This window comes from Neovison vison, chromosome 12 (assembly GCF_020171115.1).
Source record: "Neovison vison isolate M4711 chromosome 12, ASM_NN_V1, whole genome shotgun sequence".
NCBI classification, from domain to species: domain Eukaryota; kingdom Metazoa; phylum Chordata; class Mammalia; order Carnivora; family Mustelidae; genus Neogale; species Neogale vison.
In genome coordinates this window covers 52,362,009-52,506,187 of record NC_058102.1, presented here as the reverse complement: position 1 = coordinate 52,506,187, position 144,179 = coordinate 52,362,009, and the positions used below count along the sequence as shown (strand labels likewise).

At 40.7% G+C, this 144,179-nt stretch overlaps 3 protein-coding genes across 3 annotated transcripts; 1 reads left to right on the top strand and 2 right to left on the bottom strand.

Moving 5' to 3' along the window:
- Positions 1 to 355: 355 nt before the first annotated feature.
- On the bottom strand, positions 356 to 1,203 carry LOC122890894 (mediator of RNA polymerase II transcription subunit 19-like). Its single transcript, XM_044226340.1, is given in 2 exon segments — positions 356 to 1,137; positions 1,140 to 1,203. Coding segments are annotated over 2 exon segments (819 nt in total). The 5' UTR covers positions 1,177 to 1,203.
- Positions 1,204 to 60,663: 59,460 nt separating this feature from the next.
- Positions 60,664 to 61,183, top strand: LOC122891239 (40S ribosomal protein S24). Its single transcript, XM_044226761.1, has one exon. It carries the CDS (start codon positions 60,682 to 60,684, stop codon positions 61,075 to 61,077), a length of 396 nt encoding a protein of 131 aa, XP_044082696.1. The 5' UTR covers positions 60,664 to 60,681; the 3' UTR covers positions 61,078 to 61,183.
- A 10,827-nt stretch (positions 61,184 to 72,010) lies between these two features.
- Positions 72,011 to 136,709, bottom strand: LOC122890893. The gene is given in 5 exon segments (XM_044226339.1): positions 72,011 to 72,282; positions 72,285 to 72,978; positions 73,188 to 73,250; positions 135,850 to 136,071; positions 136,671 to 136,709. Coding segments are annotated over 5 exon segments (1,290 nt in total).
- Between the last annotated feature and the right edge of the window lie 7,470 nt (positions 136,710 to 144,179).

The following is a 144,179-nucleotide window of genomic DNA, read 5'->3' as shown; positions in this document are numbered from 1 at the left end:
GGGTGCCTGGGTGGCTCAGTTGGTTAAGCAAAGGCCTTCTGCTCAGGTCATGATCCGGAAGTCCCAGGATCGAGTCCCACATTGGGCTCCCTGCCCTTCAGGGAGTCTACTTCTCCCACTGACCTCTCTCTCTCTCAAATAAATAAAATCTTTTTTTTTTTTTATAAATGCAAAAAAATTTTTTTAAAGAAAAACCCTAACAGATCAATGTCCTAAATCAGACCAATTGCACAAAAGAGATGGAAGGAAAGCTTCCTGGGAGTGGAAGAGATGTCCGTGAGAAAGCCAACTGGGCTGAGCCTTACAAAAGCATGGCCCTTCTCTCAATAATGCATTAATCTTACGCCCAGCACAGTCAGAGCTGGCATCTGTCCCGGTTGCAGGGGATGCTTCCGTGGCAGTGTCCGAGCTGGAAGGCAGCTTTTGTCAGCAGGTTCAGTCCAGCAGGAACAGCCATCCCAGTAGAGTCCTGTTGGCGGAGGCTGCTGCTGCTGCTGGCCCGAGAGCTGCCCACGCCTGGTGGGTCTGGACTGTGTCGGTTCTTCTTTTTCTTCTTCTCTTTCTTCTTCTTCTTCCGTTCAGGATCCTCCTCTTTTTTCTTTTTCTTCTTCTTATGATCAGAATCAGATGGTGTTTCTGGTGGGACAGGATCCTGGGTACGGCTCTGTTTGTGCTTGTGCTTATTCTTCTTCTTGGGAGGCTGAATATGCATCGGACGACACTGGTCGGGTAATGGGCCAGTGTGTAGGCGGAAGCCAGCCAGCATGGTCCCTGTGATAGGATTAAAAGAACCACCAAGAATAGGGGGTTTCTCGAGGAGGGAGTGGAGGCTGCTGTTATCATGGGAACCAGGCAGATCAATCATCCCTGGCAGGTCAGGCAGGAAGTTACTTAGCTTCTCCTTCACCTTTTTCCCACAGAATTTATTATAGGAATGTTCCAGGTTGTAGTGTGTGATCAAATTGGTGCTGCCTGTCAGCTCGGTACTACCTGGAAGTTCCCGCATAAGGTAGAAGGGACCGCAACCAGCCGCCGACTTGTCAGCGCCGGGAGGGGCCGTGCCGGGGGCCCCCCCACCCGGAGGAGGAGGGGGAGGTTTTCCTGGTCCCAAGCCGAGTGCGGTTGGGGGTGGTGGTTGTCAGCCTGAGCGACGAAGAGTGCGGAGAAATTCTCCATGGTCTTCTCCACCCCGGCGCCGTCCCGGTGTCTCTAAATAAAATCTTTTTAAAAAATTGAACAGATAGTCAAGACCAACAAAGATTCAAAGAAAGCCTGAAACCTGGCAGAGGGAAAGCAGGAGAACAAGATGGATAAGCAAAGTCTTTCTTGAATGAATGTATCTTCAGAAAAAGCATGTGATGGAGTGTGAATGCTGTTCACCAGAAGTGAGAGACGGAAGCGTATTGGAAGGGGGTAAGAAATGCAAGTATCTTTGCTGAATAGCAATTAGTAAAAAGGGCAATGGATAATATTCCAAAAAAAGAGAAATGGATGACACAGAGTACACAAGAGGAAGGTGACACAGAGACTGTCCGCTGAGGCTGTCTGACATCAATCTGACAGGGCTTCTCACAAGGGCAAAGTGAAAAAACGTGTCTTCATACCGAAGAAGCATCCCAAACCCATGAAAATAGAAATCCTGATACAGTGATGGAGGGTTGTGGAATTGCAGAAAAACTAAAGAAATTTAGAAGTTGTTTTTTTTTTTTCCCCCTTTTTAAATTTTATCTGGAGGAAGGAGAGTGAGGAGGCCGAAGAGGCTGAGGAAATAGTTACCTGTGAAGTTAGGGATAATTTAATCAGCATTGGTAATCTCATCAGCAACACTGGATAACAGGTGACAAAGTAGTCACTTTGTTTTTTGTTCTGTTTTGTTTTTAATTTTGAGAAATGATTTTAAACCAGCTGTTCACTACTCAGTATTTTCAATTAACTTTGAGTTAGAATAAAAAACAATTTCAGACATCAGAAAACTTCTTTCCACATATCTGGTCCTAGAACATGACTTAGATGTTTTAGCATTAGAAGGAAATAAACCATAAATAAAAGGTGAAAAAGGAAATGACATCAGAGTTCCAGTCTCCTGCAGTAGCAGATCTAGACATGGCAGTCAGTCCAGACTACAGAGGCAAGGCTGAGTTCCCAGGAGAAAGGGAGGTGTTTGGTGAATAAAAAGGAATATGCAAGAGATTCATCTTTTTTCTTTTTTTTTGAGTTTTTAGAACAAATTAAGATAGGCAATGTTAGTTGGGAGTCTGGGGAGAATCACAAGGAAAAAGAGCTCTAAAAGAAATAGAAGTTTCAGAGCACTTTATGAATTGGGGACAAAGAACAAAACATAATTTTATCAGAGTAAAATATCGTGTCCTATTTAAAAAGGGTAACAATTAAATTTGGAAAATGAGAGAGTTAAGGACATTTGAAAAATAACCTTTTACCATAGTAGAGTAAATCAGTGAACCAAAATTAGTAATATAAGAACTCAGTTTTTAGATAAAGAGATAAAGGGGAATGGATTGGGGAATTTTTTATTATTAAAAGTCCTGGGGCACCTGAGTGGCTCAGGTCATGATCCCAGGGTCCTGGGATCGAGCCCCGCATTGGGCTCTCTGCTCAGTGGGAACCTGCTCCCCCACCCACCTCTGCATATTTGTGTTCCCTGTCTGTCAAATAAATACATAAAATCTTTGAAAAAAAAAAAAAGTCCTGCTGCCTTTTTTTTTAAAGCATTTGTAATACTATTTTGATAATTCTTCGTCAGTTTTTTTTTTTTTGCTACACCAATCACTAATATAATTTGCATCTTGTCATTTCAAAAATTTGTTGACACTCCTACTTAGTGTCAAAGGCAGTGACAAATATCATACATAATTGAAATATCAATAAATATAACACAGAGTGGTTCCCTAAATCATATTCCTATGTTCTTTTCAAAACCCATACAGTTTTGTTTTGCCATACTTATAGTCTCTTTTTCTTGCCTGGTTCTCTAGGATATACATGCGAGCTGTTGTGATGTTTTTATTTATTTTTTTTAAAGAAAACTCATTATAAAACATTTGATACCCTTCTATCTTTAGGCTAGAAGGCAGTCCTCAAGGTACAAAGCCATAGCATTTCCTTCTGGAACATTGAAAATTTTCTTAGACAATGAAGGCAGTTGCTTACTGAAACAATTTTCAGAACATAACCCAACAAAAACAGTATTTCATTTGCATGAGCCTCACACTCTTTCTAGCATCATCCTAGAGTGTATTAATCCAACTCAAGCATCTGCTGATACTCCACCAGCAAATTTAAAAATAAAACTCTAAAATGAGAGACTGACATCAGTCTGAATTAGCTTTGAAGTCCACTGATAATCTATGTATCTTCCCAATGCTCTTATTTTGTCCATTTCTGGTTTCACTGGCAGGAACCATGTTCCACATTTTTATCTCTTGAATCTATGGAGCAGTTATATGTAAATGGCCTGGCGCTATTCCTGGCACAGATTAAGTCTGTGCTTCACAGCAGGGCAGTAGGGTGGTTGCTGCTGTCCATGGTTCTGAGAAAATTTGTCATCATAATTCCAAAACCCAATCTTCCCCACAGAGCTTTTGATATTTCCTGAGTGTTAGCTGACAGATGGGGTATCACTAATTCTCCCTTCAAGCTAAAAATATGCGTGGCTGCAGAAAAGTCACCGGTAGATAAACAGTTACACTGAAAGAGATGACATTATGAGAAATTCAAGGTTTGGTCACAGGGTCATGTAATTGCTTTCCTTATGGCACTGGTGAAATGCCTTTATAGCTAATTCCACATGAGCTGCTGCTCTGGGATCTGTCATCCATTGAGAGTCAGTGTCAGGTCACTGATAACTTAGGAAGTCAACTCACATTTGATTATTTAAGTTCTGTTGTATCTCAGAAAGTATTTGTTTTATACTCCTGTTTTCCTGAGGACACACTACAGAGATCTAGATTGAAGAGAAAATAGATAGTCATCACAGGTTTAAAAATTTACTCATAATACTTCTTAAACATGTAAAGGAAAACTAGCATTTTTGTTTTCTATAAAAGATCTAAATTTCCTAGAAGTTTTCCATTTTGCTGTGTTTTTAAAGAAGGGGAAAAAAAAAAAAACCACCAGGTGACTTTTGAACAACAGATTTGGACTGCATAGGTCTACTTATGTGTGAGATTTTTCAGTAGAGTACAGTACTGTAAATGTATTTTTTCTCTTCCTTGTAATTTTCTAAAGATTTTCCTTACCTTCTTAATGATGAGAATGCAGTATAGAATATCTATAACGTACAAAATATGTGTTAATAGACTGTTTAAGTTATCCATAAGGCTTCTTGTCACAGGGTTTTAGTAAGTGTTTCCACTTAATTGATTACTTAATTTAGTAAGTGTTTCCACTTAATTGATTACTTAATTGTTTCCATTAATTGATTACTTACTTAATTGATTACTTAATTGGTTAAGGTTACAGGAGTTAGTGACCTTAACCCTCACGTTGTTCAAGGGTCAGTTGTGTAGTTTAACCTGCCAACATCGGACCTCACAGTCTTCACAAGTATAAAAACCCATTTTCAATGATTTAGTCACTTTCAGATAAATACTCTGCCTTTCAGGCCAGTGGGTACATGTAAAGGTGCTCAAGTTCAAACTGGAATGATCTATCACCTCAACCTGTTGGAATGGCCATTATCAGAAAGATGAGATAAGAAATGTCAGCATGGATGTGAAGAAAAGAGAACCCTACTATTGGTAAAATTGTTAACTGGTGCAGCCACTATGGAAAACAGTATGGAGGACCCAAAAAACTAAAAGTAGAACTACCCTAGGATCCAACAATTCCACTCCTGGGAATATATCCAAAGGAAATGAAAACACTAACTTGAAAAGATAGCAGCACCCCCTTGTTCACAGCTGCTTTGTTTACAGTGGCCAAGACTTGGAAACAACCTAAGTGTCCGTTGATGGATGTTGTGGTCTATACATAGACCACGGAATGTGCTTCAGTGTCACACACACACAACCAGGAAATCTTACCATTTTCAGTAACATAGATGGACCTTCAAGGCATTGTACTAAGGAGAAATGAGCCAGACAGAGAAAGAGAAATACTGTACGATTGAAAGACAAATACGGTATGATCTCTTATGTGGTATCTAAATATATATGTATCTAAATATACAAGTAATCCAAACATACATAAAGAAACCAGACTTGAGAATTTCAGAGGCAGAGGTTTGTGGGGAGGAGAAATGGGAGGAAGATGGTCAAAATGCACAAATTACCAATTAGAGGATAAATAAATATTAGGGACAGAGTTTACAACATGACTACAGCTAACATTGCTGTAGGATATATAGGAAAGCTAAACCAGTTTAAAAAGATTAAACCATGAGGGGTGCCTGGGTGGCTCAGTGGGTTAAAACCTCTGCCTTCAGCTCAGATCATGATCCCAGGGTCCTGGGCTTGAGCCCCATATCCTGCTCTCTGCTCAGCGGGGAGCCTGCTTCTACCTCTCTCTCTGCCTGCCTCTGTGCCTACTTGTGATCTCTGTCTGTCAAATAAATAAATAAAATCTTAAAAAAAAAAAGATTAAAACCACGAGACCTCTCATTACTTTTTTTTTTTTTCTCTTCTTTCTTTGCTTTTTCCTGGATCTATATGAGATGATGGATGTTAACCGAACCTCTTGTGGTCATCATTTCACTATACATGTCAATCCCACCATCGTGATATATTCCTTAAACTTACACAATGATGGATGTCGGTTATTTCTTACTAAAACAGGGCTGGGGGGAGAATTCTGCCTTTCTGATCCTTTCATCTTGTTCTCATTTTCTTCAAGATGAGGTCATGATATAACAAGTCTTTCAGTGTTCTTAAAGTCACAGAGGATAAGAAGGCCTTGAATCTCCTTTTGATTCTGAGCACCCCTCTCATCTTTGCCATGTTGTCCTTGGTGTAGTCCAGAATCTGTGCTTGTGATCAGTGAGATGTGACTTTCTGGCTGGTCTTTGCTGGGGACATTATTGAGGCATCTACTTTTACATGCCTTGGTGCAAACTATTTGTCCTCAGTCAAGAAATCCTTCTTTGAATCTTTTTCAGCCTGTCTTTAAACCTTGTAACCTCTCCACGACCATGCTAAAACTTCCGAGTATCTTATTTTATCATCACACATATATTTTCTGGGCTTCTTGACAGAGCCTGTCATTTTACCTATTGAGCAACCGAGGTGGGCAGTTGGATTTTTGTTGTACAACATGCTGGGAGTCCAACTATTGGGGCAGTACTTTCTAGCACTTACTGAATTAAATTTTCTAGGGAGAGTTACTATGTTTATCAACCTTTGTTGTTTTTGTCTTAAATATATGAAGCCTTGTTATAGGAATAATCAGAAGCATCTATGTTGTGATTAGTGCTGCCCCATTTGTTAATTTGTTTTGCAAATGAAGGGCTAATGAATTAAATGGAGGCAGCTATCAATTTTTCTTAAATGATGCATTTTATTTTTTCAGACAGAATTTTTTTTCCAATTTATTTATTTTCAGAAAAACAGTATTCATTATTTTTTCACCACACCCAGTGCTCCATGCAAGCCGTGCCCTCTATAATACCCACCACCTGGTACCCCAACCTCCCACCCCCCCGCCACTTCAAACCCCTCAGACTGTTTTTCAGAGTCCATAGTCTCTCATGGTTCACCTCCCCTTCCAATTTTTTTTTTAAAGATTTTATTTATTTGACACGAGAGAGAAATCACAAGTAGGCAGAGAGGCAGGCAGAGAGAGAGAGGAGGAAGCAGGCTCCCCATGGAGCAGAGAGCCTGATGTGGGGCACCATCCCAGGGCCCTGGGATCATGACCTGAGCCGAAGGCAGAGGCTTTAACCCACTGAGCCACCCAGGCGCCCCTCAGACAGATTTTTTTTTTTTTAAAGATTTTATTTATTTATTTGACAGAGAGAAATCACAAGTAGACGGAGAGGCAGGCAGAGAGATTGGGAAGCAGGCTCCCTGCTGAGCAGAGAGCCTGATGCGGGACTCGATCCCAAGACCCTGAGATCATGACCTGAGCCGAAGGCAGCGGCTTAACCCACTGAGCCACCCAGGTGCCCAGCAGAGTCATTTTTAATCATGTTTTTGATGTGCTATTTTCTGCCATGCGCTCAATTATCATGTATATGAGCCCTCGCTGCTTTATTCCCTTGAATATGTTTGGAAATAGAGTCTCCTGGCCTAGGCTTTCTGTTTTCTCTTTTTAAATTTTTATGTGTTTATTTATTTTACCTTGTGCCAAGTACTTCACCATCAGGACAGCTCAGAAAAGGACATCTGTCGAACTGAGGTCTCAAATTCAATATTTTTGTTCTGAAACATGCGGTGTCTTTTAGGAAGAAGTAAGAGGTGAGACACGGGAATTACCATATATTTTCTTAGTTCCTGACCGTGTGGATTCTGAATCAGCATCTTTCCCCTGATACTGAACAGTTCTCCATTTACTGATTTTTGTAATTTTGTAAGCAATGTGCAGTTAACTATTTTATGGCATCGAGGTGGGTAGAAGATTTACCACATACTATAAGACTGGCTATCTATGCCCTGGCTAGCTTCCCTTCATGATGGTTACTGTGTACTCCTCGGCATTGCGTGGAAGTGAAAACATTCATTGTTCACTTCTGTGGAACTTCCATTTTTGTCAAATTCATCTATATAATTAAAATTTTTACCCACTCACTTAACCTCTCTGATTCCCCCAAGAAATCAGGAATATGTTTCTCTGGTCTTTTAATTAAGCCAAAATATAATAGTGGTATTTTTAGAAGTTAAAGGAATCTGAGAATCTGGAAATGTCAACTCTCTAGACAGACACTGAAATCAACTTCCACATATGCTTTTTTGATTGAAAATAATTAAGCCAAGTATATTTTTGTACTCCCCCTTTCTAGTGCCCTTGTTCTTAATATATGCATGTGTGCGTACACGCCCTTTGCTCCTTTTGTTCCTTGGTGCCCACGGACAATATGCTCCTGCTGTTTCAAACCCTTCTCCGTGCACAGCAGATGAAAACTACACCGAGACTTCTGACACTATACATCCCCCACACTGTTTAGAGAAATGTATGTAGGTTTAGGTCTTGGAAGGAATAGAAATTCAACAACGCCACTCAGTAATACGAGATTGTCTTTACAAGTCCAACCTACAAAGCCAAACTATCCTGACGTCAAATTTCTACTTAATATGTAAAATTAATCAGGGTTTATCAGTTGGTTTTCACGGCTTTGTATGGCAGACATAGGCCTACCCAGCATGGGATCTATGGGATTGTGTTCACTCAGCATTTAGGAAGACATACTTCATTCTTCAGTGTGTCCCATTTCATATGGCCCATTGTCCTCTGCTGTGCTGAGGCAGAGCTGTTGTTCTGCATTATCAGCTGTATTTCCTATACTGTCACCATCTGGAGGAGGAGAAAGAAAAAGGAAGCACTAATGTAATTTTTTCTTATCCAATATGTGCCCTGTCTCCAGAGAACCCTAAGACTTTAAGGTATAAGGGATATCTAAAGATCAGAAAACCTATATCCTTACTTCTGTTTGATGCTGGAATCTGCTCTGACTCATTCGCTGATTTATTCACCAATGATTTCAGCCAAACAGGATTCATGAGATTTCATTCATTTATCCATTTTTTCTTTGAATATTTCATACTGTGCTCTGAAGATACAATTGAGAAATAAACAAAGATCCCAGGCTTCATGAATTTTACATTTGAATAGAAAAGAAAGACCAAAAAACAAAAATGATTAGGAAAAAGGTATGATGTCAGGTATCATTAAGAGCCATAGATGAAATATGGAAAAGAATTGCTAAAGAGAATGGGGGAGCTCAATTTCAAATCAGATGATTAGGAAACACCGCACTGAAAGAAGTGTCTGGGGACAGAACCCTTGGGAAGTGAGCATGAGCGTTACCCATAGAAGAACTTTCTAGGCAAAGTCAAAACCCTAACCCAAACACTTACGGATATAAAAGCTTTTAGGTGTCTGTTGCCTGGTGTGTTTGAAGAGCAAAGGTTCAGTGTGGCTCACACACAAGAAATAAGGGAGATAAGAACAGGACGTGGTCAGAGAGGTGATGTGATTAGAGGAGAGTGATATGCAGATCTCCTGGAACATTGTAGGCTACTGGAATGATTTTTGCTTTCTCTCTGACTAGTAGGGCAAGTCATTGACAGGTTTTGAAGGATGGAGTGTCATTATATGATTGACATTCTAAAAGACAAATGTCTATATATTTATATAGTGGTGTCAGTATAAATACAGATATGGATAATTTCCTCCCAGCTAAAGTGTGGACAGTAGGTAACTGGGTTGAAATCAGAATCAGGGAACAAATGAGGAGGCTGTCACAATTATCTAGACTAGAGGCTTGGATCGTGTCACTGTGGTGGATGTAGTAAGCTACAGAATTTTACTTATTATTTATTTATTTTTTAAGCTACAGAATTTTAAACATATTTGAAAAGTAGAGCTGATAAGATTGGCGGCCAAAGTGAATGCTGGCTATAAAAGAAGAAGAATTAAGGACGACACCAAGATTTTTAGCTTAGGCAGCTGAAAAATAATGTAGCAATAATCCTGACAGAGAAGATGTCAGGGGAAGTAGGTTTTGGGAGATAGGACAAGTCTGCTTTGGAAATGTTGAGTTCAAGGTGTCTTTGACTATTTAGGTAAAGACAGTAGGTGGTTTTGCACAGGTCTGGAATTCAGGGATTTAGGAGAGAAATCCAGGCTGGAGAACACTTTTAGAGTTCATTCATATTTAGATAATATTTAAAGCTATGATTTTCAAGGAGTGAATTTAAATAAGGAAAAAATATCCAAATATTTTGTTTAAAGGTTCTGTGATGTTAGGATAATGGGAAGCTAAAGGAATAACCACTGATACAGAAGGGAAAACACTAGGAGGGGGAAGGACCCTGAAGAAGTATTTTTAGAAAATGGCTATGCCTGGGGCGCCTGGGTGGCACAGTGGGTTAAAGCCTCTGCCTTCAGCTCAGGTCATGATCTCAGGGTCCTGGGATTGAGCCCCACATGAGGTTCTCTGCTCAGCAGGTAGCCTGCCTCTCTGCCTGCCTCTCTGCCTACTATAATGGTACATGTCAGTTCTCTCAAGTAAGAAGAGTGAGAGTGAATAATATGTAAAATTCTGCTGATAAAAACTGGCAAAAGCTGAGGACTCCTGCATTTAGCAACGTGTTTCTAGGTGGTTTTGATAGAAGTAGTTGTGGCATCATAGTCTCATTGGAACATTCTTGAGGAGAACAGGCTGCAGAGAATAAGTCGAACATATTACTTTTAGAAGACTGTTAAATAGAGCAGAGAAAGAGTGATGCTTAGGGAGAAAGGGAGCCTGTTTTGTGTGTGTGTGTTTCAGGACCGCACATACCAGAAGCAGATTTTATTCTCTGGGAATGGTACCCTATGAAAGTCAACTCATCCCATCTTTGACCTCTCTGACTTTTACACTTTATTTGAATCATCCCCCAACCTCTCTCACCACCATCTCTGTTAAAATCTTCTTGAATTAGTGACCTTGCTGAGTTATTTTTAACTCATACCGCCAAACCATCAACGAAGGCTTGGGTCACAAACTCCAGTTTCACTGGAGTACAGGAGCACCTTAACATCTATGCGAACGTCTTTCTAAACAGGAAATGCAGAGATCTCAACTCCCTTTTTCTACATCTCAAAAAATAAGCACTACAGGTAGTACAAGACAGGGATGTTCTGTTTCAGTCAGTAGTTTAGCTTCCTTTTTACCAGTAACTCATACTTTTGGGGACACAGTGGGAGGTTGCAGTTGAGGTTCCTATGACTAAAAATGTGAATCCAGGGGTGCCTGGGTGACCCAGTGCTTTAAAGCCTCTGCCTTCAGCTCAGGTCATGGTCTCAGGGTCCTGGGATCGAGCCCCACATGGGGCTCTCTGCTCAGCAGGGAGCCTGCTTCCTCCTCTCTCCCTGCCTGCCTCTCTGACTACTTGTAATGTCTATGAAATAAATAAACAAGATCTTAAAAAAATTTTTTTAAAAATGTGAATCCATAATTATTTTAAACAAGCAATTTGTAATTCTCTTTGTATTATGCCACAAAAGAAATGTTTGTGAGATAATGCCTTCTTACTCTGAAGATCAGAATACACCAAGAGGTTTTCTAAACTATGGAAGGGACTTGGCAGTATCTACAGTTTTTGTCAATTTTTGTCACAAACAATGCTACATAACAAACCACTTACTAACCTATGTACCCAGCATCCATGAGGTGGGGAAATGCTGTAGGCTCTTAGTAGGCAGGAGTGCAAAGTCACTTGGCAGACAAAAACGGGAAGGTGTGAAAAATAACTCAATTCATTTTTAACCGCACTGTTGCAATTGGCTGTGTTTTTCTAACTGGCTTGGGATATATCCTAAGTAGTGAATATTAAAAAGAAAAATGATGGTATGAGAAGTAAACTAATATAATTCTAATTATTAAATACAGAATAATGTGGTTGTGAAAGTTCTTTATCAGAGAGTTCATTATCTCAACCTCTACACTGAGTTAACTGTGTCTCCGTAGACAAATGTATCCTTTTTTTATTGAATTTATAATCAAGTTTATATATTTATATACACTTTTTTGGTCTGCTCCTCCTAGTGAACTGAAAACTCCTCAAAGACCTAAACTGTATTCATTTTGATCCCCAGATTATCACTAGCTCTTAACACAAAAGAGTACTCAGTAAGCACACACCAAAGGAAAGAGGCAAGAAGGGAAATGTTCAGTAGGCAGGAGCCAAATGAAAGGAAGAGAGAGGAAAATGATAAGCAGAGGGGAAAACAGAGTGGTAGGCTCTGAGGTGAGAAGGAATGTGGTATGCAGACCTGGAAGCAGGCTGTCCAGTCCAGTGTAATTCGCTGACAGGAAAAACAGAAAAAATTTAGAAATGACCCATACTCTGAGGGCACAAGGATGCAAAGGTCATTTTCAAAAGTCTTAATGGTAGTGAGATTCTACTGCTATGTTCTATAAGAGAAGTTGTGTGGTGAGATTTCTCTTAAAAAACAAACAAACAAAAATAGTACTCTGGTGTCTCCCACAGAAGTTCTGGGAAGACATGGCACTGAGCACATACCCAGGTGTACACACATTTCTCTGTCACTTCTCCTGAGCCAACCACCTCAGGGCGTGGGGCAGGCGTGGAGCTTGGAGCACATTCCACGGAAGAGCTGGTGCTGGTCTTCCCTCCAGCAGGGCCTGGAGAGTGCTGTTCAAGGGAGCTTGACTGGACTGTGTGTAGGAGTTTGAGGGGCCCTCTGGGAGTTAAGGAATTACCAGCTGCTTGGGCTGGCTGGCTTGTGGGGCTGCTTCTGAGTTTGGGTAACCTCTGAGCTTTCCCCTGATGCTCCCACTGCCCAGCCAGGTCTCAGGGGAAAGGTCTTTGTCTTCCCCGTGGAAAACAAAGCACTTCACATCCTACCAGGCGCATTATGGCAACTGAAAAATGTCTACCAGAATATCACATTCAAGTCCATAAATGGTGGGACAAAACCATTTGTCTCATAAAATCGAGTGGAAATAATATTTTAAAGTTTTAAGAATGATATAAAACACATGAAGGAAAAGATGAGATTTGTAGAAAAAAATCTGAAAACAAAATAGGATGATACTCAGATTTTCATGAAGAGAATTGGGCAGGCTATCAGAGTTAGCTAAAAAACAGTAATTTCCCTGACCCCAAGAGAAAACCAAATAGGCACACTCAAAGAGAAAGAATATTAGTCCCAAGAGAAGTCTGCCGGCCTTGTTCTCCACCTAATCCCCAGAGCAAGAAAAGTGCCTGGCACACAGTTTATTCTCAAAGGAAAACTCCATTTAGGACCTACTTAATGGAGTTTTCCTTTGAGAATAAACTTGAAATTTGCTTCTGGCTAAATTTGATGAAATGCTTTGAAGGCATGATGTTAAATGACATATAATCTACTTAGGGTAAAAGGGATCAAAATGAAGGAAAAAGTGCCACTGTAGTTAAAAATGAAACAAAATGGAACATTGGGGGTTCCTTCAGTATGCCTCAACATTTGACTGTTAACCAAAAGGTAGGAAATTATTACTGATCACTCAAGCAGGCCATAAATATCAGTCATGGTGATGCCATAATCAACTACCAGAGTCAAAAGTGATTGGAAGGTATATTTAGACTAAATTTAAAAAGGCTTAAACAAAAACCTTGTTAACACTCATATACTTGGCACGTGATTGCAGGAATAAATGTGTGTTATTTTTAGCAAAGAAGTTCATATTTAATAGAATAGTTTGCTTTTATAATCTCCAAATACTTGTTAAATGTCATAATGGGCTTTGTGTCAGCATATAGACATTAATGCTATGGGAGTGGAGAGGTTGTCAAGGAAAAAAAATGCATTCATGTTGTTTTACCCTGAGTAGAATGTCTCCTGTCCCTTGAGAGAGACAGCATGCTAACAGGAGTAGAAGACTGAATTTCATGATCTCTGTGTGACTTTCTGTACATACAATGGTATGTTTTTTGTTGATGACTGCGGTATGTAAGGATGATCGCTACTTAGATTTTTGGAAATTTTACAGAGCAGTTTCTTCACATTCTTTGGGATTTTAGTAACATTTATACTAGTCAAAAAACCATAGATCACTATCTGAATTTTTTTTTTTTTAATTTATTTGACAGATAGAAATCACAAGCAGGCAGAGGCAGGCAGAGAGAGGAGGAAGCAGGCTCCCTGCCAAGCAGAGAGCCCGATGAGGGGCTCGATCCCACGACACTGAGATCATGACCCGAGCCAAAGGCAGAGGCTTAACCCACTGAGCCACCCAAGTGCCTCACTATCTGAATATTTTTTAAGTGAACTATTTGTAGAAAATCTCCAAACACATACTGCAAACTGTATAAAAGAAGTATCACATTCTCCTCCTCTGAATATGTTTGCCAGTAATTCCAGCAACTTTTGTATGACTCCCATTTTCCTTTGATATATAATGAAGTATAAAGGGGCGCTTGGGTGGCTCAGTGGTTTAAGCCTCTGCCTACAGCTTAGGTCATGATCTCAGGGTCTGGGATAGAGCCCCACATCGGGCTCTCAGCTCAGCAGGGAGTCGTCTTCTCCCCACCTCCTCTATCTGCCTCTCTGCCTGCTTGGGATCTGTCAAAATCTTTTTAAAAAGTAACTTTTCATAGATCTCTCAGGACAATGAACATCTTTAAGGCTCTAATGGGACAGAATCACTCCTACCCTATTTTTTAACATGGTTCTAATAGTCAAGTTTGACTCATTTTACTCCCGCCAATTTTGTATCACCCATCACATTGTGTAATGCTAATTAATTCCAAATGATGTATTGTCCCACTGTGTGAGTGTGCAAAGGGGCCAACTCAGGGAGGCCAAAAGAACACTTTATTGGTACTATGTACTCATCTGGGGAAGGGTTGCTACATTGTTCTATAAAAAAATCTCTAAGACACTTAATTTATCACATTGCTTGGAGCACAGACTGGACGTTTTGAGGTTTGCTCTGTGAAAACATGCCCTGCAGCGTCATTAGGCAAATGAGAGACTATATGGAAAACAAAATGAAAACTTTGACCCTTTAAAATCCTATTCCACTATTGAGGGAACAGAAGGCAAGCATGTACAAATCACAACCTGACACCTGCACCCTTCCCCCTAGCCCCCCACTCCTGGGGGTGGGGGGACATCGGGGACACTCTTCCAGGAATCTCCAACTATCTTGATGTTAATACCTTGCTTGAGGGAAAAACCTTGAAAATGGCAAGGCCTCTGGTATGCCATTTCTTATAGGTCCTCTTTAGCATATTAAAGTTCTTCAGAAATCTTCCTTTTCCCTTGCCTCCCCCAAAACCCATAGTTGATAACCAGCTGCCGTCATAACCCCAGTGTGGCAGCTCTTTCGGCCTATGGGTCCTGTCCTCGTGCTTTAACAAACCACCATTTTGCACCAAAGCCATCCTAAGAATTCTTTCTTGGTCGTCAGCTCTGGACTCCACCCCACCGACCCTAACATATTCTGAAACTTCATCATCTGGTGCCTGAATGTGGGGCATTGAATCTTGACAACTGGACGCTGAGCTTTGGTGCAAAATTGGTGAGTACTTTCTCTCCTCTTCCTTTACTCTCATTTCAGGGGCTTTTCAAGGAGTGTGGTCTTATTGGAGCACGTGCGTGATTGCTCAGGCTGTAATCCTCTAGCCCATGGCTGCTCTATGGGAAGAGAAAGCCTGCCTTTTGGCGGGAGGTTAGTACCCTAACTGGAATGGTAGTGAGACCCAGAAACGTGATGACCTCTGTTTAGTCCTGTTCATCCATCTGCGGCTTCCAGTCAGCGAACGGGGGAAATGAGGCACAAACAAGTCAGCTGCAAGAGATTGGGAGCAGGGGACAACAGACGAAAAGACTGCTGCCCTGAGCAACTCCACAGTCTCTTTTATTAGATAGAAAAACCGAGGAACCGATGAAGGTCAAACATTAGTCACGTGTCTTGTGGACAAATGAGGAGGATTAAGTTTATAGTTAACCAAGCACATTCAAAGGACTCATTTAATGATGGGCGCTTCTGGGAAGAGAAAGGAGCGAGAGTGGAAAAGGGAAGCAGGCGGTATTTCGTTCCAACCTGGGCTGACCAGGCGGTCCTGGCTGCTCCTCCGGGAAACAGGCGGCGTTTGGCCTTGAGCGGGCCGGGCGTCCCCAGCTGCTCCGCTTCTGTGGGGCGGCCTTCCTCCCCTAGCGAGCCGGGCATCCCCAGCTGCCCTGCTTCACGGTCCTATATCGTCCTTCTCCCCAAAGACCTGTTGCCAGTGTTACGTTTTTCTTAAGGCTGTATCTAAATGTGCTTGGTAACTAGTAAAATCCTCCAGGGGTTATAGTTTAAGTAACACATTGTTCTGAGGGGCAGTAGCATCTCCCTCTTTTTGTTTGTGAAGCAGTAGAAAAGTGATTTTGCAGCTTCTTGATTCTTCAGTCAGGATTTTCACGTGCTTCTGAGGACTAAGCATAAAAAGATTATAGCAATAATCATTCCACCTATAACACCGAGACCAGTTTGTTTGATCCAAGTAGAAGGGTTTAAATCAGACAGAGTATCATTAATTCTTTGAGTAAAACTCACTCCTGGAACTGATTGTAATGGTGAGTGAGTAATACTTAGAATAATATCTTGAAGTTGATTAATTACTAAAGTTAGATTATCACCATAATGGTTAGTTAACATGCAGGAGAATTTTGCTCCAAAATATTTTTTTTTAAAGATTTTATTATTTAGGGGTAGTTGAAATACAATTTTTTAAAAGATTTTATTTACTTCACAGACAAGAGATCACAAGTAGGCAGAGAAGCAGGCAGAGAGAGAAGGGGACGCAGGTTCCCCCCTGAGCAAAGAGCCCAATGCAGGGCTCGATCCCGGGACCCTGGGACCATGACCTGAGCAGAAGGCAGAGGCTTCAACCCACTGAGCCACCCAGGTGCCCTGCTCCATGGTATTTCTGATTCATTATAGGCATGGGGAGTAACAAACCTTCCAGTCACATAAAATATGAAGTCTAAGCTTTATATTCTGAAGATCATCTTTTTTATCTATCATGGCTCTTTCTAAATCAGAGATTCATTCATTCATCTAATTTTTGATCTACGATCATTTGTTGATTCCAGGCTTTGCTAGCGTTCTCATGCCATTTCTGTACAAACTGTGTAGTTTGTACAGTCTGATGCAAGGCTATTCCTGCAGTGGTAGCTGTAGCAGTAACGGCTATAATTCCTAAAATAGCTATTATAACCAACCCAAGAAATCTTTTTGTTCTATGGACCCAGTCCTTCAATACTGTTAAAAGTATATGTACATCTGGAGAGCTTTCCCAAACACAGTAGTATTTCACCTGTAACCAAATGCCTATTCTTCTAGCTATGAGAAGGATAGAGCTGTCCATCTACACAGGTGAACATTTTACAGCTGAGACCAACTATTTCTCTATTGCTATGATCAAAAGTCATTTTTCCAGTAACAAAAACATAGGGATCTCTAACACAAGCTTTTACCCATTCTTCATCCATAAGGGGAAAAAAAAGAAAATGCATAGTTATTAGATTGATGAATGTAAGAGCCATTCCAAACTCTTGTGCGATTTAAAGCAGTGGGGACCTTCCATCAATTCTTTTGTCTTTTATGATAATTAACAAAAGGAGATGGCATAGAAAGTCCTTGCCCAAGCCAAACCAGAGGTGCATCTCCTGAGGTTAAAGTTTGTGGTAAAATGGGATCATCAAAAATTTGCCATTTTAAATTTTGAGAGAAGCAGGGTTCCACCAGTGCAGTTGGTGACTGCCATCCCCTTAGGGGACCAGTCCCATGCAATTCCATAGGAAACTTTAATAACAATACTGGAGCGAGAAGCTCAACAATCCTCCCATAAAGGGTCCATTCCCTCATCAGACCACATTTGTGGTAGTTTGCATTTGGGAATGGGGGTGCTGCTGTGTTATAGCTAGGACCCCATTATTCATCAGCTTGGAATCCTTTAAGTGGAGAGTAAATGTAACTGAACTTTAGTCAGATAATTATTAGTAGGAAGGTCCACCAACCATCCCTGATCATCAGGGATAAGGTAACTGGAATGATTGCCGATACAGATTGGTCTGTTTTGACATCCAAAGGTAGATTAATAGGTGTGCCCTCCTCTAAGGGCAATAGCGGCAATGTAGGACCTAAGATTCCGGGTACCCATTTCGAAGCATTTAAATAAATTGGGATTATATCTTCTCCCCACTCTACTGGACGGAGCAGGGAGGATTGGGTATGTCAGTCCAGGAAGTAGTTATTTGTGCGTAACATCCAGAAAGACTTACGGCTACAGTGATGAAAAGTAAGAGGAGAACAGTCTTCCTTAGCAAGTGGTCTAGTATAAAAGCAATCCTGTTGGGGCGCCTGGGTGGCTCAGTGGGTTAAGCCGCTGCCTTCAGCTCAGGTCATGATCTCGGGGTCCTGGGATCGAGTCCTGCATCGGGCTCTCTGCTCAGCAGGGAGACTGCTTCCCTCTCTCTCTCTGCCTGCCTCTCTGTCTACTTGCGATCTCTCTCTGTCAAAAAAAAAAAAAAAAAAAAAAAAACCTTTAAAAAAAAAATAAAAGCAATCCTGTAAATCTATGATAATTATTGGCCATTCTCATGGGACTAGATTAGGCGAAGGCAATCCAGGTTGGAGAGACCCCATGGGTTGAAACAGCAGGAATTACCCACACATAGGTCTGTGAGAAGTCTCCATTTTCCTGATTTTTAAACAAAAACTGGCAAATTCCAAGGACTATGAGATTCTTCAATAGGTGCTTTTTCTATCTGTTCCTCCACGGAGTCTTGCAAAATAAGTAATTTCTCTTGTATTACAGGCCACTGCTCCACCCAAATGGGTTTGTCATTCTTCCAATTTAACTTAATGGGTTCAAGAGCAGTGGCCCTCGGTGAAAAATCTGGGAATCCTCCTCAGGAGAAGGTATAACCAGAGACGCTTCCCATTGACTTAGTAAATCTTGCCCCCAAAGGTTAATGGGTAAGTCTACAATATAGGATTGTAGATAACCCTTTGACCCTCGGGGCCTTTACAGAGAAGAATATTGGAGCTTTGACGCAGATTGCCAGCCTGTCCTAAGCCTGTACTAGTAACAGAAGAAGAATTACAAGGCCATTTCTTAGGCCAATGTAATGAGCTTATGATAGAAACATCAGCTCCAGTTACCAATTAGACCTGAAAATTGCTTTCCTTGTATTTTAAGATGACAAACTGGTCTATCTTGATAAATTTTCTCAGTTAAATATGCTCCAGCTTTTCCAGCACTCCCAAACCCACTGGAGTTTCTTTATTTTTAGACTGACCCTAGAGATAGGGTAAAAGTAACAACTGAGCAATGCAGTCTCCTTTTTGAAAAGGGTATGGAGCCACAGTAGTTAACATCACTGAAATTTCACCAGTATAATCTGAATCAACAATGCCAGTTGTGAACTAGTATTCCCTTTGAAGTAAGGTTAGATCTCCCCAAAAGTAACCCAGTGGTCCCCTTTGGTAGAGGGCCATAAATATTAGTTGGAGTTTTAATGGGAAGCTTGGTAGGCATTAAATGATAATCTCTGGGAATGGGGATATCTAATCCAGCACTACCAGGCGTGGCATATAAAAAATTTTAAATGGTGTATTTGTCCAAAAGCTGAGTGTTATGGGAGAATTGGCCCTCTTGTTTTTCCGGGCTGAGGGCTTGCCCCGAAATAAGTTTCCCTGAAGGGGCAATCCATCCTTGCTAAATTTGGAATGACATTGACTTGCCCAATGATTTCCCTTTTTACATTTGGGACAGAGACCAGGTGTTTTATTTTTTACATTTTGCGGAGGAATTTTCCTATGCCTATGCTGAGCTTTATGCCCCGTTTGCCCACAGTTGAAACATTGTCCTTTAAATTTTCCTGTGGTCAGAGCAGCCATTGCTTGAGCTAACAAATCAGCTTTTAGGTCTCTGTTCCTATTCCTTGGCATAGCTTAATATAATCTGTCAATGTTCCCTTGCCTTTAAAGGCTGCTAGCAACTTCTTACAATCAGCATTAGCATTCTCATAAGCCAGCTGCTTAAGAATGGTATCCATAGCCTCAAGATTATTTATGTCTTTTGACAGCCTCTTGTAATCTTGCAATAAAATCAGTATAGGGCTCTCTTGGACCTTGTACCACTTTTTGAAAAGAGCACTTCTCTCTTTGGGATTCTATTCTCTCCCAGGCTCTCAAACAGCAACGCCAGAGCTGCTCAAGCTTGATCATTCTTTAGTACTTGGTCTTGCACCCGGGCCCATGGCCCAAGACCCATGAGCTGTTCCATGGAAATAGGAATAGTATGAGCTCTATTGTAGGCAGCTGCTGTTTCTGCATGATCTTGCCACCATGTTTTAAATTCTAAGAACTCACTTGGAGATAGAACTGTTCTTGCTAGCAATGACCAATCCGTCAGAGTAAGTCGATTGCCTTCTGCGATGCCTTGAATGATTCCCATTGTAAATAGAGAATTAGCTCCATAGTTTTGTACTGCCTGTTTTAGTTCCTTCAATAATTTGAACGGAAATGACTCATGTTTGGCCTCATAGACACCATCAGGGTTGTTAGGATCATGTCCTGGAGGGACATGTTCTGTAATAACCGGGGAATTAAAATGTAAGGCATCTCGGTCTCCCACTCGCTGTGCTTCGGCTGATAGCATATACTTTTCATCTTTTTCATTAAATGGTGCCTTCTTATAGAGCAGCGGAGCCGATGGCAACAGTGCCATGGGCACCTTTTTTTCTGTTATTGGAGGAGGAAGAGGGAGAGATTCCTCCTTTATATATTCCTTTCTGGTGGCTTTAGTAATTTCTTTCTCCTCCTGGATGGCATGTTCAGCTTTCTCTTTTTTAGTTTCTCCTGAACATTCATTATTGCTCCCTGAATCGGGGGTTTGTAAAAGCTCCAAACCCGAGAGAATGAGGGTCCAAGTAGGCCATATGGTAATTGGATTGGCTTTCCTTTAGTACGCAGAAGTTTTAACTGATGACCTACCTTTTCCCATGTTTGTAAATCTAAAGTCCCTAATATAGGGAACCAGGAGCAATGTTCTTTAATTACCTTTAAAAGCTCCTTAAGTTGGCCCCCGCTGACTTTTGCTCCTCCTGCCTTTAGGAGCCATCTCAATAAATAAACGTAAGGACAATAATCGCTTGTGCTCTCTAGATTACCCATACCCTGCAATAAGTACCCACAACTCACCAGGGGGAAAAAGACACGGCCATGCAAAACTCACGTTGGGGTTTCTTCTCCTCCTGTTTTGTTTCTGGTCTGGTCACTGTTCGGGGACCCCTTGCCGCTTCCAGTCAGTGAGCTGGAAAAGAATTAGGCACAAACCAGTCAGCTGCAAGAAAAAAAGACCAAAGGACAGCAGTCGAAAAGACTACTGCCCCGAGCTATTCCACAGTCTCACTTTTATTAGATAGAAACAATAGCCAACAGAGGAACTGATGAAGGTCAAACATTAGTCATAGGTCTTGTGGATAAACAAGGAGGAGGATAAAGTTTGTAGTTAACCAAGCACATTCGAAGGACTCATCTAATAACGGGCTCTTCTGGGAAGAGAAAGGAGCGACAACAGAAAAGGGAAGCAGGTGGTATTTCGTTCCACCCTGAGCTGTCGAGGCGTTCCTGGCTGCTCGGCTTCCGGGAAGCCGGCAGCGGTCGGCCTTGAGAGAGCTGAGCATCTCCAGCTGCCCAGCTTCATCGTCGTAGACTGTCCTTCTCCCCAAAGACCTGTTGCCAGTATATGTTGTGTTTTTTTTTTTTTAATTTTTAAAATTTTATTGATTTCTTTGACAGAGACAGATCACAAGTAGGCAGAGAGGCAGGCAGAGAGAGGAGGAAGCAGGCTCCCTGCTGAGCAGAGAGCCCGATGTGGGGCTCGATCCCAGGACCCTGGGATCATGACCTGAGCCGAAGGCAGCAGCTTTAACCCACTGAGCCACCCAGGCACCCCTTTATTCCTGATCTTGGGCATGGGACAGCCACCTAAGTCATCAGGGACCGCTGCCAATCTTAACTCCTGTGTGTGGTTTCCTCCTGATTGATCTAACGTGATGCCCTCAACATCCCTGGTCTGGCCGCTTCTGGTCGCAGGACCTCCACTGAGGATGAAGGTTTAGAATACAGGTGAGGTTCAGTGGGGTGGAGTCTGGAGCCAACAACCAAGAAAGAATTCTTGAGATGTCTTTGGTGCAAAATGGTGATTTATTAAAGCACGGGGACAGGACCCGTGGGCAGAAAGAGCTGCTTCCCTGAAGTTGTGACTGGTGGCAGGTTAAGTACTATGGGGTTCAGGAAGGTAAGGAAAAAGGGAGGTTTCAATAGAACTTTCATATGCTAAAGATGACCTATAAGATAGCAGATACCTGAGACAGTGCCATTGTCAAGGTCGTTTTTCCCTTCTAACCGGGTATTAACATTAAGATAGTTGGGAGATTACTAAAGAATGTCACATATGGCCCACCCAGGAGTGGGAGTGGGGGGACGTTGCAGAGTGTCAGCCTTTTGCTTGTCCTCAGCCAGGCTTCTCTTCCCTCATCCCAGGGAGCTGGCTGAAACCAGTACCCGACTGAATTAAAATCCAACAGGGAGGGGCACCTGGGTGGCTCAGTTGGTTAAGCAACTGCCTTTGGCTCAGGTCATGGTCCCAGAGTCCTGGGATCAAGTCCCACATTGGGCTCCCAGCTCCATGGGGAGTCTGCTTCACCCTCTGACCTCCCCTCCCATGCTCTCTCTCACTTTGTCTCCCTTTCTCTCTCTCTCTCAAAATAAATAAATAAAAATCTTTAAAAAAAAAAAATCCAACAGGGATATTCCTTAGGGAAGTTGGCTGTCAGGACCACTGTGTGTGGAAATGTTGCTTAGACCATGATGGATTTCAATTTTTACTGTTTCTTGTTAGTGTCCACTACTAAGTACTTAAAGTTACAAAATTTGGTAATTTTCCCTTGTAAAAGTTTTCTAGTATTTTCCATGGGTTAAAATGACAGGACAATATGAAACCTTCAGAACAGATGGTGGCACGGCATGGCACAGCATTTCAGTACATTTCACCAGGCACCCATCTGTAGTCTAGGATGCAGTGGGGGAGGGGAAGGATACCGGCACCCCTCCAGGGCCTTTGATGGCAGGAATGCCTTCATTTCACGGGGAAGGCAGGATCGTGGTCAATAGCAATGTCTTGTTTGAGGGATGCCTCCATTCGCTTTTGACACAGGGGAACCTCTGATGTATCTCACATGGGACGCCAGCCAGGAGTCAGGGGGATTTGATAATAGACCTTTACTTTTCTGGGAGCATGGCCCCAGTAGGCTTCTTCCATTCCCAAGGACTCTACCTTGGGGTGCCTTTTAACCCACTGGAAGGAAATTGCATTGCAAAACTTAGGAAAGGACTGAGCTTCTGGAACACTGCATGGCCTCCGTGGGATCTATCAGTCAGATCTGCTCAGCAGGAAATAGGGCGAACGGACCTAGGGGACCTTCATTGCTATACCTAGGCCTCCACTGCTTTACACTGGGACCCTGACCTAAGGACCTCCTGCAGAATCTGTTTGCCCTAGTACGTCTGGCTAGTAACCCCCTCCTGACATATTGGATGATAATTCTGTAACTAAGCCACCTCCTGGTAAACCCAGGTTGCTGGTGGATACACAGGCCATCCTTAGCCAAGGGGACTCTGACTTTCTCTCTCTCTGTGTTCCTCCAAACAGATGTGGGGGCTTCTCCTTCACTAACTTCCTGGGTTGATGGCTATAACTAGAGTCAACTGGGGTTCATCTCCCTTTGGGACAGAGACGTTAAGGACTATTCCCAAGCAGCTGCCCAAACTCCCTTTGTTTCAGGGAAATTCCCTCTTCTCTGGCCTGATCAGGACTACCAAACCCCACCCCCCCACCCCCCGCTGGCAGGAAAACATGGTGTTTGCTCCTCTCTCAGAGCTGATGAGCTCTGAAACAGAGAACCCCTTCTCTGCCTTCTGGCAGCACTTTGTCTATTCTGTCTCCCCTTCCCCTGTTTCTACACCAATGTGGGTGCCAACTGCGTGACCAGCTTCTAGACCATCCTTGGTGCCTCCTTGGCTCCTCCTCACTTCACAATCAGGGAGCGAGAAGAGCACCCCCTGGACCTCACACCTCCACTCCAGATCTCCCACCCGTGTCTCAGGTAAACTCTGGAAGTGGGGTGGACCCAGGTGGAATTCATCAGTACTTGAACTAAGTCTGTTGGTTAATTAAGATAGACGTGTCTTTAAAGTTGCCAGCACTGAATGTGAAACTTACTGTTGAGGTTTGCTGAAAGTCAAATAAGCTAATATCTCTGTTGCGATTTGTTAGCAAAAAGATGACTAAACTGATGATTCAATGTCTGTCTCAAAGTTTTCATGGGTAATTGTTCAGATAGTTTTCAAAGTCGTTGGACTTGGATGATAAATGGAATTAAATTCATTGGACATCTAGGTCTTTTCCAAAGAGCATAAAGTACTAAGTCATTAATTACTGGACATAGGTTGGTGCTTTTTACTTCTTATTGCAAAGAAATGAAGGATATTTAAATTTGTTGGTAAACATGTTTTGTGGTTAATGGAGTTACAAATTTGCCATCTAGGGCGCCTGGGTGGCTCAGTGGGTTAGGCCACTGCCTTCGGCTCAGGTCATGATCCCGGGGTCCTGAGATCGAGTCCCGCATCAGGCTCTCTGCTGAGTGGAGAGCCTGCTTTCCTTTCTCTCTCTCTCTGCCTGCCTCTCTGCCTACTTGTGATCTCTCTCTGTCAAATAAATAAATAAAATCTTTAACAAAAATATTCAAAAAAAAATTTGCCATCTAATGAATGCCGATGTAACCATTCACAATTGGTTATACCTTAGTCTTCACTGGAGATTAAGGTTTCTAAAGAATGCAAAATTCTAAGTGACTAATGGGAATGCATTTTTGTGGAAGGTAAATGGTAATTTTGTCCTAAATAAGATGGTTGTTTGGAAAGATGGCTTGGGACAAAATCTGAATGCAAAGGAAAATTGTAGAAGGTTTGTGAAAGAAAAATTTTGGAACGGAATTTTAGGTGTGGTCAGGGCAGACTAAGATGAACATAAATAGATTTTAAAGTAAACTGACATAAGATTGAAAGCCTGCTTTCTCTCTGTTCAAATTTTGCACTAAAGACATCTTGAGAATTCTTTCTTGGTTGTTGGCTACCACGGAGCCTCACTTATATTCTAAGACTTCATCACTGAAGGTGATATAATACCTTTGGCAAGAATGGAGGCACATATGACACTGTGTATGAGAGCACGCAGATAGAATATCCCACAGGGAACTTTTGCAGAATGTTAATGCAGCTTATTCTGATTAAACATTAAGGGTTTTGGGGGGTGACTGGGTGGCTCAGTCGGTTAAAGCCTCTGCCTTTTGGCTCAGGTCATGATCCCAGTGTCCTGGGATTGAGCCCCGCATTGGGCTCTCTGCTTTGTGGGGAACCTGCTTCCTCCTTTCTCTCTGCCTGCCTCTCTGTATACCTGTGATCTCTGTCAAATAAAATCTTTAAAAAAAATATTAGGGGTTTTTTGGGTAGGAAATGTTTGTCAAGAATGTTCTTTTCATAAGCATAATGACATTGAGTGCTTTTCTCCCACTAACAGGTTTGTTTTGTTTTGTTTTGTTTTTTTAACATTTCCATCTAGTTTCATTTTCTGGTTCAATGATAAAGAACTCCTTAGATAGCCCCTTTTTAGCACCTAATGCCCTGCAAGCTGATCTCCAGTGGGGGTTATTTTTTTTTTTTTTAAAGATTTTATTTATTTTTATTTATTTATCGGGGGCGGGGGAGAGCGAGCACAGGCAGACAGAATGGCAGGCAGAGGCAGAGGGAGAAGCAGGCTCCCCGCCGAGCAAGGAGCCCGATGTGGGACTCGATCCCAGGACGCTGGGATCATGACCTGAGCCGAAGGCAGCTGCTTAACCAACTGAGCCACCCAGGCGTCCCAGTGGGGGTTATTTAATCAAAGCAAAATGAAACTTTAAGCTATAGTCACATTTGGGAAGGGCTTGTAATTTCATATTTTATTTACTTATATTTATCTCCCTTTCATAGAAATACTGTACCAATTAACCAAGATTCCTGTTTTTTAACTCAAACCAATGCATCCCTCCCAAAAACCAAACTCGGACTACTTTTCTCAAAGTGTTTCTAGAGAATTCCAGTTGTTGCTATTCCTTTCATGGATCCTTTTAATTTTCCACTTCAGGCCCCTGGGCAAATGCTAGAGTCCCAGGCAAGCTTGAAATTAATCACTACTACTGTTCAGATCCCTTTCCTCTTGTCCTAGAATTTTTTTTTTTTTTAAGATTGACATTTATGACACCTTCTGCATACCCCGGTCCTACCTGTGCCCCCATACTCCCAGCCTGGATGGGACACTCTCCACAACTTCCTTTATGAGTAGCAGGAAAACTAGTGATTGCCCCCCTATTAAAAATCCCAGATCAAATTATACTGTCCACTTAATCTAACCTAGGAAAGCACTTCTTTGCATTTGGGAGGATGTGAAATGCCTAAGGTAACTGTGTGCCTTCTTAAAATGCATGTTCACTTTAATACCATTTTTTGTCTTAAAATGAGACCTTGAATAGAACTAGTTAGAGCCAGATCATTTCAAAGCATTTAAACTTTGTGCCATAGTTTAGATCACAATACGAATGTAGCCACCATCTCTGCCTCATTAAAAGGGCATTTCTGATATTTTTGCCTGCTATCTGAAAGGCAAATAAAAAGACAAATCAACAAGAGTGGGGGAAAGTTGACAAAGAAGTAGAGAGTGGTGGTCTGAGTCTTATAAAAACAATTCTTACCTTCCTTGGTGCCACAGTAAGGATTCACCATAGAGCAGTGCCAGGTACTGTTGGGGTTAATGGGGAGCTGGAAATCAGCAGGAATACCCAGCTTGCTAAAATCTAACACAGAGGGCTCTGGGGGTGATGGAAGGTTTGGGAGGAGGGCGACGCCTTTGGAATGCCCTGGGCTGTTACCCACTCTGCTGTGGGAATGCCGAGGGGAGGGGCCTTCCCCAAAGCTCTGTTAGTCCAAACAGCTGCCTAGTGATCTGAGAGAGGGATGCTTTGGCCCCTAGGCTATGTTTGGCAGACCGGGTAGAACAGGAAGATGAGCATATTGTATCTTTCCCGGAAACAGCTCCTCCTAGTATCAGTAAGACCTCTTGTTGAGAAACAGTGGTAAGGATTTGTGATTATCCTGAAGGACCCCTAAAGTGGGAGCAAAGAAGGGCAAAGAGTCTCCAAGCCTTGATCCCCTTGCCTTGCCTCTGTGCAACAGCAAAGTCTGGAGTAATCTTTCATCTGTCCGCACAGGGATTGCTGCCCATTCCTGACAAGGTACTACTTTTCTGAAATCATGCGTTCTCATGAATTTTTTGAAGTATAATTAATATGCAGTTTTATATTAGTTTCAGGGATACAATATAATGGTTCATCAATTCTGTACCTTGCTCCGTGTTCATGAACATTGGTGAACTCTTCCTATCTTTTACCTATTTAAGCTACCCCCCCCACACTTCCCTCTGGGAACCATCAGCCTTTTCTATTTAAGAATCTTTTTTGTCTATTTTTCTTTGTTTGCTTCTTAAATTCTACATATAAATAAAATCATATTTGTCTATCTCTACTTTATTTCACCTAGCCTTATTCCCTCTGTGTCCATCCTTTTTTATTTTTTTATTTTTTGCAAATGGGAAGATCTTCTGTTTTATGGCTAATGAATATTATATTGCACATATATGTCCCATCTTCTTTTTCTTCTTTTTTTTTTTAATTTGTTTGACAGGCAGTTATCACAAGTAGGTAGAGAGGCAGGCAGAGAGAGAGGAGGAAGCAGGCTCCCTGCTGAGCAGAAAGCCTGATGTGGGGCTCTATCCCAAGATCCTGGGATCATGACCTGAGCTGAAGGTAGAGGCTTTAACCCACTGAGCCACCCAAGCGCCCCTGTCCCATCTTCTTGATTCATTCATCTAGCAGTGGACACTTGGGTTGCTCAGCAACAAAACAAAAAGGCAACCTCCTCGTTGGGAAAAGATATTTGCAAATGATTTATCCGATAAGGCCCTAATATGAAGACCCAGAGCAGGCCCAGGCCAGGAGGCCTCGGAAATGGCAAGTTACTAACAATAAGCTAGAGATAAGCAGTAGTCTTACTGGCAGCAAGAGCTAACCAGACCTTTCTGCTTCTGTAAACAGGCTTCCTGCCACAGGCTCCCTGCACTCCTGTTCCCGCCCAAAGCAGCCCCTGCTCCCCTGGTTTAAACCCACCTCCCAGCAGTCAGCATAGCTCTAGGTACCTGACTGCCTCCAGTCCCCTATGAAAGCCTTGTAACCCCCTTGCCTGGGGCCCAGAGTTTGGAGCATGAGCTCATCTGGGTCCCCTGGCATAAAATAAATATGAGTACTACTTCTCCAAGTGTCCCTTGAGCTCTTGCTGGTCTGATTTTCACTTTTCTGCAATAAATATCCAAAACGTGTAAAGAACTGATACAACTCAGCTCAAAAAATCCAATTACAAATGGACAGAGGAGCTGAATAGACATTTTTCCAAAGGCAACATACATATGGCCAACAGAGACATGAAAAGATGCTTAACATTGCTCACCATCAGGGAAGGCAAATAAAAACCATGGAGAACTGTCACCTCACACCTGTCAGAATGGATAATATAGAAAACACAAGACATGGCGAGCATTGCTAGGATGTGGAGGAAAAGAAGTTGTGTGCACCACGTGGGAACGCAAACTGGGGCAGCTAGTAGGAAAAACAGTATGGAGGTTCCTGAAAAAAATTAAAAATTGAAATACCATATCTTCCACTAGTTAGTATTTACCCAAAGAAAACAGAAACACTTACTTGAAAAGATACAAGTTTTCCTGAATTTTGACCAATAAGTTATTCTATAAAAAGTGTTCAGGTGTATTAGGATTATCAAGCTAGAAGTCATTACAGTTGTCAATGAATGACGAGATTCATGGATTCCACAGAACTTTGTGGATCTGGAGGTTTTCTTCTGTTAACACATTTTTATTAATATCAATTGTAATAAGTTTTTATTTCCAAAATTTATTTTATAATCCACAAAAAGTAAGTACCTAGTAAACACAGATACTGTCTACAAAGTCAACTTGAAACTCTCCTAGAGGACTTTAACTTTTCTTGACAGTCATCATCATGTCTAAAAATAATACATTTATACTTCTAGTTCTTGGAATATCTTTTCTTTCATTTGGTAGGTTGGATCTGCTGTTTGCTTATTACTTCTTGAAGCAACCTCCCTAAGAAAGGAGTGTAAAAGAGGTAAATTTTCTGTTTTTCTGTTTGATAATGGTTTTATTCCATACCAGTATGGTTAACAGTTTGGTAGCTGATGAAAGTGCATGTTGAATCTTCTCTTATAGGTTTCTCGGTAATTGATAGTACTTTTTGAATATTATTTATATTATATTGAAAATGTCTTTTATTATCTCCACTTTTACCTTCTTTGTTTTATTTCAGTCCTTCTGAAATTTCATGATGATGTATCTGTGTATGAGTCTCTTTAGAAAGTGTTAGATTCTCCATTGAGCCTTTTTCTTTTTGTTGTCACTCTCTCTTATATATCTATATTACGAAATATTTAGTAAACTGTTCAACCTTATATTTGTTTGAATTTTTTATTTTTAATTTTTTAAGAGGTTTTATTTATTTATTTGACAGAGATCACAAGTAGGCAGGTAGAGAGAGAGAGGCAGGTAGAGAGGGAGAGAGAGGAGGAAGCAAGCTCCCTGCTAAGCAGACAGTCCGACATGGGGCTCTATCCCAGAACCCTGGGATCATGACCCCAGTGGAAGGCAGAGGCTTTAACCCACTCAGCCACCCAGATGCCCCTGTTTGAATTTTTTAAAAAAATTTTGTCAATCATGTTTAAAAACATGATCCAGTACATTCAAGAAAAGAAATCGCTGTAGGTCTTTGAATTGTTGAATTTTAGAAGCAAAACCCTTTTTTCTGGGGACACAGAACCTTACCTATGACCAAAATTAAAAAGTAGTAGTAGTAGTTGTTGGGTTGGCAGGAAGGGCTACTAAAGATGGCGAAAAGTTCACACCACAAGACCTGAACTCGGACAGAAGAACAAAGGTCCAAGATGGCGAAAGTTCCCGCCACAGGACCTGAGCTCGGACAGGAGAACAAAGGCCCAAGCAGGAATCTGAGACCCCCACCCCGGGCTCCTGTGGACCAATGGGATCCCGACAAGCAGGCGAGATATCCGAATAAGGGAAACTTCCAAAAGACCCCTGAGCTTCCTCCAAGACCCCTTAAAAGCCCCCTCCTCCCTGCCCTGGGCGCGACTTCTGCCACTCTGCTTTCCAGAGTCGTGGAACCTTGCCAGAGGGTGCCCACCTCCTCCCAGCGCAACTTTCCTGGCTCCCCTTCTCCTGAGCCCTGAAACTTCGCTGGAGAGCGTTTTTAATAAATCTTGCCTTGAACCCACTTTGCCTGGTGTTGTGTTTATCTCGCTGGAAAAAACTTTACAGTAGTCTTTGCCCTTCCTCTCCACCTCCCCTACTTCTTCCTCTTCCTCCTCATCCCACTACTGGTGATGATGTAATGCTATTGGGGACATAAATTAATATAACCCTCCTGGAGGGCGCTTGCTTAGTAGAGACTGAAGCTTTAACAGCATGACTATGACCTAACCACTCATACATACAGAGTCTACCTCTAAAAATGTATAACTAAAAAATTGTAAGAATATCATAGAAATGTATTTAAGAATAGGATAACTCATGGCCAAGATTGAGGAAATATATCAATTAAGTTACACTTAGGTGCAAGTAACCAGTGAAAAGTTCCTGAATTAATAGAGTGACTTATTTCAAATTAAAATATTGAAATGGGTAGATTTGGCATCAGTTAATTCGGTGGCTTATACATATCATTAAAGAAGATGGATTCATTTCTCATATTGGCCTATGGTGCCTGTCTACAATTAAACTGGCAAGAATTATGCTATTATAGGAATTCATTAGACTAAACAGGATTGAGACGAATTTCTGAAGAAGTTGTTGAGATTATGTTGGTAATTAGCATGGTGGCTAAGCTTCCCACTGGAATTGATTAATTATAAAGTTTTAGAATTTTGTATGACCATACAGGAATGGATCTCACAAAGGTCTGAAGCTAGGACCCACTGATCTTTGTTTTGGGGTGACTAAATTTAACTTTATTGAATCTCAAAGAGAGTTCATAAGAGTTGGTTTGTGCTTAGAACCTAGTGCAATAGACAGAAAGATATTCAAGTCTCCAGAGCAGCTGAGACAGAGTTAAGCAGGGGTTTTGGGGATGGGTGGCAGAACACAGGAGTACAAAACAGGGAAGGTAAGCTTCTAAAATCCATCCACATTCTCACCGTGCATAAGTGGAATGAATCCTTGTACCTCACAAACCACTTACACCTCACATACCTGGAGTGAGCTATTTTGGGGTTTAGACATTGACCCCTGGACAAATTCCTCTTTTGTTCAGTCATTCCCATAAGCTTACATAACTTGTCACGTTGAAAAAGTCCCATCCTGTGTCCTTCAGTGTTTTTCTATCACTGATACAGTTATCCGTGCTAATAATCATGCGGGTGGTGTACTGTGCAAGTCTCACAATTTTAAGAAAATTGTAAAATACTTAGGACAAACATTTAAGGATAGAAACTTCTTTTTTTTTTTTTTTAAGATTTTATTTATTTATTTGACAGAGATCACAAGTAGGCAGAGAGGCAGGCAGAAAGAGAGGGGGAAGCAGGCTCCCTGCCAAGCAGAGAGCCCGATGTGCGGCTTGATCCCAGGACCCTGAGATCATGACCTGAACCAAAGGCAGAGGCTTTAACCCACTGAGCCAACCAGGCACCCCAAGGATAGAAGCTTCTATCTTATTATGATATTGTGCTCATAAAATAGTGTTATTTTAAAATTAATTGGGATTGGATGAAAAAGAGTAAGATTCAATCTTAGAACTTCAGATGAGGGTGCCTGGGTGGCTCAGTGGGTTAAGCTGCTGCCTTCGGCTCAGGTCATGATCTCAGGGTTCCTGGGATCGAGTCCCGCATCCGGCTCTCTGCTCAGCAGGGAGCCTGCTTCCTCCTCTCTCTCTCTGCCTGCCTCTCTGCCTATTTGTGATCTCTCTCTGTCAAATAAATAAATAAAATCTTTAAAAAAAAAAAAAAAAGAACTTCAGATGAGCAGTAATCTGTGTGTACCAGAGACAAATGATTATGTCTGTATAATTCACTGGGAGTTTCCAAAATTTATGTGATTTGGAGAAACTTTGGAAAATTCTGCAGGTAGAAGAAAAATATTATACAGACAATATCAACATTTAGAGAAAATAATTTGAACTTTGCTTTTTGGTATAGGGATGTGATGATGATGATGATGATAATAAAATACCAATGGCATGTATCTGCTTAACCTCATTCATGGAATAAGTGCTTTTGCTGTTGAAAGGAGAAATTCATCAGAGCTTTAAGTGTTCGCCTTTTTAAATGCAAATGATAGTAGTGCTGAAATAGCAAACTGAATTGAGGACAATACATCACTAAGTAAGTTTTTAAATTCAAGATAAATAGGTAAAGCATAAGCAATAACAAGGACTGATCATGAGTAACTTCAAATAGTCTGATTTTAGCACATCACAAAGTAAACTTAGAATTTTCGTGAGAGAAAGGGATCCAGTAGCCATCCATGGAATTTGAAACAGTATAACTTTTCAGTTAGGAAAAGGAAGAGACATAAGCTTAATCCACCTGCCAGTGTCTCATGTTATTTTTCCTTATTTTCTTGCATTTTTCTCCAATTCCAGTAACACGAACAGATTCACAACTTTCTTTTTTTTTTTTTTTTTTTAAAGACTTTATTTATTTGTCAGAGGGAGAGGGAGAGAGAGCGAGCATAGGCAGACAGAATGGCAGGCAGAGGCAGGGGGAGAAGCAGGCTCCCTGCCGAGCAAGGAGCCCGATGTGGGACTCGATCCCAGGACGCTGGGATCATGACCTGAGCCGAAGGCAGCTGCTTAACCAACTGAGCCACCCAGGCGTCCCCACAACTTTCTTAAATAGCAAAGAACATAGAATATACTCATACTCAACTGTCAGGTACAGATCAAATAATTGAGGTCCTTTATCCTTTTAGAAAAATACTTCTGTAAGATGTCAAAATGTCCTGTCTCTTTAAAGATAGGTTATAGAGGTGAATGGCTAAGTGCATAACCATGAGATATCATGACCTGGGTTTGAATCATAGTCAGATGTTTACTAATCATGTAATCTGGTCAAGTCTTTTAAAATGCTTAAGCCTTAGCTTGCCTTTTTTTTTTTGGGGGGGGGGTCTCTATCCACCTGTATTCATTGGGTCATTATGAGGAATAAATTAAATAATGTGTATTAAAAGTTACATAAAGTTTTTGGAAAATCTTAGCAAATGGATCTAGTGTGGATCACTCTTCAGTCAAAACTTCCTGAAAACTATTGATAGGGGCGCCTGGGTGGCTCAGCGAGTTAAAGCCTCTGCCTTCAGCTTAGGTCATGGTCCCAGGGTCCTGGGATCGAGCCCCACATAGGGCTCTCTGCTCAGCGGGGAGCCTGCTTCCTCCTCTCTCTCTCTCTGCCTGCCTCTCTGCCTACCTGTGATCTCTGTCAAATAAATAAGTAAAATCTTAAAAAAAAAAAAAAAAAAAAAAAAACTATTGATAAACCATCACCAAAACATCATTATATGTCAAATATTTTTTTAAAAAATGGTAAAAAGGAAAATCTGTCTCAAATTAGAAAGAAGAAGAGAATCTCAGAGAAAAGAAATCAAGTTGACATTGTGTAGGGTTGGTGGGCTCCGGGAGTGCAGGAGGAATAATAGAAATGACCGCCAAGGGGTCTTCCAGCCTACCCCTCCTCCTTAACCCTTCACTCTCCCACCAAAAGGATGTATGCCCAGGTCACGTCTCCATAGGTAACCCGATACCTATGCAGGAGACAGATAAAAGACCCCTGCCAATTCCCTCCCAGCACGACTTCCCCACTCTGCTTTCCAGAGTCCCCTCGGGCAAGGCTGCCTACCTCCTCCCGGTGGTACTTTCTTGGCTCCCCTTCTCCTGAGCCCTGAAACTTCACCGGAGAGTGCCTTTAATAAACCTTGCCTTGCACCCACTTCTCCTGGTGTGTTTATCTCGCCTATAAAACTTACACATTGGTGATCCTTGCCTGGGCCTGAGGACTTGGTGTCCATGTGGACTGTGGAGAACAGTGACATGACCTTACTTGAAGGCAAGCTTGAAGCCGGCTATAAAGAAGACCACTCACAAAGCTGGGGCACTTGAAGTGAAAGATTATCTCTAAAAACGAAGGAGAGAAGCTATAGAATGTAATTTTTCTTTCCTTTATGCTATGAATGGGGAAAAATAAAAAGATCTTTGAAAACTTGAATTCCCAATCCTGGACCACACATGAGAAGAGATCAAAATTCCATAAGACAACACAACTTTAAAATATGACATAAGAGAGCCAAATCAATATCTAGAAATGAAAATACAGAGTGATTTTTAAAATAATAAATAGCCTAAAAATTGTTAAATGAAAAAAAATTAAAGAACTGTTTGACATGGGAATACATACACATGAGAAATAGGAAGAAAAGAGAGGGTTCTAGTGCATTTATAATGGTAGTTTCCAGATGGAGGAATACACAGAATATGGGACAGATTACAGGTGTAGAGAATGGAATGAAATTTATGGGTTTGACGAACAAAAAGACCTGAATGCATAATTGAAGAATCACAAATGAAACAGAGAAAAAACCCAGAGATATAATAGTTAAAATAAAAAAGAATGACACTTAGATGCAATATGGCAATAAATAAGAGGTCCAAAGTCCAAGTGAATACCTCTTTGATTTGCAAACAGTAAAAAAATAAAAAAAATACGTAGTTTTCTATATTTTCTTTGGGAAAACCTCAAACAGAGCAAAATGAAGCCATTTTTCAGGAGTAAGACACAATATTACTAATAATCTGACATTCACAGAATGAAAATGTCTTCAATAAGAAATGAGTTATCAGTAAGAGGCAAGACAGTCAGTATAGAAATTCAGCTTCTGGGACGCCTGGGTGGCGCAGTTGGTTAAACGACTGCCTCCGGCTCAGGGCGTGATCCTGGAGTCCCGGAATCGAGTCCCACATCAGGCTCCCAGCTCCATGGGGAGTCTGCTTCGCTCTCTGACCTTCTCCTCGCTCATTCTCTCTCTCACTGTCTCTCTCTCTCTCAAATAAATAAAAAATAAATAAATAAATAAATAAATAAAAGAAATTCAGCTTCTGGCCAGGATGAAATAACAGGAAACAGAGCTGTGCTTCCAAGTGAAGCTATCTAAAAAACAAACAAGGTTATGAAAAAGTGGTTTTTGAGACACTGGGTGTTACAAAATGAAGAAAAAGGATCCCTTAGAAATGGGGTGGGCAGGAACATGAACCCTAGAAAGACCCATTGACACTTTTCAGTCTGGGGCATTCCAGAGGACAGACCTACATGTAGTTCTATGGGTCTCTGTGTTAGCAGTAGCTGGGAATCTGGAAAGCTAGCAAACTGAACAGAGGGTAATACATCACTAGTAAGCTTTTTAATTCAAGATAAATAGATAAAACACAAGCAATAACAAGGACTTGTCATGAGTAACTTCAAATCTGATTTTGGCATATCACAGAATAAACTCAATATTCATGAGAGAAGGGATCCAGTAGCAGCAGGGATTCACAGCAGGGAATCCTGTGAGGAAAGTTCCCCGAGAGAGAATTTCAGAGATTGGTTGAAGGTTCCCTTGAATATTTGGCTGAGTACGTACCAGGCATGCATGTGAGGAAACTAATGACCACCAAGAAAAAAGCAGCTGGAAGAATTAGAAGGAACAGTGATTGATGTTTACACGGAACTAGGAGTAGGGCCTGCTCCCCTTAGTGATACTGGAAAACGTGGTGATTGACACAAAGTGTTTCTTTGAGTTGATGTACTAAAGCTGTAAAAATTCATTTAATGTTCTCTCTTCTCATATCCAGTATCTATCAGTTATGGGTCATTTTTGATTAGGTGATATTTGCCCTCACCCAAGGTTGTATTTTCCTGCACTCTTTCAACTTTTTTTTGGCTTTCCGTGAAGCTAGCATTACCTTTATATAAGAGGTACTCATAAATTCAGCATAAAAATTATTTTATAGCCCACTTGTGGTTGATCTGCTCATGAATCCCCAGTCCTGGATCACACATGAGAAGACAACAGAATTCCATAAGACAACACAACTTCTTTTATATATTTGGATTTTATTACGATTTAAATTAAAAAAAGGTTTTGGGGTGCCTGGGTGGCTCAGTGGGTTAGGGTGTCTGCCTTTGGCTCGGGTCATGATCCTGGCGTCCTGGGATTGAACTGCACATCAGGCTCTCTACTCCGTGGGAAGCCTGTACCCCCCCCCCCAACCCCAGCCTGCCTTTGCCTACTTGTGATCTCTGTCTATCAAATAAATAAATAAAATCTAGAAAAAAAAAAGAAAAAAAATTTGAGAAATATTAATCCAAGTGACTGCCACAGTCCTCTCTATCCCTGTCATGCTGGTGAAGTTTTAGAATTCAAGTGAGGTTCAGTGGGGTGAAGCCCAGAGCGGATGACCAAGAAAGAATTCTTGACACATCTTTGGTGCAAAATGGTGGTTTATTATAGCATAGGACAGACAGGACCCATGGGCAGAAAGCGCTGCTATCCCGGGGTTGTGAGGAGTGGTGATTTTAAGCTAAGGTTAGGGGAGGTAAAGGAAAGGGAGAGTTTGAAAGAAGACACACAGGATACCAGAGGCTTCGCTATTTGTCAAGTTAAGGTGGTTTTTCCTTTTAGTAAGGCATTAACAATAAGATAGTTGAGAGCTTTCTGGAGGAATGTCACACTCCTGCCACCACCTGTCCTTATCAATGAGTTTTAGGTTTAGAAGAAATTTAACTTTTTTTACATTTTCCTCTGCCTCAGGCTCCCTCAACTATAAGGAGCTGAAGATGATGTTAGAGCTTCAGGAACTGAGTTATGGGTCTTTGGAAGTTAGGCTGTTGGTAAGAAAGCCTCTTCCTTGTAAATCACTAGAACATTTGTAAAGTGAGGGAGACTAAGGTCTTAGAGGATTGTGATCTCTACAAGTTAACTATTTGTTTTTCCTTGAGGGCAGCCTGGAGTGGCTGAAGAATGTCACATAAGTCACAAAGGGGCGGCTGGGGGGAGGTGCTTAAGTTTCCTGCTTCCCCTTAGTCCTCAGTTAGCCTTCTGTTCCCTCATCACTGCTATAAGGCTTCATTCCATTAACACCCAAGTAAACAGTCATCCTCCTGACCTATCCTCTTAATATTTGACATTCACTTTAACACTGATGTCACCCAAGTAACTTAGTCACAGATTTCTAAACAAAGTAAAAATATTCTGCTAGCCTTTAATTCACAATATGCTATTTTTAGACAAATTCAAGAACCTCTGTTTCTTACGAGTATTATGTCAATATAGTTTCTCTGTTGAAATGTGGAATATTACAGATTGCCCTTCTCAAACCTTGATGTCTAGCAATATAATTTACTGTCTATTCCTTATTCAAGGAAACAAAATACAAATAAACTTTATTTTGGTTTTGTCCTGTTTCTCTCCTTCCTGGTCTTCTTCAAGCAAATATCAGTTTATTGATAATTCATTTGGAACAATATTGCCTGTTTCTACCACAGTATTGTCTTTGCTGCCAATCTACTTCAGTGAGGTAGCCAAACAGCCGGCCATAGATGTCTTCCACTTAAGGCCACTCCAGATAGTCCCATTTTATCCTGAGTGAAAAAATACTTTTCTTCTTGAACTACTAGTGTGGGACTGAGAGGAGACTGTGGTATTTAGTAAGACTTGCTCAGGGGTTGAGAGGTGAGAAGAACCTGTGTTCTTGGCCTCACAGCCTGTCTTACCTATTTGAATAACTGATAAGACACAGACGAAATCATTCAGGTCTACAAAACTGCATGGGGGAGATTAATGAATCCATACCAAATCATAATTTGCAGTTTTATGCAGATACATTTGAAAACCTAGATGAAATACATAACAAATTATTTTAAAGTCTTTTTTCTAAATAAGTCTCTATATATAATTTTTCCTAAAATAATTCTCCTCAAAATCTATCCCCATAGAGACAGAAAATTCAAAGAGACCAGTGCCAAAGAAAAACTAGGAAAATAATAGTTAAAGAAAATCCCACCAGGGATTTCACAAGGGAAAGACACCAGGGAGATGCACAGGGGAAGTACACAAATTCTTGGGAAAAAAAAACCCAAAAACCTAACCTGCATGAAGTACTGTAGAATACATGAAAAATACATGAAAAAGAACTTTTTAAAAACTTATTTGGTGTGAATACAACATAGATACCAAAACCTGACAAAAATTACAGGTGAATTAAAAAATATATTATTATAGTTGACTTATAATGTTATATTAGAAATGGATTTAACAGGGGTTCCTGGGTGGCTCAGTGGGTTAAGCCTTTGCCTTTGGCTCAGGTCATGATCTCAGAGTTCTGGGATCAAGCCCCGCATTGGACTCTCTGTTCAGCCGGGAGCCTGCTTCCACCTCCACCACCCCCAACCCAGCCTGCCATTGTCTCTCGGTCTGCCTCTCTGCCTACTTGTGATCTCTCACTCTCTGTCAAATAAATAAATAAAATCTTAAAAAGAAATGGATTTAACAGATGTAAAATATCGGGGTAGTTATGTATAAGAAAAAAAGACAAAAGTATCTGTTTTATATACCTCCTGAGTAAGCATTTGAGATTCTGAATAAAGGATCTGGGAGGACGTAAGGAAACCAGCAGAACTTTTGACAATATCACAGGGTTTTAGAAACCAAAAAAGTCTGGAGCTGTCAAGGCAGCCATATTTGAGGAAATCATGATGCCAGGGTAAAATGAGGTATAGCAGTTTGTACCTGAAACATCTCATGGATGCACAGGGCTGGCTCTGGGACACCAGCCATGCTTGGAAAACAAAACAAAACAAAACAAAACAAAACAAAACACAGATTTCAGGTCTGGACCTGAAGGAGGAGCTTCCAGGAGCCTTTTTAAAGGCTGTACCCAACAACCTGGGGAGAACAGAGTCAGACTGAGCCTCCCCAGAAGTGCAATCCACATTCAAATTAATCAATCCTATCTGCCCAAAAAGCAATTAAATAGTCTCTGAATGTAAAGATCATCCTGCAGAGTTCAAAAATGTATCATACAAAATGTGCTATATTCCAGGGTAGTATTAAGCTAAATTAAAGAAAATCTAAGACCATATGACAGAGTAGGAAACTCACTATGGTAAAGATACAGCTCCAGCTCATTTTGATCTACAGATTGCGTTGAATTGCACTCAAAATTCCAGAAGTTCATATTTGATGGAAAAGAACAATCTTACTCTAACATTTATTTATTTATTTATTTATTTATTTATTTTTAACTGGGAAAAGAAGCAAAAGAGCAAAGTTAGAGGAACACATGCTTTGGAGACTTATTCTACCACATACTAATACTTATTGAATGAAGTAAATATAACTATTGCAAGGACAGAAAAATACCACAATGAAAGAACAATCTGGAAACACACCCACCCATAATTGCAAGTCCCCTTACATTTAGAGTTTTAACATGAGTAATGTTTTTAAATGACAAATGACACTGCTCTTCATTTGGGGAAGAATAATTTTTTTCAGTAAATGCCACTCACTCAGGCAGATATTTGTATGAAAAAGGTAAACTTTAACTCAAAATAAATCTGAATGCAGAGATAAGTAAGACCTCCCCACACATAGCTAAGAATCAATTATTTTTAAAGGAAAAAGCTTACTATGAGTGTTCCACCTGCCAAGAGTTTGAGTGTCTGTGTTTTATGTAAAAATAAAGGAGAAACTAACACTGCTGGTCAGCAGATTTTTTTTAATCTTTTTTAAAAATATATTTTATTTATTTATTTGACAGACAGAGATCACAGGTAGGCAGAGAGGCAGGCAGAGAGAGAGGAAGAAAAGCAGGCTCTCTGCTCAGCAGGGAGCCCAATGCGGGGCTCAATCCCAGGACCCTGGGACCATGACCTGAGCCGAAAGCAGAGGCTTTGACCCACTGAGCCACCCAGGTGCCCTAGAACAGATTTTTATTAAGAGTGTAGTGTGCTCAGCATTGTCCAGGATGTGGCATTACAATAATGAAGAGTTAAAGCATGATTTTACTACATAGTAAGTTTGTTTTTAAAGATTTTATTTATTTATTTGACAGACAGAGATCACAAGTTGGCAGAGAGGCAGGCAGAGAGAGAGGAGGAAGCAGGCTCCCTGCTGAGCAGAGAGCTGGATACGGGACTTGATCCCAGGACTCTGAGATCATGACCTGAGCTGAAGGCAGAGGCTTAACCCACTGAGCCACCCAGGCGCCCCCATAGTAAGTTTTTTTAAAAAAGATTTTATTTATTTGACAGAGATCATGAGTAGGCAGAGAGGCAGGCAGAGGGGAAGGGGTAAGCAGGCTCCGCGCTGAGCAGAGAGCCTGATGCAGGGCCATATCCCAGGACCCTGAGATTATGACCTGAGCTGAAGGCAGAGGCTTAACCCACTGAGGTACCCAGGCATCCCTACTTAGTAAGTTTTAAAAGTTGCTCAAAAAAATGAAAAGATTCCCCACATAAGGAATATAAAGGTTAAGTACAATATCAAGAACCTATATTCTGTGAAACAAAATAGTAGCATTATGAGCACAGAAATGCTGGATAAAATTTCTATAATATGGACAAAAACAAGGGTGTCTACTCTGGCTCTTATATTCAATATGCTGCTGGAAGTCCTTGCTATAGCAGTCCAGCAAGGAAAAGAGTAAATGGTGTTAGAATTTGAAGATTTTTAAAAAATTTATTTTCAGACAGAGATCATAAGTAGGCAGAGAGACAGGGAGAGAGAGAGGAGGAAGCAGGCTCCCCGCTGAGCAGAGAGCCTGATGAGGGGCTCCATCCCAGGACCCTGGGATCATGACCTGAGCTGAAGGCAGAGGGTTTAACCCACTGAGCCACCTGGGTGCCCCAAAGGTGTTAGAATTTGAAAGGAAGAAGTAAAATTGTCTCTATTTGCAAATGATATGATTTTATATATAGAATCTCAAGATTGAACCAAAAACCATTAATGAACTTAGTAAGTTTCAGGATACAAAATTAGCATTAAAAATCAGTAGCTTTTCAATACATAACAATGGATTTTCTGGAAAAAAAATCCCATTTACAATGGCATCAAAAATGATAAAGTACTTAGGAATCAATTTAATTAAGGAGATAAAAGATATTTACTCAAAAAGCTATAAAACAAAGTTTTTATAAAAATTGAAGGAGATTCATGGGGTGCCTGGGTGGCTCAGTGGGTTAAAGCCTCTGCCTTCGGCTCAGGTCATGATCCCAGGGTCCTGAGATCGTGCCCCGCATCGGGCTCTCTGCTCAGCAGGAAGCCTGCTTCCTCCTCTCTCTCTCTCTCTCTCTGCCTGCTTCTCTGCCTACTTGTGATCTCTGTCTGTCAAATAAATAAATAAAATCCTTTAAAAAAAATTGAAGGAGATTCAAATAAATGGAAAGTTATCCCATGTTTGTGGGTTGGAAGAATTAATGTTGTTAAAATGTCACTACTACCAAAAGCCAGCTATAGGTTCAATACAAATTCTATAAGGATTTGAATGACATTTTTTACAGTAGTGAAAAAAGACTCCTAAAACTTATATGGAGACACAAAAGACTCCTAATATCCAATGAAATTCTGAGGAAGAAGTACAAAGCAGGAAGAATCGTACTTTCTAATTTCAGGCTATACTGCAAAGCTCTTATCCTCAAAAACAGTATGGTACTGGCAAACAAACAAACAAACAAACAAATTGGCCAAAGGAACAGTATCAAAAGCCCAGAAATAAAGCCAAGCACATAAGACAGGGAAACCATGAATATTCAGTGGGGAAAAGGCATCTCTTCAGTAAATGGTGCTGGAACATTGAGTCATCACATGTAAAACAGTGAAACTGGACTCAGAACCTCCACCACTCACAAAAATTATCTTTAAATGGACTAAAGACTTAAAGTATGTCCTGAAACCATGAAACTCTTAGAAGAAAACATAGGACTAAAACTTCTTGACATGGGTCTTGATAATGATTTTTTAGATTCAAAACCAAAAACACAAGCAACAAAGTTGAGAATAAACAAGTGGGGCTACATCAAACTAAAAAGCTTCTGCACAGCAAAAGAGAACATCAACATAGTGAAAAGACAACCTATGGAAAGGGAAAAAAATACTTGCAAACTATGTATCTAACCAGGGGTTAATATCATAAGTATGTATTTCTTTTTATAGTCTTTTTTTTTAATTTTATTTTTTCATTGTTCCAAGATTCATTGTTTATGCACCACACCCAGTGCTCCATGCAATACGTGTCCTCCTTAACACCCTCCACCAGGCTCACCCATCCCCCACCCTCTCCCCTCCAAAACCCTCAGTTTGTTTCTCAGAGTCCACAGTCTCTTTTGGTTCATCTCCTCCTTTGATTTCCCCCAATTCACTTTTTCTTTCCTTCTCCTAATGTCCTCCATGTTATTCCTTGTGTTCTGCAAATAAATGAAACCATATGATAATTGACTCTCTCTGCTTGACTTATTTCACCCAGCATAATCTCTTCCAGTCTTGTCCATGTTGATACAAAAGTTGGGTATTCATCCTTTCTGATGGAGGCATAATATTCCATTGTAAGTATGGACCACATCTTATTTATCCATTTGTCTGTTGAAGGGCATCTTAGCTCTTTCCATAGTTTGGTGACTCTGGCCATTGCTGCTATGAACTTTGGGGTACAGATGGCCCTTCTTTTCACTCCATCTGTATCTTCAGGGTAAATACCCAGTATGCTGTGGCAGGGTCATAGGGTAGCTCTATTTTGCTTTTTTTTTTTTTAAGATTTTATTTGTTTATTTGACAGACAGAGATCACAAATAGGCAGAGAGGCAGGCAGAGAGAGAGGAGGAAGCAGGCCTCCAGCTGAGCAGAGAGCCCAATGTGGGGCTCGATCCCAGGACCTGGGATCATGACCTGAGCCGAAGGCAGAGGCCCTAACCCACTGAGCCACTCAGGCACCCCTATTTTGCATTTTTTGAGGAATCTCCACACTATTTTCCAAAGTGGCTGCACCAACTTGCATTCCCACTAACAGTGTAAGAGGGTTCCCCTTTCTCCACATCCCCTCCAACACTTATTGTTTACTGTCTTGTTAATTTTGGCCGTTTTAACTGGTGTAAGGTGGTATCTCAATGTGGTTTTGATTTGGATCTCCCTGATGGCTAGTGATAATGAACATTTTTTCATGTGTTTGCTAGCCATTTGTATGTCTTCATTGGAGAAGTGCCTGTTCATGTCTTACGCCCATTTTTTGACATGATTATCTGTTTTGTGTGTGTTGAGTTTAAAGGGTTCTTTAAAGATCTTGGATTGGGATCGAGTCCCACATCGGGCTCCTTGCTCGGCGGGGAGCCTGCTTCTCCCTCTGCCTCTGCCTGCCATTCTGTCTGCCTGTGCTTGCTCTCTCCCCCTCTCTCTCTTTGATAAATAAATAAAATCTTAAAAAAAAAAAAAAAGATCTTGGATATCAGCCCTTTGTCTGTACTGTCACTTGTGAATACCTTTTCCTAATCCGTGGGTTGCCTCTTTGTTTTGTTGACTGTTTCCTTTGCTGTGCAGAAACTTTTGATCTTGATGAAGTCCCCAAAATTCATTTTCACTTTTGTTTCCTTTGCCTCTGGAGACATGTCTTGAAAGAAGTAGCAGTGGCCAATGTCGAGGTTACTGCCTATGTTCTCCTCTAGGATTTTGATAGATTCCTGCCTCATGTTGAGGTCTTTTATCCATTTTGAGTTTATCTTTGTGTATGGTCTGAGAAAATGGTCAAGTTTCCTTCTTCTGTACATAGCTGTCCAATTTTCCCAGCACCATTCATTGAGAAGACTGTCTTTTTTCCACTGGATATTTTTTTCTGCTGTGTCAATAATTATTTGACCATAGAGTTGTGGGTCCATATCTGGGCTCTCTACTCTGTTCTACTCTACTCTCTGCTCTCTACTCTCTACTCTGCTCTCGACTCTGTGGAACAGAGTCTGTATGTGTTTTTGTGCCAGTGCCATGCTGTCTTGGTGATCGCAGTTTTGTAGTAAAGCTTGAAATCAGGCAGCATGATGCCCCAGCTTTGTTTTTCTTTTTCAGCATTTCATTAGCGATTTGGGGTCTTTTCTGGTTCCATACAAATTTTAGAATTGTTTGTTCCAGCACTTTGCAAAATGCTGGTGGAGTTTTGATCAGGATGGCATTGAAAGTACAGATTGCTCTGGGCAGGATGGACGTTTTTCTTTAAAGATTTTATTTATTTATTTGTCAGAGAGAGAGAGTGAGAGAGAGCGAGCGCACCAGCACAAGCAGGCAAAGTGGCAGGCAGAGGCAGAGAGAGAAGCAGGCTCCCAACCAAGCAAGGAGCCCAGTTCAGGACTTGATCCCATGACCCTGGGATCATGACCTGAGCCAAAGGCAGCAGTTTAACTGACTGAGCCACCCAGGCATCCCAGGGCAGTATGGACATTTTAACAATGTTCATTATTCTGATCCATGAGCATGGAATGGTTTTCCATCTTTTTGTGTCTTCTTCAATTTCTTTCATGAGTATTCTGTAGTTCCTCAAGTACAGATACTTTACCTCTTTGGTTAGGTTTATTCCTAGGTATCTGATGGTTCTTGTTGCTATAATAAATGGAATTGATTCTCTAATTTCCCTTTCTATATTTTCATTGCTAGTGTATAAGAAAGCAACTGATTTCTGTGCATTGATTTTATATCCTGCCACATTACTAAATTACTGTATGAGTTCTAGTAGTTTCAGGGTGAAGTCTTTTGGGTTTTCCATATAAAGCATTATGTCATCTGCGAAGACAGAGAGTTTGACTTCTTTACCAATTTGAATACCTTTTATTTCTTTTCATTTTCTGATCGCTGTTGCTAGGACTTCTAGTACTATGTTGAACAGCAGTGGTGAGATTGGACATCCTTGTCGTGTTCCTGATCTCAAAGGGAAGGATATCAGCTTTTCCCCACTTAGGATGATACTGGCTGTGGGGTTTTCATAGATTTTATGAAGTTGAAGAATGTTCCCTCTATCCCTATACTTTGAAGAGTTTTAATCAAGAATGGATGCTGTATCTTGTCAAATGCTTTTTCTGCATCAATTGAGAGGACCACGGTTCTTGTTTCTTCTCTCATTGATTTGTTCTAGCACATTGATTGATTTGTAAATGTTGAACCACCCTTGCATCTCAGGGATAAATCCCCCCTAGTCATGGTGGATAATCTTTTTAATGTACTATTGAATCCTTTTAGTTAGGATCTTCTTGAGAATCTTGGCATCCATATTCATAAAGGATATTGGCTTGAAATTCTCCTTTTTGATGGGTTTTTGCCTGGTTTTTGATCACTGCTTCAGTCTCTTACTATACTGGTCTATTCAGGTTGTTAATTTCTTCCTGTTTCAGTCTTGGAAGTTTATAGGTTTCTAGGAATGCATCCATTTCTTCTAGGTTGCTTAACTTATTGGCATATAGCTGTTGATAATAATTTCTGATGATTGTTTCTATTTCCTTGGTGTAAGACATGATCTCTCCCCTTTTTTTCAAAATTTTATTAATTTGGGTCCTCTCTCTTTTCTTTTGGATTAGTTTGGCCAGTGGTTTTTTGATCTTATTGATTCTTTCGAATAAGCAGCTTCTAGTTTCGTTGATGTGTTCTACTGTATTTCTAGTTTCTAACTCATTGGTCTCTGCTCTAATCTTGATTATTTCCCTTCTTGTGTGTGGGGTTGGCTGAATTTGTTGTTGATTTTACAGTTCCTTAAGGTGTAAAGAGAGCTGGTGTATTCAGGATTTTTCAGTTTTTTTGAGTGAGGCTTGGATGGCTATGTATTTCCCCCTTGGGACCGCCTTTGCCATATCCCATAGGTTTTGGACTGATGTGTCTTCATTCTCATTGCCTTCCATAAATTGTTTAAGTTCTTTGATTTCCTGGTTGATCCAAACATTCTTGAACAGGTTGGTCTTTAGCTTCCAAGTGTTTGAATTCCTTCCAAAGTTTTTCTTGTGTTTGAGCTCCAGTTTCAAAGCTTTGTGGTCTGAGAATATGCAGTCCTTTGGTATCAGTTGAGCCCTGATTTGTGACCCAGTATGTGGTCTGTTCTGCAGAGAGTTCCATATGCGCTTGAGAAGAGTGAGTGTTCTGTTGTCTTAGGGTGGAATGTTCTATATATACCTTTGAGGTCCATCTGTTCCAATGTGTCATTCAAAGCTCTTGTTTCTTTATTGATTTTCTCCTTGGATGATCTATTACTGAGAGTGGTGTGTTAAGATCCTACAGTTAATGTATGCATATCAGTGTGACTCTTTATTTTGATTAACTGTTGGCTTATATAGTTAGTTGCCTGCTCCCATAATGGGGGCATAGATATTTACATTTGCTGATCTTGGTAGATAGACCCTTTAAGCATGATGCAGTGTCCTTCTGTTATCTCTGACTACAGTCTTTAGCTTCAAGTCTAATTTATCTGATATGAGAATCGCTACTCCATCTTTCTTTTTTTAAAGATTTTATTTATTTATTTGACAGACAGAGATCACAAGTAGGCAGAGAGGCAGCCAGAGAGAGAGGAGGAAGCAGGCTCCCCATGGAGCGGAGAGCCAGATGTGGGGCTCGATCCCAGGATCCCAGGATCATGACCTGAGTGGAAGGCAGAGGCTTTAACCCACTGATCCACCCAGGCACCCTTACCCCATCTTTCTTTTGAAAACAAAACAAAACAAAACAAAACTACAATGCAAAAACCACCAACAGAAAACAAAAAAACAGAAAAGAAATTTAAAAAGTAGAATGGAGAAATAACAAAGACAGCTTACATCTTAAAATTCAATTTCAGAGAAGAATTTTTTTCCTTAGAAAACTTCCCTAACTCAGGCACACCAAGAAATGGCACATTATTAAAACAAATGGTTTGGCTAATTATACTTTCAGTGAAAGAAAAATGATACAGGCAAATGTATGTCTTGAATTTAAAATCAAGCACTTCATGTCTTACTACATCCCTGGGAACACTGACCATGGATTTCTAGAACACCAAAAAAATAATTAACATCTCCATAAGAGACAGTTCCTATTTCTTTACACCATTTATATCTGAGGCTGGGACACATATTTGCCACTCAGGCTGTGTGATCTTGACTGGTTACTTGATTTCTCTGAACCTGATTTCACCAGTTATGGGAGTAAGCATGTTAATAAATAATAAAATGTGCTAACTCCTTGAGAATATGCGATTAGGACCAATGGATAATAATCATAACAGCTAACACTTAACATACTGCTCCCATGTGCCTCAGATTCTTAGGAGTGCTCTACACGTGTTCACTGACTTAATCCTTGCAACAACCATATGAACAGGTCCAGTTTTCAGATAAGAAAATTGTGTTCTAGAAAGAGAAAATAACTTGCCTGAGATCATTAGCAGAGTTGACTTTCAGGCCTGTGTTCATCTGGCTTCAGAATTGCAGAAATTAATATATACATCACAAAGATCTATGCAACTGCCCATTATTTTTTAATTGCATAAGGTCACAGGAATTGTGATTTTGACCAAAATGATAGCAACAACAAAGACCACCTTTCTACATCACTAAAAGAAATTAGACACAGGAGAGGATTACGGAATGATGCTGCAACTGTATTCTGATAGTCCTGTAGCATCAAGCAAGTGATGGGGGGAAAGATCTGTGTTCTAGGTCATCTGATGCCTTGAACAATTTTGCAAACAGGGAAAATTTGACAAAACCCAAACTCTGGGTTTGGGTTTTGTCAAATTGCCCCAGCAATTTTTATCCATTTGTTGTGTAAAGTATATGTATTTCTAGGGAATTAAAATTTCCACTTGTCTAATTCAACTTGTCAGAATGTTTCTAACGGCTCTGTGCTGTTGTAGAATATTTATGATGATTCTTTGAGAAAAGAAAAAAAGCATGTTGACTATAAGAAGAACTAGGATGACATAAATTGGTTTAAATGCCCTTTTATAGAAAATCTCTATCTTTGCAACTCGGTCTTGCATCTCAAATTAGTTATGTTTCATTCTTTTAGACATTTACTAAGTAAAAGCTGTGCTATTAACAATAACCATTATTTATTGAATGCTGATCATAGATGCATATTAAGATGAATTATAAGACTCTGAAGCCCCTGACTCAGAATATTTGCTGATTCACAAGCCTCATAGATGACCTTTCCTAGTTTGATTAGCTACAAATTTTTCACCTATAAGTGTGAGGATCTAATACAAGTTGATGTTAGGTAAACAGAAAATTTCATGGTTCCTAGAAATGAAAAGGCCCGTGGTTTATCACATCTGGTCTGCTGGTTCAAGGGACTGAGAGCCTTTTTTTTTTTTTTTTTAAGATTTTATTTATTTATTTGACAGACAGAGATCACAAGTAGGCAGAGAGGCAGGCAGAGAGAGAGGGGAGGGAAGCAGGCTCCCTGCTGAACAGAGAGCCTGATGCAGGGCTCTATCTCAGAACCCTGAGATCATGACCTGAGCTGAAGGCAGAGGCTTAACCCACTGAGCCACCCAGGTACCCCGGAACTGAGAGCATTTTTGATCACCGAATCTTTCTTGTCTCTTTGCTCTGCTTCCTTCTGTGTTGTTTTTGCTTATTCTTTATTGCATAGTCTCTATTTTGGCAGCTGCTAGGTTATAGTCTAACAGCTTTCAAGCACTTAGGAAAGATGGCTTCTGTTGTTAATAGTTTCAGCAAAGGTTGTTGCTTTTTTTTTTTTTTAAAGGTTTTATTTATTTATTTGACAGACAGAGATCACAAGTAGGCAGAGAGGCAGGCAGAGAGAGAGGAAGGGAAGCAGGCTCTCCGCTGAGCAGAGAGCCTGATGTGGGGCTCGATCCCAGGACCCTGGGATCATGACCTGAGCCAAAGGCAGAGGCTTTAACCCATTGAGCCATTCAGGCGCCCCAGGTTGTTGCTTTTTGACCTGGTTTGGAAGGTAACCTCGTTCCATGACTCCATCTTACTGGAGCTATAGGAGAAGAAATTCAGTACTTACTGACGGGTTTGAAAGCTGTCAGACTATTGCATAAGTATTCAGGAAGTTCTTGGGATGTGCTTATACTGAAAAAAAATCATTAGTTATGTGAAATTAGAATTTAATTGGATATTTTATAATTTTTTTTTTGCTAAATCTGGCAGCTTTACTCAAGAACTTATTAACTTCTATGATAAATTAATCTTTCCAAATATGGTAATATGCATGTCCTAAAGGCACACTCATAAGCAAAATGATAATGAACCTATCAACCAAACAATACATATCAAGAATGATATTTTTCTAGTGTTGGGAATTATTCAGAACTCTTTTCATACAGTGACTCATGTAGTCTTGTAAAAATCCTGAGAGATAAATAATTAAATTATTCTTATTTTACAGATAAGGACATTGGGTCCCAACGAGGTTAAGTATCCTGAATGTGAAGCAGCCAGAGGTGCTGCGAGCCAGTGTTGAACCATGTTGTGAGGCACCAGAGATGTCTTACAGGTAATCTTTTCAACAGTTTCATGTCTCTTGCTTTTCAGGGCAGGATTAAGCTACTCTGGTAAGAACCAAACTTTCCTTTTTCTATTTATATCTTCATAGTCTCTTTCCTTTGGCTACGTTTGCAAAGAATATGAGCTGTTTCATATACTTGTATTCCAAATGCACTATTAGTACTTGGTAAATCAAGAGACCCATTTGCCCTATTAGCCTGGTATGTAGTTATCTGTCCCATTCCCAAGTAATCTGCTGAAAGAGAGAAACGTAGCTTCAGTTCTAGAGAAGTTGTCTTACTAAACTGCGCAGCATTTTCTTCTTGCTGTCACCCTGTGTCAGTGCAGAAGGGCAGTCCTTAGACCTGGGGCCAGTGATGTTTTCTGCTCTTATGTGGCCACCTTTTCTGGCTCTGTGTTCATACACGGATCTCAATGCTTGCACAAGAGCGTTCAAATAAGCCATGGGTTCTCCAGGCTTGGGACCTCAAACCTCAGTATCCAAATATTCTTCTACACTTGGGGAACAGAACAGTCCCCAGGGCAACCTTCCACCTTGTGGACCAGAATTCCCTTAATCCCTTTAATTCATTCGGAGGAAAGAGAAGAAAACAAAGTCTGGCAACCTTTTTTGGTTTTTCAACCCAATGTGTAAAGTATGCTTTCTTCTACCATTCTTCCAAATCTAAATATTCTATAAATGTTGCAGGTGAGAAATTTTTCAAGTAAATTTCATTGTAACAGCTAGATTCCAATTCTTAGCTCTCAGAGGAATGTATTTCTACCAAAGCTACTATAGCTTAATGGTCAACACTATTAGAGTTAGAGGATTGAAACCAGATTTTTTTTTTAAGATTTTATTTATTTATTTGACAGACAGAGATCACAAGTAGGCAGAGAGGCAGGCAGAGAGAGAGGAGGAAGCAGGCTCCCTGCCAAGCAGTGAGCCCGATGTGGGGGGCTCGATCCCAGAACACTGGGATCATGACCTGAGCAGAGGCTTTAACTCGCTGAGCCACCCAGGCGCCCCTGAAACCAGATTTATAAAGATATTGTTAAATTTACCAAATAGAAGTTCACTTTTTTCTTTTCTTGACTACTTAAATCCTACCAAATAAGCATAACTTCCTGACTGCCAACCTGTTTACTGAAAGGTAAGTCATTTTAATGTAATTATACTATGGTTAAAAGTGTCTGGTTAAAACGTGCAAACTAAGGAGTCTTTTAGGATCAGTTTAGATGCCAATTCCCTACACGTTTTCAAAAACAACAGTACCTTTTCAAATCCATGTAAAAAAATTTATGCATACTGCTTAGCCAAAAAATATGGAGAAAAATCAATTTACTGCAATATATCATGGATCTTCAATTTCCCTGCTCTCCTCTAGACACCAATACTACTTTCCCAGCACAGCAAATACTTTTTTTGTTACACAGACATGTTCATGGTAAGCAGAAGGCATTGTGCCTGCCACGACAGGGAAAGTTTTAAAATAAATTTGCCACCAAACACTTGTCACTGGTCTTGCCTGAGGAGCAAGGGAGACCCACAGAGCTGGGCCTCAATGCCATTCATTCTGTTCCCTTCTTACCACTCCCACCACCTCTGACGTCAGATAGGACATGTCTCAGGATGGAGCAGCTTGAATTTTTCCTGACAAGGAAAAGTCAAGATAGGAAAGTGAACTGATGCAGAAATAAATGGAAGAAAATCTACAGGCATATGGTTTTTTCATGTGAGCCCCTAACTCTGTGCATTATAATCACCAGGGTTCTTTGCTAAAAATATTTATTGAGATCACACTGGATCAGCTATTCCAGATTCCTCTGGACGGGGCAGAGGGATCGATAATTTAGTGATTTATGGCAAGCTTCTAAAAATGAGGTAATTATATATGTCTTCGATGGCAGTGATCTCAAGAGTCTGGAAAACTCTGGTATAAACTTGGCACTTCCTTCTGAAGAGGATTGTTTAAGAGCTTATGACGTCCAATAGGCTGGGTTCAAGTCCTGACCTGTCACGGAGAGTGTCTGTTACTTAGCCTCTTGGAGTCTCAGTTTGGGGAATTCAGAAAACCAGATAGGAACACAGGCCTGAAGCACTTAAACACAGCATCTGGTGTTTACTGAGCACCCAATAAATAAAAGCCTTATTATGAAAAAGCACATCAAATAAACTTGAATTTCTGTTACAAAACAAGAGATTTTCCCAAAATGTTTTATTTGAAGCTAGTCCTTTCAGACCATGTTTCTGTCCACTCCACCTGTATTCAGACTTCTTGAAAGGTTTAGGAAGCTCTGATCTGAGGAAAGAATGTCTTTTTTTTTTCTTTAAGACATTGCTATTAACTAGTCCTTTCTATGAAATCTTGCTGTCATTTGTGTTTGCTATTATCTGGCAAACTTTCTTTGAAGACTTGCTATTGTAAAGACCCAGGCCTGACCGCCCCTGAGAAAATAACTAATGCTAATTAAAATATGCTTTAGACTAAGGTACCAGAATGCTAAGTCATTGATTTTATTTTATTTTATTTTATTTTTTTAAGATTTTATTTATTCATTTGACAGACAGAGATCATAAGCAGGCAGAGAGGCAGGCAGAGAGAGAGGAAGGGAAGCCGGCTCCCCGCTGAGCAGAGAGCCCGATGTGGGGCTCAATCCCAGGACCCTGGAATCATGACTGGAGCCGAAGGCAGCGGCTTAACCCACTGAGCCACCCAGGCGCCCCTAAGTCTTGATTTTAAACAACAACAACAATTTGTGGAAGGGACTATGAATACTGTATTGGCATGATCAGCATATTCTTTCTCTTAGTCAAGCATAGAGAAGCCGCATATCTTAAAAGGTGACATTTTTTTTAAAGTGAAAAATTGTATTCACAGAAATAAAATAAGTGCCGGAAGCTAAAGTCTGTCCTAAAACCCACATGCATAGGCATCAGAAGGTCACTAAAAAAGAGACTGACTCACAGCAAAAGTACTGCTGTAAATCAAATGTTAATGGCGACAGATTATGATATAATTTTGTTGCAAATTCTGGAATCTTCCCAGTCTCTTGCCTAAAACAGCCTACAGCCATCTCCACTTGGGATTTACATTTGTCATCAACACTGGCGGATTAGGTAAGACTTCCTTTCCTGTGAACACCAAACTCAAGATCATCTCCAAAGTTGTCTTCTCTATGGGTGTTTCTCTTCCCTGTCTTTTCTGTGAAGCCTACAGTGTATGTTTCAAAACTTTAACAAAAGTTACTTTCTAGTTATGTTAATTCATTAAGCTATCAAGACTGGAACCTGTTGATGAGTCTCTATATCTGAAAAAATGTTACAGATGTATTTGTTTATCAGGTGTCTGTCTGCTTCTCCACCATCCATCCATCCTTATTCTGTTCAAAAATAAAAAAAATAATGACAGTCCAGTTCCTGTTCCTAAAACTGTGACTTTTTTTTTTAAGATTTTATTTATTTATTTATTTATTTGATAGACAGAGATCACAAGTAGGCAGAGAGACAGGCAAAGAGAGAAAGAGGAGGAAGCAGACTCCCCATCGAGCAGAGAGCCTGATGCAGGGCTTGATGCAGGGCTTGATGCAGGGCTCGATCCCAGGACCCTGAGATCATGACCTGAGCCAAAGGCAGAGGTTTAACCCACTACGCCACCCAGGCACCCCAAAACTGTGACTTCTGAAATTGTACCTGGCTGATTCCAGGACTGGTATAAGAAATGTTCAGGGTGAGTCTGTGATATTTGTATAAGAAAGCAAAGAAGTAGTAAAATCTTGATTGTTTTATATCCAAAGGACTTTGAGATCAAAACAAAGGAACTCCCACTGAACAAGATGGGAAAACTCATACAACAAAAATAAAATTAGATTCTGTTCATTAATATAAATGGAGCATATATTTTAAAAATGAGTTAATAAGGATACTTAGAAGATATAATCAAACAACAATAACACAATAGAACACAAGCCAAAACTTTATTGATTACCACCTGGTTATTTAGAACACCACTTCCTTACTCTGGAGTTGGCAATGGAAGGAAAATTTAGTATTTTCCCTGCTGATGTCCTATTAACTCTTTTTTAGTGTAATCAAATACTCTTAGTTAATGATGAAAAAGTTTTTTAAGAGAAGAATTTAATAAATGAGGAGGAAATACCAGAATTAGAACATTGCTATTTTGTACTTTTTAATAAAATCATTGTTTTAGGCAGAGGGGTAAGCAATTAAATGGAAAAAAAAAATGATGGGGAACTTTATAAAGGAGGAATTAGGCTGTTATCACTAGAACATCAATGATCAATCTTAGGATTACTGAAAGTGAGACAGCCAGGTATTTTATACCTCATTATTCCTAATGCTGAAACTGAATTTATGCAGACTTCTAGATAATAGTTCCAACTTTTAAGGAAAAATAATTCCAACAATTTAAAAAACATCAAAGAAAGGAGACTAATAAATCAAGAATGTAGTCCATACCATTGAACAATTTACATGGCTTTTGCAATGTGACAGCATGTGAAACAAGAGGAAGGATTTGAACAGAAGAAATTCTAGGTTAACAAAGACCTCAGAAACAGAGCAACCAATTCGATGTATGTAATTTGAACAGACTACTTTAGAATAGGTATTTTGAGACAAATGGTAAACTACCACATGAAATGATATTAGATACAAAAGAATTAACACATTTTTAGATCTGATAATGGGATTTTGCTAAAGAAAAAGAAGTCCACAATTTTGTGAGATGTACACATCATTATATAGTCCCCCACCTTACTCTTTTAACTTTATTCTTGATAATTTTTTTTCCTTGCCCTGAAGTTGGCTTCATCTGAAGTTAATACAGCTACTCACTTTTCTTTTGATTAGTGTTAGTGTGGTATTTCTATCCTTCTTTAGAGAGAGCCACGTTTCTGAACTATATAATTTTCCTTTAAACTGAGAAAAAACTGCCTTAAGATTTTTTTTTATTTCTTCTGCAGGGAAGGACTGCTTGAAAAGGATTTCCTCACATTTTGCTTGTCTGAAGATTTCTTAATTTGTCTTTCAAAGTTTTAGCCAACTTTTAAAAAATTCCACCAATATAACACACAGCGTTATATTAATTTCAGATGTGCAATGTAGTGACTCACCACGTCTGTGCATTACATCTGTGCTCATCATGAAAAGTCTGCTCTTAATCCCCGTCCCTATTTCACCCATCCCCCCACCACCTGCCCTCTCTTTGTTCTCTAGAGTTAAGAGTCTGTTTCTCGGTTTGTTTCCCTCTCTCATCTCCCTCTCTCTCTCTCTTTTCTTCTTTGCTCATTTGTTTTATTTCTTAAATTGCACATGTGAGTGAAATTATATGATATATGTCTTTTTCTGACTGGCTTATTTTGCTTAGCATTATACTCTCTAGATCCTTCCATGCCGTTACAAATGGGAGGATTTCATTCTTTTTGTAGCTAATATTTCATTGTGTATGTATATCACACCTTCTTTATCCATTCCTCTATCCCTGGGCATTTGGGCTGCTTCCCTTGTTTGGCTATTGTAAATAATGCAGTAAACTTCAGGGTGTATATATCTACTCAGATTTGTGTTTTCACATTCTTTAGGTAAACAGCTGGTAGTGTGCTTACTGGATCATGGAGTATTTTTACTTTTAATTTTTTGAGGAAACTCCATATTGTTTTTAACCATGGCTATACTGCTTTTCATTCCCTCCAACTGTGTAGAAGGGTTTGTTTTTTACCTATATCCTCTCCCGCACCTGTTCTTGAGTTATTGATCTTAGCCATTCTGATTCGTATGTGTTGATACATCCCTGTGGTTTTGATTTGCATTTCCCTGATGAGTGATGTTGAGCACCTTCTAATGTGTCTCTTGGACATCTGTATGTCTTTGGAGAAACATCTGTTCCTGTTTTCTGTTCATTTTTTAATTAGATTATTTGTCTTTTGGTGTTGAGGGGTGTAAGGTTTTTTTTTAAGATTTTAATTTAATTCCAGATGGTTAATATGAAAGATCCTGGAGTCGCACCCAAGAATCAAACAGCACGCCTCCACTGGATGCAAATTGCAAGAGGTTTATTGGTTACACAGGCGCCTGCGGACGCATCAGCCTTTGTGGGCTGAGCGTGCTGGGCTAAATTGGGGAGCAGATTATATAGGGCAAGGTTGGAGTGGCAGGAAGCGAGTTTACAGAAGCAGATGCTTGGTTACAGGAATCTGATTGGTTAACCTAAATCAAGCATTGTTAGGCACTGTAACGGTTTGTTCTGGCGGGAAGCGGTGGCAGGAAGCGATCCTACAGAAGCAGATATTCATGGTTACAGGAGTCTGATTGATTAATTTGATTCAGGCATGATTGGGCGTTGGGGTCAGGGTGTTCTGGCGGTTCCTTGGGACAGCACTCTGGAAAGTCCCGGTACATTTCGTTTCTCATTTGTCTCTCCTTTGACAGACCGGGTGACCACAGACAATGTGTTGCCATCAGGCTATGGGGACAATAGGTTGCTAAAACAAACCTTACCAAGGAGGAAGGGGGTCTTTCAATAGGTTGCTAAAACAAACCTTACCAAGGAGGAAGGGGGTCTTTCAATATACAGTGTTGTATTAGCTTCAGGCATAAAATAGAGTGATTCAACAACTCAAAACACCACCCTGTGCGCATCATGGCAAGGGTACTCCTTAATCCCCATCATCTGTTTAACAAATTCCCACGCCCCCTTCCCCTCTGGTAACCATCAGATTGGGCACTATAATGAAGAATCAGCTGCTTGCTTTGTCTCTCTCACTCTCTTATCTCTCAATGTCTCTTTTTTTCCCCTTTGCTTGTTTATTTTGTTTCTTAAATTCCACATGTGTGTGACATCATATGGTATTTGTCTTTTATGCACTGACTTCTCTTAGCATCGTACTGTCTAACTCTGTCCATGTCATTGCAAATATCAAGAGGTCATTCTTTTTTATGGCTGAATAATATTCCACCTCCATCTTCTTTATGCATTCATCAATTGATAGACACTTGGATTGCTTCCATATCTTTTTTTATTTTCATTCAAATTTGTATTTAAATTCTAGTTAGTTAACATATAGTGTAATATTGGTTTCAGAAACAGAATTTTTTTTTAAAGATTTTATTTATTTATTTGACAGAAATCACAAGTAGACAGAGAGGCAGGCAGAGAGAGAGAGGGAAGCAGGCTCCCTGCTGAGCAGAGAGCCCGATGCGGGACTCGATCCCAGGACCCTGAGATCATGACCTGAGCCGAAGGCAGCGGCTTAACCCACTGAGCCACCCAGGCGCCCCAGAAACAGAATTTATTGATTCATCACCTGTATACATCTCCCAGTGCTTATCACAAGTGCCTTCCTTAATAGCCATCACCCACCTAGCCCATCCCCCACCCACCTCCTATCCACCAGCCCTCAGTTTGTTCTCTCAGTTGAGAGTCTCCTGGGTTGTTTCCTTCTCTTCTCCCACCCCTTCCCCTGTAGTCATCTGTTTTGTATGTTAAATTCCACATACGAGTGATCGTATGGTATTTGTCTTTCTCTGAGTTATTTTATTTGGTAAGATACTCTAGCTCCAACCATGTTTTTGGAGATGGCAAGATTTCAGTTTTTTGATGCCTGAGTAATATTCCATGGTACTGTATGTATGTGTGAATATACCTCATCTTCATCATTCATTAGTCAGTGGGCATTTGGGCTCTTTCCATAATTTGGCTATTGTTGATTAATGCTTCTGTAAATACTAGGTTGCATGTATCCCTTCAAATCATTGCTTTTGTATCCTTTGGGTAAAATAACTAGTGTTTGTGCCAGTACAATACTGTTTTGATTACTATAGCCTTGTAATAAAACTTGAAATTTGGAATTGTGATACCTCCAGCTTTGTTTTTCTTTTTCAAGTGCTTTGACTATTCAACATCTTTTGTAGTTCCAAATTTTAGGATTGTTGTCATGTGGAAAATACTATCCCTATTTTGATAGAGATTCCATTAAACCTTTGGATTGCTTTGGTTTTGTATAGACATTTTAAACAATATTTGTTCTTCCAGTCCAGGAACATGAAATGTCTTTCCATTTCTTTGTGTCTTTAATTTTTTTCATGAGCATTTTATAGTTTTCAGAGTACAATTTTTTCATCTCTTTTGTTAAGTTTTTCCCCCCTAGGTACTTTACTTTTTGTGCAATTTTAAATGGGATTATTTTCTAAATTTTTCCTGCTACTGCACCATTATTAGTGTAGAGTAATGCAATGGATTCCTGTACATTGATTTTGTACCCTGTGACTTTTCTGAATTCATAGTAGTTCTATGTAGTAGTTCTATGTAGTAGGTTCTAGTAGGTTTTTTTGGTGGAGACTTTTGGGTTTATTATATGTCATGTTGTCTGCAAATAATGAAAATTTTACTTCTTTTTTATGAATTTGGATGGCTTTTTTTCTTTTTTGCTGTCTCATTACTGTGGCTAGGACATCCAGTGCTATTTTGAATAAAAATGGTAAGAGTGAACATCCTTGTTTTATTTTGATCTTAAGGGGAATCTCTTATTGTTTTTTTTTCCCATTGAGTATGATGTTAGCTGTGGGGTTTTCATATAAGGCTTTTATTATGTTGAGGTATGTTCTTTCTAAATGTATTTTTTGGAGGCTTTTATCATGAATGAATGTCGCACGTTGTCAAATGTTTTTTCTACATCTATTGAAATGATCCTATGGTTTTTATCCTTACCTTACTGATGTGACAAATCACATGGATTGATTTGCAAATAATTGAACTGCACTTGCATCCCAGGAGTAAATTTTGGTTGAAACAGTGAATGATTTTTTTTTTCACTGTACTGTCAGATTTTATTTGCTATTATTTTGTTGACAGTTTTTACATCTATGTTCATCAGAGATTCTGGCCTGTAGTTCTTTTTTTTTTTTTTTTTTTTTTTGGTGGTGTCTTTATCTGGTTTTGATATGAGAATAATGCTGGCCTTATAGAATGAAGTTGGGGGGCGCCTGGGTGGCTCAGTGGGTTAAGCCGCTGCCTTCGGCTCGGGTCGTGATCTCAGGGTCCTGGGATCAAGTCCCACGTCGGGCTCTCTGCTCAGCAGGGAGCCTGCTTCCTCCTCTCTCTCTCTCTCTGCCTGCCTCTCTGCCTACTTGTGATCTCTCTCTCTCTCTCTCTCTCTCTGTCAAATAAATAAATAAATAAATAAATCTTTAAAAAAATAATAATAATTTTAAAAAAAATAAAAGAATGAACTTGGAAATATTCCTTCCTCTTCTATTTTTTTGAGTAGTTGGAGAAGAATAGGTATTCTCTTCCTTAAATGTTTGGTAGAATTATCCTGTGACTGTGTCTGGTCCAGAACTTCAGTTTGTTGGGAATTTTTTAGATTACTAATTCAATGTCCTTACTGATAATCAGTCTGTTCAAATTTTCTATTTCTTTCTGCATCAGTTTTGGTAGTTTTTATGTTTCTATGAATGTATCCATTTCTTCTAGGTTGTTCAATTTGTTGGCATGTAATTTTTCCTAATATTCTCATACAATTGTTAGTATTTCTTTGGTGTGTTACTATTTCTCTTTGTTCATTTGTGACTTTGAGTTCTTCTTTTTTAATGAGTCTAGCTAAAAGTTTATCAATTTTGTTGATCTTTTAAAAAACTAGGTCCTGGGACGCCTGGGTGGCTCAGTTGGTTGGACGACTGCCTTCGGCTCAGGGCGTGATCCTGGAGTCCCGGGATCGAGTCCCACATCGGGCTCCCAGCTCCATGGGGAGTCTGCTTCGCTCTCTGACCTTCTCCTCGCTCATGCTCTCTCTCACTGTCTCTCTCTCTCTCAAATAAATAAATAAAATCTTTAAAAAAATATATTAAAAAACTAGGTCCTGGTTTTTGTTGTTTTTTTTTTTTTTTTTTAGTTTTTATATTATTCATTTCTGCTCTAATACTCAATTATTTCTATCCTTCTACTAGTTTTGGGTTTTGTTCTTTTTCCAGCTCCTTTGGTTGTAAGTTTAGGTTATTTGACATCATTTATTTATTTACTTGTTTATTTTTCATTTTTTGCTTCTTGAGGTTGGCTTGTATTGTGATAAACTTGCCTGTTAAAATTGCTTTGCTGCATCTTGATTTGGACCATTGTGTTTTCCTTTTCATTTGTCTTCATGTAATTTTTTGATGACTTCTTTCATTTTTTTGGTTGACCCAGTCTTTGTTTAGTAGCATGTTATTTAACCTACATGCATTTGTAGTCTCTCCAGATTTTTTCTTGTAGTTGATATCTAGTGTTACAGTACTGTGGTCAGAAAAAATGCATGGTATGACTTTGATCTTTTCAAATTCATCAAGAGTGATTTGTGGCCTAATACATGATTTATTCTGGAGAATTTTCCATGTGTACTTGAAAAGAACATGTATTCTGCTGTTTTAGGATGGAATTTTCTGAATTTATCTCTTAAATCATCTGGTCCAGTGTGTCATTCAAAGTCATTGTTTCCTTGCTGATTTTTCTGTTTGGATGATCTGTCCCTTGATAGGAGTGTAGTGTTAAAGTCCCCAACTATAATAGTCCTAATAGGTGTTTTCTTTTTCTTTTTGATAAGTCTAGCTGAAGGTTTTTTTTTTTTTTTTAAAGATTTTATTTATTTACTTGACAGAGAGAGATCACAAGTAGGCAGAGAGGCAGGCAGAGAGAGAGGAGGAAGCAGGCTTCCTGCTGAGCAGAGAGCCCGATGTGGGACTCGATCCCAGGATCCGGGGATCATGACCTGAGCTGAAGGCAGAGGCTTTAACCTGCTGAGTCATCCAGGAGCCCAAGTCTAGCTGAAGTTTTATCAATTTTATTAATTTTTTTCAAAGAACCAGCTCCTAGTTTTATTGATCTGATTTTGTTGTTGTTGTTGTTTCTGTATCATTTATTTCTTTTCTAATCTTTATTAATTCCTTCCTTCTGCAGGCTTTGGGCTCTGTTTATTATTCTTCTTCAACCTCCTTGAGGTGTAAGGTCAGGTTGTTTGAGACTTTTTTCTCTTCTTCTTCAGGTTGGCTTGTATTGCCATAAACTTCCATGCTAGAATTACTTTTGCTGCATCCTAAAGATTGTGTACCACTGTATTCTCATTTCCTTTGTCTTCATGTAATTTTTCGATTTCTTTGAGTTTTTGGTTGGCCCATTCATTGTTTAATAGCATATTATTTGCTCTTTTTCTCTCCGGCTGCTTGAAGTTCGGCCACCATCATGAACGACACAGTAACTATCCGGACCAGGAAGTTCATGACCAACCGACTACTTCAGCGCAAACAAATGGTTATTGATGTCCTTCATCCTGGAAAGGCAACAGTACCTAAGACAGAAATTCGGGAAAAACTAGCCAAAATGTACAAGACCACACCAGATGTCATATTTGTATTTGGATTCAGAACCCATTTTGGTGGTGGCAAGACAACTGGCTTTGGCATGATTTATGATTCCTTGGATTATGCAAAGAAAAATGAACCCAAACATAGACTTGCAAGACATGGTCTGTATGAGAAGAAAAAGACCTCAAGAAAACAGCGAAAAGAACGCAAGAACAGAATGAAGAAAGTCAGGGGGACTGCAAAAGCCAATGTTGGTGCTGGCAAAAAGAAGTGAGCTGGAGATTGGACAACAGAAGGAGTAAAGATGCTGCAGTGGCTTTATCTGTGGTGATTGTGCAGATTTTTCATGAGAGGATTAATAAACTAAGAATGTTAATGTGTCAAAAAAAATAGCATATTATTTAACCAACATGCATTTGTCGTCTTTCCAGATTTTTTCTTGTGTTTGATTTCTGGTTATATAGTGTTGTAGTGTTGTGGTCAGAAAAGATGTATGGTATGACTTTGTTCTTTTTGAATTTTTTAAGATTTGTCTTGTGGCATAATATGTGATCTGTTGTGAAGAATGTTCCATGTGTACTTGAAAAGAATGTGGATTCTGCTGTTTCTGATGGAATGTCTTGAATATATCTGTTAAGTCCACTTGGTCCAATGGGTCACTCAAAGGCATTGTTCACTTGTTTATTTTCTGTTTAGATGAACTATGTATTGATGTAAGTGGGGTGTTAAAGCCCCCTACTATTATTGTTATTATCAATTAGTTCCTCTATGTTTATTATTAATTGTTTTATATATCTGGATGCTCCCATGTGGGGTGCATAAATAAATATATAATTTATATATTCTTATTGAATATATTCTTATTCTTATTGAATTTTCCCCTTTATTATTAAGTAATGCCCTTCTTTGTCTCTCTTTACAATTTTTGTGTGGTATGCATATTTTAGTGATACTAATTGTTCTGACCCTTGAACACAGAATTTCCATTTGTTTGCATCTTTTTAATTTCTCTCATCAGAGTCTTACAGTTTATGGGGTACAGATTTTTCACCGCCTTAGTAAAATTTATTCATAAATATTTTATTCTGTTTGATGCTGTTCTAAATGGGAATGCTTTCCTTCTGTTTTAGATATTTCATTGGTAGCATCTTGAAACACAACTGAGTTTTCATGATTTTATATCCTGAAACTACTGAATTCATTAATTAGTTCTCACAGTCAAAATATATCCAGCTCCTTAGGTGTCTGGGTGGCTCAGTGGGTGTTTATCCATTGGTGTCTTTTCTAAGCTAAGCACAAGTCTACCCTCACACCTCCAACTCCAATGCACATATTTCATTCTAGCCTTTTTCCCCTTTGCTTATCCCCCATTCCAACAGTGAAAATCTGAGTGCCACCATCTTTCATGCATTTACATAATAGTTCAATTCTAGCCTTTAAGTGTACCAGTGTCATAACTGTTAATAAGTACTTGATAAGAAACAGCTTTACTGGGCACCTGGATGGCTCAGTGGGTTAAAGCCTCTGCCTTGGGCTCAGGTCATGAACCCAGGGTCCTGGGATTCAGCTCCGCATCGGGCTCTCTGCCCAGCAGAGAGCCTGCTTCCTCTTCTCTCTCTGCCTGCTTCTCTGTCTGCTTGTGATTTCTGTCTGTTAAATAAATAAATAAAATCTTAAAAAAAAAAAAAAAAATATATATATATATATATATATCTGCAGCTCCTTATTTCTGGACTTTTCCTAATTTCTACATTTTACTACCATATGTAAACCTGCATTCAACTTCCATTTGTAAAAAAAATGGAAATAGGGGCGCCTGGGTGGCTCAGAGGGTTAAGCCTCTGCCTTCAGCTCAGGTCATGTTCCCAGGGTCCTGGGATTGAGCCCCGCATCGGGCTCTCTGCTCAGTGGGGAGCCTGCTTCTCCTTCTCTCTGCCTGCTACTCTGCCTATTTGTGATCTATCTCTCTGTCAAATAAATAAATAAAATCTTTTAAAAAATGGAAATAGATAATAGCCTTAATTAATCTATCTTAAACTAGGCTCCTAGAAGTAGAATTACTTTCTCAGTGAATGTGAACATTAATAATCCCCATCTTACATATCCCTCTCCAGAAATGGTGCATCATATTCTTTACCTAATTATAGAGAGCACTATTTCACTGTATCCATGTCAGAATAAACTGTTTCCTTTCAAATCTTTTTACTCTTATTAGCAAAAATACAAGATACATTAATTTGTATTTCTTTCATGATTTGAAGAAAACATATTTCAGTATACATTCGCTAGTTGGATTTCACCTCTCAGGGTTTTCTGGTTGTGTCAACTAATAGGTTACCTTGAAATCTTAGTTGTCCAAGTTTTTGATGTTTTTACTTAAATCTATATAGGGAAAAATGAGAGAGACTACATCAGGCGATGGCAGGAGACACAAGTTTTAAAATTTACTTAATTGGAAATAGAGGTGAACATTCCTGATGTAAATATTAAGTATTAGATGCATATGTTACGTAGTGTTTTTTTAAAATAGGAAGGAGTTAAGTGTTTTTGTCAAGAAGTCGAAAAATTAAACATTCTGCAATTTCTTCTTTTTAAAAAGATTTTATTTTTTTATTTGATGGAGAGAGAGATCACAAGTAGGCAGAGAGGCAGGCAGATGGACAGGGGAAGCAGTCACCTTGCCAAGCAGAGAGCCCTAAGCAGGACTCCATCCTTGGACCCTGAGATCATGACCTGAGCCTAAGGCAGAGGCTTAACCCACTGAGTCACCCAGGCACCCCCATTCTGGCATTTTCTAGCTTCGGGTGTTATCAGTCTATGCAAACACAAAGGCAGTTTGGCATAGTTCCTAGTGATATAGGCAATCTAGAAATGAATTTAAAAGTAAATAAAAAGTTATCTGATACCATTCCCTTAGTACAATGATATGGAATTAAATCTGTAAAATATTTAAGGGTAATAGAGAAACTAACTTACTTGGACATTTCTTTGTTCTTTTACTCTCCTAGATTTATTTGATTTAATTATAATTTCACAAGTCGCACCTCATGACAGCTACTATTTTTTAAATGATTTCTAGTACACACTGGCTTCTCCATTGTCCTGTCCTTAATGTTCTCCATCAGAGTATGTATTTTCAGCATTCATTATATTGTTTACTGCTTATTAAGTAAACATATTCTTGGGAGCCTTTTAAATATATATTATATGACCTTAAACTGATATTATATGTTACTGTATATTATATACTATAATATATATTTTATACTATATAATATTATATATGTTATGTAACCTTAAACTGATGTCCATTTAGTTACTTACTTGTTATTTTCTGTTATTCCTGCCAGAATCTCACTATTGCCAATGAATGTATATTTATCACTTGTAATTCCAGGGATCCCTATCTTCTTCCCACTTTTTTGGTTTCTAATCAACTCATGCTCATGTTCCAGGAACTTGAGATTATTAACAGTGTATTATCTAAATAATATGGGAGATACTGAATGCAATTTGAAAATATGGGTACTTTTCTCCCTGTCCTACAATGTTTCTAGTAGAGATTTTTTTTTTTTTAATTTATTTGACAGACAGAGATCACAAGTAGGCAAAGGGCAGGCAGAGAGAGAGGAAGGAAAGCAGGCTCCCTGCCGAGCAGAGAGCCCAACTCTGGGCTCGCTCTCAGGACCCTGGGATCATGACCTGATCCGAAGGCAGAGGCTTTAACCCACTGAGCCACCCAGGCGCCCTTGTAGTAGAGGTATTTCTTTTTTTTTTTTTTTTTAAGATTTTATTTATTTATTTGACAGAGAGAGATCACAAGTAGACAGAGAGGCAGGCAGAGAGAGAGGGAAGCAGGCTCCCTGCTGAGCATAGAGCCTGATGTGGACTCGATCCCAGAACTCTGAAATCATGACCTGAGCCGAAGGCAGCGGCTTAACCCACTGAGCCACCCAGGTGCCCCGTAGAGGTATTTCTTAAGCCTTAAGTTAGCAAATGGTTTACAAGTCTTCATTATTCTTGATACCCAGGTTTTCCTAGTTTAGAATCCTCAAATGAAATGCATGTTAAACTGATTACCTCAAAAAAACTGTATGAAAATGGAGATAATTTCCAAAAGAAGCATTTCTGAAGCGCTTTTCATTTATTTTAGCACCATAATCTATGTTGTAAGCAATTGTTTAGCTTCTCAAATTGAGTAGCACCTTTCACCTATTGAAATTCTTTGCATAAAAGTAATAAGTCAAACTGAGTTGAATTGAATTACAGAACATGTTGGGAACACACAGTCTGTGCTTCAAAGAAATAGATCTGAGTACACTTTATTTTTTTAAACTAGTTCTTATACAAATTTGCAGTCAGGCAATATGAATGAATAACACAGTAAACACCACAAACCACACATATAATCATTATTTTGCTGTATTTGTTTCTTCTCCCTTTCTGTCTGCCTGCACACATGCATATGGATGTAATTATGTGTGTTGGTATTCATGCATGTATTTATATTCATGTATATGTATAATATAATTTTACAATAAGCTAAAGACACTATGACAGTTTTCATCATAAATACTATAAAGCGTATTCAGTGAAAGTAAGAACATATCCCATTAATCTTTTTTATCAATAATTATTTGTTTTGTCAATATGTCTTTTCAATCTGTTAATCTAGAAGAGCTCCCTAACTTCTTGGGTTTTTTTCCTAATTTCCTATTTTATTTATTTTTTCAGTGTTCCAAGATTCCTAACTCCTTATTTTAAAATATTGACGTTTGTAGGGGCTGCCTGGGTGGCTCAGTGGGTTAAAATATTGACGTTTGGTTGACACCATGCCAGGTACCTTACAGAGTGTACCACAATCTAGATTTATTTTACTGCTTTCCTATGTGTACTATTTTTTTTTTATTTTTTTCTATTGACATTAAAATAGAATTTATATATGAAGGCTTGGTTAGATTCGTTTTCAAAAATCTATCTTTGGTGAGTCTTTATAGTACATATTCCATATTATCAAGTTGGTACAAAGGATACCATTTCTTTCTGGCATTTTTAGTGCATAAAGCCATACACTTACTTTAAGTTAAAAGATGTGTGTAATATGTTTCAATTAATGCAGAAATATATTTTTGCATTAAAATCTATAAGATTTTTCTACAGTTCTTTTCTTGCTTTAGAATAAGTCCCATTAAGAATGGGAGCCTGAAATGCCTCTGTTCTTCAGTTTATTTGGTTGTTAATAATTTGACACGGAGTCGGGATCAGTTTTCTCAGTGGTACTCAATTTAGATGTTAGAAAATTCTTTCCAAATGTTTTGAATGTGTAAAATACTCTCTTAGTCTTAAAAATTAAAAATTGCCTAAGAATATACTCACAAAATTTTTACTTTTTCAGAAAAGCTTTGTATTTATTTACCCGCAAGACAGTACAGAGGGAGAGAGAGAAGCAGAGTCCCTGCTGAGCAGAGAGCCCAGTGCTGGTCTGGATCCTAGGATCCCCAGATCACGACCTGAGCTGAAGACTGATGCTTAACTGACTGAACCAGGTGCCCCAGAAGATTTTTGCTTTTGACTCTACACTCACTTTGACCACTACTCAGATAAAGGAGACTCAACAGCTCCTTCGTTGTCTTGTACAGTTATATGGTACTCCTTGGTGTTGATGTACCATTTTAAAAAAAAAATTTAAAGAGTACCTTAACTTGAGCATTTGCATTGTTTTAAGGGTTTTTTTTTTGTTTTTTTTTAAAGATTTTATTTATTTATTTGATAGAGAGAGATCACAAGCAGGCAGAGAGGCAGGCAGAGAGAGGAGGAAGCAGGCTCCCTGCTGAGCAGAAAGCCCGATGCGGGCCTCGATCCCAGGACCCTGAGATCATGACCCGAGCCGAAGGCAGCGGCCCAACCCACTGAGCCACCCAGGCGCCCTGTTTTAAGTTTTTGCTCTAAACCGTGGTAGAGTGGATAACACTGGCATCAATTTTTTCCACCTTATTTGCAAAGGGCTACATGTAGGTTGGATGCCTAAGCAGTGAGTTTGCCATCCAGTGTTTCATGGTGGTGTCAGATTTCCCACACTATATTTTGTATCATTTTACCCATATACACCAGTGAACTGTGAGAATAGCCTCCCCCCACCCAGCAAGGGCAATAGAGTGTTTTGTCAATTTTTGTAGATTTTGATGTGCTAAAAATTAAGAAATATTTAAATTATGTTTCTTCATTTGAAATTGTTTTATTATAAGTGAGTCTTAGCATTTTTCCTAAATTTAAACACTTACACTAAGTTTTTTGTCAGACATATTTTTATGTTATTTGTCCATTTTTTAGAGAATTTGCTTTTCTTAAATAAATACTTACAGAAATATAATAGGAAGGACTGGATGGCAGGAAGAGGGAGAGGAAGAGAAAGAATGAACACAGCAATTAAACATCTATGATAAAAATCTGCACATATATTCTGGTTTGAGTTTGAAGTGTGTGTGTAGTCTGTGTTCCAGGTTTGGTTCTTTTTTTTTTTTTTTAAATAGTGAAATTTATTCATCTTTTAATGCTTCTGAATTTTGAGAACTAATACCCAGGCTTTCCAGCTCCAACTTAGAAAATTAATAAACGTTTTCTTATAGTACTTGCATGATTTATTTTTCAAACATTCAGATTTCTGATTCATTTGGAGTTTATCCTAGTGAACATGGTATATATTTTCAGTTCTACTGTTTTTTTAAATAACTATTGAATTGCCTTTATTTTTTAAAGATTATTTATTTATTTATTTGACAGATCACAAGTAGGCAGAGTGGCAGGCAGAGAGAAGGGGGAAGCAGGCTCCCTGCTGAGCAGAGAGCCTGATGCGGGGCTTGATCCCAGGACCCTGAGACCATGACCTGAGTCAAAGGCAGAGGCATAACCCACTGAGCCACCCAGATACCCCTTGATTGTTAAAATTTTTAAAAATGGTGCTGGGGCAACTGGGTGGCTCAGTGGGTTAAAGCCTCTGCCTTCGGCTCAGGTCATGATCCCGGGGTCCTGGGATCGAGCCCTGCATCGGGCTCTCAGTCAAATAAATAAATAAAATCTTTTAAAAATGGTGTTTCCTTCCATTTTTTCAAAACTGCTTTTGTGCCTGAAGCATTTAAAAATTTCTCTTCTCTAGGTGTTGGACTTTTGATTAAAGATTTTATTTACTTATTTGACAGAGACACAGCTAGAGAGGGAATGATCGCAAGCAGGGGAAGTGAGAGAGGGAGAAGCAGGCCTCCTGCTGAGCCGAGTGTCAGAGCCAGGGCTGGATGACTGAGCCACCCAGGCACCCTAGTTTTGCACTTTTAATCCTAGGTATTTTACTGATTTTTTTTTTTTACAAGATTCTCTTTGTAATTGTTCTTGGGATATAAAAAAGGTTTTAAAATTTCATAATTTTTAATATTCTGATGGCTTACTGAAGTGTTTGTATTGGTTTTTATTCTTTTTTTACTTTAACTTTGTAGACATGCTGTCATAAAATGAGGAAATTAAGATTTTTTTCTCTTGGTTTCAATTCTTATTTCTCACATTTCCTGTGTTCTTATTGTTTTGAATAATAACTATAGTTCAGTGTTAAAAACTAGTATAAAAAATAGTGGTCCTTTTCTTTATTTTAGTGGTAATTGCTCTCTCTCAGTGTGTCAGATATTGACTTTGCAACTGATGTACGTAGATCTATGTAGATTCAAGCTTAGGAAATCATCATAATTTTTTTATTTTATTGGTACCTTGCTAACAAATAGTGGACTTTAAAAAAGTTTTTATGTCAATAGTGTGAGTTACATTAGTGGATACATTATATTAAATCATCCAATTTCTAGAATAAATCTTACTTGACCATGATGTATTGGTTTTAGTGTGATTTTAGATCCTCCTGCAATTAAAATATATTTGTGATTAAGCAGGAATAGTACTTATTTTTATATCTTTTATATTTTTATATTTAATATACAAATAAATATATGAATAATAAATATAAATATACCAATGATAAACATATAAATATATAAATATAAAACATTTAATATATTTTGTATATAATATATTTATATTTTATATATTTAATATACAAAGATATTTTGTATATTTTTGATGCCACTATAACTTTAACATCCTTCTAAAATGAAATGACAGCCTTGATTGAATATAACATCAATACCTTCATTTATTAAAAAAAAGCTCTCAATGTTTTCTGGTCCTTTTAATCTTTGCAACAATTTAACTGGCATTAGAATTGACTGCTTTTTAGTGTTTGGTAGAATTTTTTTTTTTTAAAGATTTTTATTTATTTGACAGACAGATCACAAGTAGGCAGAGAGACAGGCAGAGTGAGAGAGGAGGAGGAGGCAGGCTCCCTGCTAAGCAGAGAGCCTGATGTGAGGCTTGATCCCAGGACCCTGGGATCATGACCTGAGCCGAAGGCAGAGGCTTTAACCACTGAGCCACCTAGTGTTTGGTAGAATTTTACAGTGAAACGATCTTATTTTTGTGGAGGGATAGCACTTTGAAACTGGTTTTTGGTTGCTTTTTCTGACATACATTTTTAAAATCTGAAAAGGCAGTAGGTATACAGATGTTTTGTTAATGCATTTTTTTTTTACAGAAGCTAAAAAATAACATTTTTGAAATGGAGGTTTTTTTTTATTTTTGTTTTTGTTTTTTACTTTTAATGCTGTTTCATACAGGCAAGACTATTTTTTAGACAGTATCTCTTCATTCTTGTTCCCAGAAATCAGCTGATGATTAATGGATATATTACTTTGTTGGCCGTTTAGAACTTAAAACAGAAAGAATGAAACACAGGTTAACTCAGATTTTTTTTTTTAAGATTTTTTTTAAGGTTTTGTTTATTCACTTAACAGAGAGGGAGAGTATAAGCAGGGAGAGCAGCAGGCAGAATGGGAAGGAGAAGCAAGCTGTCTGCTGAGCCAGGAGCCGGATGAGGGACTTGATCCCAGGACCCCAGGATGACAACCTAAGCTCAGTTGCTTAACGAACTGAGCCACCCAGGCGTCCCAAACTCAGATTTTTAAAACATCACTTATTTTCCTCTGCTTTTGATATCTGAAAGAAAAGTGATGAATAATTTCCACCTGACAGCTATTATTTGTTTTCTCTATTAATTCATTAAAAATAAACTCAGTGACAGAATTGTCATTATCTATATTCATGCATTTGTCAATATTTTAATTTTGAAAAGAATTTTCCCCCCACATAACATAATTGCAGAATGCTCCCCTGTGACAACCACATATGTGCCCATGGAATTCTAAATGTTTTGTTCTGAAATATTTTTATACAAAGCAACCAAAAGCTTTCTGTGAATTTTCCTCTGCACAGGACATACTTTTGATTGGCACATTCTGAATGGTACATACCACCTGCTCAAAGCCAAACATTTTTTGTGATTTCTGTTTACCAGGGTCAAAAAGGAATCTTAAAAATCAGAGAATGTAGTATTTCCAAACTGAAGAGTAATGCTCAGTACCTTAAGTATATATATATATAAAAAAAAACCACCCAATACTATGTGAAAAGCAGTTTATATATTATTAATTATAAAGTGCATAGGGAGAAATTAATTTTTTTGCCTTTACTGATATCAGGATAGGAATATTTACAAGTCTGAGTAATTAAAATAGCTGAGAGTTCATTCTTTTAGGATTTCTGAGTATCTCACACATAATTCAAAAATGAAGTTATAGGGAATTGTGTACTGTTTGAGCCCTAAACTCGCTGTTCTCCCACCTTCCTTTTCTAAAAATTTTTATTTAATTTCCAATTAAAAAAATGATAAATTCTAGTTAGTTAATACACTGTCATATGAGCGCGAGTGCACCATGCAGTGATCCCACACCCACACGTCATCATGCTCCTCTCCGCACGTCTCTCCTGAACACCCTTCACCTGTTTCACCCAGCCTCTCCCCGCTTCTCCTCTGATAACCATCAGCTTGTTTTCCATAGTTATAAATCTGTTTTTTTGTTTACCTCCTCCTCTCTTTCTTCCGCCCTTATTTTTTTATTTCTTAAATTCTGCATATGAATGAAATCACAGGGTATTTGTCTTTCTGCGACTGACATATTTTGCTTAGCACAATACACGCTAGCTCCATCCATGTGATTGCCGACGACAAGATTTCATCCTTTCATAGCTGAGTACTGTTCCAGTGTATATATATATACACCACTTCTTCTTTATCTCTGTGTCAGGCAGTGGGCACTTGGGCTGTTTCCATAATTTAGCTATTGTAGATATTGCTGCTGTGCACATCAGGGCACATGTATCCCTCTGAATTAGTACTTTTGTATTCCTTGCATAAATCTAGTAGTTCAATTGCTAGATTATAGGGCATTTTTATTTTTAACTTTTTTTTTTTAAGATTTTATTTATTCATTTGACGGAGAGACACAGCAAGAGAGGGAACACAAGCAGGGGGAATGGGAGAGGAAGAAGCAGGGAGCATGATGTGGGGCTCGATCTCAGGACCCTGGGATCATGACCTGAGCCGAAGGCAGACTCTTAAAGACTGAGCCACCCAGGTGCCCCTATTTTTAACTTCCTTAGGAAAGTCCACACTGTTTTCCACAGTAGGTACACCAGTATGCATTCCTACCAGCAGTGTACAAAGGTTTTTCCTCCATATTCTTTTTTTTTTTTTTAAAGATTTTATTTATTTATTTGAGAGAGAGAGACAGTGAGAGAGAGCATGAGCGAGGAGAAGGTCAGAGAGCGAAGCAGACTCCCCATGGAGCTGGGAGCCCGATGTGGGACTCGATCCCGGGACTCCAGGATCACGCCCTGAGCCGAAGGCAGTCGTCCAACCAACTGAGCCACCCAGGCGTCCCTTTTCCTCCATATTCTTATCAACGCGTGTTTCCTGTGTTTTTTATTTTAACTATTCTGACACTTAGGAGGTTATCTCTGGTAATTTTGATTTGCATTTCCTTAAGAATGATACTGAGCATCTTTTCAGATGTCTGTTAGCCATCTGGATGTCTTCTTTGGAGAAATGCCTGTTCGTGTTTCCTATCAATGTTTTAATTGGATTACTTGTGATTTTTTTATGTGTTGAATTTTATAAGTTCTTAATGTATTTTGAATACTAACCCTTTATCACATTTGTCACTTGTAAATATCTTTTCCCATTGCATAATTTGCTTTGGTTTTGTTGGTTGTTTCTGTTAGGGTCGAGAAGACCTCAACCTTTCTGTTTCCTTCCTTTCCTCTTTCTCCTCCTCTGTTTCCCTTTTATTAAAAATTTTGTTAGCTTCTCTGACCAAATCTCTAATAGTTAATTCTTGTAACCCCTTCAGCTTCTGCAGCTTCCTTCTTATGTCTACTGCAGACTGCCCAATGAAAGCCATGGCTATTGACGCCTGCTGTTGCTCTGACTGAGAGTCAAAGGGAGTTTACCTCCGGTAGGCATCAAGAATCCTCTCTAGAAATAGAGAGTAGGGCCAGGGATCACACCTCTTACCTTAGCCAAATTAGTGGGCTTTCCGCCGGCTGCCCTGAGACCCGCCGCTAGAGTCTGGCAATAGATTTCGAGGTGTCTCCTACCTTCAGGCAGATTAGGATCCCAGTCAGGGCGCGTCAGAGGTGAATATTCATCAATCAGATTAGGAAGCTGGGTAGCTTGCCCTCCAGGGCCAGGCACATTCTTTCGGGCATTCAGGAGGACATTTTCTTTCTCCTCAGAGGTGAGGAGGACTAAGAGCAGCTGCTGGCAGTCGTCCCATGTGGGCTGATGGGAGTTCAGTAGAGAGGTAATTAGATCTGTTATGCGGGCAGGGTCCTCAGAGAAAGGAGGGTTGTTATTTTTCCAGTTATAGAGATCAGAGGAGGAGAAAGGCCTGTACTGGAGGGCCGGCATGTGGCCCCCTTGCCCATTTGGAATGTCTGGGCCGTATGGTCTGAGCGGGAGCACGACTGCCTCCGCCTCAGGACCTTGATCATTATCAGCCCGGGCCCTGCGGCTACGGGTGCCATGGGCTGGTCCGGAAGGAGAGACGTAGGAGTTCGGCACCTGTGCAGAGGTGGTGGAAGGCGGATCAGAAGGCACCAGTCCCGGTTGAGGAGGAATATGAGGTAGGGGCTGTGGACCTGGTACTGGAGGGTAAGGAGGGGGAGCTTCAAAGAGGAGAAGGTCCTGTGAGTCTGGAAGTACAGGGGGCTTGAAGAGGCTTTTCAGGGGAGTCGGAGTGGGTCCGGCCGGGGTGGGGTGGGGGGGGATAGGGCGCTGTTAGAGCAAGGACCGTCGGATTTGCAGGCGAAGGGGACAAAGGAGGTGGGAGATTAGGAGGGAGGCAGAAAAGGCTTAACCCAAGAGGGAGGATTTTCGCAGAGATCCTGCCACACCAAGATATAAGGCTCCCGGTCCAGATGTCCCTCGGGTTGGGGCCGGTAGATGACGCTCTTGACCTGCAAAATCAGGGAAAGATGGAAAGACCCCTCGGGGGCCAGTTGACCTTGAAAGATGGCCATTCAACGACACAGAGAGTCTGCCATTTAGTTTTCTTTATAGAGAGAGAGATTATGAGCCCTAGCCCGAACCTCAGACCAATGGGCTAGGGTTAGGGACAGGGGACTTGATGTGTTTTGTCCCATCTCGAAGTACAGGAAGATTCCTGTGGTATTCAAACTTATTAGAAAGCAGGACGCAAGTGCTTGTCCCCACTGGGACTGTAGGAGAGATGAAAAATAAAATAGTGGCCTATGATAGTGTTTTCTGGGATATAACAGATGTAGATCCTCCGGATCTACCAGATAGGAGGCCACCAGGCGTCCCTGGCCCTCCTTTACCTCCGGGGCATCCCCCAAGGTTGCAACCGGTGTCTCCCGGACACGTCTGTCTGACACTGAAGGTTTCCCAGATATCACCAGAAATCACAAGAAAACAGAATCAGAACAGAATCAGACTAACATGTGCACACGAATATCGGTACCGAAGGAGGAATAGGCACCATAGACTTACCCAAAGAGCGAGTTGGGGTTGTCCCATCCGGCGTCCCGTTGGCTGGGTCAAATCTCGGTGGAACCTCCAAATGTTAGGGTCGAGAAGACCTCAACCTAGGGAGGCGCGGAGGAACGACACCAAGGCAGCTCTTTCTGCAACAGCACGGGCTTTATTGTTCCAGCATGCTGGGGCTCTGCAACATACCCGAAGATCAGGCAGAGGCTGAGAGCCCTGATCAAGGGGGGCCCTGATCAATATGGTTTTTATACATTTTTTAGACAAAGGCTTGGTACAAAGCCACAATCACAGTGACCTCTTTACATAGTTACAGTTCCTGGTATGCTCTGCACAGTTTACATTTTTCAGTTAGCCATATCTTATCGTCCCAGTGTAGCTGGGCGGCTGTGAAACTAGGACAAAACAGTTCTCTTCTTTGTTAACCACAAGCATAATTCAAGGACATTTCAGAAAAGCAAGTTAGCAGAAGCTCCACACAATTTAACTCTTTCAGCTCTGGATCTCTTCATTTCCTTCACTGTGTAGGATCTTTTCAAAAGCAAAAATGAATAATGGGGATTTCAATTCCCCTTTACTCTTTAAAAAAATATTGTCCATTGATTCAGCAAATCCTTCATAAGCATATGTCATTTCTCTTGGTAATACACATAATTACATCTATGTCATTTCTGATGTCCTTACCATGTTGTGGATTTAATGACCATGAAGTAGTAAATTCTGGCTCAGTTTTATGTTACCTGCTTAAGAAAGCCATCAAACACCATGAAATGCTTCCAGATTTACTGAGTTGAGCTCTTTCCAGTTTGCTATTGGAGGTATAAGTGAACACAGAGAACAATTTAAAAATAATTGTCAAGATACTAAAAAACATATAATCTTTGGCATAGTAGTTCTCATTGTAGAATTCTGACTTAAGAAAGCAGAACCTCAGGTAACAGTTTATTTACAAAGAAGTTCAACAGGGAGCCCGATGCAGAGCTATATCCTAGGATCATGACCCTAGCCGAAGGCAGATGCTTAATGACTGAGCCACCCAGGCACTCCAGTTAAATCATTTTCTGAATAAGAAAAACATTACAAGAAAATCCACTAAAATTCTTTCAGAAAGTATCTTTATTACAAAATATCAACTATGTTTACATACCTCATATGCCATTATATTTCTAACATCCTTATAAAATGAAATAATTGAATATAATTTTCTTGACATGATTCTTTTTTTTTTTTTAAGATTTTATTTATTTATTTGACAGAGAGAGATCACAAGCAGGCAGAGAGGCAGGCAGAGAGAGAGAAGGAAGCAGGCTCCCGGCTGAGCAGAGAGCCCGAAGCGGGGCTTGATCCCAGGACCCTGTGATCATGACCTGAGCCGAAGGCAGCGGCTTAACCCACTGAGCCACCCAGGCACCCCTCTTGACATGATTCTTTATAAAATGCCATTAAGTTAATCAGTGATCTGTGACTACATCACAACTATCTTTTTTCCTCTCCTAGAGAGCTAATAACTTAAATATTTGTTATTCTAAAAATCATACTGAAGGGGCGCCAGGGGCTTCAACCCACTGAGCCACCCAGGCGCCCCATAAAATTACAGTCTCTTTTAATAAAAGTTAAAATTTCCCAACTGTTACAAGAATAAGAGAGGAACTGTTTCTAAAGCTGTCACTAATTACCTTGGTTTTCTTGCATAATGAACCTCAGTTTTGATCAAATCAGAAATATGCTTAAATAAAATAATCTGCAATTTCCTTGGAAAGATGGATGTGTTCATTCTCAATGATTCCTAAGAATTAAGAATTAAGACATGATTAAGATTAGGAAATTTTTCTCATGCAACTGACAATGTAGTCAGCAGGACATAAGCATTAATTGGTGAATATATCCATTGTATAAAATTCAACTTTAGCCTGCCCTTAATTGAAGTAACTTCTTTTAGATTTAATTATGTTCTACTTTTCTTCTGAACTTTTTATGTTCATTTTTCCTTACCTTTATTGAAATATTAACATATAACATGTGAAATTTAAGGTGTCCCGTCTGATCAGATACAGGCATGTGTTGCAAATGCTTACCACAGTGATCTTAGTTACTACCTCTATCTTTTCACTTTTAATTTGGGGGAAGAGTGGTAATATTTAAGATTTACTCTCTTAACAACTTTCCAGTATATAATACAGTATCGTTATTTATTGTCATGATGTTATATACTAGGTTCCCAGAACTTAGGATATTATAGCTGCAAGTTTGTGTACTTTGACCAAATTCTCATTTTTGCCACCCACAGCCCATAGCAACCACCATTTTGCGTTCTGTGTCTGTGAGGTTGATTTTTTTTTTTAAGAGTCTACACATAAATGACAACTTAAGAACCTAGAGAGTACAATACTAACTGAAAGGTCAGAGTAAAACAAATACTATATGATTTCACTCATATATGGAATTGAAGAAACAAAACTTAAAAAGGAAAAAAGATGTAAATAACATCCCAAAGGCTCTTAAAAATAAACAACTGGTGGTTGCCAGAGGGGAGGTAGGTAGGGTGATAAGGGAAATTGATAAAGGGGATTAAGAGTAGCACTTCTCTTGAAGAGTACTGAGAAATATATAGAATTGTTGAATTATTACACTGTACACCTGAAACTAAATGGTCAGTAATACTTGATTTAAAAAAAAAAACAAGTTGGGGCACCTGGGTGGCTCAGTGGGTTAAGCCACTGCCATCGGCTCAGTCATGATCTCAGGGTCCTGGGATCCAGCCCGGGGTCTGGCTCTCTGCTGAGCAGGGAGACTGCTTCCCCCTCTTCCCTGGTCTGCCTCTCTGCCTACTTGTGATCTCTCTCTCTCTCTGTCAAATACATAAATAAATAAGAAAGTCATTCTCTGACTTTCTCCCCTTAGTTTAATGTCCTCAAGCTCCATCTGTGTTGTTGCAAAGTCAGAATTTCCTCCTTTCATGGGGCTAAATAATATTCCATTGTGTGGACAGGGGCACCTGGGCGGCTCAGTCACCTGAAGGCAGGTGAGGTCACGAACCCCGGGTCCTCGTATCTACCCTACCTTGGGCTTCCTGCTCAGCGGGGAACCTGTTTCTCCCACTCCCTCTGCCACCCTCACCCTGCTTGTTCTCTCTCTCTCAAATAAATAAAATCTTTTTAAAAAATATTCAATTTTTGTGGATATATACTACCTTTTCCTTATCCATTTATCTTTCAATATACATGTAGGTAGCTTCCACGTATTGGTTATTGTGCATAAGGCTGCAATGACCATGGAGCTACAAATATCTCTTCAAGGTTCTGTTTTCATTTCCTTTATATATACTATGTAGCAGTGCATTTGCTCAATCATATGGGAGTAGTATTTTTCATGTTTTTTTTGGAAACTCCATACTGTTCTCCATGGTGGCTTACCATTTTATATTTCCATGGTGGCTTACCATTTTATATTCCCAAAATAGTGCTCCCCTTTTCCCATGGCATTGCCAACACAGGACTCTTGTCTGTTCAATATAGCTGTTCTAACAGTGTGAAATACTATTTCAGGGTTTTGATCGGCATTTGTCTGATGAAGTGATGTTGGGCACCTTTCATGTACCTGTTATCCACCTGTATGTCTTTTCTGGAAAAATGTCTGTCAGGTCCTCACCCCATTTTAAAATTTAATTCAATTTTGCTCTTGAGTTGTGTGAATAATTTATATAGATTTTATATTAACTTCTTATCTAATAGATGGTTTTAAAAATATTTTCTGCTGTTTGTAGATTACCTTTTTGTTTTCCTAGTTCTTTTGCTTTGCAGAAGTTTTATAATTCAGTATAGTTCTGCTTGATTATTTTTGCCGTGGTTGTTTATGCTTTTGTTGTCATATCCAAAAAAATCATTGCCAAGACCCATATTGAGGAACATATTCCCTGTGTTTTCTTTTAGTAGTTTGACAGTTTGGGATCTTACGTATAAGAATTTAAGCCATTCCAAGTTAATTTTGGGGAGTGGTGTAAGATAGGATTCCAGGTTCATTCTTCTGCATGTTATTGTCCAGTTTCCCCAACATACTTACTGAAGAAACGGTCTTTCCTCTGTTGAATCTTCTTGATTTCCTTGTGAAATATGAGTTCACCATATATGTCAGGGCTGATTTCTGGGCTCTAGATTCTGTTCTGTGTGTCTGTATTTATGCCAGTACTATTCTGTTTTGATTACTACAGATTTGTATTAAAGTCTGAAATCAGAAAGAATAATGACTACCAGCTTTGTTTTTCCTCAAGATTCTTTTGGTGATCCAGAGTCTTTTGTTGTTACATAAAATTTTAGGATTGTTTTTCTGTTACTATGAAAATTGTCATTGGAATTTTGATAGGACTTGCATTGAGTCTGTAGATAGCTCTGGGTAGTATGGACATTTTAACAATGTTCATTCATTCATCAGTGAATTCAGTTATTTCATCAGTGTCTAAAATTTTTATATGAAATACATTTGATATATAATACTGTATAATTTAAGTTGTTTCAAATGTTAACTTGGTACATTTATATATTGCAATACAATTGCCATGTAGCAATAATTAGCACCTCTATCATGTTACATTATATTTCTTTTTAGTGATTAGAATAATTGTTTCAATCTCTTAGCAAATTCAGTGGTTATAATACCACTGTTGTATTTGCTATCCTGTGCACTAGATCTCTAGAGCTTATTTCCTATTCACTGTATGTTTGTAAGCTCGGTCAGTATTTGTCCTTTCCGTCTATCCCTCAGCCCCTGGTACCCTCCATTTTATTGCTTCTGTGAGCTTGGCTTTTTTAGATTCCGCATGTGACTAATAACATATAGTTTGTTTTTCTCTGACTTACCTCACATAGAATAAAGTCCTCAAAGTCCATTTATGTTTTGCCAAATGGCAGGATGTTCATTCCTAGGTTAAAGATACCCCAATGGGGACACCTGGGTGGCTCAGTTGGTTAAGCAGCTGCCTTCGGCTCAGGTCATGATCCCAGCGTACTGGGATCGAGTCCCACATCGGGCTCCTTGCTCTGCAGGGAGCCTGCTTCTCCCTCTGTCTCTGCCTGCCACTCTGTCTGCCTGTGCTTGCTCTCCCTCTCTCTATCTCTCTGACAAATAAATAAATAAAATCTTTAAAAAAAAAAAAAAGATACCCCTATGTATTTTGATGCTCTTGTAAATGGAATTGTGGTTTTTTTTTTCCAGATAGTTTTTTCTTAGTGTATGGAAACACAACTAATATATTTTTTTAAGATTTTATTTATTTGTTTGTCAGAGAGAAAGAGAAAGCACAGCAGGGAGAGCTGCAGGCAGAGCAAGCAGAGGGAGAAGCAGGCTCCCCACTGAGCAGGGAACACAATGTGGGACTTGATCCCAGGACCCAGGGATCATGACCTGAGCTGAAGGCACACGCTTAACCCAGGCCCCACAACTAATCTTCTTATATTAATTTCATATCCTACAACTTTAATTTGGTGATTAATTCTAATAGGTTTTTTTTGGTAGGGTCTTCGGGGATTTTCTATATAACATCGTATTTTCTGCGAACTGAAATAGTTTTACTTCTCCCTTTCCAATCTGGATGCCTTTTGTTTCTTTTTTTGCCTAATTGCTCTAGTGGGACTTAGAGCTGTGCTGAATAGGAGCTGAGAGTGGGAACCTTGATCTTATTCCTAATCCCAGCAGGAAAGTTTTCAGTTCTATTGAGGGTTTTTTATATAGATTTTGTTATGTTGAGATGCATTCCTTTTATACCCAGTTTCTTGAGTGTTTTCTTCTTCTTCTTCTTTTTTTTTTTTTGAAGATTTTATTTATTTATTTGACAGACAGAGATCACAAGTAGTTAGAGAAGCAGGCAGAGAGAGAGGAAGGGAAGCAGGCTCCCTACTGAGCAGAGAGCCCGATGCGGGGCTCGATCCCATGACCCTGGGATCATGACCTGCGCCAAAGGCAGAGGCTTTAACCCACTGAGCAACCCAGGTGCCCCTCTTGAATGTTTTCTTTTTTCTTTTTTTTTTTTTCTTGAGTGTTTTCAACATGAAATGGTAATTGAATCTTGGCCAGTGCTTTTCCTGCATCTACTGAGATGATTTATGAGATTTTTCCATATTCATTTTTATTTAAATCAGTTAATTAACATATAATGTATTGCTGGTTTCAGAGGTACAGGTCAGGGATTTATCAGTCTTCTAGAATACCCAGTGCTCATGACATCACATCCCCTCCTTAATGTCCAGCACCCAGTTACCCCATCTCCCCTCCAGCAATGCTCAGTTTGTTCCCTATGATTAAGAGTCTTTTATGGTTTGTCTCCCTCTCTGATTTTGTCTTCATTTTATTAATTTATTACATTTAATTATTTGCATATATGGATCTGCCTTTGTATCCCAGGGGAAAATCCCATTTGATCATAGTGTATAGTCTTCTCAATGTCCTGTTGGATTTGGTCTGCTAGAATTTTGTTGAGATTTTTTGCAAATATACTTGTAAGAAAAGCACAGGCAGGAGGGTGCCTGGGTGGTGCAGTTGGTTCAGTGACAGACTCCTGGTTTCAGCTCAGGTCATGATCTCATGGTCATGAGATTGAGCCCCACATCCAGCTCTGTGCTCAATGTAGAGTCTGCTTGAGATTCTCTCCCTCTACCCCTCCTGCTCATGCTCCCTCTCTCTAAAATAAAGAAATAAATCTTAAAAACAAACAAAAAAACCCACAGGCCAATATCCCTATACATAGTGTCCTGATATGACTTTGGTATCAGGGTAATGCTGACCTCATAAAATAAAAATTTAGTTTAGGGGGCACCTTGGTGACTCAGTAGGTTAAGCATCTGCCTTTGGCTCAGGTCATGATCCCTAAGTCCTGGGATCCAGCCCAGCAGAAGCCTGCTTCTCCCTCTTCTGCTCCCCCTGCTTGTGTTCCCTCTCTTGCTGTGTCTCTGTCAAATGAATAAATAAGTTCAGTTTAGAACTGTTCCCTCCTCTTCTGTTTTTAAGAAGAGTTTGAGAAGAACTGGTGTTAATTTTTTTTTAAATGTTTGGTAGAACTCACCAGTGAAATCATCTGGTCCTGATGTTTACTACTAGGTATAATGTCTACTCTTTCAGTTTTGAGTCTTTTTTTAGTCTAGATAAGGGATTGTCAACTTTTTTATATTTAAAAAAATACACCTTTTAGTTATAATATTTTCTTTGTCTTTTTAATCTCCATTTTTTAATTTGATTTTTTTTCAGTGTTCCAGAATTCATTGTTTATGCACCACACCCAGTGCTCCATGCAACATGTGCCCTCCTTAATACCCCCAGGCTCACCCAACACCCCACCCTCCTCCCCTCCCAAACCCTGTTTGTTTCTCAGAGTCCACAGTCTCTCATGGTTCCTCTCCCCCTCCAATTTCCCCCAATTCACTTTTTCTTTCCCTCTCCTAAGGTCCCCCATGCTATTCCTTACACTCCACAAGTAAGTGAAACCATATAATTGACCAGTCCTGTCCATGTTGATACAAAAGTTGGGTATTCATCCTTTCTGATGGAGGCATAACACTCCGTTGTATATATGGACCACATCTTCTTTATTCATTCATCTGTTGAAAGTCATCTTGGCTCTTTCCACAGTTTGGTGACTGTGGCCATTGTTGCTATGAACATTGGGGTACAGATGGCCCTTCTTTTCATTACATCTGTATCTTTTCTGCATTTTTTTTTTTTTTAGGATTTTATTTATTTACTTGTCAGAGAGAGACAGCGTGAGCGAACACAGGCAGACAGAGCGGCAGGCAGAGGCAGAGGGAGAAGCAGGCTTCCTTCCAAGCTAGGCGCCCGATGTGGGATTCGATTCCAGGATACTGGGATCATGACCTGAGCCAAAGGCAGCTGTTTAACCAACCGAGCCACCCAGGAGTCCCTCTTTTCTGCATTTCTTTTGGCTCTTATTTTTCTCATCTTTTTTCTTCTACTAACATTGGGCTTAAGTTCTTTTTTTTCCAGTTCCTTGAGGTATACATGTACATTTCTTATTCGAGAACTCTCTTTTAAGGTAGGCATTAACTTTCCTTTTAGAACTGTTGCTGCTACATCACATAAATTTTGGCATATTGTATTTCCATTTTCATTTGTTTCAAGTTTTTTCAATTTCTGTTTTTATTATTTTTATTTTTTTAAAAGATTTTATTTATTTATTTGACAGAGATCACAAGCAGAGAGAGAGGGGGAAGCAGGCTTCCTGCTGAGTGGAGAGCCTGATGCGGGGCTTGATCCCAGGACCCTGAGATCATGACCTGAGCCGAAGGCAGAGGCTCAAAGCACTGAGCCATCCAGGAGCCCCTGTTTTTATTTTTTTGATGCATTGTCAGTTTGGGAGCGTGTTTAATTCCCACATATTTGTGAATTTTTTTCTATTATGGTTTCACTTTTCATAATATTGTGGTCAGAAAAGATACTTGGTATAATTTCAGTTCTCTTACATTTGGCACCATGTGTTTTGTGACTTAAGAAAAGGCATATCCTGGAAAAAGGTCTATGCATGCTTGAAAAAAATGTATGTCTGGCTGCTGTTGGTTGAAATTATCTGAATATGTGTTTAGGTCCATTTGGTGTAGTTCAAGTCCAGTGTTTCCTTATTGATTTTCTGCTTGGGTGATATATCCATTGGTTAAAGTGGGGTTTTCAAGTCCCTTACTGTTATCATATCATGTTTCTCTACAGTTATATATTAATATTTACTTAGTACATTTATATGCTGTGGGATTGAATGAATATTTATTTATGGTTATCACAGTCTATTGATAAACTGACCTGTTTATTGTAAAATGACTTTGTTACAATTTTTGCCTTAATGTCTATTTTTTTTCCTTATGTAAGTACATCTACCCCTGCTTTCTTTTGGTTTCCATTTGCATGGAATGTCTTTCTCCCTTGTCTTCACTTTGAGCCTATTTGTGTCCTTAAAGCTGGAGGCAAGTCACTTGGAGGCAGCACATACGCTTGTATTTTTTAATCCATTTAGCCACTGTGTCTTTTGATTGAAGAGTTTAGTCTGTTTACTTTCTTTTAAAAGATTTTTATTTTATTTATTTGACAGAGATCACAAGTAGGCAGAGAAGCTGGCAGAGAGAGAGAGAGAGAGAGAGAGGAAGAAGCAGGCTCCCCGCTGAGCAGGGGGGGGCTTAATCCCAGGACACTGGGATCATGACCTGAGCTGAAGGCAGAGGCTTTAACCCACTGAGCCACCAGATGCCCCTAGTCTGTTTACCTTTTTAAAAAATACTGATTTGGGGGCAGCTGGGTGGCTCAGTGGGTTAAGCCGCTGTCTTTGGCTCAGGTCATGATCTCAGGGTCCTGGGATCGAGCCCCACATTGGGCTCTCTGCTCAGCGGAAAGCCTACTTCCCTCTCTCTCTCTGCCTGCCTCTCTGCCTGCTTGTGATCTCTCTCTGTCAAATAAATAAATAAAATCTTTTAATAAAATAAAAATAAAAATTAAAAATACTGATTTGAACAAGTATTTGTGTGAGCAGGGAGGATGGGTGGAGATAAAGGGAGAAGACTTAAGCAGACTCCTTACTTAATCAACTGAGCCACTCTTGTGCCCCTAGTCCATTTACATTTAAGGTAACTTTTAATAGGTAAAGACTCACTAATGCCATCTTATTTCTTTTTCTGGCTGGAGTCTTGCCAGTGGAAGCCACTTTGGGACCATGGTGTGACCCTGGGTCCCCTAGAGCCTACAGGAAGTGACCTAGGATAATGGGCATAAGCCTGGTGTTGGGACAGGTTAGTTGGCTCTGGTGTCTGCCCTGAAATCAGACACTGACTTTACCACCCTTTTCCCATGGGAAAACATCTTTCTCATTCTTTCTGTCTTTGATAGGCTGCCTAGACATGGTGGGTGTGTAATGGGGGATATGTGAATCTGTCCTTCCTACCAATCCCAAAATTGACTGCCCCTTGCTCAAGAGGCCCGTACTCAAGAGATGATTTTTTAACTGGAAGGAATTTGAGTTTTATTCAGGAGGCTGGCAACTTGGGGAGGAGGTGGACTCTTGTATAAAAGCCAACTCTAAGGTTTCTACCTCGACCAAGTGTTTTTAAAAGGGTTTAGGGCAGTAAATCAGAGACCGGAGTGTAGTGGCCTGCAGCTTTTCTTGATTATGTGGAGACTTGATGATGCCAGCTCCAAACATGATCTCAGTGGGAGGGCTTGTTGCAAGGGGCTCTCGTTCTTGTGATGTTCAGGGGTATTCTGTTCTTTCTGTAAAGGAGGGCAAGATCTCCAGATCCACAAAGGAAGACTAGTAAGATCATTTATGTGACCTAAACAAAGAAAAACATTTTCCTAAAAACATGCTGGGCTAATCAGAAAGCCAAGGTAGCTTCAAATAGACTTGCTGCCCTCTGTGGGTGAGATAAAAATCTGATCCTTCACTCTTCAAGGGCAGTAGTCTGCCAATATCAAACAGAGTAAATTTGTTCTGTTACAGATCAAGGGTGTTAATCCAGCAGGTAAGGAGTGTGTTGTCGTAAAGCAACTCACCCCTTAAGACCAAAGGGAGTGCTGTAATACTGTCTCCCTTAGTGCATCTTTTTAAATTTCTGTGTTCTACCTGTATGCTATAATCCCTGACCTGAATCTTTGGTTCTGTGTGCAAAAAAGTTACTCAGATCAATGCATGTGTGTGTAGTGGTGTGGAAGCAGATTGCTATACCACCATTTTGTCCAGTGGTTCATTTTAAGTTTACTGTAAAATGTACATGTTCCATAGTCAAATAATCATCTTTAATGCCATGTTGAACCATATTAAACAGTATTCACTTGGGGCACCTAGGTGGCTCAGTTGGTTAAGCATCCAACTCTTGATTTCAGCTCACGTCATGATCTCAGGGTGCTGAGATTGAGCCTTATGTGGGAAGGGAGGGTTTGCTTGGGATTCTCTGTCTCCCTCTCCTTCTGTCCCTCCCCCCACTCTTGCTCTTTCTAAAATAAATAATTCCTTTAAAAAATATACATTTTAACTTCTTATGGAACTGTATGAATGAGTTATTTAGTTCCCAGTACTCACATTTAAGTCACTACTCCATCCATGCATTTATTTAAGTTTATATAGGCTAATTTTTTTTAACTTTTTGCCATTTTGATTTACATTTGAGTGAAATTCTGAGAACTGACTCAGTTTTAAAGAATTGTTTTTTATTCCAAACCATCTGATGAAGTACAGTACCTGTAATTTGGTTACGAGTTCTAAGAATTGGTACCAATATGTGTTGTTCCAAGTCAACTACTTAAGTAATTACAAATACTCAAATACTTTTTCATGTATTTAATTACTATAATTCAAATGGATAGTTTTCCCAGTTGGTAACAGTAGTAATTAAACCAAAATGTAATTCACTTTGTAGGTGTCCATGAGCGATGTTATATGAATGAATTGAATATGCATCCATTCTTTAAAGATACTGCTATATACACAAGATGGTCTTCTGGATTTCCAGTGAATAAGAAATGTAACTATATTTATAATGCACATAAATATAATAATAGTCAATAAGTGAGTTTGTCTAACTAAATCCAAAAACACATTTTAATGGTTTCTAAACATTTTCCATTAAAAGTAACCATATATCATGGTAGTTTTCTTAAATACATTTTTAAGCCTAATGGACAATTATTAAATTATGCTTTTGTGAAGTTTTTTTGGTGGTGCCTTTAGGGTTTTTTATATATGTTCTCTCCAAATAGACAAGCTTTGTATTTCTTCCTTTCTGATTTACTAGTTACTCCAGCTAGGGTGGCCAATACTGTGTTGAAAGAAAGTGAGGAGAGTGGACATCCCGTCTTCTTCCTAACTTTAGAGGAAATGCTTTCAGCTTTTGAACATCAAGTATAATATTCATTAGCTGTGGGTTTGTTATACACTGCATTTATTATGTTGAGGTATATTCTGTCTAAATTCACTTTGTTGAGCGTTTTTTTTTTAATTTTTTCTTTATTTTTAAAATTCCTTTTCAGTGTTTCAGAATTCATTGTTTACCACACCCAGTGCTCCATGCAATATGGGCCCTCCACAATACCCACCAGGCTCACCCAACCTCCCTACCCCTCCTCCCCTCCAAAACCCTCATTTTGTTTCTCAGTCTCTCATGGTTCATCTCCCCCTCCAATTCCCCCCAACTCCCTTCTCCTCTCCATCTTCCCATGTCCTTAGTGATATTCCTTATGCTCCACAAATAAGCAAAACCATATGATAATTGACTCTCTCTGCTGACTTATTTCACTCAGCATAATCTTGGCTTCCAGTCCCATCCATGTTAATACAAAAGTTTGGGTATTCATCCTTTCTGATGGAGGCATAGTACCCCACAGTATATATGGAGCATATCTTCTTTATCCATTTGTCTGTTGAAGGTCATCTTGGTTCTTTCCACAGTTTGACGACTGTGACCATTGCTGCTATGTACATTGGGGTACAGATGGCCCTTCTTTTCAATACATATGTATCTTTGGGGTAAATACCCAGTAGTGCAATTGCAGGATCATATTTTTATAGCTCTATTTTTAATTTCTTAAGGAATCTCCACACTGTTTTCCAAAGTGGCTGCACCAACTTGCATTTCCACCCACAGTGTAAGAGGGTTCCCCTTTCTCCACATCCTCTCCAACACATATTGTTTACTCTCGTGTTAATTTTGGCCATTCTAACTGGTGTAGGGTGGTATCTCAATGTGGTTTTGATTTGAATCTCCCTGATGGCTAGTGATGATGAACATTTTTTCATGTGTCTGTTACCCATTTGTATGTCTTCATTGGAGAAGTGTCTGTTCATGTCTTCTGCCCATTTTTTGACATTATCTATTTTGTGTGTGTTGAGTTAGAGTTCTTTATAGATCTTGGATATCAACCCTTTGTCTGTAGTGTCATTTGCGAATATCTTTTCCCATTCTGTGAGTTGCCTCTTTGTTTTGTTGACTGTTTCCTTTGCTGTGCAGAAACTTTTGAACTTGATGGAAGTCCCCAAAGTTCCTTTTCACTTTTGGAGACCTATCTTGAAAGAAGTTGCTGTGGCCGATGTCGAAGAGGTTACTGCCTATGTTCTCCTCTAGGATTTTGATGGATTCCTGCCTCACATTGAGGTTTTTAACCCATTTCAAGTTTATCTTTGTGTATGGTGTAAGAGAATGGTTGAGTTTCATTCTTCTACACATAGCTGTCCAATTTTCCCAGCACCATTTATTGAAGAGACTGTCTTTTTTCCACTGTATATTTTTTCCTGCTTTGTCAAAGATTAGTAGACCATAAAGTTGAGGGTCCACGTCTGTGCTCTCTACCCTGTTCCACTAGTCTATGTGTCTGTTTTTGTGCCAGTACCATGCTGTCTTCGTGATCACAGCTTTGTGGTGAAGCTTGAAATCAGGCAACGTGATGCCCCCAGTTTTGTTTTTTCTTTTTCAACATTTCCTTAGCAATTCGGGGTTTCTTCTGATTCCATACAAATTTTAGGATTGTTTGCTCCAGCTCTTTAAAAAATGCTGGTGGACTTTTGATTGGAGTGGCATTGAAAGTATAGATTGCTCTGGGCAGTATAGACATTTTAACAATGTTTATTCTTCCGATCCATGAACATGGATCTTCAATGGTCTTCCGTCTTTTTGTGCCTTCTTCAATTTCTTTCATGAGTGTTCTGTAGTTCCTCAAATACAGATCCTTTACCTCTTTGGTTAGGTTCATTCTCAGGTATCTTATGGTTCTTGGTGCTATAGTAAATGGAATCAATTCTTTAATTTCCCTTTCTGTATTTTCATTGTTAGTGTATAAGAAAGCAACTGATTTCTGTACATTGATTTTGTATACTGCCACATTACTGAATTGCTGTATGAGTTTTAGTAGTTTGGGAGTTTTTATCATAAATGGATGTTGAACTTTTGAAGTAGATTTAGTGCATTTGGTGACATGAACATAAGATTTTAGCCTTTCATTTTGTTAATGTGGTATTTCACATTGATTTGCAGATGTTGAAACATTTTTGCATCCATGAAATAAATCCTACTTGTTCATATTGTATGTCTTCTTGAAAATATTTTGTTGATGATCCATGTTCATCTTTGGATCCATGTTCATCTTTTCATCCATGTTCATCAGGGTTATTGGCCTGTAAGTTTCTTAATTGAACAATTGAGCAATTTATGATTGAGCAATTTATGATTAATTGAGCAATTAATTGAGCAATTTATAATTGAACAATTTATGATTGAGCAATTGAGCAATTTATGATTCCATGTTCTCTCCTTTTTTTTAGCATATTGTCAAAAGCATTTGCATTGTTTAAAAATTTTTAGTGGTTTCTTAGAATTTGCAATATAGGTCTATGCCTAATCCAGATCCACTTTTAACTAATACTGTAACATTTGACAGTTAATAAAAGATTCTTATAATTACAAGCAATCACAATGCCTCCTGCACATTCCTTGTATTACTGCTGTCATTCATTTCACTTACGCATAAGCAGACATAAGAACATATGAGAATGTGTATGTGCATGTGTGCAAGCATATGACTGTCTTTGAAGTTTTTTGATGATATCCAACGTATGGATTATTTTCATTTATGAATTATGCCTTTGGCATAATTAGAAAAGGCTTCTAGAAATTTTATAATTTCAGTTTTATATCAAGTCTATTATCCTTCATAAGTTTGTATGTCTGTATGATGTGAGGCATAAGATTTTTTGGGGGGTGCACTAGGGATATAAAATTCCTTCAACACATGTATGTTATTTTCTATGAACTGGCTCAGATTTCCATTGGAATTTTATTGAATCTTTTTTTTAAAAAAAATGTTTTATTTATTTATTTGACAGAGAGACAGAGATCACAAGCAGGCAGAGAAGCAGGCAGAGAGAGAGGGGGAAGCAGGCTCTCTGCTGAGCAGGGAGCCCGATATGGGGCTCGATCCCAGGACCCTGAGATCATGACCCGAGCCGAAGGCAGAAGCTTAACCCCCTGAGCCACCCAGGTGCCCCGGAATTTTATTGAATCTTTTGATAAATTTTTGGAGAATGGGTATCTTTACAAGATTAAGTCTTCTAAATCATAAACAGTTTAGCTCTCTACATTTGTTATCTTAATTCCCTTAGCCACTTTGAAGTGCTCAGTGTATGGGTCTTAAAATTTTTGTTGGGCATACCCCAGTATATTTAATAATTTTATACAATTTTAAAATTTCATTTCCAGTGCTTTTAGGAAGAAATACAATGATTTTGTATCATAATTTGTAATATGCAGTGTTGCTTAAGTTATTAACTTCTAGCAGTGATTATTTATAGTTTCATGAGATTTTCTACATAGATCTTCTTCTCATCTGTGAATAAAGACATTTTTTTTCTTCCTTGTCTGTGTGGATGCCTTTTAATTCTTATCTTTTTACTTCAGTGCCAAGACCTTCTATGTAATGTTGAATAAAAGTAATGAGAGCAAACACCTTCTTTTTCTTGATTTTTTTAGGGAGTGCATACATTTCTTTGTCGTTAAGAAAGTTACTAGCTTAAAAGAAATGTTATTTGCTGTTGATTTTGTAGATGTTCTTAATCATGTTGAGGAAGTTCCCTTCTGTTTCTAGTTTTATGACAAAAATGTATTTTTGGATTTTGTCACACATTTGTTATTTGTCAAGTGAGGTAACAGGATTTTTTTTTAGTTTATTAATATTGTGAATTGCATTCCTTGATATTAGAAAGTTAAACCAACTTTGCAAACTTGGGTTAAACTCCAGGTCATCATGATGTATTATCTTTTTAACATATGGTTGAATTAGCTGTGCTAGTTTCCATTTAGAAATTTTGCATCTATAGTTTTGAAGGATATTGTTCTGATATTTTATATTCTTATACTGTCATTCTTTAGTATTGGTATTACTACAATGCTAATCTCATGACATGAATTTGGAAACATTCTTTTTCATTTTTCTGAAGACTTTCATTGATATGGCATTATTTCTTATTTTAATGCTCAGTACAATTCCTCAGTGAAGCCATTTGGTTCCAGGGTTTAATTTGTTGACAATTTTAAAACTACAGATTTGTTTTTTAAGTAGGAGTAAGGCTTTTCATGTTATTTCTTTTTTTAATATGTATATATTTTTTAGAAGACTTTGAGAGTTTGTATTTTTCAAAGATTTTGTCCCATTCAGTTTATTCATTTCTTCACGAATATATTTTGACACTCTGTCTCTCATGAATTATGTCTGTGTCAGCTAACTTCTTAACAAATTGGCATAAAGTTGTTCATAATAGTCTGATTTTCCTTGAAATACAGATTCTGTAGTGTGACATCACTCCTATTGTGATATTGGTTAATTTGTGACTTCTCTTTTTATCCTGAACAACTGGTCTGGAGTTTTATCAATTTTATTAATCTTCTCAATGAACTAGGTTTTGAGTTTCTAGTTAAGCTTTTTGCAACAATTGCAAAACTATTAAAGATTTTTTTTAAATTAGCCAATGTATAGTTATCAAATCACCTTATTTAGCCCTGTCAGCATGTTTTGCTTTGAAACCTAAATTTTTTTTTATGATTTTATTTATTTATTTGACAGACAGAGATCACAAGTAGGTAGAGAGGCAGGCAGATAGAGAGGGGAGGGGTAAGCAGGCTCCCGCCGAGCAGAGAGCCCGATGCGGGGCTCAATCCCAGGAACCTAGGATCATGACCTGAGCTGAAGGCAGAGGCTTTAACCCACTGAGCCACCCAGGCACCCCCTGAAACCTACTTTTTCTGTTACCAGCTTTGGTTTGACTATTGTTAACATAGTATATTTTACTACCCTTTTAGTTTTCCCATTTTGTTTCTCTATGTTTGCAATATGTTTCTTGCTGGCAGTGTAGGATTCTCACTTTATACCCAATCGAGTCATTTACTCCCTTTAGTGTTGGTGTTTAGACTCTTCCCATGTAATTTTATTACTACTAAGGTTAAGTGTAACATACAGTTTTCTATGTATTTTCTACTGGTGCCATCTGTTCTTTGCTACCTTTCTTTTTCCCTTTATTCAAATCTAGTACATATTTTTTAATGATCTACTTTATCCATTTAGTTGCCAAAATTTTAAGGTTACTTTAAGGCTTAGAGTAAAAATATTTAATGGCATAATCTTTTTTAAAACAGTATTTCATTGATTTACTTGAGAATGAGAGGCAGCACTGAGGGAGAGGGAGAAGCAGACTTTACTGAGTGGGGAGCCTGGCAAGGGACTCAATCCCAGGACCTGAGATCATGACGGGAGCTGAAGGTTGGCCCTAACATAACATAATCTAACTTAAGTGAAATAAATTCAATTTACAAATGGTTTAAAAATAGTACAAAATATATTTAGGTAACTCCCTTCCCAAATTTTATTTTTGTTATATAATTGCCACATATCATAAATATCAGATTATATCACTCTTGTTTTTTAAAAATCAATGTTTTGGGGTGCCTGGGTTAAAGCCTTCGGCTTGGGTCATGATCCCAGGGTCCTGGAATCGAGCCCCGCATCGGGCTCTCTTCTCAACAGGGAGCCTGCTTCCTCGCCTCTCTCTCTCTGCCTACTTCTCTGCCTACTTGTGATCTCTGTCTGTCAAATAAATAAATAAAATCTTTAAAAAATATAAATTAAAAAAATAAAAATAAAAATCAATGTTTTAACAATTTTTAAATGGTACCAAAGAGTGTCCTATTAACCCATGTACTTACCCTGTCTAGTACTCTTTATTCCTTTGTGTGGATTCATATTTATATCAGTTATCATTTTTCTTCTATATTAAAAACTACTTTTGGGGGCACCTGGGTGGCTCAGTGGGTTGAGCCTCTGCCTTCGGCTCGGGTCATGATCTCAGGGTCCTGGAATCGAGTCCCGCATTGGGCTCTGTGCTCAGTGGGGAGCCTGCTACCCTCCCACCACCTGCCTCTCTGCCTACTTGTGATCTCTCTCTGTGTGTCAAATAAATAAAATCTTTAAAAACAAAAAAACAACACTACTTTTTTATTGAAGTATAGCTAACACATAATTTCACATTAGTTTCAGGTATACAACATGTTTTGACAATTCTATAGCTTATGCTGTGTTCACCTAAGTGCAGCTACCATCTCTCGTCATTCAATGCCATTAAAATATATAAGTGATTATTTTTCCTATGCTGTATCTTTCATCCCCATGACTTCTTCATTCCATAACTGGAAGGTTGCACTTTGCACTCCCCTTCACCCACTTTGCCCATTCACCAGCCTCACTCCTTTTGGCAAGTACTCGTTTGTTCTTTGTCTTGAGGGGTCTGTTTCTGCTTTTGATTTGTTTATTCATGTATTCTTTTGTTTTCCTTTTTATTTTTTTAAAAGATTTTACTTATTTACTTGAGAGAGAGAGAGAGAGAATGAGAGGAGAGAGGTCAGCGGGAGCAGCAGACTCCCTCCTGAGCAGGGAGCCCGATACGGGACTCGATGTGGGACTCGATGCGGGACTCGATGTGGGACTCGATGCGGGACTCGATCCTGGGACTCTAGGATCATGACCTGAGCCGAAGGCAGTCGCTTAACCAACTGAGCCATCCAGGCACCCCTTTGTTTTCCTTTTTAGATTCTACATAAAAGTGAGATTATATGGCATTTGTCTTTGTCGATCTAACTTCCTTAATTTAACATATTAGCCTGTAGACCCATCCATGTGGTCACTAAATGCCACGATCTCATTCTGTTTTATGGCAGAGTTAATATTGCTGTGTGTATTCTATATCTTCTTTATTCATCTGTTGATGCATACTTGGATTGTTTCCATCTTGGCTATTGTAAACAATGCTGTAATAAACATAGGGATAGATTTATCTTTTCAAATTGATGTTTTCATTTTCTTTGAGTAAATACCAGTAGTGGAATAACTGGATGATAAATTACTTCTATTTTTAATTTTTTAAGGACTCTCCCTACTGCTTTCCATAATGGCCGCACCAAGTTGCATTCCTACCGACAGTGCATCTTTCCTTTTTGTCCACACTCTCACCAGCACTAGTTTTTTCTTATCTTTTTAATTCTATATACTCTGTTGGTATAAGGTACTATCTCATTGTGGTTTTGATTTACATTTCCCTGATGACGTGGCCACCCATCTTTTCATGTGTCTGTTTGCCATCTGTATGTCTTTTTTGGAAAAATGTTTAGAGAAATGTTTATTGCTCTTTTTTCAGTGGTTTTTTTTTTTTTTTTTTTTACATCAGTGCTTTCTGTATTTTGGATATTAACTCCTGATCAGATTATTTGCTGATGTTATTTCCCATGAATAGGCTTGCTTTTTCATTTGGCCGCTGGTTTTTTCACTGTAACTTTTTATTTTGGGTAGCCCCAGTAGCTGATTTTTACTTTTGTTTCCCTTGTCTGAGGAGACATATCTAGAAATGTATTTCTTAGATATATGTCAAATAAATTACTATGTGTTTTCTTCTAGGAGTTTTAAAGTTTCAGGTTTCACATGCAGGTCTTTAATCCAATTAGAGTTCCCTTTTTAATGTGGTATGAGGAAGAGACTTAGTTTCATCATTTTGCATGTAACTGTCCAGTTTTTCCAACACAGTTTTTGAAGAGATTATCTCTTCCTCATTGTCTATTCTTACCTCCTTTGTCATGGATTAATTGATTATACAACATGTTGGTTTGCTCTTCTGGGTTCTCTAGTCTCTTCCATTATTCTGCGTGTCTATCTTTGTGTCAGTACCATACTGATTTAATCACTACAGCTTCCTAGTATATTTTTAAATCTGGGAATGTGATACACTAGCTTGGTTCTTATTTCTCAGGATTGCTTTGACTATTGGAGTTTTTGTTTGTTTGTTTGTTTGTTTTGGAGTTCCATACAATTTTTTTTTACTATTCTACTTCTGTGAAAAATTGTGGTTTTTATTATTATTTATTTATTTATTTTACTTATTTGAGAGAGCAAGGGAGAGAAAGAGCATGAGTCGGGGGGAAAGAGAGGGAGTAGCAGACCCCCCAGTGAGCAGGGAGCCTGATGTGGGACTCGATCCTACGACCCTAGGATCATGACCTGAGCCACAGGCAGATTGAGCCACCCAGGCACCCCTGTTGGTATTTTGATAGGGGTTACATTGAATCTGTAGGTTTCCTGGGCGTTACATACATGTTAACAATATTGATTCATCCAGTTCACGAACCTGAAATAATTTTACATTTGTATCCTCTTTAATATTCCTTTTGTTACAATTGCAAATGGAATTGTTTTCTTAATTTCTCTTTCTATTACTTTGTGTTAAGAAACTCAAACTCAATTTCTTTTTTTTTTTAAAGATTTTATTTATTTATTTGACAGAGAGCGATCACAAGTAGGCATAGAGGCAGGCAGAGAGAGAGAGGAGGAAGCAGGCTCCCTGCCGAGCAGAGAGCCCGATGCGGGACTCGATCCCAGGACCCTGAGATCATGACCTGAGCCAAAGGCAGCAGCTTAACCCACTGAGCCACCCAGGCGCCCCTCAAACTCAATTTCTGTGTATTAATTTATGTCCTCCAACTTTACTGAATTTGTTTATTACTTCCAATATTTTTAATATCGTCTTTGGAGTTTTTATGTATATCATGTTACCTGCAAACAGTGACAGTTTCATTTCTGCTTTACCAACTTGGATGCCTATTCTTTCTTTGATTGTTACAGCTAGGAATTACAGTATTATATTAAATGTAAGTGGTAAAAGTGAACATCTCTGTCTTGTTCCTGATTTTTAGAGGAAAAATTCTGTTTTTCACCACTGAGTATGATGTTCACTGTGGGTTTTCATCCGTGGTCTTTATTGTGTTGAGGTATATTCCCTCTAAACCTGTTGAGCTGATAGTTTTTATAAATGGGTATAGTACTTCATCAGATGCTTTATCTGCAGCAGAATGCAAGTGGGGGGAGGACAAAGGGAGGGAGAGAGAGAGAGATACAGAACCTGAGGTGGGGCTTGATCCCATGACCCTGAGATCATGACTTGGATGTTGAATTGACTGAGCCACCCAGGTGCCCCTGCATCTATTGAAATAAACAAGTAATTTTTTAAAAAGATTTTATTTATTTATTTATTTGACACAGAGAGAGATATCATGAGCAGTCAGAGAAGCAGGCAGAGAGAGAGGACGAAGCAGGCTCCCTGCTGAGCAGAAAGCCCGACGAGGGGCTCGATCCCAGGACGCTGAGACCATGACCTGAGTCGAAGGCAGAGGCCTAACCCACTGAGCCACCCAGGCACCCCTCAAGTAATTTTTAAAGATTTTATTTATGTATCTGATGGGGCGGGGGGACAAGCAGGGGGAGCAGCAGAGGGAGAGGAGAATCCCTGGACCCTGGGATTCTGACCTGAGCCAAAGGCAGACCTTAGCAGACTGAGTCACCCAGGTGCCCAAATAATCAAATTACTTTCATCTTCCATTTTGTTAATGTGGTTTATCACATGATGGACTTGCAAATTTCGAACCACCCTTGCATCCCCAGAATACATCCCACTTGATTATGGTGAAAGATCTTTTTAAAGTATTTTTGCAATTTTTTTTACTAGTATGTTGAGGATTTTTGCATTTATATTCATCATGGGTATTGGTTTGTAGTGTTCCTTTGGTAGCATTTTTTATTTTGGTATTAGGTTACATTGATCTTACGGAATGAATTTGGGAATTTTCCTTCCTCTTAGATTTTTTGGAATGGTTCAAAGAGAGTATTAACTGTTCTTTAAATGTTTTGTAGAATTTACCTATGAATCCATATGGTTCTGAACTTCATAATGATGGGAGTTTTTGATTACTGATTAAATTCTGTTACTAGTAATTAGTATGTTCAGATATTCTACTTCTTTCTGATTTAGTTTTGGAGGATTATTTCTAGGTGTTTATCCAGTTCTTCTAGGTTGTCTAATTTACTGACATATAATTTTTCATTGTAATCTCATAATCCTTTGTCATTCTGTGGTATTGGTTGTTAACTTCCTTTCAGTTCTCATTTTATTTGTGTCCTGTCTCTTGATATTTGTAAATTCATCTTTTCAAAGAACCAGTTATTCGTTTCCTTGATCTTTTCCTTTTTTCTCTGAACTTTATTATCTCCTTCTTTCTAGTAGAGCTTTGTTTGTTTTCCATTTCCTAGTTCCTTTATGCATAATGTTAGATTTTTATTTTTTTTTTTTTTAGATTTCTCTTATTTCTTGAGGCAGGCCTATATCTCTGTAAATTTCCCTCTTAGAACTTCTTTCACTGAGTCCAGATTTTGGACTGTTGTTTTTTCATTTTTTATTTGTATCCATGCATTTTTTTCCATTTCCTCTTTGATTTCTTTTTTCACCCATCGGTTGCTTAGTAACATGTTGTTTAGGCTCCACATGCTTTTCTCCCCCTCCCCCATTTTTTCCTTGTAATTATTTTCTAGTTCTGTGCTATTCTTATGGCAAAAGTTGGGTGATATAATTTTAATCTTTTTAAGTTTACTGAGACTGTTTTGGGGTCTAAGATGTGACCTATCCTGGAAAATATTTCAACTTTTTATCAGGCAGATTGCATATAGTTCTTTTTCTGAGATTTTTTCTGGTTCTTTCATTGGCGTATATTCTTCTCTCCCCTCATTTTGCTTCACTTTCTGCATTTGTTTCTATGAATTAGGTGGCACTGCTACTTCCCCTAAATTTGAAGTCATAATCTTGTGTGTGGTCATTCCCTGTGTAGACTCTGTGTGCCTGATAACATTGGCTGGCTAGTTGGGAGTGGTGTTGTATGGGCTGGGGATCTGAGGACACTTGTGCAGGTGCCTTGATAGGGTGGCAGAGCTCAAGGGTTCATGGTCTGTAGTGGTCCCAAGACTCTCTGTACAGAGGGCCCTGTGGCAGGACCGTTGAAGATACAGTAGAAATCTGTGTATGCTAGGGCTCTCTTTGCAGAGAGTACCCTAGTGAGGTTAATGGAGCTGTGCCAGGATGTGGACAAGGGGGGCCTGGGGTATTCTCTGCAGGAGACACCTTAGCAGGGCAGCTAGAGCCAAAGTGGGGTACAAGCCAGCATCCTGGGGCCCTCCCAACAGAGCCTGTTATGGCAAGACAGGTGTAGCTGAAGTGGGCATAGACTGGGGTAGGCCTTGGGCTCTCCACAGAGAGGGTGCCCTGGCAGAAGAGCTGAAGCTCAAGTGAAGTACACTAGGGTCAGGTGGGGTGTGCGGCACAGGGTTTCTTCTGGCAGGAAGGCTGGAGTCAAGGTAGACACAGACTAGCAGTTCCCAGGGCATTCTCTGCAGGGGGTACTCAGAGAGTTTTGGCTATAGCAGAAGGTATGAGCCAGAAGGTCACAGAGTTCTTTGTCTACATCAAGACATCTCTACCAGACTCTACAAGTCTACATCTCTCTCTACCCTACCAAGCTGTTTGGAGCCAAAGTGACACGGGCCTGGAGTTTTCTGTGGTGCTCGGTTGGTGGTAGTTGGCCCAGTGGCTGGAGCTGTAGTGAGTGTTGCTCAGGAGTGTCCTGGTGAACCCTGCAGAGCGGCTGCCTTGATGGGTTGGCTGGGGTGGGTATGGTTTAGGGACCCAGGACTCTCTGAGGCTGTCCTTGCTCCTGTCTGCACTGTCAAGGTAGATAAGGAATGTAAGCAGTGGCACTTTCCAGACCCTCAGGCTCACAGAGAGTTCTCGAAGCTCCCTTGCCATTCGGCAGTCCTAGGGCTAGGTACTTTATTTTCTAGTTGTTCTTTTTAAATTACAACTTTTTATAGCCAGGATATTCGTGGCTCATGTGGGCTAGGACCTAAGAGGCTCACTGAAGGGGCAGGCTGTCTATGGCATGTGGAAGGAAGCCTGTCCCTAGCTACTCCACCAGGATGGAGGGAGAAGGTAAACAGTGGTTTTCTTCAGTCCCTTCAACCCAGAGAACTTCTCAGCACTTGGAAGGTAACTGGATCTTTCATATACTAGTAGCTCTTTATAACGGCAGCTTCTGGGGCACCTGGGTGTCTCAGTTGGTTAAGCATCCTACTTTGGGTTTCAGCTCAGGTCATGATCTCAGAGGCATGAGATGGGCCCTGCCTCTGGACGGTTCTGCTTTCCAGTGGGGAATCTGCTTAAAAGATTTTCTCTCTCTCCCTCTCACTCCCCACTCTGTCTAAAAAATAAAAACAAAATGGCAGCTTTTTTCCCCTCTGCCCCAGGACAGACAAATCTGCGCCTAGTCCCTTAGTACTATTCTTCCCTGTTGCAATCTGCACTGGGGTGAGGGTTCCCTTCGTTGCTAAGTCTCTCTCTCTTACTGTTTTCCGTGTGGCCTGTCTTTTCTTGTGCAGCTCTGCCCTCTGCTCTTCTTCAGGAGGAACTGTTCTACATATAAATAGTGTAAATTTGGGATGTCTAGGGAGGTGAGTTCAGGGTCTTCCTTCTTTGCTCGATGGGATCAGAATTCTAAAACACTACCTTGGGGCGCCTGGGTGGCTCAGTGGGTTAAAGCCTCTGCCTTCAGGTCATGATCCCAGGGTCCTGGGATCAAGCCCCACATAGGCTCTCTGCTCAGCAGGGAGCCTGCTTTCTCCTCTCTCTCTGCCTGCCTCTCTGCCTACTTGTGATCTCTGTCTGTCAAATAAATAAATAAAATCCCCCCCAAAAAAATACCTTTACCTGCTTTTATAGTATATATCTGATCCATCCATTCTCTCAGGTTGTAGTGGGAAAAAAAGTCTTTTACCTTCAATTTTAGAAGAGTTTCTCTATTCATCAAATTTGTCCTTGATGACTTTTTTTTTTGAATATTTTATTTATTTATTTGACAGATAGAGATCACAAGTAGGCAGAGAGAGAGAAAGAGAGAGAAAGGAGGAAGCAGGCTCCCTGCTGAGCAGAGAGCCTGATATGGCGCTCAATCCCAGGACCCTGGGATCATGACCCGAGCCCAAGGCAGAGGCGTTGTTAACCCACTGAGCCACCCAGGCGCCCCTGTCCTTGATGACTTTTTAATCAGTACTTCTAAGATGTTGACCAACTGTCTTCTCTCTTGCTTTGATATTGTTTCTCTGTACATACACTTTTCCTCAGGATGTCTTTATAAATTTAAAACCAATAAATCAATATTTCTTTTGAGCCACATAATTAAGATACTCTTTGGTATAATTTTCCTCATGTTTTAGGGCTTCATGTTCCTTGAACATCCTCAATCCCTGGGTTTAGTTTTTATCAAACTGGGAAATTGTCGGGTGATTATTTCTTCAAATATATCTGACCCCTCTCTTTGAGGAACTCTGATTATAAGTATAATGGCTGTCTGAAGTTGTATCACAAATCACATTGTTTTTTTTTCCCATTCTTATTATGCTTTCTGTTTTAAACAGTTACCATGAAGTATCCATGTTTATGATTTTTTTCTGCAATGTCTCATAGCAATTACATCCAATGTATTTATTTTATGCTAAACACAATTTTTGCTACAAGAAGGTCAAATTCATTCTTTTCCTATCTTTCTCCTTAAAATGTGGAACCTGTCATTTAGCTTGTTGAAAACTAGGGCTTTAATCACTTCTGTGCTATCTTTACTATCTGTGTCACTGCTGTGTCAGGTTTGTTTCATTTCTTTTCCTCATTCTAGGTATGTTTTTCTGTTTCTTTGCACGCTTGGTAATTTTTGAATGCCAAAAAGATAATGTGACTTTTAATTTTTTAGAGGTTAGAAAGCTCAAGGGATAAAAAATGATCTAAGTTTTTTGAGCTTTATGCTAGGACATATCTAAGTTACTTGAAGACAGTGTAGTTGATCATTTGAATCTGTGTTTTAAGATTTTTTTTTAAAAGATTTTATTTATTTATTTGACAGAGATCACAAGTAGTCAGAGAGGCAGGCAGAGTGAGAGGGGAGAAGCAGGCTCGCCACTGAGCAGAGGGGCTCCATCCCAGAACCCTGGGATCAGGACCTAAGCCGAAGGCAGACACGATGACTGAGCTGCCCAGGCGCCCCCCCTGCCAAAAAAACCCTACTTTTAGCTAAATAGAAACTTTCTACTATATTTCAGTACCATTTTCTTATTATTCTAAAACATATTCCTTCATTTAATTCTCCTTCGGTGTGGTAAACTTTCCTATCTGCTCTATTAGTATTTTTAACTTCACCATTAGCCTTTCCCCACAGTTCTCCCTTAATTTTCTGACTTAATTGTCCAACATACTTTCTGAAATCTGTTTTTAAAATCTTATTTTTTCATGGAATGAAAACTGCAAATATTTTGATTACATTCTTATATTCTTACATTGGCAAATATCCAGTACTTTTGGGTCCTATTTGGAAGAAACATTAGTTTCTGTTCCACCCATACTCATGGATGCAGAGAATCAACTGAATAAAAATCATGAAATCCCAGTGCAAGACAGAAATAAAACAAGGCAGGGTAAGCACAAAGCAAAAACTGATAATCTTGTGTTTGTGGGAATGAGAGGGAAAAAATGAGTAATTGTCATCTTGTTTTTGGAAAAAGTCCACAATTATCCCTCTAAGACCTGGCAGTCTTTACTGTGGCTCAAATCCAAGAATGTATTTGCACTTTCTTAACTGAAATGGCTTTGCAGAGATCAATGTTTTCCACTTTGTACCCATAGAATGAACATAAAATGTCTGTCAGTGATAAACACACACACACTATCCTGAACCTTGCAGAACTATTTCGACTCATTGTTATTCCCTTCTGTGCACAAACAAATGCTTTTACTCAGACTCCGTTTCTAAAACATCTGTGAACAAATTAAAAATGGCAGCCCTGAGGGGTGCCTGGGTGGCTCAGTGGGTTAAAGCCTCTGCCTTTGACTCAGGTCATGATCCCAGGGTCCTGGGATCGAGCCCCGCATCGGGCTCTCTGTTTGGCAGGGAGCCTGCCTCCTCCTCTCTCTGTGACTGCCTCTCTACCTACTTGTGATCTCTGTCAAAAATAAATCAAATCTTTAAAAAAAAAAAAAATGGCAGCCCTGGATACCACTGATAGCCACTGTATTTCCACAGAGTTGCCTTAAGATGCTAATGACAGTCTTTTGTAACTAAGTATGTTTAACTGGTATAAGCACTTTCAAAAATGAATTAGTAGGCACCTAGGTGGCTCAGTCAGTTAAGCATCTTAACTTACTTAACTTAATTAACTTACTTAACTTAAGCCTTTGATTCCGGTCATGATCTGAGTGTCCTGGGATGGAGTCCTAGGTCGGGGGGGGGTCCCTGCTCTGCAGGGAGTCTTCTTCTCCTCTGCCCTTCCCCACTCATTCTCTCAGTTTCTCTCTTTTTCTCCATCTCAAATAAGTAAAATCTTTGAAAACACGAATTAGTAAAATACAAAGATACATACATTCTTCAGTAGGATTTTCAACCATATTATCAAATCAATCAATATAGTTGAAAAGCTGAAATAAGTCTTTTTCCCTAAGATCATGTCCTTAACTTCTTTCTCTTCACCCTTTCCATCGTTTGTTCATTTCCTTCCGTGATGTTTTCTTTTTCTGCAATTCCTACAAAACAGTACTTGAATGGCTTTTAAATTTGATTGATTAAAATAAGTTTTGTCTAGCTGTTACTTTTCTTGAACTCCAAACTCTCTTGGTAATTAATGTGACTATCATTAAATTTGGAGTTAACTTTCAGATGGTTCATTTAAATTCATAAGATTTCATTAAAAATGTCTGATGAACTCTTCTGTATGACTTAAAATAGCATTTTCATATTAAGGACAAATCACATTTAGTACTTTCATAAAGCAGAACTAGCCAATTGCTAACTCATCTTATTAGTTTTCACAGGATGTAAGGAAAAAAAATCCTTATCCCATGTTATTATGTATGAAAGGGGAAAAATAGATAAATATGTGTATATGTTAATGTTTCCAGAAAGAGTGTAGTTTACAGACCTTTCTTTCCCACCTCATGTACATTTCTTTATTCATACAGTGTCATTTTATAAAATGTTCGTATGTTACATGCATTCACCTGATTCTAAAGATAGAGTAGAAATTTAGGGGTTTGGGAGCTAGTGAGTGAAGAAAGAATCACATGTCTACTAAAAGATTTAAGAGAAGTGCATAGCAGAAACTGAGGCACAGATGGCTTGATAATTACATTAATATATAAATCAAGAAAAATAACAACCACTTAAGTGGGAAGTACCCAAGACATTATGTGATTGACACAGTACAGAAACAAGATTTTAGTTTGAGTACCAAAGAACCCCAAGGAACTCGATTTGCCTAAAGAGAATTAAGAATTAAACAAATATCATATAGCACCTCATAGGATATTGTACGTATCAGTGAAGCTGGGGATGGTAGATGAGTAAAGAATAGGACTGGTGCCTAAATAGAAGACAGTGAGGCCCATGGAGTTCCTATAGGGTAAGAATAAAGCAGAAACAAGGGTAGAAATTAAAAAAAAATTTTTTTAATCCCACTATTTATTTAACAGATAAAGATCAAAAGTAGGCAGAGAGAGAGGAGGAATCAGGCTCCCTACTGAGCAGAGAGCCTGATGCAGGACTCGATCCCAGGATCCTGGGATCATGACCTGAGCCGAAGGCAGAGGCTTTAACCCACTGAGCCACTCAGGTGCCCCAAAGTAATAGGATTTTTAAAAATTTGTTGTACTCCTATACTAAAGTTATATATTGCACATTCTTCTAAATTAAATACTCCATACAGTTGAAATAAATAGTAGGCTATAATAAATTTGCTATGAGAGCTCAGAAATACAAATGAGATGATCTGTAAACTTAGAAGTTGAAATCCAAATGTTTCAAATCATTTTGACTCTTCTGTTTTCGAGCATGGATAAAATATTTGGAAATACATGCTCCTACAAGTTTAACACTTCAATAACAATAATCTATTCAGTGATTTTATCTTACGCAATATAATGCTGTTTGTCAATAAATTGATCCTTGATATAATTTTAAAGTTAATTTATCTTTAATTTAAAAACCAGCTAGTCTTTTGGTTCCACGTCCAAGTCGTAAAAGTGTCATAATTTGTCATTCTTTGTCCACAATAAGAAAAGCTGGGCAATCTGAAAATGAAGAACTTTCTTAGAACTATCTGAAGACTCAGAGCAGAGGACAAACAGTTATCCCCAGTCGTGGAGAGGCAGGAGCAGCAGCAGCAGCTGGAAGCCATGAATGATAGTAAGACTTAGTTTATTGGAAAATCAGAAATTGCAGCCAGCAGAGTGTGGACTGCAGTCAGAAACTTCTGAGGGTCACAATTTCAGAGACTGCACTAGGCTTTCACACACACACACACAAATAATAATAATAATAATAATAATAATAAATCCGAGAAAAACAACCTCATGACTCCAAGGAATAAACGAAGAGACACCACTAGGATACCCTCCAAAACCCTCATCATGAAGCCCAGGTCTCAGGGAATCCTTCAGGCAGACCTTATTTCCCATGGTAGAAAGAAATTACATAACACTGTACCTTTTCCAGCTTCCTACATGAAAAAGAGAAGGAAAAACTGATTCACAACAGGACAGGGCTTCAAAAAAAGATTGCAAATGCTGAAAGTAAAACAGATGAGGGGATAAAAAAGATGAAAGTTGTATGTCTGGAAAAGAACCAGACAAATGAGAAAGGCAAACCCCAAAGAGAGGGGAGAACTGTAAGTCTGAGATTTGTTCCAAAGTATGTGTCTTGTTTTCCTTCTGTCACATCCAGACATCATCCCAATAAACCTCAAGTATATTAACAGTGAGCTGCAGTTGAAAGAGGTCTGAGGAACAGGGCAAAGGGAAACCCTAAATCCAAGAGAGGTATAAATACAAACAGTAGAGGTATTTGAAACCTATCACTAAAAAAAGCTGAAATCCTAGGCAAATTAGTGTAACTTCTCACATGACAACATAGATAATACCTTTGCACATTGCACATACAATGTCCTAATTTCAACAAAATTACACAACCCAAAGAATCAAAACCATCCTCAGAAACAAATTCAGATGTGACACAAATGTAGGAATTATCAGACAAGTGTTTTTACAATACTCTGTCACCAGAGAGAGAACAACAATGCAAGAGAATGAAAAGCACATGCAAGAAATCAAGAAGTAAGTAACCGAAATGAAGAATACCTTTGATCTGCTCACCAAGTTTAACGCTCCAAGGAAAGAGTCCGTGAATGTCAAGAGAATCAATGGAAACTTTTCAAACGGAAATGAGAACATGAAAAGAAAATGAAAACAACATCAGAACATCTAAGAACTGATGAACAGTACAAAAAGTTTCAATGTAGGCATAATTGGAAAAGTGGGAAAAGAGAATGCAGCAGAATATTCAAATAGTAATAGAAAACTTTCAAAATTATTTAGAGACAAATCACAGATGAAGGAATTTCAAAGATCATCAACAACCACTTGTCATTAGGGAAAAGAAAATTAAACAACATAACACTCCATGCCTTTCAGAGTTGGTAAAATTTAAAAAATTAAATCCTAAGAATAACAATTTTATCAAGGACTTGGAAAAACAGGAAGTATTTTCCTTCACTGGAAGGAATGAAAATGGTGCATCCACTCTGGAAGACTCATTGACAGTTTCTTAAAAAGCTACACAGAAGTTTATTTTTGATCTAGCAATCACATTCTTAGTATTTGTTCACCTCTTTTGAAAACTAATGTCCACACATCCATGGGAAAGTTTACAACAGCACTATTTATATTGTCCAAAGCTGGAAGAACTCGATATGTCCTTCAATATGAGTAAGGATGAACACTGAGATATACCTACTACTTAGTATTCAGAGATAATGGGTCATGAGCTATTAATATCAGTGAATGTTAACTGCATATTGCTAACTGAAAGTTGTCAGCAACTGAATAGGCTACATATTGAATTATTAAATTTACATGACCTTCAGAAAAAGTAAAAACTATAGGACAGAAAGCAAAAAAGTCATGACCTCAGATTCTAAGGGAAAGGAAAGTTTAAAAGGTGAGACACGATTTGGGGGTGGACAATAAACCAATTCTGTGTGATAAGAGTACTGATGAATACATTAGACCATGAACTTGTCAAAACCATTACAACTTCATTGCACAAAGAGTGAAACTTAATGTAAAAAAAAAAAAAAGTTTTAAAATCCATTAGATGGTTTGGGGTTCCAAAGATGCAAAGCAAACTAGAAGAAAAGAATCTAACTGTATCAAAATATAGGACATAACCTCACTAAAAGGCAGAAGTACAAGGTAGTCCTCTAAAGAACTTTGGAAAGAATAAAGAGTCTAAGGCTATATATAAGAAAAGCTGTACAAAAACTCTGCATTAGTCAGTAAAGCTGGGTTTTTTTTAAGACTTTATTATTTATTTGATAGACAGAGATCACAAGCAGGCAGAGCGGCAGGCAGAGAGAGAGAGGAGGAAGCAGGCTCCCTGCTGAGCAGAGAGCCTGATGCAGGGCTCGATCCCAGGACTCTGGGATCATGACCTGAGCCAAAGGCAGAGGCTTTAACCCACTGAGCCATCCAGGTGCCCAGTAAAGCTGTTTCTTATCAAGTACTGATTAACAGTTATGACACTGGTATACTTAAAGGCTAGAATTGAACTATTATGTAAAGGCATGAAAGACGGTGGCACTCAGATTCTCACTGTTGGAATGGGAGAATAAGCAAAGGGGAAAAGGGCTAGAATGAAATATGTGCATTGGAGTTGGAGGTGTGAGGGTAGACTTGTGCTTAGCTTAGAAAAGACACCAATGGATAAATACTTACAGGCGTGGCATCCTCATAATGGTGGAGTAAGTGTTTTATACTACCTTTACCCTACAGAACAATTGAGACAACCACCTATGGACAAGGAAGAATTTCTGGAAATCCTGGGATCCATTGGGGAAGTTTCAGCACGTTGGTAGCAGCCAAAAAAATACAAGATGGAGGCATGGAAACTGGTAATGGTTCATTTTACCCATGTCACCCATTTCCTAAACCAGCACAGCTCAGTGTTAAGAGAAACTTTTTCAGTCCGTGATTTCTTTCATGGGGAAAAGTAAGAATGTGTGAATAGTACACAGCTTCTCCATCAGGGCAAAACATGGCCTAAGAGTCTCATTTCTCTTTTGCCCTATCCAGAATACTGAGTACTGAACTTCATGACTTGGAAGCAGTGAGGGGTTAAGAAAAGGACAGCTAGGGCATAGTGGATGTACTAGATGGAAGCAGATTCTACTAAACGTGTCACAGACACCATAAGGAAGCCCCCAGTGAGTCACAGGGGACATCTAGAATGCAGATCCCAGAGGGCTCACTGGCACTCCCAGCAGCAGCAAGAGTTTTATGGAGGGCTGGTGAGTGTGTTCACGAAGCTAGACCAAATCTGTGGGCCTGGAAGAGTACCACAATCTTGAGCATGGCCACCATTCTAGGGCAAGCAAAATGAAGACCGTCCACAACAGGTCTGGCTTTATGGTATTGAGAAACAGCTTTATTAGAGGATTGAGGGAAGACACATGACCTTTAAGAATTCTGACATACAAGGTGGCAAAAAGTATTCAGCAGATGTATCTATAAGAAGAGCCTGGGAAAACCTCAGAATCTCTAGCAGGACTGGCAAGGTGTTTCTCTCAGCTAGTTAGTGAGGACTACTTGGGGTAACTGCTTCCTCAACTGTGAAGTCAGCAATGCAAGACTTCAAGGAACATGCAAAAAATCAACAAAAATATGACAGCACCAAAAGAACACAATAATTTTCCAGGAATCAACCACAAAGAAATGAAGATTAATGATGTACCTGATAAAGAATTCAAAATAGTTGTTTTAAGGAATCTCAATGAGATACAAGAATTTTTCTCAGTTTTTGTTACTAATTTATATAACTACCCATAATTAAAACTGCATATAGATTTATGGTAGAAAAATGTGTAAAACTATCGTCAGTATACATACTTATACTTGTTCAGCTTCACAAATGAGGTTTCCCTTTTCCTGGAGCTTTAATTGTAGCTCATTCATGTGCTGTATGATCATAATTGGTTTTGTTTTGTTCTTTTGTCTTTGATTACTGGATAGTAGGAAAGCATTCCTTCTGTTTTAAGAAAATTTTCATTTGAAGTTAAACACATGGCAAATCTTTGTAAAACTCCTCTAGCACTGAGCCAAGGAGCATTAGCAAAAAACATAGGATCATTAAATTTGCTGTCTTCTAAACTTAGGGGAGAGTCAGAGAATATGCACATATATACTACAAGATGTTAACAACTCTATCCATGATATTTTTAACACATTCAGCTTCAAAAAAACTTCATACAGATATTTTCCACATTATTGTACAATGGAATGAAGCAACAAAGAAGAGTCTCTTGTTTGAAAATGTCAATAAATTTGAATTTTGACCCCCCAAAATAATAAAGATAACACAATGAAATCAAACTGCAAAGTTGAACAGAAATAATTTTTTAAAGATTTTATTTATCTATTTGACACAGAGAGAGATACAAGTAGGCAGAGAGGCAGGCAGAGAGAGAGGGGGAAGCAGGCTCCCTGCCAAGCAGAGAACCCGACGAGGGGCTCGATCCCAGGACACTGAGATCATGACCTGAGCCGAAGGCAGAGGCTTTAACCCACTGAGCCACTCAGGTGCCCCAAACAGAAATAATTTTTGAAGAACCAAACAAATTCTGGAGCTGAAGAATACAGTGAGTGAAATGAAAAATGTAATAAAAAGCATCAAAAGCATGCTTCTCAAGCAGAAAAAAAGATTATGTGAAGTAGCAGACAAGATCTTTGTAGTTCTTCAATGGAGAACAAACAAAAAAGATTGAAGAAAGCCAGCATGAACCATGGAATATCATGGAAGATAAGTTGGAATCTCAGAAGGAAAATAGAGGGAGAAAGGAACAGAAACCTTGGGGATATAATGGCTGAGGACTTCTCAATATGGGGAGGTATCTGGACACCCAAATTCATTAAGATAATATGTCATCCTCAAATTTCAAACTAAAATGATTGTCTCCAAAAAACACTATTGTACATTTTTGTGTGAAATCAAAGACAAAGAGAATATTTTAAGCAGCAAGAGAAGTGAGAGGAAATTCTTATAGAAGGGAATCCCCTTAAGGCTACTACTAGATTTCTTGGAAGAAACTTTGCAGGGTTAAGAGTGGAATGTTATAGTCAAAGGACTGGGGCTGCCGGTAGGAGGAAGGCGCGAAGGGGACCTTGCCACCAAAATACTTTATCCTGCCAAGTTGTCCTTCAGAAGTAGTGGTAAGATAAAGACATTCCCAAACAAAAGCTCAGGGAGATAATCACCATGTTACCTGCCTTTTGAAAAATGCAGAAAGGAATTTTCCAAGCTGAAATGAAAGGACATTAATTAGAAATATGAAAATATGTGAAGGTATGAAAACATGTGAAGGTATAAAAACACACTGGTAAAGTTAAGTATACAATCAACTCAGAATACTCTAATAATGCAGTGTATTAATCTGTGGTATGTCAGTTAGCCCTAGTATAAGGGTTAAAGGAAAAGTAATGCAAATGTCTAAACTGCAGTAATTTGAATGGTTATGCAATAAAAATATATAAGTTGCAACATTAAAAACATAAAGGAAGAGTAAATGACTAGAGTTTTTAAATGCAACTGAAGTTGTTAGCCTAACATAGGCCATTATAACCATGATTTATGTTTACCACAAATCTCAAGTTTGGAGTAGGTTTAAAAAAAAAAAAAAAAAAGATTAAGAGAAGTGAATCAAAGCATACCACTATGGAAAATCCTAAATTCACATAGGAGGACAAGAACGGAAGAAAGGAACAACAGAATCACACAACCTTACCTACAAGCCTTTACCTATCATTAACTCTTCAAATATAAAAGGATTAAATTCTTTAATCAGAAGAGGAACAAACTATGTGCTGCCTAAAAGAAACTCATTTCAGCTTTAGGAGACATAGAGGCTCAAAGTAAAGTTATGGAGAAAGATATTCCATGCACATGGAAACCTAAAGAGAGCAGGAATAGCTGTACTTACTTAAGAATAAAAAAAATGGGGGGGTGCCTGGGTGGCTCAGTGGGTTAAAGCCTCTGCCTTTGGCTTGGGTCATGATCCCAGAATGCTGGGATCAAGCCCCACATCGGGCTCTCTGCTCCATGGAGAGCCTGCTTCCCCCTCTCTCTCTGCCTACCTCTCTAGCTACTTGTGGTCTCTGTCAAATAAATAAATAAATAAAATGTAAAAAAAAAAAAAAAAAAAAAAAACTTCAAGTCAAAACCAGTAACGAGAAAAAAAGCTAATGATAAGGAAGACCATATTACAGGTAAATGGGTCATTCATCAAGGATATCTACCAATTCTAAATATACATGAATGCTACATCAGAGTACCTAAATATATTAAGAAAATACTAATAGATATTAAAAGGAAAATAGACAACAATAAAAACATGATACTTTCAACAGTAGACAGATTATCCTAAAAAATTCATAAGGAAATTTGTCAGCACTTTGGTTTAGAATAAATGACCTTAACAGATATATAGAGGACATTTCTACCAACAGGAGCAGAATATAGATTCTCAAATGAAAAGGGAACATTATTCAAGTCAATGGATACAAACTATGTTTTCTGACCACAGTGACATGACACTAGAAATCAATAACTGGAGGAAAGATGAAAAATGTACAAGTGTGTAGAAATGAAACACACTCATGAAGAACCAGTGTGTCAAAGGAAAAAAATGAAAAAACTAGTTAAAAACTATCTTGAGACAAAAAGTAGAAACATAACAAACCATAAATTATGGGAGGTAGAAAAAGCAATTCTATGGGGGAAGTTTATAAAGATCGCAAATAGACAACCCAACTGTACATTTTAAGGAGCTAGAAAAAGAACAAAGTAAGCCAAAGTTAGTAAAAGGAAAATATGAAGATCAGAGCGAAGTAAATAAGAACCAGAACAACAACATAGAGCTGGTTTTATGAAAGATGAAACCGACACACATTTAGGTAGACTTAAAAAAAAAAAAAAAGGAAAAATCAAATTGAGAAATAAAAGTGGTGATATTACAGTTGATAGAAAAGATCCTAAGAGATTTCCATAAGCAATTATAGGCTAACAAATATAGAACCTATTAAGAGTCAATAATTAAGGAAAAAAAATCCAAACAGACCTGTAAGGATGAAGACGACTAAAGCAGAAATTAAAACTTCTCAACAGGGGCGCCTGGGTGGCTCAGTGGGTTAAGGCCTCTGCCTTCAGCTCAGTTCATGATCCCAGGGTCCTGGGATCAAGCCCCACATCGGGCTCTCTGCTCACCCTCTGCTCAGCGGGGAGCCTACTTCCTCCTCTCTCTCTGCCTGCCTCTCTGCCTACTTGTGATCTCTCTGTGTCAAATAAACAAATAAATAAAATCTTAAACAAACAAACAAAACACCTTTCAACAAATGAAAGCCAAGGACCAGATGGTTTCTTCCGTGAATTCTTGAAACAGTTTCAGAAGTGCCACAACCATAAAATGAGTTTGGGAATGTTCCCTACTCCTCAAATTTTGGGGGCCAGCATTACCCTGATACCAAAGCCAAATAAGCTAAAAGAAACTATAGACCAATATCCCTGCTAACTATAAATGCAAAAATGTTAGCAAAATGCTATCAAAATTTAACAGCATATTAAAAGGATTATACTCCACAATAGAGTGGGACTTACCCCTGGGATACAAAAATGATTCAGCATATGCAAACCAATAAATGTGATAAACCATTTGACAAAAATTCAACATCCATTCATAATAAAAATGCTAAGACAAGGGGTGCCTGGATGGCTCAGTGGGTTAAAGCCTCTGACTTCTGCTCAGGTCATGTTCCCAGGGTCCTGGGACCAAGTCCTGCATCCGGCTCTCTGCTTGGCAGGGAGCATGCTTCCTCTTCTCTCTTTCTCTCTCTCACTGCCTCTCTGCCTACTTGTGATCTCTCTCTCTGTCAAATAAATAAATAAAATATTTTTTTAAAAAAAGCTAGACAAATTGGGTATAGAAGGAACATATAATAAACACTGTAGCAGACAAGTCCACAGGTAACATATACTCACTTAAAAATAGGAAATCCAGTCTTCTAAAATCATGAATGATACACGGAGACCCATTCTCATTATTCCTATTCCAACGTAGTCCTGAAAGTCCTAGCAAGAACATTCAGACAAGAAAAAGAAATTCAAAAGGGAGAAGTAAAATTGCTTAGTTGCAGATAACATGATCTTATATGTGGGAAATTCTAAACACACCACTGAAAATCGTTAGAACTAATAAATGTATTTTCAATGAAGTCAAAGAATACAAAACATAGAGAAATCAGTTGTATTTCTATACACTTACAACAAAATATTTGAAAAAGAAAACAGTCTCATTCACAAAGCCATCTAGAAGAGAAAAAAAATTACATAGTGCTGTATTTCACTAAAAGGATGAAAGCGCCGTATACTGAGAAAAAAAACTTTTTTTTTTTTTAAGATTTTATTTTATTTATTTGAGAGAGAGAGACAGTGAGAGAGAGAATGAGCGAGGAGAAGGTCAGAGAGCGAAGCAGACTCCCCATGGAGCTGGGAGCCTGATGTGGGACTTGATCCCGGGACTCCAGGATCACGCCCTGAGCCGGAGGCAGTTGTTTAACCAACTGCGCCACCCAGGCGTCCCGAGAAAAAAAACTTTGATGAAAGACACAAATACTCATGAAAGAAACTGAAGAAGACACAAAGAAATGGAAAAAACATTCCATGCTCAGGGGTTGGAAGAACAAATACTGTGAAAATGTCTATACTATCTAGAGCAGTCTACATATTTTTTTTTAAAGATTTTATTTATTTATTTGACAGAGATCACAGTACACAGAGAGGCAGGCAGAGAGAGGGGAAGGGAAGCAGGCCCCTGCTGAGCAGAGAGCCCGATGCGGGACTCGATCCCAGGACCCTGAGATCATGACCTGAGCCGAAGGCAGCGGCTTAACCCACTGAACCACCCAGGCGCCCAGCAGTCTACATATTTAATGCAATTCCTATCAAAAGACCATCAACTTTTAATTTTTTTTTTTAATTTATCAGAGAGAGAGGGGGAGAGAGTGAGCACAGGCAGACAGAATGGCAGGCAGAGGCAGAGGGAGAAGCAGGCTCCCTGCCGAGCAAGGAGCCCGATGTGGGACTCGATCCCAGGCCGCTGGGATCATGACCTGAGCCGAAGGCAGCTGCCCAACCAACTGAGCCACCCAGGCGTCCCATCCATCAACTTTTCTCAAGGAAATGGAACCAATAATCCTAAACTTGTATGGAACCAGAAAAGCCCCCAAATAGCCAGAAGAATGTTGAAAAAGAAAAGCAAAGCTGGTAGCACCACAATTCCGGACTTCAAGCTCTATTACAAAGCTGTAATCATCAAGACAGTATGGTACTGGCACAAAAACAGACACACAGATCAGTGGAACAGAATAGAGAACTCAGAAATAGACCCTTAACTGTGGTCAGCTAATCTTTGACAAAGCAGGGAAGAATGTCCAATAGAAAAAAAGACAGTCTCTTCAACAAATGGTGTTCAGAAAATTGGACAGCCACATGCAGAAGAATGAAACTGGACAATTTCCTTACACCATACACAAAAATAGACGTAAAATGGATGAAAGACCTCAATGTGAGACAGGAATTCATCAAAATCCTTAAGGGGAACACAGGCAGCAACGTCTTCAACTTCAGCCACAGCAACTTCTTTTTAGACACATCACCAAAGGCAAAGGAAGCAAGAGCAAAAATGAACTGGTGGGTGGGGGGAATGAACTGGTGGGACTTCATCAAGATCAAAAGCTTTTGCACAGCGAAGGAAACGGTCAACAAAACCAAAAGACTGTTGACAGAATGGGAGAAGATATTTTCAAATGACCTATCTGATGAGGGGCTAGTATCCAAGATTACACAGAACTGCTCAAACCCAACACCCCAAGAACAAATAATCCAATCAAGAAATGGGCAGAAGACATGAACAGACATATTGGCAAAGAATACATCCAAATGGCCAACAGACACATGAAAAAGTGCTCAGCATCACTCAGGGAAATACAAATCAAAACCACAATGAGATACTACTTCACACCAGTCAGAATGGCTAAAATTAACAAGTCAGGAAATGGCAGATGTTGGTGAGGATGCAGGGAAAGGGGAACCCTCCTACACTGCTGGTAGGAATGCAAGCTGGTGCAGCCACTCTGGAAGACAGTAGGGAGGTTCCTCAAAAAGCTGAAAATAGAGCTACCCTATGACCCAGGTATTGCACTACTGGGCATTTACCCCAAAGATACAGATGTGGTGCTCCAAAGGGGCATGTGCATCCGAATGTCTGTAGCAGAATGTCCACAATAGCCAAACTATGGAAAGAGCCTAGATGTCCATCAACAGATAAATGGATAAAGAAGATGATGTGTATATATATGACAGAGTATTATGCAGCCATCAAACACCCACCACCACCCCCGCCGAAATCTTGCCACTTGTAATGACATGGATGGAACTAGAGGGTTTTATACAGAGAAAAACAATTATCCTATGATCTCACCGGTATGAAGAATTTGAGAACCAAGACAGGATAATAGGGGAAGGGAGGGAAAAATGAAACAAAACAAAACCAGAAAGGGAGAGAAACCATAAAAGACTCTTAATCTCAGGAAAGAAACTGAGGGTTGCTGGAGGGGAGGGCGCCAAGAGGCGCCCACAATTCTCTGTGAATTGTGTAAGACCAATGAATCACAAATTTGTACCCCAAAAACAAATACTACATTATATGTTAGTAAAAACAAAAATCACATCACTCCTGTTAGAATGGCTCTTACCAAGACGACATTAGTTAAGTGCTGATCAGCATGTGGAGAAAAGGGAACTTTTCAACCACTATGGAAACTATTATGGAGGTTCATCAAAAACATTAAAAGTAGAACTACTATATAATCTAGCAATCCCACTTATGGGTATATATGATAAGGAAATGAAATCAGTATCTTAAAAAGAGTATCTATATCCCACATTCATGAAAACATTATTCACAAGAGTCAAGACATGGAAAAGACCTAAGTGTCCACTAATGGATATCCATTGATGAATAAATAAAATATATAGATGTATACATACACATACTATATCTATCGATCTTACCTATGTATCTATCTATATAATGCAATATTATTCAGCAATAGAAATTCTGCCATTTGTGGCAACATGGATAGAATATGCAGACATATGCTAAGTGAAGTAAGTCAGACAGAGATTGGAATTGTGGCTGCCAGGGGCTGGAAGTTGGGGAAAATGAGGAAAAATTCATCAAAGGTCTAAACTTCCATTTATGAGGATTGAATGTATAATGTGGAGTCTGTAGTGAACAATACTTTATTATATGTTCGAATGTTGCTAAGAGTAGAGCTTAAATATTATCACCACAAAAAGGAAATGGTAATTATGTGAGATAACAGAACTGCTAATGAACCCTATTGTAATCATTTTGCAATATATACATGTACCGAATCATCACATTGTACAACTTTAATTAATGCAATTTTATATGCAAATTATATATTAATAAACTTGGAAAAAAGAATGATCGGTAAGTTTCATACACATTTTACCATACACACACATTTCTTAACTCTGTAAACTACTAGCCTCTAGAAGCAACAGTACCCCTTAACAACAAGCATGCACTGTGTTCTAATTTAGATTTTTTTTAAAGATTTTATTTATTTATTTGACAGACAGAGATCACAATTAGGCAGAGAGGCAGGCAGAGAGAGAAGAGGAAGCAGGCTCCCTGCTGAGCAGAGAGCCCGATGCGGGACTCGATCCCAGGACCCTGAGATCATGACCTGAGCCAAAGGCAGCGGCTTAACCCACTGAGCCACCCAGGCGCCCCTAATTTAGATTTTTAATACCATTTCTAACAAAAGGAACTAAGGCTCCTTAGAAAAATGACTACTCTAGAGCTAATGCAGGGAATATTCAAGACGATTTCATGTCAGAAACTAAGAAAGTGCTTAAAAACAAAACCAACTGATACATGTCAAAGGGGGCATAAGAGCCAACTGATAGAACTTTCAGTGGTCAAAAATGAAACTTCGGTAATACAAAATATTTTATTACAGTTCAAGTTAGAAAATGAATATCTCTTAGCCTGTACTGAAATTAAGAGAATAGATTATAAATTGGTAAAAACAGACAAGTATCCTGAGCAAGAGAATTCCAATTAATGCATGTAGATTCTGCTACCTCAAGCAACTGTAGCATAACTCCCAAGCCCTTAAAACTGGTGTACATAGTGATCTTTTTTGAAATAGGACAGTATGGAAGGAGAGGGGGAAATAATATTACTATGTCAAAACCTGAAAAACACTCCAACTATGACCAAACTTAACACCCATAATGACCTAATGCGTTGATAACTTACATTCTTCCATACAAAGCGATGAGAACTACATTTTATGTCTATGCTCTTCTTCCCCAAAACCCTTCATCCCAGTCTAAGCATGAAAAAAATCTCAGAAAATTCCCAGTTGAGGGAAACTGTAAAATACCTGATCAGGAATCCTACAGACTAGCACACCAAGGAAATCAACGCAAGAAATGGATTCAGTTACTGATGCAGTGTTCACACAGATTGTGTTCATTAGCTGTATCAAGTGTACTTAGCAGGGGAAACTAGGTGTGTGGAGTACATAGAAATAATTATTTTTGCAACCTTTCTGTTCCTTTGAAACTCTTTTTGAAAAGTTTATTGTTACGCAATGCAAAAACAAGTACTATGAATAAAAGTCTAGAAGAATGTTATCAAACTCCTCTTTGGATTTTTCCTTTCAAAAATATACTCTGATAAAAATCTTTTAAAAAAGGGGCGCCTGGGTGGCTCAGTGGGTTAAGCCGCTGCCTTCGGCTCAGGTCATGATCTCAGGATCCTGGGATCGAGTCCCGCGTCGGGCTCTCTGCTCAGCGGGGAGCCTGCTTCCCTCTCTCTCTCTCTCTGCCTGCCTCTATGTCTACTGTGATCTCTCTCTGTCAAATAAATAAATAAAATTTAAAAAAAAAAATCTTTAAAAAAAAAAAAAGAAGAGTTCCTGGGTGGCTCAGTGGGTTAAAGCCTCTGCCTTCGGCTCAGGTCATGATCTCAGGATCCTGGGATCGAGCCCCGCATCGGGCTCTCTGCTCAGCAGGGAGCCTGCTTCCTCCTCTCTCTCTGCCTGCCTCTCTGCCTACTTGTGACCTCTCTCTGTCAAATAAATAAATAAAAATCTTTAAAAAAAAAATATATATATATATACTCTGTGTAGTGTGAACACTATTTTCTGTCATAAAGGCATCTGTATCTCAGTATATATATTTATCATTCAATAAATATATGTTTATCTTTCATTCTTATAAGCCTAGTGATAAAGAGTAACACATAATCACACACTGATAATCATTTTATGGAAATTGAAATGATAAAAATCTGCACAGTGTATGTGGATACCTACATAAGTAAATAAAACTGAGAAGTTAACCTGTGAATTATATTTGAACTGATAAATCAGGATCAACCACATGTAGAAAAGAGAAGGAGGTTATGCATTTTGTTTTTTTAAATATTTTATTTCTTCATTAGAGAGCATAAGCAGAGGGAGGTGCAGAAGGAGAGGGAGAAGCAGACCCCCCATTGAGCTGGGAGCACAAAGCCAGAGCCAGACACTCAGCCTCATCCATGCCCTCAACTCAGTCCCCCAACCGCTGACAGCTCTCCCTGGGGTCTTCAGATCAGTCCTGCCATGCCCTTAGTCCCTAATGCTAACCCTTGGATGGATTCTGAGAGGACCTTCCCCAAAGGCCTTGCTTCAAATCCCCAGGGACCGGGGACACAGGAGCAATACCAGATGACTCAGGCTGTCAGCCAGAAGGGCACTACGCCATTTAGATCTTCAGAAAGGTTTCAGAGCAGGAGAAGTGTGCATGCCCACCTCAGACCATGCCCATATTTAGTGGACCTCAGGATACAAACCCAGAGACAGCATTCACCCTGACCCATGCTCTCAACTCAGCCCTGGGAACACTCCCAAAAAGCACCTTTAGATCAGTCCTTCCATGCCTCTAGGTCCTAACCCTTGGTTGGGTTCTGAGGGGTCCATCCGTAGTGGCCGTGCTCCTTAGGGCAGGAGTTCGGGACACTTGGGCAATAGCAGAGGACTCAGCTGGCCTCCTTGAAGGAAATTTTGTCCTTTGGAGCTCTAGAAAAGATTCAGTGCTGGATAAATCTGCATGCCCATCTGAGGCCACCCCCACGTTCACTGGCCCCCTGGATGCAAAGCTGAACCCTGAAGTTCTTTATTAACTCATCCCCCAGTAGAGATTGAAACACCCTGGGCATGCCTGACATGCCCCTAGGCCCTAAGCTTAAACCAAGGCTGGGACTTCAGGCTTCTGTCCCCAAAGTCCTGGCATGCATGCCCTACGTGTTGGGGACACTTGAACAGTACCAGAGGGACTCTGCCTGCCACCCAGAAGGAACCCAAGCCAATTGGAAATCTGATAAGGATTCAGAGTAGGAGAAATCTGCATGTCCACCCGAGGCCAGGTGACTACTCTGGCATTTACTGGACCACTGGATACAAATCCAGATTCTGACAGTCATCCTGACACACGCCCTCATCTCTGCTGCCCTGGGAAGCTCACCAGTGCACCTTCACTTTGGTTCTGCCATGCCCTAGCCCCCTAACACTTACACTAGGTTGTGTTCTGAGAGGTCCATCCCCAAAGGTCTGCCTCTGATGTCCCAGGGAGGGCGGACAGCTGAGCAATGCCTGAGGACTAAGCCTGCAACACAGAAGAACACTGACATTTGGAATACTGGAAAGAAATCTGAAGAAAAAATCTGAAGGCAAAGCTGTACCCACCCCAGCAATCCTCCACTTTCATTGACCCCCTGCAAACGAACTCTGAGCCCAGCCCTCCCCTTATCCCTAAATGAACCCAAATCCTAAATCCTAAACCATAACCTTATCTCCTCTAATGCCTAACCCTCACCCTAAGCAGAAGAAAAAACCTGGAGAATGCTAAAAGACAAGTTGGGCAGGTGGACACAGCTGAAGTGGGTCTGTGGTCTATTTTATAAGGTGGAACCTGTATTGATCTCCTCATTTCAGGTTATGTGGTGGTCTGCAGGACACTGTCCCCATTTGGGGTAAAACACACTGTAGCATCCCATCTGAGGTGGCAAATGTGGTTAAGAAATGACAGCTAGGGGGGTGCCTGAGTGGCTCAGTGGAGCCACCTCTGCCTTTGGCTCAGGTCATGATCCCTGGGTCTTGGGATCAAGCCCCACATTGGGCTCTCTGCTCAGCAGGGAGCCTGCTTCCCCTCCTTTCTCTCTCTGCCTGCCTCTCTGCCTACTTGTGATCTGTCTGTCAAATAAATAAATAAAATCTTAAAAAAGAAAGAAAGAAAGAAATGACAGCTCGAGAGCCTGAGTGTGGAGATAAAGCACATTTGTGCTGCTGTAACAAGCTGACTACACAATGAAATCACCACAGAGGAAATGACTCTTCCAAACATCCACATTAGCACCACGTCCCAGAAGCAGAGAGGATATAAGACACTGGGATGGAGGCCAAGTCCTGCCAGATCCAGTTCGTCCACCATGGAGAAGCCACTCGCCCTTGCAGGAGGCCACATGTTAGCAAAAGACTTGTGGGAGGATTAAATCGGGGGGGCCCCGTGTCTTCACTGCAGTAGAAGCCGTGGGATTTGGAAGTTGGATTTGGAATTCCAATTCTCTACAACACTCCACCACAATCTGGTTAGAACTGTGAAGGGAAGCCTCAGTAAAGTCGACTAGGGATGCCGATAGAAGGGGAGGCTGGAAGGGAGAGCCTGCTGCCCAGTGTCCATGTGACCTGAACATGACCTGGCACCGAACTTGACCCTGACACAGACCCACACTTGGACCTCAGCTAGGGCTCAAGCCTGGCCCTGAGCCCAATCCAAGACCCTAACCGTAGCCCCCAAACCAAACAATGTTCCCAAGAATCAGAAGATAGAAACTGCAAATATCCAGCAATGGTGAATGCATAAACAAAGCATGCTGAAGGGTCTGAATTTGGGTTCAGGCTCAGGTTTCAGTCAGAGTTCTGGATCAGGGTTTAGGCTTACGGTCAGGGTGAAGGGCAAGGAAACAGAGTTTAGGGCTTTAGGTTTATGATTCAGGGTTTAAAACTCAGGGCTTCAAGGTCAAATTTGGGGACTGGGTTTATGCTGGGATTTTGGTTCAGGGTTCATGGCTCAGAGTTCTGGTTTAGGATTTGGGTTCATAGTTCAAGGCTTGGATCCAGGGCTCAGGTTCAGAGTCCAGGCTTCAGGTTCAACTTCAGGTTTGGGATTCAGGGTTCCAGCTGGGGCTTTAAGGTCAGGTTAGGTTTCAGTGTTAAAGTTAGAGGTTAAGGTTAGGTTTAGGGATGACGCATTTTCTTCACTTGTCATCATGGAAACAAAATTTCTATCTGAACTTCCTAAATCTGAAATGCATTTTGTCTGGGTGTCAAGAGCTGGTTTGTAACTTAGGATCCTAGTAACTCCCTACTGACAGCATTCTTGCACTAGAGTCTTCCAGTCACCCAGAAGCAGCTTTTGTCTTGGCCCAAACATACCCTGGGCAGAGAAGGCTGAGCTGGTGTCAAAGTTGGGATGACTTTACAATAGTAGAGCTGTGAAACAAAATATCAGGGAAATGTTCATGGAAAATAAAACAGGAGACAAGTAACTGGTCGATTCCCGATTCTTCCACAATAACAAAACCCAGTCTCCGATAGAATCTGATAATGTTCCCTAGGAAGGCCTATAGTACTCATTACCAGTACTGAAAGAGGGCCCCCTCCCCTGCTTTAAACTAAGAATCACAGCAGGATACATCCTGCTTTGTGTCAAAAATAAAATTTTATTATTTGGCTGTTCCAGTGTACAATTTGTGGAAGCACTAACATTTTCCTTTCTGGAATCCTCATCAACACGAGGGTAAAATGCAGGCAATGTTGTAATGCACTGCTCATTGGAATACCAAGTACAAGGAGGGCTTATCAGAAGCAATAAAAAGATATCGAATATGAAACTCGGAAAAAGCACCCTTGATGGGCACTTAATGAGGATCCCTAACCATAAGTTCTAACATCTCATCCTATGGAATTCACCCATAAAAATCATCAATAACAATAGCCTGCTGACCACTGTAACCACCTCACCACTGACCTCTAGGCTTGTAATACACACTCCAACCGCTAGAGACACACTTCTCAGCAGCAGATAGGGACTTGCCCACTCCCAGGGGACCAACTCTTAAGGGGAAGCCAAAAAAATCCCACCTCTTGGAAATCCCAGCCATTAGGACACAGTCACAGAAACCACACCCAGAACTCAATAAAGGACAGACATCTCATGAAGCGGATGCTGCAGATCACCACCACTCCTAGAAGTAACTCTACAGTGGACTCCAGGTCTGTCCCCTGCCCGGGATTACACAGGTCACCGCATTCTTCAATTCTCCATCCTCAGAACAAAACCGTGAACTGTCCTCATCAGTCCTGTGTGCAGGCTCACAGTGAACCCTGCGAAAGCCACACACCTTCTTGAGAGCACTCAGCCTCTCACGCCTATCCTAGCAGATGGAGGGTGGGGTCTCCCCGACTTCCATACCAACTAGAGAAAACTTGGAACAAGTCTTGCCATACTCCATGCAAAAGGCATATTCTTCATCTACAAAATGATGGATGCTGAAACACGAGGATTCCACTCACCTTTTTGAACCTAGATAAGTTGGAGCTATAGCTTGGCCAGAGCTATTATCCCCAACCCCCTATACACACACACACAGACACACAGACACACAGACACACAGACACACACACACACACCCTTCCCTTATGCACTCCAGACTTGTTTTCATCCACCTTATTCATTCTCCCCCATTGTCTGCAGAGTAGTACAGTAGTACTGAGGTGCTAGGTGCTAAGGCAGCACCTTGGACACATTTACTATCAAAAATTAATATTCATTTTATTAACAGACCATCCCAGAAGATCTTGCCACCACAGCCATTAAAAAAGTCATTATAACAGAGGTCCTAACAACCTGGGCCAATCTCCACATCTCTACTCCCTGGCTCCAGGGATTGGCTCATCCATGGGCATATGACCTCATCCCAACCAATGAGGTAGGAGGAACCTCAGGTCTCAGCCTGCAGAGCCAAGCATGGAGTGGACCACCCAGGCTTTTCCATCATGATTACAGAAGTAGTCTAGGCCAGGTCCGTGCCAGTGCCACAAAGGGCCCAGGAAGCCAGTGCTCCATAACATTGCTGAGGGCTGAATCAGACAAGTCCTGAAGCCCATGTGAGATCCTCACACATGTGAGATCCTCTGTTAACTCAGGAGAACCCTAAACATGCTCATGGTCTTGGCCTGAACAATATAAGCATCTGTTCGATATACCCGTCAGGCAGTGGGGACTTATTCAGCCAAACAATACCTACATGGGATTCAACCACAGACAAACGTGTTGTGGGAAGCTCAATGCCTACAAAGAAATGGGGAGGAATTCCTGTGGCCTTCACTGTTGGCCCATTTCACTATCATCTTTTTTTCCTTTCAAGTGCAGGGACCAGGGTCAGCCAGAATAGATCCCAGTGTCTTCCCACTCTGCCACGGGAAAAAAAAGAGCCCTCTGCCCCATCATCCATCGTGTTCCAGATCTAGGGTGTGGGAAACACACCTATTGGCCAAATGGGACCTTGCCCCATATTCTCACAATCAAGTGTGTCTGGAACATTAGTTATGGATGGTCTGTGGCTGCTATCAAGCCACAATGCAAGAGTGGAGTCATTGCTGGAGACACCACATGGACTGCAGCACCTAACAGAAAACCTTTAAACTGAATGCTCCCTTCATGCTCTGGTTCAAATCTTGTCCAACCACAACAGTATAAAAATAGAAATCAGTCACAAGAAGAAAATGGGACAGTCACAAATACGTGAAAATTCAACAACATGCTAGTAAACAACCAATAGTCAAATAAGGAATCAAAGGAAAATTTATAAGTACATTGAGAAAATGAAAAAGAGAACCTATGAAAAGTTACGGCATGCAGCCAAAGTAGTTCTAAGGGGTAAGTTCATAAAAATTCACGTCCTCATCAATCCATCTGAAAGCTCTCCAATAACCAACTTAATATACATGGAAAGAAGTGAGGGGAAACAAACAAACAAACAAATAAACCAGCAAAGCCCAAAATCAGATACAAGGAAATAACAAAAAGGAAAGTGGAAATAAATCCAATGGAGACTAAAAAGACAAAAGATCAATGAAAATATGAGCTGCACTTGTTGCAAAGATAAACCAAACTGACAAACTTTTAGCTAGATTCACCAAGAAAGAGAGGGCTCAAGTACAATGAGGAAACAAAGATAATGGATTCCTGTCTCACATCAAAATCCTAGATGAGAACACAGTCAACAACCTCTTCAACGTTGGGAACTGCAACTTCTTGCAAGACATGTCTCTAAAGGCCAGGAAAACAAAAACAAAAATGAACTATTGGGACTTCATCAAGGTAAAAAGCTTCTGCACAGCAAAGGAAACAGTTAACAAAACTAAAAGGCAACCTACAGAATGGGAGAAGATATTTGCAAATGGCATGACAGACAAAGGTCTGGTATCCAAGATCTACAAAGAACTGCTCAAACTCAACACCCAAGAAACAATGAAGCCACTCAAGAAATGGGCAGGAGACAGGGAGAGACACTTCTCCAAAGACAACACACAAATGACCAACAGTTCATGAAAAAATGCTCCACATCAGTTATCATCAGGGAATTCAAAACCATAATGAGATATTACCTACCAGCAGTTAGGATGGCTGAAATTAACAGGACAGGAAAAACAACTCTTGGCAAGGATGTGGAGAAAGGGGAACCCAATCTTATACTGTTGGTGGGAATGGAAGCTGGTGCTGTCACTCTGGAAAACAGCATGGAGCTTCCTCAAAAAGTTAAAAGTAGAGCTGCCCTACAACTCAGCAAATGCACTCCTGGGTATTTACCCCAAAGATACAGATGCAGTGAGAAGGAGTACATGCTCCCCAATGTTCATGGCAGCGATGTCCACAAGAGCCAATGTCCACAAGAGCTCAGATGTCCTTCAACAGAGGAATGCATAAAGAAGATATGGTACATACATTCCACAGAATTTTACTCAGCCATCACAAGGGATGAATACCCACCATTTGCATCGACATGGATAGAAATGGAGGGGGTTATACTAAATTAAATCAATCAAGCAGAGAACGACAATAATCATATGGTATCACTCCTATGCGGAACACAAGGAATAGTGTGGAGGACCACAGGGGAAGGGAGGGAAAACTGAATGGGAAGAAATCAGAGAGGGAGACAAACCATGAGAGATTCTTAATCACAGGAAACAAACTGGACGAGAGGTAGGTTGGGGGGTTAGGGTAGTTGGGTGATGGGTATTAAGGAGGGGACATGTGGTGATGAGCCCTGGGTGTTATGTGCAACTAATGAATCATTGACCATTACATCAAAAATTGTACCTTGGCTAACTGAATCTAAATTAAAAATGAGAAAAACTTAAAAAAAAAGAAAAGAAAAGAAAGAAACTGGAGCTATTACAAGGAATATGACAAAAATACAAAGGATTGTTACAGAGTACCATGAGGAAGTAGAGGCCAACACCTTTGACAACCAAGAAGAAATGAATAAGTTCCTAGCAACAAACTAGAATCAACTATGAAGGGCAGGGAGGGGAATCTGAACATTACTGATCACTAGTAAAAAGATGGATTTGATAATCAAATCCTCCCAGTAAACAAATGCCCACGACCAGTTTCACTGAGAAATTCTAACCAGACAGTAGAAGAATTAATACTAATCCTTCCCAAACAGTTTTTGAAAAGGAAGAGAAGGGCACACGTCCAAACTCATTTCATGAAGGCAGTACCCTGCTACCAAAACAAGACAAAGATGCTACAAGAAAAGGAAAGGCCAATAACCCTCGTGAACAGAGATGCAAAAATCCTCCACAAATTATCGGCAACATCAATTCAACAATCCAACAGGAGAATCACACAACATGATCCAGTGGGATTTATTCCAGGGATGCAAGGATGATTCCATATCTGCACATCCACCAATAGCACACACCACCTTACCAAAAAAAAGATAAAAATCCTAGGATTGTTACAACAGATGCAGAAAGAACACTTGACAAGATTCAATATGCATTTATGATAAAGACTCTAAACCATCTGGGTACTTAGGGAACATACCTCAACCAAACAAAGGCCCTGTATGAAAAGCCCACAGCTGATGTTACACTCCAGGGTGAAATACTGAAAACGTTCCCACTACCAGCAAGAACAAGATAAAGATGCCCACTTTTATCACTTTCATTTATCATCATCTTGAAAGCCCTTGCGAAACCATTTAGACCAAAAAAAAAAAAAAAAAGACGTGAAATCTAAATAGAAAAAAAAATGGTCACTATTTGCAGATGACATGATACTACATGTAGAAATCCCTAAGGAGTCCAAAAAAAATAAATAAATTTTTTATTAACAAATAAACAAATTTGAACAAATTAGAATAAATAAATTCAGTAAAGCTACAGGACACAAAGTCAATTACACAGAGACATGTTGCATTTCTTTTTTTTAAAGAATGTATGTATTTGACACAAAGAGACAGAGAGAGAGAGAGAGAGAGAGAGAGAGAGCATAAGCAGGGGGAGCAGCAGAGAGTCAGGGAAAGGCAGATTCCTTGCTGAGCAGGAAGCCCAATGCCAGACTCATTCCCAGAACCCCAGGATCATGACCTGACCTGAAGGCAGACACTTACCAACTGAGCCAACCAAGTGCCCCGACTTGTATTTCTATATACCGATGACCAACTCTCACAAAGAGATTAAGAAAGCAATGCCATTGGGGCGCCTGGGTGACTCAGTGGGTTAAAGCCGCTGCCTTCGGCTCGGGTCATGATCTCAGGGTCCTGGGATCGAGTCCCGCATCGGGCTCTCTGCTCGGCGGGGAGCCTGCTTCCTCCTTTCTCTCTCTCTGCCTGCCTCTCTGCCTACTTGTGATCTCTCTCTGTGAAATAAATAAATAAAATCTTAAAAAAAAAAAAAGAAAGAAAGAAAAGGAAAACCATCGTTTAAGGCAACGCAATTGCAGACTTCAAGGTTTACTAAGAAGGTGTAATATCAAGACAGTATGATCCTGACACAAAAACAGACACACAGATCAATGGAACAGAATAGGGAAGCCAGAAATGGACCTTCAACTCTAGGGTCAACTAATGTTCCTCAAAGCAGGAAAGAATATCCAATGGTGGGGGGGAAACTGTCTTCAATAAATGGTGTTGGGAACAAGGGAGATAATAATGAGAATAATGAAGATGGATATCAGAATAATAAAGCAGAATAATGAAGCTGGACCATTTCTTTATACCATACACAAAAAATAGACTCCAAGTAGATGAAAGACCTCAATGTGAGACAGGAATTCATCCAAATCCTTGAGGAGAACAGAGGCAGCAGCCTCTTTGACCTCAACCACAGCAACTTCTTGCTAGACATGTCTCCAAAGGTGAGGGAAACAAAAGCAAAAATGAATTGTTGGGATTTCATCAAGATTGCAAGCATTTACACAGCAAAGGAAACAGTCAACAAAATTAAAAGACAACAAAAAGAATGAGAGAAGATATTTTCAAATGACATATCAGATAAAGGGCTCGTATCCAAAATCTAGAAAGAACTTACCAAACTCAACACCCTCAGAACAAAAAATCCAATCAAGAAATGGGGCAAATACATGAACAGACATTTCTCCAAAGACATCCAAATGGCCAACAGACACTTAAAAAAGTGCTCAACATCCCTTGATATTAGGAAAATACAAATCAAGTCCATAATGAGACAGTACCTTACACCAGTCAGAATGGCTAAAATGAACAAGTAAGGATAAGACAAGTGTTGGTGAGGAGGTGAAGAAAGAGGAAGTGTTTTATACTGTTGGTAGGAATGCAAGCTGGTGAAGCCACCCTGGAAAACAATGTGGAGGTTCTTCAAGAAGTTGAAAATAGAGCTACCCTACAACCCTGCAACTGCACAACTGGGTGTTTAATCCAAAGATAAAAATGTAGTGCTCTAAAGGGTCACCTGCACCCCAATGTCTATAGCAACAAGGCCCACAAGAGCCAGAGTATGGAAAGAGCCCAGATGTCCATCGACAGATGAATGGATATATATGGGTATATATACCATTGAGTATTATGCAGCCATTAAAAAATGAAATCTTGGGGCACCTGGGTGGCTCAGTGGATTAAAGCCTCTGCCTTCTGCTCAGGTCATGGTCCTGGGGTCCTGGGATCCCTGCATCGGGCTCTCTGCTTGGCGGGGAGCCTGCTTCCCCCCTCCCTCTCTGCCTTCCTCTCTGCCTACTTGTGATCTCTATCAAAAATAAATAAATAAAATCTAAAAAATAAATAAAAAATAAAAATGAAATCTTGGGGTGCCTTGGTGGCTCAGTGGGTTAAGCCTCTGCCTTCAGCTCGAGTCATGATCCCAGGGTCCTAGGATCGAGCCCTGCATAGGGCTCTCTGCTCAGCAGGGAGTCTACTTCTCCCCCCCTCTCTCTGCCTGCTTCTCTGCCTACTTGTGATCTCTCTCTCTCTCTTGGGCAGGGCACCCCCTCCCTCAGACATCTGGCCCCTTTCGAAGACCCCTCTGGCTTCAGACCACCCTCAGAACCCTGTGCCTTCGGTTCCTGCACGAGCCCTGCCTGAGAGTTGTTCCTGGTTCCTGGCAAGGTCTGCTAGTTTCAGACCTTCCCTGGCTTGGGCTTTAGGAAATGCAATGGTTGGGGCGCCTGGGTGGCTTGGTGATTAAGCCTCTGCCTTCAGCTCAGGTCATGATCCCAGGGTACTCTGATGAACCGGCATCTGGCTCCCAGCTGAGCGGGAGGCCTGCTTCTCCCTCTCCCACTCCCCCTGCTTGTGTTTCCTCTCTCACTGTGTCTCTGTCAAATAATAAATAAAATCTTAGGGAGGAAAAAAAAAAAAGGAAATGCAATGGTTTCCCACATTTCCAAGGCAACTTTAAGACCCAAAAAGCAATGCTCTAAGCTGGAGGAGCTTCACCTTCTGGTCTCACCCGTGGAGTGGATAGTGCTTCTCAGACCTTCGGAGCATCCTTCCACGATGAGCCCATTTGTGCTGGAATATATATTCATATCCTTAGTTCTGCAGGGAAGCTCCAGGATGAATCAGAACAACTGCCCTCTGTGCTGTTGGAGTGGTGAACGAGGAACATTGATTTTTCACTTAAAAAGAAAACATGTTATTGTCAAAACGAAGGGAACAAATCCCTTTAAACATTTTGGAGAGAAAAGAAGAGAGTTTTATTCAAACACAAGTCAAGACAGCTGCCTGGGAGACACAATCTTCACAAGGAAGGGAGTGATCACGGGGAGGAACATTTGGAGCAGGTTTCTATATTCGGTCTGTTTTGTTTTGCATACAGAGTGATACATCATCATGAGGAAGAACATTCCAGAAAGTTACAGACTTTTTCTTTCTTATGTTTTCAGTATGTGCACCATCATCACTAGCAGTGGGTAGCTTCCCATTTCCATATAGCCATGTTGTCCCTATTAGCTCAGGGCTACCAAAAAGGGCAGCTGTGAGGGGACCACAGGCCAAGGCTGCCAGGTGTGACTGGGGCAGGCAGAACTCTGACTTAAGGCTCAATTCCTGTCTAGATAATCATACTGCTCTTCACAGACAGAGTGCCATTGTCTGCGAGCTCTGATGTATGAAAGGTTGAAAATTTCCCTTGTGATTCCCTCTCTAGCCCTTAGGATATATAGCAAAGTTACATTTAATTTTTAGACATTGAGGGACTTCCCGGTTTTCTTTTCATTATAACTATGGTTCAATTCTCCTGTGGTCTAAGAATATAATCTAGTTAACTTCAGGCTTTAAAATGTGTAGACTTGCTTCATGGCCCAACATTTCATCTACTTGGGTAAATACCTCGGACCACTTGTAAATAATGTATTCTGTACTTAATGTGTAATGCTCCATATATATCAATTAGGTCACATTTGTTACCAATGTTTCATCTGCTTTTTCTATCATATTGAGAAAGGTATATTAAAATCTTCAAACAATGCTACTCTAGTCAACAATGCATCGGAAAATCTACCAAGTGTTATAAGGCAAGAGAAACAAAAAGAATAAGAATTGAGGAAATAATTGTGACTATTCACACATCATATGAGGGTATACATAGAAAATATAAAATCGTCTATAAATACACTATTAGAATTAAAAATGGAAAACTTGCAAATCTTAGAACCAAGAAAGCAATCCAGAAAGCAGCCTGGGGACGAGATTTCTTATGGATGGAGGGAGGAGCATCAGAATAATGTCAGCCTGTCCACAGAGACCTGGCAAGCCAGAAAGGGCTAGCAAAACATATTCAGGATACTAAATGAAAAGAACATGCAGCCAAGGATACCATATCCAGCAAAGGCTGTCATTCAAAGAAGAAATAATACCTATTCTTATGAAGCTGTTTCAAAAAATAGAAGCAGAAGGAAAATTTCCAAACTCGTTCTATGAGGCCAGCATTACAATGACCCCAAAACCAGGCAAAGACTCCATTTAAAAGGAGAATTACAGAGCAATATCCCTGATAAACATGGGTGCCAAAATACTCAACAAGATCCTAGCTGATAGATCCACCAGTACATGAAAAGGATTATCCATCACGATCAGATGGAATTTATTCCTGGGATGTAAGTGTGTGGTTCAACATTGGCAAATCAATCAACATGACAGACCACATCAATAAAAGAAAAGACAAGAACCATAGGATCCTCTCAATTAATGCAGAAAAGCATTTGATACAAATCAGCACCCTTTCCTGATTAAAACTCTTCAGAGAGTAGGGATAGAGGGGATATTCCTCAGTTTCATAAAAACCATCTATGAAAAGCCCACAGCGAATACCATTTTCAATGAGGAAAAGATAAGGGCTTTATCCTTAAGAGCAGGAACACAACAGGGATGCCCACTCTCACCACTACTATTCAACATAGTACTAGAAGTCCTAGCCTCAGAAATCAGACTACAAGAAGAAATAAAAGGCATATAAATTGGCAAAGAAGTCAAACTCTCTCTTCCCAGATGACATACCTTATGTGGAAACGCAAGACTTCACTCCCAAATTACAAAAACTCAGGCCAGTTTGCATTTCTGTAGATCCTCTGGAGCTAGAATGCCCCCAGTGCCCCTGGGGGTCTGGGGTCAGGTCCAGCACACACCCTGATGCTGCCCTGTTGGAACCTTTCATGAGCCTCCTGATCCCTTCCTCCACGAGACACCCTCTACCCCCTGACAACTCCAGCCTGCTTCCTGGAACTCCCATTCCCCTTTCTGACTCCATGGTTCACTTTTCCCATCACTGCCCTCATAGAGAGTACATTGAACTACTTCCTATTCTGTCATTTAAATGTTTTCTGTCATGTTTGCTGTGAAACGGTACCTCGCATCATCTACACCGATGTAGAATCCCTTGTCGCATTGCCTGACGTCGCTGTGCCCTCACAGTGTCATGGGGCTAGTGTCCTGGGCAAGGTCCTCACTAAGCCAGCTCAGCGGTGGCAGTGACGGCCTGAGCCAGGCACTGCTATTTGTGTGCAAGTAAACCTAAACCAAAACCTTGGTTTAGGCTCAGAATTGTTCATGGCCCCTCAGCCACAACAGATGGCCTGGGGGTATAGCCTGAAGACACTGGCTAGTCCAGTGTTGCCCTGGGGAATCTCCATGGAACAGCCATTGTGTCCACTAGGGGAACTGCATAGGAGTGGGGACGATGGGAGTCAGAACCCCTGAGATAGAATCTGTCTCAGAGACTGCCCAGAACTTCTTAGGAGTTCATTCCATCGTCTTGAATGAATACATTTACCTAAAAATGTCTTCTCCTTTTAGAAAGCATGAGCCTCAAGCTCCAATGAAGGTACTCTCCTAAGTCATACTGGCAATCAGCAAAAAAGCCAGACCGAGATGGGAGATGGCCTCCAGTATGATCCCCAAAACTGGCTTTAGCTACAGCCACAAATACCCATTGATCTTTCCTGGACCCCCAAACTTTCCTGGGACTCTTCACTGGGCATATTGTGGGAACAAAGTCCATGTCAGGGCCACAGAAACCTCTGGCAGTGGTTATAACGAGACTCTGAGATGTCAGTGGAGTCCTAAGCCATGGGCCCTCTCAGAGTTGGTCTGCAAAGACATGGTTGGTGGGAAACCCACATGCTGACAGAGGGTAGAGGAAGATGGAAAAAGCTAGGCTTCTCCATTGCGACAGCACAAGTGGCGTAGGCCAGGCCCGTGCCGGTGCCACTGAGGGCCCAGGCAGCCAGGTGCTCCATAACATTGCTGAGGGCTCAATCAGACTTGTCCTGAAGCCCACACATGCTAGATCCTCCGCTAACTCAGCAGAACCCCAAATGTGCTCATGGTCTTGGCCTAAACAAGATGAGCATCTGTGTGGCATAGAACCCGCAAGATATACCCACCAGGCCTTGTTGACTGACCCAGCCAAACAATACCTACATGGAATTCAACCACAGACAAACATGTTGTGGGAAGCTCAAGGCCTACAGAGAAATGGGGAGGAGGAGGGAATTCCTGAGCCTTCATTGTTAGCCAATCTCACTATCATCTTTTATTGCTTTCACCAACAGGGGGCGGGGTCAGACAGGAAAGATGCCAGTGTCTTCCCACTCTGCCCCTGGAAAAGAAGAGCCCTCTCCCTCTTCATTCGTCATGTTGCAGATATGGGATGTGGGAAACTATCACCCATGGGCCAAATGGGACCTCCCCCCATATTCTTGCAATCAAGTGTGTCTGGAACATTAGTTCTGGACAGTCTGTGGCTGCTTTCAAGTCACAGTGCAAGAGTGGAGTCATTGTCAGAAACACCACATGGACTGCAACACCTAACAGAAAATCTTTACAGAAGACTTCCCAGAAAAGTCTGTGCCGATCCCTGGTCTCAAAGATCCTAGGATCATGTCCCTTCTTTGAGTAGAACATAGTGCCATCTGGGTCAAATCTAATTTCTTCACCCCCCGAGGCAAGGGCTTCCATCCCTTTAGCCACAACGCCATCTCCACCCTCCTCTACTGACACCTGGAATGTCACGTCTACAGGTCTGCCGCCCAACAGGAATTCACTGTTGTTTACAAGGTAGTGATGCTCAGAAATGGAGGTGTAAGTGTGAACGTGTGAGGATGAGCATGTGTTTCCTCTTTGGTAGGCACAGTGTGCAAGGAGAATACAATAGAGTAGCATGCTTTCCGTCCTACAGGAACAGCCATGCAACGTGGCTGCAGAGTAACCTCAGAAGGAAGGCACCTTCACAGAACAAACTTCATCTGGGAAGACGCCCAAGACCCTTGTCCTGGACACTAGGTTCCACCGAGGCTGAGGACACACAGAAGGACAAAGACTCCCCACGCTCATCAGGGTTCTGAGGGATGCCTGCTGTTCCAAGACCAAAGATCTCAAAAGCATTCATTCGCCAGGCATGCCATTCCAGCCAGGCATCTGTGAAAGATCTACTCCAAGCAGAAAGGACAGACCAAGAGACAACAAATGACAGCCTTGTGTGACAAGAGGCGTGACAGGAGACACTCAAGAGGACTGGGGGTGTGCAGCGTTGGACAGACCTGGGGGTAGGGAGACAGGAAACACTCCAGGAGGGCGATCATGACAGGGGATGCTTGGGAGGACTGGGGGTGTGCAGGGTTGGCCAGACCGGGGGGCAAGGGGACCACGGGTGCTCCAGGAGGATGTCACAGATGTGCCCTTGGGCACATGTGTCAGTGTGACTGGGCTTTGGCTAGACTGGAAATAACAGTGTGGGCATGGGGCAGTGTCCCTAAACAGTCTTCTGCAAGGCAAGAGTTTGGTCACGAGATTTCTTTCATTATGATTTCATGTCACATGCGACCGTGAGTCCCTAAAGCTGATCGTGTAGAGCATGAAGTACATAGCTGGCCATGGCTTTCAAACCTGAGGTGCCATGGCAGAACACACTTGATCTTTCTTTTGGCTGCTTTCAGAGTAGGATGACTCTTCCTGACTTCCTCTCTGACCCCAGGACAGGGAAGAAAGGCAACACAGATCTACACTTCGATGGTCAACAGAAATCTGCAAACCCAATTTCTCACAGGAGCTAAAGGTTCAGGACCAGGGTGACAGAAGGGGAGGCCGATAGCAAGGAACCAAGGGAATACATCATGTGCATGTGAGCTGGCCCACTTGTATAGCTGTCGGAAGCAAGCCATGCCTGACAGGACAGAGTCCCACCTGTACCTGGTCTGTCTGTTTGCTGCCCTTGAGCAGAGCAGAGGATGGGCTGAGCTGCGTGTCGCTGTCGGCAGGGAGGCGGCCAGCTGGCCACAGATGCTACCTGCCAAGGCCTTAGAGGACCAGCTCCTGGTCTTCAGCTAAGATGAAACAATATTTATGTGCAGTGACCTATTTCTGGGGACAGGTCATGTGCTCAGTGCTTTGGTGACTATATCCTCTCCTGTTGTATTTTTAAAAAGCACCTTAGGCAGGTAAGATTGGCATACAAAAAACTGTCCCTAGTTAATGTATGTAACTTGACTCTGACCCTAACCCTCATATCTAGTTAAGAGATACTCGATGTAGAATACTGCTCATAAATTAGAGGATGGTTTTTAGAAGCTAAGGACTTCAGGGACCAACCTTCTTCAGTCTTACTATTCTCCGTTGAATCCTGTAAATCGGGACTCATTGAGCCACTGCTATCTGGAGAGTGACCACACTGGGGCAGCGGTGAGTCAACAGTGCCCCAAATCCCACTGTAAAGCCCATTCTTCCTTCACCCCGTCAAACCTTGTTCATTCAATGTCTGCAGATCATGGCAGAGATGATGAAAAGTGTGACTTTGTTGAATTTTTTAAAAACGAAACTAATTCTTTCAACCTATTAAGAATAGAAGACTTTTTCTAATATCTCAGTCTTGGAGAGCACATGAAGGCCCAGGGGCCTGGGAAAGGGCTATGACTATGGAATCAGCTCAGGTCTGCTTAGGAAACAAGGATGGCTTCTATTCCCCTTCTTTTCAGGAAGAAATCTGTCTGCACTACCAGCACTGAATCCACACCAATAAAACAGTGCAAAATGGTGCTGCTCAGAGGAAAACAAAGGAGAATCAACAGCCTCCAGAAACAAAGAAAGAGCCACACCCAGGAACCAAGAAGACAGATCACTAAGGCTCTGCTCAGGCCAGTCTGCATTTCTGTAGATCCTCCGGAGCTAGATGCCCCCAGGGCCCCCGGGGGTCATGGGGTAGGCAGAGCACACACCCTGATGCTGCCCTGTTGGAACCTGTGACAAGCCTCCTGAGGTTTGACAAGCCTCCACGAAACACCCCATACCCCGTGACACCAGCCTGCTTCTTGGAACTCCCATGCAGGAATGGCCATGCAATGTGGTTGCCTAGTGATCTCAGAAGGAAGCCACCTTCATAGAACAAACTTCATCTGGGAGGACTCCCAGTCCCTTGTCCTGGACACTAGATCCCACTGAGGCTGGGGGCACACAGAAGGACAGAGACTCCCCCTGCCCATCATCAGGATTTTGAGGGCACCTGCTGTTCCAGGACCAAAGATCCCAAAACCATTCATCTGCCTGCCATCCAGCCAGGCATCTGTGAGAGAGATCTACTCCAAGCAGAAAGGACAGACCAACAAATGACAGTCTTGTGTGACAAGTGCCACCACAGGGGACACTCAGGACTGGGGTGTGCTAGGGGGACCAGAAATCCTCCAGGATCACCTCTGACTGCTGACCAAGGCTTTCTTGTACTCAGTCCTCTGTGGAGCCCACCTCAGCCCTAACCCTAAGCCTGGGTTTGGTTCTCGGGCTTCCGTCCCCAGAGTCTGGTCCCCAACCCATCCTGATAGTGGACCCCTGTGCCACACCCCCAGGAGTTCACCTGCCACCCACTAGGAAACCGTGCCCTTTGGAGCTGCAGAGAACCCTCAGAGCAGGGGAATCCTGCATGTACCCCAGAGGAGACCCCCATACTCGGCGGCCCCCTGGGCCACAAACCCAGATTTGACACCTGGTTTGAACCATGCTCTCCAACCAGCTCCCCAGCGATCCCGCCTCAGTGCTGGCGGATAGGACCTGCCATGCACCAAGGCCCAAACCCTAACTCTAGTTTGGGTTGTCAGTCTTCCATCCCCAGAAGCCTGGTCCCCAATCCCTCCAGACTGGGAAACCCTAGTCACACTCCAGGACTCTGCCTGCCACCCAGAAGGAGACTGTGCCATTGGGACCTGTGCAAAACCCTCAGACTGGAGAAACCTGCACGCCATCCTCAGGCCACCCCCACCTTCTGTGCCACCCTTGGCTACAAACCCAGAGCCCCAGGCTCAGCCTCCCCCCTCCCTTAACTTTGACCCCAGGGAGCCCGCGTCCCTGGTGGCCAACAGGGAAGCCGCCTGGACCTGGACCACAGTCATACATGTCCCAACACTGGGTGGGCATGCATCGAGTATTGCCTCACAACAACAGCCAATTCGCACTAGTTTTCTGCCCAAATGAATGTTGATTTAGGCAGAAAGCTTGTGAGGATTGGTTGTGTACCCCAGTGAACTAGCTTTCGGCGGTGAGGGCATTTGGGGGGGCCGCATTGGCCAGTCACGGGGGTCCCGCATAGTCATGAACCGAAGCTTGCAAGAAAGCCCTCTAAACGCCAAGTGCAATTGCAGCGTGGATGGCCTCTGAATGCAGGCAAGGCCTATCCTCTACTCTCTCCTCTGGGGAACCTGCCTTATAGCTGGCAGATGGGGCCTGCCATGACCATAGGCCTTAACCCTAACCCTGAGCTGGGTTCGCAGGCTTTCGTCCAAGAGGCCTGGCCCTCAAGCCCTCCAGATTGGGGACCCCTGAGGCCTACCGCAGGACTCAGCCTGCCACCCAGGAGGGAAGTGTACCCCTGGAAGCTGCAGGAAACATTCACAGTAGGAGAAACCTGCGTGCCCACCTCAGGCAACCCTCACCTTCGGGGGCCCCTTTCTGCCAAAAGAAGCCTGTGCCTGAGGCTCAGGCTCACACCCTAACTCAACTCTGCCTCCAGGAAGCTCACCTCTGCGGGGGGGCGGGGGGGGCCTCTGGAAGCCAAGTGGGCCAAGCAACCCACCTCGTATGGCCACAACACGCACCTACCGATGAATGCTCTCACCCAGGGCCGGAGTGTGGCCCAAAATGCCACCCAATGCCAGCCAGTTCTCACGAGCTTTCTGCCCAAACTGATGTCGATTTGGGCAGAAAGCTCATGAGAATTGGCCTGAATGCCCTGATGAACTCGCTTCCAGTGGCAGGGGCCTATGGAGGAACCTACTGGTGAAGGCCCAGGGTCTCACGTGGTGTCGCCTGAAGGCTACAGGAAAGCACTCTGAAGGGCGGGCGCATGTGCAGCCCCTTCCCCTACAAACGCGCGGGTCAAACAGGCCCTCTACCCAGCCCCCCTGGGAGCCCTCAGCACCAGCAGATGGGGCCTGCCACAACCCTAGGCTTGAACCCTAAACCTGGGTTGGGTCTCAGTCTTCCATCCCCAGTAGGTCTGACCCTCAAGCCCTCCAGACTGGGGACCCCTGAGCCATACTGCAGGACTCCACCTGCCACCCAGAAGGAAACCGTGCCATTGGGAGCTGCGGGAAACAGAGCGGGAGAAACCTGCACGCCCACCTCAGGCCGCTGTCACTGTCGGTGCCCCATTCTGCCAAAAAAAGCCAGAGCCTGAGCCTCAGGCTCACACCCTAACTCAACTCTGCCTCTGCAGGGGTTGGGGGGGTTGGGGGGGGAGGGGCGCCTCCGGGAGCTGCATGGGACTGGCTTGTGGTCTCCCATGGCTGCAGCACTCACCTACCCACAAACACTCTCATCCCGGACCCGGAGCGCGGCCCGAAATGCCATGCAACACCAGCCAATTCTCATGAGCTTTCTGTCCAAATCGATGTCGATTTGGGCAGAATGCTCATGAGATTTGCCTGGAAACCCCTGGCAGAACTCGCTTCCAGTTGCCCGGCCTTCACGAAGCTGCCTGGGCTTGGCCCGAGGTCCCAAGTGGTCTTGGCAGGAACCCTTCGAGAAAGCGCTCTAAAAGCCAGGTGTCCAGGTGATCAAACCCTCCCTCTATTCAGCCCCCTGCGGTTTCGTTTTCAGCACTGGCAGATGTCGGGGACCGCCTCCGGCCGGGAAAGTCCCCACCATTACAAGATGGCACTTGGCTCACTGCCAGCAAAATATGCTGCAAGTAAACACCGAACTTTCTGGTGAAGCCCACCTGAAGGAGGACATAGTCATTGGCTGTTTCAAATTTAATCAGTAAAATAACAGGACTCTCATTGGCTCTCCCCATTGTTTGGCCCCTTATTGGTCACCCTGACACATATAAGCTAAGAAAGTTGTCGAAATAGAGAGACGAAGCATTAACACCATGCCAGGCTGGTTGTCGTTCTTGCGGGCCGAGGGCGACAGGCAGATCCGGCCTGCCATGACTCTAGGCCCTATCCCAACCCCAGCGTTGGATTTTCAGGCTTCTGTCCCCAGGGGCCTCCCCCAAGCCCTCCAGATTTGGGACCCCAGAGCTACACCCCAGGAGTCCGCTTGCCACCCAGATGGAAACTGTGCCATTTGGAGCTGTGCAGAACCTTCAGAGCCAGAGAAACCCACATGCCCCCTGAGGACAACCCCACCTTCTGCAGCAGCCTGGCTGCAAACCCACAGCCTGACATTCCGCCTGACCCCACCCTCAGCTCAGCACCCCAGGGAACCCGCTTCAGCCCTGGCAGATGGGGCCTGCAGGCCCTTAGCTCAGCTCACCTCAGGGACCACTGTCAGCTCCAGGCAGACCTGGAACTCCCATCTGCCATTAACACTCTGGGATCCCCTCTCCTTCTTCCAAAATTACACTGGTCCAAGTCTTTCATGAGAAATGGAAAAGGCTACCTCCTGAATGCTTAACACCTCCTTTCCTCTTCCATCCTATTTCTCTCCACTTACCTTTGTACCTGGGCAAACTGTAAGTAAAATATGAAGGAACATGTAGAGGCGCTGAGATCTGAATCTTTCACTGCAGCGTTCTGAGGGCTTCTTACATAATAAGAAACTAGTGTATCCTACCACAGTGTGTTTGAAAATGACCCTCTACAGAATGGGAAAGTGAAAATCACTCCATTTTTACCTCACTTTTCATAAAGCAGAACGTGGTCTTCTTTTTTTCATTGACTTCGATTCCAATTCGTTTCCGTGCAGTGGTAATGCCTTTGCTTCAGGGATAGATTTCGCGATTCCTCCCCTGCACAGAACACCCAGAGCTTATCACAGCAAGTGCCCTCCCTAATAGCCATCACCCACTGAACCCTTCCCCCCACACCCCTGCCTTCTAGCAACCCTCAGTTTGTGCTTTAAGGTGGAGTCTGTTTCCTCATTGGCCTATCTCTCTCCCCTCACTATGCTCATCTGTTTTCTTTCTGAAAATTCCACAGAAGTCAAGTCATAGGCTATTGGTCTTATCTTACTGATTTTGCTCAGCTTAATGCACTATAGAGCCATCCACATCCTTGCAGATGGTAAATTTCATTCTTTTTGAAGCTGGGTCCTATTCCACTGTGTATAGATATAGATATAGATATAGATCACCCACATCTTCTTTCTCCATTCTTCAGTGAATGGACATTGGAACTCCCTCCATAGTTTCGCTATGGTTGATAATGCTGCTATAAACATCACGGTGCTTGTGCCCCATTGAATGTGCATTTTTGTGTCTTTTGGGTAAATACTTAGGAGTACATTTGCTGGATCCTAGATTTGTTCAGTTTTTAGCTTTTGGAGGAACCACCATACTCTTTTCCAGAGTGGCTGCAACAGCCTGCATGCCCACTGACCGTGCAGGAGGGTTCTGCTCCAAGCCGAACATTACCTGCCAGCAATTTCCTAAGGAGGAAATGGAAAACCTGTGAGATAACCTGACTCACCCAGTGTCAGGCATGACATTCACCCCAGAGTAGCTGACACAAAACCCCTTGAAGCCACCAGCATGCCTCTATCAAGGAGAATTCCCAAACACTCTCCTTCCGACTTCACCACCCATGAAACCGGGTGTCCCCGGCCCGAATTCCTGGATGTTTGCAACACACCTAAGCAGAAAGTGCTCTCAACAGCAGGTGTGAACGTGCCCTGAATCACTGCACAACGCTGGCCAATTCTCAAATCAATATCAATTTGGGCTGAAAGCTTGTAAGAATTGGCCAGAAACCCCCAGCGAACTCCCTTAGAGCTGCGTGGCCCTTCAAGGGAGCCGCCTGGGCATGGTCCAAGGTCCTGAGTGGTCGCGGACCGAACCCTGTGAGAAAGCGCTCTTAAAGCCAGGCACACTCATGGCCAAAAACTCCCTCTACTCAGTGATGAGCCGGTCTCATCACTGGCAGATTGAGCCTGACATGCCCCTAGGCCCTAACCCGAACCCTAGGTTGGATTTTCAGGCTTCTGTTCCCAGGGGCCTATCCCCCAAGCCCTCCAGATTGTGGACCCCAGAACCACACCCCAAGAATTCGCCTTCCTCTCACATGGAAACTGCCATTTGGAGCTGCTCAGAACCCTCAGACCGAGAGAAACCTGCATGCCGCCCCTTCTGCCAAAAGAAGCCAGAGACTGAGGCTCAGTCTCACACCCTAACTCAAATTCGTCCCGGGGGAGCTCGCCTCTGCAGGGGGCTTCTGGGAGCCAGATGGGCCCAGCTCGAGTTCTCGCAAGGCCGCAGCACACACCTAAGAAGAAAGCGCTCTCAGCGTGGGGCCGACATGGGCCGACTCTCCACCCAACGCCGCCTAATTCTCATGAGCTTTCTGCTTGTGATGTCAATTTGGGCAGAAAGCTCATGAGAACTGGCCAGAAAGCCCCTACGAACTCAATACCAGTGGCAGGGGCCTATGGGGGAGACGCCTGGGCCCAGCCTGGGGTCCCAAGTGGTGTTGCCCAAAACCTAGGTAAAAGCCCTCTAAAGGGCGGGTACCAGTCATCTCCGGATGCCGGTGAAACCCGCCCTCCACTCAGCCCCCCTGGGAGCCAGCCTCAGCACCACCAGGTAGGGCCTGCCATGCCCCAGGCCCAAGACCTAACACTGGGTTGGATTCTCAGGTTTCTATCCCCAGAAGCCTGGCCCTCAAGCCCTCCAGATTGGGGAACCCTGAGGCATACCGCAGCACTCCACCTGCCACCCAGGAGGAAAGCGTGCCATTGGGAGCTGTGGGAAACACTCAGAGCTGGAGAAACCTGCACGTCCACCTCAGGCAACCTTCACCTCCAGGGAAAGAAAGAAGAAAAAGAAGCCAAAAGAAAGCCAGAGCCTGAGCCTCGGGCTCACACCCTAACTCAATTCTTCCCCCAGGGAGCCAGGAAAGCGCTCTAAAGGATGGGTGCACATGTGGTCCTGGCCACCTATGAATGTCAGGAGGCACCCTAAGGCCACCCCCACATTCAACTGCCCTCATGGACACAAACTGAGCCTGAGCCACAGACTGACAACCGCCCTAACTTCAGATCCCAGGGAGCTCACCTCAGCGTCTGCAGATCAGGCCTGCCATGCCCTAGGCCGTACCCTAACCCTAGCTTGGGTTTTCAGACTTTGGTCCCCAGAGTCCTGGCCCACAAGCCCTCCTACTGGGGACCCTGGAGCCACACCACAGGATTCTGCCTGCCCTCCAGAAGGAAACCATGCCCTATGGAGCTGCACGAAACCCCCAGATTAGGAGAAACCTGCCTGGACCCTGAGGCCACTCCCTCTGTTAGAGGCCCAAATGGATACTAATGCACATTCTGACACTCAGCCTGAGCTCCAACCTCCACTCAGTCACCAAGGTAACTCCTCTCACAGCCAGCAGATAGGGCCTGCCATGCCCCTGGGCCCTAATCCTAACCCCTAGCTTGGGTTTTCAGGCATCTGTCCCCAGAAGCCCGGTTTCAAATCCTTCCATATAGAGGACCACTGAACCACAATACAGAACTCCTCCTAACCCCAAGAAGGAAACCATGCTATTTGGAGCTGTGTGAAAGCCTCAGAGTAGGAAAAACCTACATTGCCCCTGAGGCCACCCCCACATTTGGAGACATTATGGACACAAACCTGCATTGTGACCCTTAGCCTGAGCCCCGTTTTCAACTCAGCCCCCTGGGTAGCTCCTCCCATAGCCAGCAGATCAGTCATGCCATGGTCCTAGGCCCTAATCCTAACCCTACCTTGGGTTTCCAGGCATCCATACGCAGAGGCCTGGTCTCAAATCCCTCCATATGGGGGACCCCTGAGTCACAAAACAGGACTCCCCTGTCCCCAGAATGAAACCTTGCTATCTGGAGCTGCGCAAATTTGGAGTTAGGATTTGGATTTGGAGTCAAGAGAACTGGATTACAGCGCAAACCCCCTTATTCAGTATCTGTGAGATTTCTGGAAAGTCTCTGAACCTTTTTTGATTTCAGTTTCATCATCCATAAAATGAAACTACCAATACTTGCCTGGCTAACCAGTGAGTTGGTATGGGGATCAAATGCAATGAATTGTGAATTTTAAAAGTACTATAGACACGTATTCATAATTTGTATTTCCTTATCTTTTGGTAAGCTTTGTGTGGATCAATTGATGTACATATATCCAAGATGGGCAATTACTCTATCTTCTAAGTCCATCTAAACTCAAGAACCATTTAGTACAATTCCTGTGCAATCGAGCACTTAATAGGTGTTTCTTGATGAAACTATCAAAAGTAATAGAACATTACTTACCCAGAACTAATCCCCAAGGCACTTTCGTTAACCAGAAGAACATTCACCAGAACAGAGCAGCCTCAGGTTGAGGTATGGTCGATTCAACTAGTTTAAAGGGGCTGAGCACAGGAACGTAGAGCCAGTTGACCCGGGTTCAAATTTCAGCTCTCACATTCAGGAGCTAAATGATCTTAGACAAGTTACTTTAATTTCTTAGTGCCTTAATTTTCCCATCTGTGAAATGGGGTAATAGTACCCCATATCTGTAGTAGGTAAATAGAAACTGAATATTTAAAGGTGTCTGATTTAGGAATCTCTCAGTGTTTCTATTCAGTATCAACGGATACCGACTATTTAAGTAACTATTAACAATTAGCAATCAACTGACATGGAGGAGAGATGTCATTATAATGAAGCCTAAGGGACTATACCATGTTTTGGATAAAAAATAAAAAACTTTTTCCTATACTAAATAATGCTTCAATGCTCTATTCTGCCTGAGGCTTCCTGCCTCACACCCACTTTCTCTAAGAAAAATCAATGATTGGGCTAGGACAAGGAAAGACAGCTTACCTGACCTATTTTTCAATTTCCTTCTCTGCCAGAAAACCCATCTTGAATGAGTGAGTTTTTGGTGACAATGGCACGGGACTTAACAAGCATCAAGATGAAGCATGTGAGGAAGAGAAGTTGACACAGAACTCAGTGGTTAACAGCTCACAGTTGCATTATTTTTTTATTCAATTTAATGCATTTCACAAATATTTACTGAGAAATCACTATCCATAAACAGAATCAAAATAAGATTTTTCAGTCTTCAAGAATTGAGTCACAGGAAAGACAACCACACAAATTTAATACAAAACAAAACATATTAAGATATATTCATGACATAAAAGATGATTTTAAAAAAGCAACATCAAAAAAACGATTAAACAGGGGCACCTGGGTGGCTCAGTGGGTTAAGCCACTGCCTTCAGCTCAGGTCATGATCTCAGGGTCCTGGGATCAAGCCTCACATCGGGCTCTCTGCTCAGCAGGGAGCCTGCTTCCCCCTCTTTCTCTGCCTGCCTCTCTGCCTACTTGTGATCTAACTCTCTGTCAAACAAATAAATAAAATCTTTACAAAAAAAAAAAAAAAACAAAAAACGATTAAACAGACCTGGTTGAAGAAATCTGAAAATGCTTCCCAAGGGACATAGCATTTATAAATGCTCAAAGAGTGAATGAAACTATTTCTTTTTTCCTTTTATTAAAGTAGTTTTGTGGTTTTTTTTAATGTTTTTCTAATTATGAAAATACTACATGGTCACTGTGGAGGATTTTTTTTTTTTGGCCTATTTATTTACTTACTTGCTTTTTAAAAAAAATTTAAATTCAGTTAATTAACATATAAGGTATTATTAGTTTCAAAGGTACAGTTCAGTGATTCACCAGTCTTATATAATACCCTGTGCTCATAACATCACATCATGGAGGATTTTATTAAAATCCAAAAATGTACAAGGAAGAAAAAAAATCATCTGCAATCTCACCACCTAGAGATAACAACCTTTGAGTACATACGAAGTGGGTTTGAATCTCAGCTCTGCTATTTTCAGTTTCCTTATCTATAAAATACAGATAATGATAGTACCTTATAGTACCTCATAGATAATGATAGTACCTCATAGAATTGTTGTGAGGATTAATTTAGGAACACTTAAAGCTATTTGTGGCACATAATAAATGCTCCAAAACATTGGCAATTAATATGTAAAAACGCTATATGCAAGTATATATGCTTTAAATTAAAATGTCTTATTTATAAACTTTTTTAAAAAGACTTTATTTGATATGGAGATAATGAGAGAGCACAAACAGGCGGGAGCAGGCAGACAGAGGGAGGGCAAAGAAGCAGGCTCCGCACTGAGCAGGGATTCCTACTCCATTCCAGGACTCTGGAATCAGGATCTGAGAGGAAGGCAGATGCTTAACCAACTGAGCCACGCAGGCATCCCTATAAACCACTTTAATAGCTGGCATTTTATATTAGTCTGAGATGAGAAAGCCAGACTGTAAAGTGGTCAAATTTAATAACCGCTTCTGGTCCTCTTTGGTTGGATTCCACCAAGTGCTTCTTTATTTCAAAATAATGTAAGTTTTTGGGGTATCTGGGTGGCTCAGTGGGTTAAAGCCTCTGCCTTCAGCTCAGGTCATGATCCCAGGGTCCTGGGATCAAGCCCTGCATCAGGCTCTCTGCTCAGCAGGGAGCTTGCTTCCCTTCCTCTCTCTGCCTGTCTCTCTCTGCCTGCTTGTGATGTCTGTCAAATAAATAAATAAAATCTTAAAAAAAAAAAAACCACAAAATAATGTAAGTTTTCAAAATTGAAAGATTTTTATAATCCTAGGTATTTGAACTACCATAAAGGGCCAATGTCATTAGATAAACTATAGATAAGCTGTAGATAATAGGTAAATGAGGCATGCATAGTCTGACTATATTAAAGATTTTGGAGCCACTCAGACTAGGATTAATATTGGGTTTTCACAGTCCATAGCTGACGGACACAGGTAATGTAAGAATCAATCTATGCAATTATATATTTACTGAGTTTTAACTACAGGCTGGCACTGTCCTACGTGCTAGACTCTGAAGATACACTGAAATAGGACAGGAATCCTGGCCTGACACTTTAAAACTACAAACATGCAAAAGTGATGGAAAATATTGTATATATGAAATACATGTTGTAGTGTCTTGCACACGGTGGGTCACTAAACAAATGTAGCTGCTTAATTGTTACATTAATTGTATTCTACTTCTTTTCCGAATTTCCCTTCCCAAGTTTTGTTTGTCCCTCACTGTAGTCTGAGGGACTGCAACTTAGTCTGTATCCAGTAGAATATACTCAACAGTGAAACCTAAATATTGAGCACTTACTGTGTGCAAACATATATTATTCCCAGTCGTCACAAGAACCCTTTAAGGTCACTACTACTGTTGTCCCCATTTTACAAATGAGTAAACAGAGGTACAGGTAAGATTATGTAAAGTGCCTGAAACTTGAGATCAAGTGTGGGAGGGGAAAGGGGTTGGGTTAGGGTGGGGATTCAAATGCGGACACCTTGAGCCAATACTGCCTCTGAATAAACGAAGCAGCAGTACCAGAAAAGTAACTTACGAGTAGAACTCCCTAAGAATGCTCTCCTTTTCGTGAACGGTAACATATTAGTACGTTTAAAGAGAAGCTTAGGAATTTTCAGCGCTCCTGAGAGGATCCTCACACTTCCGGCCCCTAAACACGTGGAACCGTAGAAGAGCAATTAAACGCCTAAATCACACGTGGTTTGGACTACGTCATCTGGATCCCAAGAGCTCGGTACTCTAACCTGCCAACTAGCTAATGAAGCTCTTATGAAACATTCTAAGCACACCTGACAGACGGAGAGGACCCACGCGAGAC

Bases quoted from the DNA above. Each gene is read 5' to 3' on its own strand.
- LOC122891239 (XM_044226761.1), top strand. From the start codon at position 60,682: ATGAACGACACAGTAACTATCCGGACCAGGAAGTTCATGACCAACCGA.